Source organism: Leopardus geoffroyi, chromosome E2, assembly GCF_018350155.1.
Source record: "Leopardus geoffroyi isolate Oge1 chromosome E2, O.geoffroyi_Oge1_pat1.0, whole genome shotgun sequence".
Taxonomy (NCBI): domain Eukaryota; kingdom Metazoa; phylum Chordata; class Mammalia; order Carnivora; family Felidae; genus Leopardus; species Leopardus geoffroyi.
Window position 1 is genome coordinate 17,436,580 of NC_059335.1, and position 107,749 is coordinate 17,544,328.

The 107,749-nt window shown below is 40.9% G+C and overlaps 3 protein-coding genes, 3 long non-coding RNA genes and 1 pseudogene across 16 annotated transcripts in view; 3 read left to right on the forward strand and 4 right to left on the reverse strand.

The window, feature by feature from the left end:
* The window catches only part of LOC123578320, a 2,994-nt gene extending 1,332 nt beyond the window's left edge, over positions 1 to 1,662 (forward strand). Inside the window, exons 1-2 of the long non-coding RNA XR_006702309.1 lie at positions 1 to 99; positions 348 to 1,662. The exon at positions 1 to 99 is cut by the window's left edge and continues 1,332 nt beyond it. This is a non-coding gene — a long non-coding RNA (uncharacterized LOC123578320). The remainder of the gene's footprint in view (positions 100 to 347) is intronic.
* Positions 1,663 to 25,698: 24,036 nt separating this feature from the next.
* LOC123578303 lies at positions 25,699 to 50,435 on the reverse strand. Of its 4 annotated transcripts, none has more exons than XR_006702276.1 (4): positions 50,323 to 50,435; positions 39,879 to 40,117; positions 38,851 to 38,916; positions 25,699 to 28,718 (listed from the first exon to the last, which is right to left on the reverse strand). It is a non-coding gene; the product is annotated as an uncharacterized LOC123578303 (long non-coding RNA). The 4 variants fall into 4 exon arrangements; XR_006702277.1 differs by lacking the exon at positions 50,323 to 50,435 and adding an exon at positions 50,155 to 50,259; XR_006702275.1 differs by lacking the exon at positions 50,323 to 50,435 and adding an exon at positions 50,148 to 50,255.
* On the reverse strand, positions 30,445 to 31,331 carry LOC123578284 (annotated as a pseudogene).
* On the reverse strand, positions 45,617 to 47,186 carry LOC123578313. Its single transcript, XR_006702301.1, has 2 exons — positions 46,160 to 47,186; positions 45,617 to 45,923 (listed from the first exon to the last, which is right to left on the reverse strand). It is a non-coding gene; the product is annotated as an uncharacterized LOC123578313 (long non-coding RNA).
* Positions 50,333 to 85,174, forward strand: ZNF565 (zinc finger protein 565). 7 transcript variants are annotated; one of them, XM_045441129.1, is made up of 10 exons: positions 50,610 to 50,709; positions 51,591 to 51,657; positions 51,764 to 51,833; positions 60,826 to 60,985; positions 63,493 to 63,579; positions 65,175 to 65,243; positions 67,299 to 67,372; positions 71,351 to 71,477; positions 72,172 to 72,267; positions 81,449 to 85,174. In XM_045441129.1, exons 7-10 carry the CDS (start codon positions 67,364 to 67,366, stop codon positions 82,717 to 82,719), a joined length of 1,503 nt encoding a protein of 500 aa, XP_045297085.1. In that variant the 5' UTR covers positions 50,610 to 50,709; positions 51,591 to 51,657; positions 51,764 to 51,833; positions 60,826 to 60,985; positions 63,493 to 63,579; positions 65,175 to 65,243; positions 67,299 to 67,363; the 3' UTR covers positions 82,720 to 85,174. The 7 variants fall into 7 exon arrangements, with proteins under 7 accessions (XP_045297086.1, XP_045297079.1, XP_045297082.1 ...); XM_045441125.1 differs by lacking the exon at positions 51,764 to 51,833; XM_045441130.1 differs by lacking the exons at positions 50,610 to 50,709; positions 51,591 to 51,657; positions 51,764 to 51,833 and adding an exon at positions 50,333 to 50,444.
* A 15,726-nt stretch (positions 85,175 to 100,900) lies between these two features.
* On the forward strand, positions 100,901 to 102,676 carry LOC123578295 (cytochrome c oxidase subunit 7A1, mitochondrial). Of its 2 annotated transcripts, none has more exons than XM_045441249.1 (4): positions 100,901 to 101,031; positions 101,766 to 101,852; positions 101,999 to 102,083; positions 102,559 to 102,676. In XM_045441249.1, the coding sequence occupies exons 1-4, from the start codon at positions 101,017 to 101,019 to the stop codon at positions 102,612 to 102,614; spliced, it is 243 nt and encodes an 80-aa protein (XP_045297205.1). In that variant the 5' UTR covers positions 100,901 to 101,016; the 3' UTR covers positions 102,615 to 102,676. The 2 variants fall into 2 exon arrangements, with proteins under 2 accessions (XP_045297205.1, XP_045297204.1); XM_045441248.1 differs by having other exon boundaries at positions 101,002 to 101,129; positions 101,795 to 101,852.
* Positions 102,677 to 103,386: 710 nt separating this feature from the next.
* CAPNS1 (calpain small subunit 1) overlaps positions 103,387 to 107,749 on the reverse strand; it is an 8,599-nt gene continuing 4,236 nt past the window's right edge. Inside the window, exons 7-11 of the mRNA XM_045441214.1 lie at positions 106,887 to 106,955; positions 106,708 to 106,786; positions 106,449 to 106,565; positions 104,130 to 104,188; positions 103,387 to 103,948 (exon numbers count right to left, since the gene is read on the reverse strand). Coding sequence (XP_045297170.1) covers positions 103,922 to 103,948; positions 104,130 to 104,188; positions 106,449 to 106,565; positions 106,708 to 106,786; positions 106,887 to 106,955 — 351 coding nt within the window. The 3' untranslated portion in view covers positions 103,387 to 103,921. The remainder of the gene's footprint in view (positions 103,949 to 104,129; positions 104,189 to 106,448; positions 106,566 to 106,707; positions 106,787 to 106,886; positions 106,956 to 107,749) is intronic.

Genomic DNA, 107,749 nt, shown 5'->3' on the forward strand with positions numbered 1-107,749 from the left:
GTACTGCCGCGCCCTCTCGTGGCCACAGGAGGAACTCAGCCAAGCGTTGCAGAGATGCAGTGACAATGGCAGAGGGCTCTGTTCAAGAAACCCTGGGAGGTGCGCCTGGGTGGCGCAGTCGGTTAAGCGTCCGACTTCAGCCAGGTCACGATCTCGCGGTCCGTGAGTTCGAGCCCCGCGTCGGGCTCTGGGCTGATGGCTCAGAGCCTGGAGCCTGTTTCCGATTCTGTGTCTCCCTCTCTCTCTGCCCCTCCCCCGTTCATGCTCTGTCTCTCTCTGTCCCAAAAATAAATAAACGTTGAAAAAAAAAATTTTTAAAAAAAATAAAAAAAAAGAAACCCTGGGAGCCTGCCTCCGCCCCTCAAGGACCATTCCACACGTTCATTTTTTAACTAGTTATATATGTCAAAGAGGAGCAGAGGGACAGACGGATGGATTAGGGTTCACATGAGCTGTGGCTGACAGAATTCTGATTTTCCAAAACTGGTCTAACACAGAGGTAGACATGGTGATGTTAGTTGGGGTGGGAGAAGATTCATACCATGTATTCGTTTAGTGACCCCAAAGATTTCAAAATATATTATCATTTGTATTTAATGACCATGAAATGCTCTAAACTAATTAAGGTATCATGTTTTGATTCACAATTTTTACATCAAACCATTTCTTCCTGGGGGTTGGGAGGGAGGGGAAAGTGGGTGATGGGCATTGAGGAGGGCACCTGTTGGGATGAGCACTGGCTGTTGTATGGAAACCAATTTGGCAATAAATTTCATATTTAAAAAAATATATAATTAGCCTAAGTGCTAAGTATGTGTTTATTTTTCTAGTGTTATATGGGCATGTATATAATGTGCCCAGGGAATCTGACAATTTGTATCAATTCATTGTTGTCCTTGATGCAGTATTCAACTTTATCAATTCCTACAGTCTTAGTAACTCCGTAGCATAGTTTTGTTTTTGTCTTAGGGATCACCTATAAAAACTACGTATTTGTTCCCCAGAAAACTCCCAAGTGTATATGGTCACTAATGATAACAACTGTTTTTATATTCACCGATACTAAGTTAAAGATACTTATATTATTCACTGATATTCGAGGGAAAATGTACAGCAAGAGGAAATAAATATATTTGCTTCTCAAAACAAAACCCATTTCTTCCTTGTTTTATTCTCTAAAAAATTCTAAGATTTACCTGATTATATTTGCATTTATCAAGCCTATCTTTTAAATTTTGTATTCATGGTTTTTCTTTTGTCCCTTTCTTCTGAATCCTGGGAGAACTTTGACATCAGTGATATGATTTTTTTGAGCTGTCAATTTTTTTAATTATGTTTTAGCTCTTACCAATGCTTCTTACAGTTGTGAAGTTTTGGTACTCAACATTGTTTGATTCAATTATATGCAGTTTTGTTTTTTAGTGGGGGAGAAAAAATTTGTTTTCCTAATAGAAAGTATTTCTGAAAACTTATGCTTACTGTATAAAATAAATTAATTTATTAAAATTGAAATCAGAGGGGCAGCATAATAAATAAAAATTTTAATTTACTGCTTTAGTGTGTCATGCGGTCTTTTTCTCATCATTTCTTGCATTGTTTTGCAGCAGATTTGTTGGATTTACACATCTGTAATTATCCTGTCATTAAATAATAATACACGCAGTTAATTTGTGGAATTTTTTGTGAGAATTCAGTTTTTCAAAGGAACTGACTTTGGGATATTCATTTCATGATTCGTTCTCTTTAATTTGAATAGTAAAGGTTTAGAAATGTAATGTTTTATTACAACGTTTTAAATGAAAATCGTTGTACTTTCTAGGTCTTCTATTAAGCCATGGAGTAAAATGCCAACCCATACATGTTAGCTTCAGTCTTATCTTGCATACCTTTTTTTTTTTCTGGAACAGTTCTGACTTGATAAGATTTTCTGAAAGAACACGTGCCTTAGAATTATTACCATCCCTTCCAGCAGTGGAGCTGGGATATTTATATACCAGCTCCCATAGGATGATTCCCCTTTCCTGTAACCTGCTGCTCACCCATGGGCAGAGCAATAAAGATTTCACAGCTCTGAGGCACAGAGATGCAGATACTAACAGCTGGGTGTTATCTGAAGCATACTGCCTATTTGCTCCTATTTAAAGGTACCTGTGTGCGCCTGGGTGGCTCAGTCAGTTGAAAGTCCAACTCTTGGGGCGCCTGGGTGGCTCAGTCGGTTAAGCGGCCGACTTCGGCTCAGGTCATGATCTCGCGGTTCGTGAGTTCCAGCCCCGCGTCAGGCTCTGTGCTGATAGCTCAGAGCCTGGAGCCTGTTTCTGATTCTGTGGCTCCCTCTCTCTGACCCTCCCCCATTCATGCTCTGTCTCTCTCTGTCCCAAAAATAAATAAACGTTGAAAAAAAAAATTTTTTTTTTAATAAATAAATAAATAAATAAATAAACGTTAAAAAAAGATTTTTTTTTAAAAATAAAAAAAAGAAAGTCCAACTCTTGATTTCAGCTCCGTAATGATCCCAGGGTCACGGGATCGAGCCCTGCAGCAGGCTCCGAGCTGAGCACAGAGTGTGCTTAAGATTCTCCCCCTCTCCCTCTGTACCTTCCCCCGTGTGCTCTCTCTCTAAAATAAAAAAATAATAATAATTAATTAATTTTAAAAAATAAAATAAAAGTACCTGTGAACAAGTAGGCAAACATGGCTGCTGCCTACCTACTAGGTTTACATTCTAATGGGGGAGAAAAAACAAATTTTTCTAAGTAAACGGGGGTGGAAATGAGATAGTTTCATATTGTGATAAATACTGTGAAATTAATAAATAGGTAATAGTTACTTAGGAGATACTTTGGGTACAATTGTTATGAAAAGTGTCCTAGAGATAACATTAGAGCTTACATGGTAAGAAACCAGCAGTGTGGAAGAGTATTGTAAGCAGAGTGTTATTCTAAAGACTTTGAAATGAGACAGAGCTTGGAATGTTCCAAGAACAGAAAGGAGCCTGGTGTGGGGGAAGCTTAGTAAGTAAGGGAGAAAGGGTTCACTGAAGGATCTTAACCATGAATTACATTTTGAAAAGATTTTAATTTGTAGAAAATGGACTGGGGTGAAGCCCCAGTGAAATTGGGGAAATTGGATTGCTACTGCAGCAGTCCAAAGTAGGGATAACAGTGGCTTTAGAAATGTTATGGGAGGGGGGCGCCTGGGTGGCGCCTGGGTGGCGCAGTCGGTTAAGCGTCCGACTTCAGCCAGGTCACGATCTCGCGGTCCGTGAGTTCGAGCCCTGCGTCAGGCTCTGGGCTGATGGCTCAGAGCCTGGAGCCTGTTTCCGATTCTGTGTCTCCCTCTCTCTCTGCCCCTCCCCCGTTCATGCTCTGTCTCTCTCTGCCCCCAAAATGAATAAACGTTGAAAAAAAAAAAAAAGAAATGTTATGGGAGGAATGAAGAGAAATGGGCAGTTTGAGATCTATTTGGGGTGTAAAAATAGGACTTACTGATGTAGGTGAAGAGAAAAAGGAGTTCTCAAAGATGACTCCTAGGTTTGTAGCTTACCTCTTACAAGAGAAGTTGGTCATGTCACATAGGAGCATGGGGAGACCTATGGAATCAATAATTGTTTTGGATACATTAAATTTGAGATGTCTTTTTAGTAGGCTGAGATGAAAAGCAGATTAGTTATATATGATTTTAGACATAACAGATATTTTTGCCATTTCAGGCCACATTTGTTGGATTAATGAAATTTATTTGTTTTTGACCCTCACAACTCAGCCATTCCACACTTCCAGTCATATATTTGCATTCTCTCTTACATTTAAATTCATTGAGTTCTTGAATTTCTTTTTTTAAATTTTTTTCTTGTTCTTTTTAAATTTTATATATAGAGAGAATGTGAGTGGAGGAGGGGGGAGAGAGAGAGAGAGAGAGGGAAAATCTTAAGCAGGCTCCACACTCAGCACACAGCCTGACGTGGGGGTCCATCCAACAACCCTGGGATCATGACTAGAGCCGAAATCGAGTCAGATACTCAACCGACTGAGCCACCCAGGCGCCCTGTGAGTCCTTGAATTTCTCCACTAGCAGACTCAGCATTACATCTAATTGGAGCCAACACCCATGACTTCACTTCAAAAGAAAATAAATCAAAAATTGAGTTTTCATTTCACCTTTTAAAGAACACAAATGATTTGAGTAATTTGAAAGATCATTCTCAGTAATTCATTGACTTTACCTACTTCTCAAATACTATGAAATTTTCTCATTAAACTGCTTTTAAATATTTCCAGTTTTACAGTGATGGATGTTGGTATGGTCTGAATGTTTGTGTCCCTCCAAAATTCATATGTCGAAATCCTACCCCCCAAGGGGATGTTATTAGGAGGCGAGGCCTTTGGGAAGTGATTAGGTCACTAGAGTGGAGTCATCATGATTGAGATTAGTGCTTTTATAAAAGAGACCCCAGAAAGTTGGCTTGCCCTTTCTGTCATACGCGGTCTGCCATGACAGCAGTCTGCAACTCAGAAGGCTTTCATCAGAACCCATGCTGGCCTCCGATCTTGAATTTCCAGTCTCCAGAACTGTGAGCAATACATTTCTACTGTTTATAGGCCACCCAGTCTATGGTATTTTGTTATAACAGCCTGAATGGACAAAAATAGGTGTGTTAATATGTGTTTTCAGCCTATCATCACAATTAAAATCTCTTGAAATTGAAGTTGTACTTCATTGAGTTTCAAAAAAAAAAAAAAAATCCAAGCCACATAGCATATGCTGTTTTTGTGTTTGCTGATCTCTCAGGCCTCACATATCATTCTTCATTTCAACACAAAATTTTCTGAACCGGTATCATACTTGCAATGTGACATTATTTTCTTTTTCAAGTTTATTTATTTATTTTCAGCAGTGAGGGGCAGAGACAGAGGGAGAGGGAGAGAAACCCTAGCAGGCTCTGCATCATCAACACAGAGCCCAAACATAGGCCTTGAACTCACCAACTGCGAAATCATGACCTAAGCTGAAGTTAGAGTTAGATGCTCAGTCAACTGAACCACCCAAGTGCCCCGCTATGTGACATTATTTTATTGATGGTTTTAATTACTAAGAGATTGATAAAGAACTGAACTAACATTTTTTTCAACCAGTTGATGGCAGTGCACAACACAATGTGCTGCAAGAACTGAAGAGCATACTGTCCAACATGTAAGTCTTGTGACCTTGGAAGTAGCACCATCAGTTGCACAGAAGAACAAATTCTTTACTGGAACTTGTTTCTCATCAAGCCAAAGCTTTTACAGCAGCAAAGATAAATATTCCAGTAGAGTCAGCTTCTAGAAATGTTTAAAACAACATCTCTTCTTGCAATTTGCACTTCTCATTGAAATAACAAATATGTGACATTAGAAGAGTTTTATTGTTAGTAACTGATTTCACCTATCTGAATAGAAAATTTGTTCCCTTTAATTGATTAATTAGCTTCTCTTCAGTACTTACAGACATTGATGCATCTTTGAATTGAATCATTGCTCAATAGCAGTGCTTTTAAAATGCTGAAAAGAGGGGTGCCTGCGTGGCTCAGTCCGTCAAGCATTTGGCTCTTGGTATGGGCTTAGGTCATGATCTCATGGTTCGAGGGATTGAGCCCTGCTTGGGATTCTCACTTTCTCCCTCTTTCTTTGCCACTCCCCTGCTTGTACATGCACTCTCTCTCTCAAAATAAATAAATAAACTTTAAAAAAAAAAAAAAAAAAAAAGGTCATCCTTACTAAACAAGTTCTCTAGCAGTAACTCACTGAATAGAAAGGTAACGGTGGTTTGGTTCCAAAATAGGAATGTTATGGTATGAAGATGACAGAAACTAAAATTGGGAAGACTACAGTTTCTAATCTAAGAGTTACTCATTATTAGCTCTAGAACAATCTACCTAAACTTCCTGAGTTCCTACAACCTCATATAATAAACTAGAATAAGAAAATCTTTTAGGGGCGCCTGGGTGGCTCAGTCGGTTGGGCGTCCGACTTCAGCTCAGGTCATGATCTCGAGATCCGTGAGTTCGAGCCCCGCATCGGGCTCTGTGCTGACAGCTCAGAGCCTGGAGCCTGCTTCGGATTCTGTGTCTCCCTCTCTCTCTGACCTTCCCCCATTCGTGCTCTCTCTCTGTCTCAAAAATGAATAAACGTTAAAAAAAAAAAAAAGAAAATCTTTTAAAAAAATTTTTTAATGTTTATTTTTGACAGAAAGAGAGAGACAGAGACAGAGCATGAGTGGGGGAGGGGCAGAGAGAGAGAGGGAGACACAGAATCTGAAGCAGGCTCCAGGCTCCAAGCTGTCAGCACAGAGCCTGATGCAGGGCTCGAACTCATGGACGGTGAGATCATGACCTGAGCTAAAGTCGGACACTCAACTGGACTGAGCCACCCAGGCGCCCCAAGAAAATCTTTTCTAATAGGGTTGTGAAGATTAGGAATAATATATAAAGGGTAAATGAATGGCAGTTCTTATTATTATTGTTATGAAAAAAACAGTATAGCAGATATGGAAAAAATACAAAAGGGATGTAGACTGAAGACATCAAAATGGACCTCCAAAGTGGAACCCAAAAAGGTGGAAATTTTTCTAGTTCACCCTGTCCCTTTGGCCCAACCATGGACTCTGTTATTTTCTTCACTGTCCTTCATCCTCATCACGTTTCGTTTACCTAGCTTAGATTCAGCATTCCATCACTGTTTATCACTTTCTTGCATACACTATACCTGAATAGAGTTTCTTCCAACTCTAGTGAAACCCAACTGCTGTGCCGGAAAAAAATACACAACCATATTTAAATATTTAAATATGTGACCACCAATCTCAAGGGGACCCAGCAATTCTACCATCAGAAAATTTAATAAAAAAAGACTAAGGGAAAACTCTAGAGATAAATTTCACATAGTTTGCTTTAGAATTGCTGATGCAGGGGCGCCTGGGTGGCGCAGTTAAGCGTCCGACTTCGGGTCAGGTCGTGATCTCACGGTTTGTGAGTTCGAGCCCCACATCAGGCTCTGTGCTGATAGCTCAGAGCCTGGAGCCTGCTTCCCATTCTGTGTCTCCCTCTCTCTCTGCCCCTCCCCTGCTCATGCTCTGTCTCTCTCTGTCTCAAAAATAAATAAAACATTTTAGAATTGCTGATGCATCTGGGTGGCTCAGTTGGTTGAGCCTCGGGCTCTTGCTGTCAGCTCAAGTCATGATCACACAGTTTGTGGTACTGAGCCCCGCATCAGGCTCTGTGCTGGCAGCGTGGAGCCTTCCTGGAATTCTCTCTTTCCCTCTCTCTGCCCCTCTCCTCGCTCTCTAAATACATAGATTAATTTTTTTTTTTTAACTTTGAATTGTTTATGTTCTCCCTTTAACTCCAGTCAATAGATCCATCTCAAAGGCCTTAGCCCTATATCAATAAATGAACGAGTGAATGTACAATTACATGCTGCAAGTCAAAATAAGAGTTTTTTTTTAAGTTTATTATTTTTTGAGAGAGAGAGAGAGAGAGAGAGAGAATCCTAAGCAGGCTCTGCTCAGCTCAGAGCCTCTGATGTGTGGCTTCAACTCACGAATTGTGAGGTCATGACCTGAGTTGAAATCAAGAGTTGGATGCTTAACCGACTGAGCCGCCCAGGCACCCCCAAAATAAACTTAATACGAGTCTTTCTGTAGGATCTTCCAATGAGGCCCAACTACTGATGACAATTATCATACATTGTTAGGGACAATATATTATCAGCTTTAACTAACTTTAAATCTTTTGGCCCAGAAAGCCCACATCTGTAATCAACAGTAAAGATCGATATCAATAAGCCACATGTTTCAGAGTGATAATTTTGAAAATAACAAAATGGAAAGCAACTTTATAATGCACAGTGGTACATATATTCAGAATTATATCAAGATACTCAACAACAAAAAGACAACCAAGTTAAAAATGGGCAAAGGACTAAAGTAGACGTTTCTCCAAAGAAGGCACACAAATGGCTAACAAGCACATAAAAAGATGTCCAACGTTATTAGTCATTAGGGAAATGGAAATCAAAAGCACAATGGGATGCCACTTCAAATCTACTAGGAAAATAAAAGTCTACTAGGCTAAAATAAAAGTCAAACCTAGGAAAGAACAAACGCTGGTGAGGATGTAAAGAAACAGGAACCCTTATACATTGTTTGTGGGAGTGTTAAATGGGGTAACTGCTCTAGAAGACATTTAGTGGTTCCTCACAAAGTTAAAGATAAGGGTGTCTGAGTGGCTCAGTCGGTTAAACATCTGACTCTTGATTTTGGCTCAGGCAATGATCTCATGGTTCATGGTGCTGACAGCATGAAGCCTGCTTGGAATTCTCTCTCCCTCTCTCTCTGCCCCTCCCCTGCTTTGTGCACCGCACTCTCTCTCTCGCAAAAGAAATAAACATTAAGAAAAAAAAGAAGTTAAACATAAAATTACCATATGACCCAGCAACTTCATTCCTAATTACATATCCCAGAGAGATGAAAACACATAAAAACTTGTCCACATAGAAATTTGTACACAGAGGCGCCTGGGTGGCTGAGTCAGTTAAGTGTCCGACTTCAGCTCAGATCATGATCTTGTGGTTGGTGAGTTTGAGCCCCGCATAGGGTTCTGTGCTGACAGCTCGGAGCCTGGAGCCTGCTTCAGATTCTGTCTCCCTCTCTCTGCCCCTCCCCCGTTCGCACTTTGTCTCTCTCTCTCTCTCTCTTTCTCTCTCTCTCTCTCTCTCAAATAGACATTAAAAAAATAATTAAAGGGCCGCCTGGGTGGCTCAGTCAGTTGAGCAGCCGACTTCGGCTCAGGTCATGATCTCGCAGTCCGTGAGTTCGAGCCCCACGTCGGACTCTGTGCTGACAGCTCGGAGCCTGCAGCCTGCTTCCGATTCTGTGTCTCCCTCTCTCTCTGGCCCTCCCCCGTTCATGCTCTGTCTCTCTCTGTCTCAAAAATAAATAAACATTTAAAAAAATTTTTTTAAATAATTAAAAAAATTAACTTGTACACAAATGTCTACAGCAGCATTATTCTTAATAGTCAAAAAGTAGAAACAACCTAAACATCCAACTACAGATAAACTGTGGTATATACATACAATGGAATATTATTTAGCCAGAGAAAGGAATGAGGTACTGATACATGGTGCAACTTGGATATACCTTGAAAACATGAAGCTGAGTGAAAGAAACCAGACACAAAAAGCCACATATCGTATAATTCCATTTATATGAAATGTCCAGAATAGGCAAATATATACAGATAGAGACCAGATTGGTGGGTGCCAGGGAATGGAGGAAGGAAGGAATGGGGAATGGTGGGTGACATAATGAGTATGGAGTGTTCTGAAGTGATGAAAAAGTTTTGAAACTAGAAAGAGGTGATGGTTCACAACACTGTGACAGCACTAAGTGCCATTAAATTGTATACTTTAAAATGGTAAATAGCTAATTGTATGTAATGTGAACTCTGCCTCAATTAGAAATAAGGAAAAAAACCCTTTACCAAAAAGCATTAAGTGTTCTATGGAAAAAATATAATATACCCTGTGATTAGAACAACTTTTATAAATTTTTTTAACGTTTATTCATTTTTGAGAGACAGAGCATGAGCGGGGGAGGGGCAGAGAGAGAGGGAGACACAGAATCTGAAGCAGCTCCAAGCCCCAAGCTGTCAGCACAGAGCCTGGTGCCGGGCTCAAACCCACAAACCGTGAGATCATGACCTGAGACAAAGTTGGACGTTTAACTGACTCAGCCACCCAGGTGCCCCTAGAACAATTTTAAAATATGGCCATTTCTTCTTTAAGATTGTTTTAAAGTAGTCTCCACACCCAACATGGGGCTCAAACTCATGACCCCAAGATCAAGGATTGCATACTCTACCAACTGAGCCAGCCAGGCGCCCCTAAAATTTCTTTTAAGTAGATGAAACATTCTATCTTTCCCTCATTTTTAAAACGAAAAAAGTTCTTCAGCATATGCTGCTTCAATTTTGCATCTGTCCATTCCATGAGAGTCATTTATATTGGCCACTTTTACCTGGACATCCAGGTCTTCTCTCACATGACACTGCCCTCCACTGGTATCCTCAGACCCTGTGCCACCTCTACCTCCTCAGAGCAGACACAAAACATCTTCTCCTAGCACCCTCCCATATCTATATCCTTAGCTTCAACTTTCAACTATCTCATTATATCTTCTGTAAACATCTACTTTACAAAAATTAGTTATGGCTATGTTCTGTTTTAAGCTGTAAATGTCTTTTTTTTTCTCTAAGTTTACTTATTTATTTTGAGAGAGATAGAGACAGAGTGAGGAGGGGAAGGGCAGAGAGAGAGAGAGAGAGAGAGAATCCCAAGCAGGCTCCGCACCATCAGCGCAGAGCCCAACTCGGGGCTCAAACCCACGAAACTGTGAGATCATGACCTGAGCCGAAACCCAGAGCCTCAAAAATGGTGCACACATTCTCAAGATCCACAAAAGCACTATCACACTATCATATAAATCCCAGAGACAGAGTATGGAGATATATAAGAATAGTATCTTTTTTTTTTTTTTTTAATGGGGAGGGGGGCACCTGGGTGTATCAGTTGGTTAAGCAAGGGACTCTTGATCTCAGCTCAGGTCATGATCTTACAGTTGGTGGGATTGAGCCCCACAATGGGCTCTGTGCTGAGAGCACAGAGCCTGCTTGGGATTCTCACTTTCCCTCTCTCTCTGCTCCTCCCCCACTCATACTGTCTCTCTCTCAAAAAAAAAGGGGGGGGAGGTGACTCTAGATCTTATTTTTTTAAAAAAAGGGTGCTGGGCTGGCTCAGTTGGTAGAGCATATGACTTTTGGTTTCTGGATTGTGAGTTCCAGCCTTCCTTAGGGTATAGAGATTATTTAAAAATAAAATCTTAAAACTAAAACAAAAACAACAACCAGGTATGGAGATATGCTTATGCCATCTCCACCTCCCTTCACCGCCAAACTCTCACCAGAAAAAATAACATAAACAGTCACATGCAGTGACATAATCACATTCACACAGCCCTACCACTACACTCTCATTAGCTGGACAATAGATATCCCGACGACCTCCAAAACGCAGTCAATAACACAGACAAGAGACACACACAGCCACGTAAACGCGGTTCACACCGCCACACGCGGTCACGATCAGGCAAGAGTCACACAGCCAGCCAGTATCCTCCTCCCCGCCCCCGCTCCTCGGCGCGCGCACACAACCAGGCGCGCGCGCGCCTCCCCTTCGCGGGCTTGGGCACCCGCAGCCTTGACATTCTGGCCCCGGGCTCCCGGCTTCCTCACCCACGGCCTCTCGGCGGTTGGTTTAGCCCGCTTCAAATTGCACGAGCGAAGCTCCCCCGCACCCCGCTGACGTTGGACCACCGCAGCCGCCAGGCCCACAGCCCGGCTCCTAGGCGAAGGAACTGGGACGGAGAGCGCCCTTGGGCACAGAGGCTTCTAGATAATGCAGCCCCGAGCCTCGCAAGCCTCTTACCGCGCCAAGGTGGGCGGTAGATTCATCCCGCCGACTCGAGGCGCCCTGAACTGCGGGGCCTGAGGAGACCCTGAGTTTCACTTACCCTGGGCACCAGCGATTTTAACCAAAGCACGAACTGGGGCAGGTTGTGGCCTCAGGGAGGAGAAGGTCCCAGGAAATGTGGGGCTAGATGTCACCTTAGAGGCGCGGTGGACCGCGTGAAATGTCGCGACTAGAGCCAGCCTCGCCCGCCTGGCCAGAGCTCCTCTCCCCACGACTTGCCACCTTGCCGTGGCTGTCCAGGCGCAGAGCGGGCCCCTCCGCCCGGAACTGGGCCTCTTGCGTAGGTTGGGATCGCTTCACGCCCCCTAGGCCGGAATCAGGGCGCAGCTGGGCTGTGTGGTAGTCCCAGGGGAGGGGAAAACCCGTGCGGCTCTAAACTGGCTGTGGTCCGGAAGAGTGGAGGGAGTCAGCTGCCGGAGGGATTCAAAGGGGAGTATGGGATCCTTAGCGACAGACCCCAGGAGTCTGTGTAAATACTGATACATTACGCCTGTAAGGGGCGACGAGGAAGGCTCCATAGCAGACTGTGAGTCAGAAACTCAAAAAGAGAGAAAACGGGGGCGCCTGGCTGGCTCAGTGTAGCGTTAGACTCTTGACCTAAATAGAGAATATGAGCTCAAGCCCCACATTGGGTTTAGAGATTACTTAAAAATAATATCTTAATTTTTAAAAAGAAATAAACCAGGACTTCAGATAAGAGAAGTAGAATTTCAGAAGTTTTCTAGCCACTGAACAGGATAACGGGAATTTGAAAAGAGAGAACAGAAGAAATAAAATAGTGAAAAATATCACTACAAGAAAATAATTGACAGACACGAGTCAATAAGATGAAAGTGGTGAATGAAAAAGATCCATTCTAAGGCATGTAATAAGACAATATCAAAGTATCAGGGATGGCTGACTTCTACTAGCCAACATGGACTAAAACCATTATCTCCCACTAATAACAATTTAACACTCTGGACCAGATACGAAAAACAACTACCCAAGAACTCAGAAATGTAAGCAAATGGAAGTGGGGCAGATAAAAACATGAAGAATGAACAAGATGAAGTTTCCCTGCTGGCTTGGTGGTAGCACATGTGACTCTTGATCACAGGGTTCTGAGTTCAAGCCCCACCTTGGAAGGAGGGCTTATTTTTAAAAAGAGAGAGAGAGAGAATCACCTGGGTGGCTCAGTCTGTTGAGCATCTGACTCTTGATTTCAGCTCAGGTCATGATCCCAGGGTGGTGGGATTGAGCCCTGCCTCAGGCTCTGTGCTGAGTGTGGAGCTTGCTTAAGATTCTCTCTCTCTCTCTCTCTCTCTCTCTCTCTCTCTCTCTCTCTTTCTCTCCCCCTCTGCCCCTCCCCTGCATATTCTCTCTCTCTCCCTCTCTCTCTCTCTCTCTCTCTCTCAAATTAAAAAATAAAAATAAAACTTAAAAAAAATAATCAATTGCATTTAATATAACTTAAGAATGAACAATACAGAGGTATTTTACTGGGGTATTTTTCTTCTTTATCTCTTGGCTATGACTGGAAGGAGGGCATGTCCCAGAACTGTGCAATTGGTGCAAACAGCAAAAGCTATGAAAGAAATCACTTATTTCTAGCCAGAGAGCTAGAAAAAGAGGTTCCTGAATGGGAGGGGGTGTGAAATTTCCCTTCTTCCTTCCCCCCTTATCTTCTTTTTTCTCTACTGACTTTGCCCCAACACCAGTACTGGTCATGAGGCTGCATTGCCACTACAGTAGTGTCAACAGAACCAAGAAGAGAGGCCCATAGGATCCAAAGGGAGTATATACATATATTTTTCTCTACTTCTGACATTTCACCACAAAAGAGTTGTGTGACAGCTTGGGGGAGGGGGAGTCATCCAAACTTTGAAACTTATGAAAATATCATAAGGCAAAAATGCATTTCATACACTTAAACGACTAAACATCATAGCTTAGCCCAGCCTACCTTAAACATGCTCAGAACACTCACATTAGCCTACAGTTGGGCAAAATCATCTAACAAGCCCATTTTATAACAAAGTGTTGAATGTCTCATATTTTGTTGATTACTGTACTGAAAATGAAAAACAGAATGGTTCTAAGTGTATTGGTTGTTTACCCTCATGATTGTGTGGCCAACTGGGATCTGTGGCTCGCTGCTGCTAAAATCTACCTAGATGGGGAAATGCTGGGTTGAACAGTTGTTTTCTTTAATTTGAAAACTGTTGTGCCATTTCCTCCATGACATCTGATGAGAAATCCGCTGTCTTTCAAATTGTTTTCCTTCTTTAAGAAAGGTGTCATTTTGAGGCGCCTGGGTGGCTCAGTTGGTAAGCGTCCGACTTCGGCTCAGGTCATGATCTCCCGGTTCGTGAGTTTGAGCCCCGCATCTAGCTCTGTGCTGACAGCTTGGAGCCTGCTTCAGATTCTGTGTCTCCCTCTCTCTCTGCCCCTCCCCCACTCACAGTCTGTCTCTCTCTCTCTCAAAAATAAATAAACATTAAAAAAAGAGAGGTTTGGGGCGCCTGGGTGGCGCAGTCGGTTAAGCGTCCGACTTCAGCCAGGTCACGATCTCGCGGTCCGTGAGTTCGAGCCCCGCGTCAGGCTCTGGGCTGATGGCTCGGAGCCTGGAGCCTGTTTCCGATTCTGTGTCTCCCTCTCTCTCTGCCCCTCCCCGGTTCATGCTCTGTCTCTCTCTGTCCCAAAAATAAATAAACGTTGAAAAAAAAAAAATTTAGAAAAAAAAAAAGAGGTTTCATTTCTGTCACTGCCTTCAAGATTTTTTTCTTTATAGTTCTCAGAAATTTGATTATAATGTTTCTTGGCTTGGATTTCTTTGGTTTTTCACCCTGTTTGGCTCAGCTTCTTAAATCTGTAGGTTGTAGGTGTATGTCTTTTGCCATATTTGGGACATTTTCAGCCATTATTTCCTCAACTACTTATTTAGCCCTGCCCTCCTTTTCCCCTCCTGTGGGACTCCTGTGTCACAAACATATTTTTTTTCTTTTAATTTCACAGGTCTCTAAGGCTCTGTTTGGTTTGTTTGTTTACCTGAGGCTCTGTTTTTGCTTTCAGTCTAGTTTCTCTCTGCTGTCAGACAATAATTTCTATTGTTTCTCTTCAAATTTAATGAATCTTTCCTCTGTACCTTCCGTATTGCTGTTTAGCCCATCCACTGAGTTTTCTTTTCTTTTTTTTCCATTTCAGTTACTGTATATTTCTATTCCAAAATTTCAATTTAGTTCTCTTTCTGTCTTCTATTTCTTGCTGAAGCTTGCTTTGTACTTTTCATTTGTTTCAAATGTTTTTGTAATTGCTAATTAAAGCATATTTATGATGGTTGCTTTAAATATTTGTCAGATAATTCTAAGATCTCTGTCATCTGGTGTTGGCACCTATTTATCTTTTTATTTATTTATTTATCTTTTTAATAGACTAATTTTTAGAGCAGTTCTAGGCTCATGACAAAATATCTATTGATTTTTTATTCAAGTTGAGATTTTCCTGGTTTTGATATTTGATTTTTAAAATAAATGTGGACATTTAGGGTATTAGATCTTATTTAAACCTTCAGTTTTGGGGCACCTGGGTGGCTTAGTCAGTTGAGTATTCAACTCTTGATTTCGGCTAAGGTTATGATCCTAGGGTTGTGGGATCGAGCCCACACTGAGTGTGGAGCCTGCTCGAGATTCTGTCTCTCTTTCTCTCTCTCTCTCTCTCTCTCTCTCTCTCTCTCTGCCCCTCTCCTCAGCTCATGTTCTTTCCCAGGTGGCTCAGTTGGTTGAATGTCTGACTCTTGGTTTCGGCACAAGTCATGATCTCACAGTTCATGAGACTGAGACCTGCATCGGGCTCTGCGCTGATGGCAGACAGCCTGCTTGGGATTCTCTCTCTCCCCTTCTCTCTCTGCTCCTCAGCCCCCAGCTTTAAAAAAAATTATAAACCTGCAGTTTTAGCTGGCTTCCTCTGACATTGTTATGGCTGAGAGATCAGAGATATCACCTTGTCTCTGCCAAATGTGGGTAGAAGTCTAGGTTCCCTACTCAGGATTCTTTGATACCTGAGAAGGGCAAAGCCTAGTTATTGCTGAACAGGGATAAAAGTTCCAGCTCTCCATTCATTAGGCATCCACTGGTAACCTCCCTAGCTGGGACAAATTGGAATGTATTATTACTGTTTCCTAGGTGGTCTATTCTGACAATATAGGAGTGTGTGTGACCTCATTAACACTGGGCAGTGGTGAAACTCCTGACTTCCCTGTAGGCCTGTCTCACACGAGGCCCCTCTCTGAAGGGTATGGGTACCTCATTACTGCTGAGCGGGGGTAGAAATCTCACCTCCCTAAACGGTTTACATTGACACCATGGAAGGGAGGGGTACTGTCTCACACCCAGTGGGTGGTATTCTTTTCTGACCATACCTCTATGAAGGGCAGGTAAAGTTGGAGCGCCTGGCAGTTGTGGAAATCTAGGCTCCCCATGCAGTCCTTGCTGGTCTGGGCAAAAACCGTTTTTTTTTTGTTTTTTTTTTTTTTCTGTGGTGTTTGCCTGGAGTAGAAAAGGTGTTTGCCTTTTACTGTGTAAAAGTTTCCTGTCTTATTAAGCTGCCTGTTTCCCTGTTCTTTGGTTACAGAGCAGACTTTTGCGGGGCTTTTCCCCGCTCTTGTCAACACCAGTTGGTATTTCAGGGTTGCCAGCTTCTTCAGCTCCAAATGAGGGATATGTAGGGCAAAAAAATAAAAAAAAATAATAAAAAACCCAAAACCAAAACCAAAATCAAAACAAACAAAAAACCCAAGGATATCACCACTGTCTTATTCCACTGGACCCATGGTCTCAACCCTGCCTGCCGCCTTCTTTCCACTTTCAAAATCTTATGTTTGTTTTCTATAAACATCCAGGGTTTTTATTTGTAATTAGTAGGAGAAATAGGGGAGAAAGTACCTCTACTCAATCCTGAGGCAGGAAATCCTCCATTAAAAAAAAATATTACTGGGGCGCCTGGGTGGCGCAGTCGGTTAAGCGTCCGACTTCAGCCAGGTCACGATCTCGCGGTCCGTGAGTTCGAGCCCCGCGTCGGGCTCTGGGCTGATGGCTCGGAGCCTGGAGCCTGTTTCCGATTCTGTGTCTCCCTCTCTCTCTGCCCTCCCCCGTTCATGCTCTGTCTCTCTCTGTCCCAAAAATAAATAAACGTTGAAAAAAAAATAAATAAAAATTAAAAAAAAAATATATATATATATATATATTACTTTCACCTTGTACATCTGTCTTCTTCTTGCCCTTTTAAATGTCTGTTGTAGGGGTGCCTGGGTTGGTTAAGTGTCCGACTTCGGCGAAGGTCATGATCTCAGGGTTCTTGAGTTCGAGCCCCACATCAGGCTCTGTGCTGACAGCTTGGAGCCTGGAGCCTGCTTCGGATTCTGTGTCTCCCTCTCTCTCTTCCCTTCCCCTGCTCACACTCTGTCTCTCTTTCAAAAATAAATAAACATTAAAAACATTTTTTAATTTAAACATCTATTGTGCATATAGAGGATATTCCAGATCTATTTTTATTTATTTTTTAATGTTAGTTTTTAATATGTTTAATGTTAGACACTTAGCTGACTGAGCCACCCAGGCACCCCTCTAGATCTGTTTTTATATTTCCCCCTTTCATTATTTCAAGCTGTCATTTTTCTTGGTCCTGTGATAACTTATCAAGCTGTTAAGATTGACTGATTTGTTACTCTGCCTATCCATTATGCTAATTATAGTTCTTCAGTCAGATTGCTTCATTTTATTGGCTTCAGTTTGTTCACTTATAAAATAAAGGGGTTGGAAAAATAAAATAAAATAAAATAAAATAAAATAAAATAAAATAAAAGGGGTTGGAAGAGTCTTGAGCTTCCTTTTCATCTCTAAATATGCTCTATTATAATAATGGTTTAAGAACTAGTAATTAATTGCTAGCTATGCAAATTTCTATTTCCTCATCTGTAAAACGAAATGAGTGACTACACTTCATAGACTTGACACATTGTAAGTTTTCAAAACAGTGTTTGGCAAATATTAAAGACTTAATTACTGGTAGTTACTATTCAGAAACCTATGATCTCCAAGTGTACAAAGGCAGGAATAGGAAGGGCTCAATGGAAGAGTAACAGCTGAACTCTACATTTGATGATGAGTACATTTTGATAGATGGTAACTAAGAATTATAGTGGATGGGGGCACCTGGGTGGCTCAGTCTGTTAAGCATCTGATTCTTGATTTCGGCTCAGGTCATGATCTCACAGTTCATGAATTCGAACCCCTTTTTGGGCTCTGCACTGACAGCGTGGAGCCTACTTGGGATTCTCTCTCTCCTTCTCTCTCTCTGCCCCTCACCCCTGCAAACACACACTCTTTCTCAAAATAAGTAAATAAACCCTTAAAAAAAAAAAAAAAAGAATTATGGTGGATGGACATTCCAAGCAGAGGAAAAGGAGTAAGAAATGTTGCTAATGTGGAAAAGTGCAAAGCAAGATCTGGGACATCAAGCAATTTATTTTTAGTTAATGCATAAAACACATGCTTTAAATTAGTGATAGGTAAAACTAGAAAAGCAGAAAGTGAACAACACATGAAAGACCTTGAACGTTGATATAAGGAGGTCTGATTATTCTTTACACGGAATGAAGAATGATAGACATTTATTCTTTGTATGGCAATGAGATAACCAAAGCCATCTTTCAGATTTCTCCAGCGATAAATGGAGATAGCATGTTTATCCAATGACCACATTCTATATGACTCTATCATCTTAAAAACTTTGTTTCTCCTGCCATTTCCTTCCTGGATTATGTACCTGAGGGGAATCCTTCAATTATCTCAGTAGCCTAGGCAACCAGACATTTAACTATTTCCACTTAAATGAAGTTAGAAAAAATTAAAACTGGTTCTGGTTATAGGTGAAAAAGATGGATGTGACTGTCTGCAATGGTCCAGAGACCCTACACAAGAAAGCCAAAAAGAACTGTGAGGCCTCTGCAGCCCCACTTTTCAGACATGTCAGCACAACCACTGCAGTCAACCATCCCAACTCACACTTCCCCTCTACTACTGTCTGGGCCTATCATTTCACGTTGCCTTTGAAAATGCCAACCATATCACAAACACTGCAAATGTGCTAAACCTCAACACTATAAAAGTTCTACCTCCACTTTCTGCCTTACCTTAGCCATACTTTTTCTAAGGATTTCTCTTCTCCTATAGTCCACTAGAGTTGATGTGGCTCATTCCCCATGCCTCATCTCCCATGGATCCCAGATGTCATTATTCTTTGTTGCCTACACATTTGTATTCCTTATCCTCATATGAAAGTCCCTCAGTGGGAGCTATGCTGTATGTTAATACCCCTTCCTATACTTTGAACTACTGTAATGTGTTCAAAACTCATTCTGGGAATTTAGATTTGAGAAAAACTCATGGATGTAAACATTTAAAAAGAAACTGGTTGCATTCCAGGTAGATTTGCTCAAACTCATGCTGGCAATTAAAAAAAATTTTTTTAATGTTTATTTTTGAGAGAGACAGAGACAAGATGCGAGTGGGTTAGGGGCAGAGACAGAGGGAGATACAGAATCCAAAGCAGGTTCCAGGCTCTGAGCTGTCAGCACAGAGCCCGACATGGGGCTTGAACTCACAAGCTGTGAGATCATGACCTGGACCGAAGTCGGATGCTCAACTGACTGAGCCACCCAGGCGCCCCTCGTGCTGGCAATTTTAAGGACCTATGTGTCTAAGCTTATTTTCACAAACACTGCTGTTCCAGTTAGGTTTATTGAATTCCAGGTTGTGGGTTGTATTAGGTCCCCCAAAAGATATTTTAGGCCCTAACCCTAGTAGCCATGAATGTGACTTTATTTGGTAACAGGGTCTTTGCAGATGTAATAAAGTCGAGGTAAGCCCTAAATCCAATAACTCATGTCCTTATAAAGAGAGGGAGGTTTGCAGGCAGAGAGGAGACAGGGGGAAGGGGACCATGTGAAGAAAATGGAGTGATGCAATCACAAAACAAGGAACGCCTGGGGCCATAAGAAGCAAGGAAGCCTTCTTCCCCACAGCCTCAGAAGGGAGCATGGTCCTCATCACACTAACTGGTTTTGGACTTCTATTTCCACAATGGTGAGAGAACAGCAACAATGTGGTAGCTCATTAACAAAATACTTGACAGGGAGTTGGTGGGGGGGGGGGGGGGGGGTGCGGAACCCCAAACCAAATACTTGATGGCTTGTTTTAAGTTTTGTGGTATTTTTCTATGGCAGCCCTAGAATACAAACACTCCTCATTCACCAAAAACATTATTATTAGTTTTTTAATTTTCTCTATCTTTAGCTCATCATCATCTGCATGGAAAACTTATCCCAGCTAGCCAGTCCTCTTCTCTCATTCTCACAGTGGTAAAATCAGTGATGAATGCCAACATATCATGTGTATTACAAACTTAAGTTTAAAAAGGAAAGTATATTGGGGCGCCTGGGTGGCGCAGTCGGTTAAGCGTCCGACTTCAGCCAGGTCACGATCTCGCGGTCCGTGAGTTCGAGCCCCGCGTCGGGCTCTGGGCTGATGGCTCAGAGCCTGGAGTCTGTTTCCGATTCTGTGTCTCCCTCTCTCTCTGCCCCTCCCCCGTTCATGCTCTGTCTCTCTCTGTCCCAAAAATAAATAAACGTTGAAAAAAAAAATAAAAAAAATAAAAATAAAAAGGAAAGTATAGAGGCACCTGAGTGGTTCAGTTAGTTAAGCATCTGACTCTTGATTCTGGTTCAGGTCATGATCTCATGCTTCATGGGTTCAAGCCCAGCATTGGGCTGTGTTGATAGTGCAGAGTCTGCTTGGGATTCTCTCTCTTTCTCTGCCCCTCCCCTGCTTGCGCTCTCTCTCAAAATAAATAATCCTAAAAAAAAAATTTTTTTAAGGGAAAGTATATATCAGTTTCACTTATGCAGCCAGATTTGAAAGCTTAAAAACTATCAAACCTATTCCAATAGGACTCCAAGTTGGCCAAGCAAGAATTCTACAAGCAATTCAATAAATGGACTTTTGTACACTTTTATTACACAACACATGTAGTTAAAAAAAAAGTTTATTTATTTTGAGAGAGAGAGAGAGACATAGCAAGCCGCGGAGGGGCAGAGAGAGAGAGGGAGAGAGAGAATCCCAAGCAGACTTTGTCCTGTCAGCACAGAACCCGATGCAGGGCTCAAACTCACAAACCGTGAGATCACAACCTAAGCCAAAACCAAGAGTTGGACACTCAACTGATTGAGCCAGACAGGAGCCCCTACATGTACATTTTTTTAAAGATTGGGGGAGGGGGGAATTAAAAAAAAAAAAAAAAACACCTCATATATAATCCCAGCTATTCAGGATTATCACTCTTAGCATTTGCTAACCATTCTTCCTTATTTTATTCTGAATGTGCACAGAAAGGGTGGTACCTTGTATAGAAATGGTTATTTTACATCTTGTATTATTGGCTTCCCCAACCATACCCTAGGAAATTGCCCATTTTATTGTACTGTAAAAACATGTAAAAGCAGTAGAATAAGTGACCTGAGAGTAATAAAAATTATGTGCCTGTAACTTTCCCTCCCCTCTCTATTCATGCTTCTTGTCACTCCCCAGAATCAGAAGAAACAGAAAGGTTTCTGCTTGAAGGTACATTAGGAGAAAGTGTTCTCAAAAAGGGGCAACTCTTCCAACTTACACATAGCCCAATTAGAAGGCCAGACCTGAAAGGTCATCCATAATTGATGGGTGAGGAAATAGAGTAGAAAAAGCAAGGTCAATGCCATGACACAATTTGGGACCCAGCTCCCATCTCTTCCAAAGACCTCCATCTCCTCTCTTTGTAGACGCTTAAGGAATTTTAAGATGATAAAAATCATGAATTTACACTGAATTGGCTTTGCTCCAATTTTTTTAAATGTTTATTTTGGGAGAGAGAGAGAGCAAGTGAGAGCAGGGGAGGGGCAGAGAGAGAGAGAATCCTGTGCTGACAGCATGAAGCCTGAAGCGGGGCTTGAACTCAAGAACCATGAGATCATGACCTGAGCCAATATCAAGAGTCAGTCGCTTAACCGACTGACCCACCCAGGTGCCCCTGCTCCAGGCAATTTTAAAATATCTGGTGAATTTGTCAGTTTCTATATGTAGTTCCTTTTACTTAAAGAGCTTAAAAGGTTAGAATCTTTTAACTTTACTGGTGAATTCAAAATTTTACCACTCTCTAGTGACTTTTATCTCTAGCAGTGTTTGCCTTAAAGACTATTTTGTCTGGTATTGAAACACAACTTTTTATTGTATACTATGTGCCCAGTATATCTTTTTCTGTATTTTTCACCTGTGTACTTCTTTTTAGATGTGACCCTGGTAAATAGAGCTGTTTATAGCTGTTTTAAAACAAAACAAAACAAAACAAAAGCCCATCATTTCAAAATCTTTGCTTCTAATTGACAAGTTGAGCCCATTTACATTTACTGGGATTAATGATGCATTTAGATTCATTTCAACTATTCATTGTGGTTTCTAGTTATTTCATTTACTGTTTTTCACCTTCTTGCCTTTTTTAAAGTTTATTTATTTTTTTTGGTAATCTCTAGACCCAACATGGGGCTCAAACTCAACGACCCCAAGATCAAGAGTCACACGCTCTTCTGAGCCAGCCATGTGCACCTGTATTGATTTTCTTCTCACTACATTTCCTTCTAGTTCAGAAGTTCTCTTTCCCTGCTGCCCCTCCCTCCCTCTTAGTGGCTTGCCCTGGTTATTTTAATAGGCACACTTAAGTCAGTGTGTCTGCCACCCTCTTGTAATAAAAGGATCTTAAACCAAATAACTTGCTCACAGAAGTTTGCTTCTCAAAACTTTACTTTTTAAAACTAATTTTAGGGGTTCCTCGGTGGCTCAATTGGTTGGGCGTTCAACTTCAACTCAGGTCATGATCTCACAACTCGTGAGTTCGAGCCCTGCATCAGGCTCTGAGCTCTCAGCGCAGAGCCTGGAGCCTGCTTTGAATTCTGTGTCTCCCTCTCTCTCTGCCCTTTCCCCACTCACACTCTGCCTGTCAAAAATAAACATTAAAAAAAATTAAAAAATAAAATTAATTTTACATTTAAGTAAACTCTATGCCCAACGTGGGGCTCAAACTCCTGATCCTGAGATCAAGAGTCACATGCTCTACTGACTGACCCAGCCAGGTACCCCTGCTTCTCAAAACTTTAGTTCTTTCCTTAACTACACAAAGTGGACATTATCATTGTTGTATAGTCACTATTCCTTAAGATATTTTTTTTTTGAGAGAGAAAAGAGTGTAAGCATGAGCAGGTGGAGGAAGGGAGGGGGAGAGAGGAGGAGGAGGTGGTGGAGGGAAGGGGGTGGGGGGAGAGGGAGAGAAAATCCTAAGCAGGCTCCACACTCAATGCGGAGCCCTGCATAGTGGCTAGATCCCATGACCCTGAGATCATGACCTGAGCCAAAATCAAGAGCTGGACACTCAACTGACTGAGTCACCCAGGCACCCCATAAATTTTTTTCCATAAATATTTAACCCTTGGTATATTTTGTCTGGTCTCCAGTATTTGTTTCACATATCAACCTATTTTCTACAAGATTCCTGATGTAACATGGCTTCATGTTAATTAATTCTACCCAGTTAATGCTGATTGCCCTAGCATTCAATCCTCCAAACATCTGCATTTTATATTTAGTTCTGTAGGATGATAATCTCATTATATAGAACTTTCATTCAGTAACGACTCTCATAATTCCCTCTCACTTAGCAGAGTATCTGACTAAGCTTCTCAAATGTGGTAACATCTCAAATCACTGGAGAGAAGCCAGCATGTTCGTTCTTGGTCAACTCCATAAAACCCCCAGGGCAATTAAGTTCAAACTGGACACATCTTAGGGATGTCTGAAATAAAGTTTGCCTGACAAGGAAAAGGGGATTTTTAGTGAAAAATTTCAGAGGCTTCATTTTACTGGGGACTTAGGAGCATGCTTCAACTCTTAAGAACCACATGCCTCCTCTTACTCCTTGAATCTCACATTCTGGCTTTCATTCTAACTAAACAACTTTATCTGATAGTTCATTGAGAAAATATAATTAATCAGATAAGAAAATTTTTTATTTTCCCCACCACCAAATTTTCAGATCTGCTCGCACTGATGCTTTTATTCTCTCTTCCCTCCTGTTCAGATAAAGTAAGCCAGCTCCTATCAACCACTAATTCGGTCATCTATGCAAGTTTGTCTTCTCCTCATTTCAGATACTTTTGTCCTGAAGTTATCTTACTGGGTCATTTTCATCAGTTTACAAATATACTCTATATATTCTATCTTTAGTAACAAACCAATAATCCCTTCCTTAATCTCAAGTCTGCCTCAAGCTGGACTCTGGGCTCCCAGCAAAACATTTTGAGTGGTCTATACTTGCTGTCACCTCTTCCTAGCTTTGTTCACTCTGAGTCTAATTTGAGCATTTATTATGTATAGATTACTAAGATTTTCTTTAATGTCAATTATTACTTAATCACAACTGTAGAAGATGATGCACCAGAAATAAGGCAACTGAGGCACAACTGTTACAAAACTTGCAGAAAGCCTCAAAAAAGTGGCAGGACCAGATTTTAAAATTAGGCAGATAGCAGAGCCATACTCTTGCCAATTTATCCTATGCTGTTCCAGTCTGGTTTAGGACCCAAGCAGTCAACCAGAAAGGCTTTTCAAAAGGTCTACAATGACCTACATATTGCCAAATCTAAAGGACATTGTGCTCATCCTATTCAATTTTGTAGAAGCAATCAACAGAATGACTATCTTCACACACTTACACATCTTGGCTTCTGAGACACCAAACTCTAGATATCCTTTTTTTAAATGTTTATTTTGATAGAGGGATAGAGAGCATGAGTGGGGGGAAGGGCAAACAGAGACAGAGAAAATCACAAGCAGGCTCCACACTGCCAGCATGGAGTCTGATGCGGGGCTTGAACCCATGAACCAGATCATGACCTGAGCTGAAACCAAGTCGGACGCTTAACCAACTGAGCCACCCAGGCATCCTGATATTTGCCTTTCTCATCAGTATAGCAGATTGGCTACTTTTCATTCCTCTCCATGTCTTCTAAACGTTGGAGTGCCAAGTCTGCAAACTAAGCTTATTTTCTCTAAACATATGCTTTCCCTCAGTAATCTTATCCTACACTATCATTAATAATATCTGAAGGCTTAGGGTTCCAAAGTGAGTTGTCACCTCTGATTTCCCCTTAGTGGTGTCAAGCAAGCTTTTCAAATCTAACATACCCCAAGTGAAAGTTCGGGAAGTTGAATGGTTTTTTAAAAAATAGAACAATCAGGGACACCTACGTGGTTTAGCTGGTTAAGTGTCTGACTTCAGCTCAGGTCATGGTCTTCTGGTTTGGGAGTTTGAGCCCTGCAGCAGGGGCTCTGCACTGACGGCACAGAGCCTGCTTCTGATGCTCTATCTCCCTCTCTCTGCCCCTCCCCCACTCATGTTTTCTCTCTTAAAAAAATAAACATAAAAAAATGGATCAAAAACAATTTTTTAAATTATTTTTTAAAGTAAGCCCTATACCCTACGTGGGGCTTAAACTCACAATCCTGAGATCAAGAGTTGCATGATCTACTGACTGAGCCAGCCAGATGCCCCAAAAAACTTTACATATATTTTTACGTTTATTCATTTTGAGAGAGAGAGAGAGAGAGAGAGCGAGCGCAAGTGGGAGAGGAACAAAGAGAGAGGGAGAGAGAGAGAATCCCAAGCAGACTCCACAGTCAGTGCAGAGCCTGATCTGGGCCTTGATCTCAGGAACAGTGAGATCATGACTGGAGTCGAAATCAAGAGTCGGACACTTAACCGACTGAACCACTCAGGCATCCCAAAAACCTTAAATTTTGATGCATATGCTGTTCTTCTGGAAATGTACAGGACAGGAAAACTGATATTCTAAGATCAGTTTACCTGAAAAAGACATGTTATAAAAAGTATGTGCATGTAGCCTTAACTAAAAGTTCTTAAAAATTTCTAAGCTCAAATGATGTTGCAAAATGTTAGAAATGTACAGACAGACCATACAGTGTACGCCATTAACATGTAAAAACAAAGCAGATTTGATTATGTGATCATTTTTAATTTTAATAAAATAGATAATTTCATATTACATAGAGAGCAAGTCCATCCACTCATCATTGATAAAATTTTAGAAATATTTTCTATAAAAAGTTTAGTACTTGATTGGGAATGAATCCATTAGAACATGATTTCTATAGGTACAGTGTTCCCATCCTCACCCCCATTCTTATTAATTTTGAGAAAATTTAAAAATACAGAAAAGTACAAAAAATAAGACAAGATATCCATATACCACAATCAGAATTATCCAGTATTTTGATATATTTACTTGCAGTCTTTAGTTTTTAAGAGAAATGGATATTTATATATAAAATGAAACCCCCCCCTTTAAACAGTCCCCATCCCATCCCTCCCACACTCATCCCCTTCCCTGCTCCACTCTTCACAAGCAACCACTATCAAGAGTTTGGTCTGTATCCTTCCAATCCATTTCAAAAACATTTTAAAAACATACATACATATATTTATCCATTACCAATACATAGTACTGAATTTTGTGAGTAAAGTTTTAGTTAAAATTTACAAAATGCATTGTAATATATGTTATTCTGCAACTTCATTTTCCCCCTTCAACATGATTTTTGAGATCTTTCTCTGTAATATAGATCTCATTTGCTAAATTTTACAGATATACAGTATTCCATCATAAGTATTTTCCATTTTGTTCCCAATGGGCATTTAAGGTGTTTCCAACTTATGGCTAACTACAAATCATGCCACAGTAAGCAGACTGGTACATATTTCCTAAGCATAGAAATTCAGAGAATTTTTGAGATTATAAGGAATGTCTCCCTATTCCCAAGGTCATAACCATTTCAGTATACAGCTTATATTCTTGTTCTTATCCTCTTGGTTCTTACCTCTGTTTATAGTTCATGGTCTGTTTTTTCCTTGGAGAACAAATTACCTCCAAATCACTTTTTACATAGTCCCATTATCTTCTCACCTCCTATTGCCATTTCTATCATATTCTAAATTTTAATAGATGCATAGGTGTTTCCAGAATCTCTTCTGTTCTACTAAATCAATACCATAAAAGTCTCTTCCTTGCCAATACTTAAAACTTATATTTTGATTACACTGGTGAAGATCTCCAGATAAATGCAGACAGCAATAAGAAGCATGTTTGGTGGAAATGCGTCTAAAGTTTCAGCATTACCTAGGCCATCAGCTTTTCTGGGGGCCCAGGATTTTTATCATATAAATGTCTTTCTCTTCAGTATAAATTCCATGGTGTCCAGTAACTTTTTAGCTTTTGTTTTCCTCATTTGTGATATCTTCTTTCAGTATGATCATTTCTGATGTGCTATGAGGTTTAAATTCCTGATGAACACTTCCCAATTTTTAAGATATTTACAGGGTTTTTTAATGAGTATGAATTTTCTGGTGTCTAATATGGTGTGACTTCTGGCTAAAAGCTTTCCCACATTCACTACATTGATAAGGCTTCTTACCTGTGTGTATTCTCAAATGCAGAGCAAGGGTTGAGAATTGAGAGAAAGCTTTTCCACATTCATTACAACCATAGGGTTTCTCACCTGTATGGCTTCTCACATGCACAGTAAGAGATGAACTTTGAGAGAAGGCTTTTCCACATACATTGCATTCATAAGGTTTATCACCTGAATGAATTCTCACATGTACGATAAGTGATGTTCGTTGAGAGAAGGCTTTTCCACATTCATTACATTCATAGGGTTTCTCTCCAGTGTGAATGTTTTGATGTTTTATGAGGTACTTCTTCTGGCCAAAAGCTGTTCCACATTCACTACATTTAAAGGGTTTCTCCCCAATATGAATCTTCTCATGCTCGGTAAGGTTAGATTTGCCACTGAAGGTTTTTCCACATTCCTTACATACAAAAGGCTTCTCTCCTGTGTGAGTTCTCTGGTGTCTGATGAGGTTTGACTTCTGAATGAAAGCTTTCCCACAATCCTTACACTCAAAAGGTTTCTCTCCAGTGTGAATTTTCTGATGGGTGAGAAGGTTTTCCTTCTGGCTGAAGGATTTTCCACACTCATTACATTCAAAAAGCTTCTCTCCGGTATGGGTGTTCTGATGTTTAATAACATATTGCTTCTGGCTAAAGGCTTTTCCACATTCGTTACATTCAAAAGGTTTCTCTCTATTATGAAAATGTTCATGCTCAGTAAGATTTGATTTGTGGCTGAAGACTTTCCCACATACCTTACAGGCAAAGGGGTTTTCCCCACTACAAATTTTCTGCTGACTGAGGTGTGACATCTGAATGGAAGCTTTCCCACATTCACAAGGTTTCTCTCCAGTATGAATTTTTTGATGAATTAGGATTTACTTTTGGCTGAAGGAATTTCCATATTTTTTACATTTGTAAGGATTCTCTGTGTATGACCTTTCAAATATAGAGGAAGGGATAAAGTTCGAGAGAAGACTATATCATACTCAGTACGTTTAAAAGCTTTCTGTCCAAATTTTCTAATGATCAACGAAGTTTTGTTATATTCACTGGTTTCTATCCAGTAAAAAATTTTCTTCTGCTCAGAGATCTGTCATCTAGCTAAAGGCTCTTCAGTATTCCTTAGAACAGGGTTTCTCTTAAGCCTGACTTCTACATTTAATGAGGTGTGACATGTGAGTGAAAGTTTTGCCACATTCAGTAATTTCATAGGGTTTTTCTATGGAGTTCAAATGGTTTTAACTGAAGACATTTCCACAATGATTTACATTTAAAGGGGGTTATTAGCATAAGGAGCAAGCAGAGGCAGGATTTCCTAGTTAAAGTAATGATTCTCCCCTACACAACTTCCCTCACAATTAAGTCTAAATTTTGTTTCACACTCTTTCCAGGTAAGTTGAAAAAGGTGTTTCTTTAAAGATATAAGGTCTGAGATCAGAAGTATCCTTCCAATTTTCTTAGTTCACTGCTTTTTTTCCTCAGTCTGTACTTTACTGGAGATGGATGCAACTTGCCTCCCAAATCTTGTTGCCTCTCTATCTGCTCATCATCTTCTCAGGCTTCTTCTAAAACGGAGTACAAAGAATCATCATTCAATGGAGTTAATGTATAAAATGCTTAGTACTGTGGCTGCAAATGATAAGCACTCAATGTTAGCTTTACGTTATCATTATTTATAAATTTTCCCATTACTAGTAATAAAATTATGGATTGTGCTGTGGGATGAACTTTGGAAGCCCATCTCACAGTAAGAAAAAAGCCTCATGACCAATGTCACCAAGTAACTTTTGAGAAGAAAACCTTTGTGGAGGTATCTTCATAGAAAATTAACGTTCAAAGTAACACACAAAGCTTAAGGATTACTCTTGAAAAATAATCTTTCCCATTAATTAGCTCAGCAAATTGAATGTCACAAACAATGAAGAATGAAGAATTAACAAGTAGGATAAAAAGATGACATAAAATTGAGAAAGTCTCCCAGGATACCTAAGAAAAGGGAAGGAATTAACCAGTAACTGCTTCCTTCCAAAATCTCATTAAACAGACAAGGTACAAGCTCACAAGAAAAAAAAGTATGATCAGAGACATCAGTATACACAGACATCAACAAATTTTCCAATAACAAAAGCACACAGAAAATGTTCAACGCAGCAGAGCTGAGGAAGTTCAAGTATGTAAAGGTGCTGCAGAAGATGCCGATGTCAAGTAAGCCAATTTATGCCACAAAATATCAGAAAGACTCAGGAAATGGAGGGAATCAAGTACCTCAAAAGGAATAAAGGATGGTAGCTGAAAAAAAGATCATGTAATTTGCCATTGGAGCACTACTTTTCCTGTCAGGAAGACAAAGGACCACTCCTTTGTATGAATGGAAATTATTCGATGCAGAAATTTATTCAGAGAAGCTCCAGAATCCAGGACACCCAGCAAATGAGAGGACAAGGGAAAGGTGCTACACAGAAATCAATGGGATTAAATCTATACATAATATGGTGGAACGTCCCAAGATATTCTGCAGCTAATGCCAAAAAATGCTGTCAACCAGGTAAATATACCAGGAGAACCTGAAAGGCATATGAGAAACCTCAGCAGGATACCCTTCCAAGATGGTTGTCATTTGTAGTCATTTTTTTGTTTGCTTAAGCTAAAACAAAGGACCTGGCCAGCAGGGTTTGTGTAAAGCAGTATAATCATTCAGAGACCCTGGGTCCATAAGACATTTTACTTTTTTTTTTTTTATTTTAAGATTTTATTTTTAAGTAATATCTACACCGAATGTGAAGCTCAAAATCACAACCCTAAGATCAAGAGTCGCACGCCCATCAACTAAGCCAGCCAGGCACCTTGTGGCATTTTATTTTTTTTCTTTTATATAGAGTAGTGAATTCTGAATTTTTTTTTTTTTAACATTTATTTTGAGAGACAGAGAGCAGGGGATGGCAGGGAGAGAGGGAGACAGAATCCAAAGCAGGCTCCAGGCTCTGAGCTGTCAGCACAGAGCCCGACATGGGGCTTAAACTCACAAGCCATGAGATCATGATCTGAGCCAAAGTCGGATGCTTAACCGACTGAGCCATCCAGAAGCCCAACATTTTTTTTTTTTTTAACTTTTATTTGCATTATTTTATGCAGAATTTACTCCCCAGCCATTAAGTTTTTGTTTCTTCAGTTTCTTCTGGGGTATCTTTTACTTACTTTCTTTTTTTTTTTTTTTTTTTTTTAAGTTTATTTATTTTGAGAAAGAGAGAATGAGCAGGTGAAGGGCAGAGAGAGAATCCCAAGCAATGTTAATGTGAGCCTCAATCTCACGAACCATGGGATCACGATCTGAGTAGAAATCAAGAGCTGGATGCTCAACTGACTGAGCCACCTAGGCACCCCTGGGATATCTTTTCCTTCTGTGCAACCTCCTCTTCTGGATTAGGAACAATCTGCTCTTTTTCAGTAGGGATCATCTCAATATGGCAGGGAGAGCTCATACACAGGTTAATCCAACCATGAGCCCTGTAAGTTCTATGTTGCATCTTGGGGGCTTTGTTCACCTAGATGTGCTAAATGACCAGAGAATCTACATCTAAACCTTTAAGTTCAATATTGTTCTCTGCATTTTTAAGCTTATGTAGTAAAAATTCAGCACTCTTTTTGGGCCACTGACCCTGTTTCAGCCCCACTGCTTGGCCTGGGCACACGTACCAACTCTACCATTGTAGTGATAGAATGACACACATTGCTTCTGCAAAGTGACCTCTTTCAGACACTTGGTGGCTTTTCTGATACGCATACCCTTGATGGCCTCAGCAGTTTCACAGGTGTTCTTAAAGTGAACACAAAGGTTTGAACCTCTTGATTTGCATGATTTTGTAGGGTTTTCTGGGTCAAGTGAATAGCAAACCATTTTTGGAGATCACCTCAGGCTGCTTAAGGAACAGTTGCATTTTACTTTTGATTCACTGAAACCTACCAGATGACTAACAGCACCCAGGCATTAAAGAGCTTATGATAATCTTAATGAATCAGTCTTAAATATGACTGTACAGCCAATATTCCACACATTTGAGGAACCCCTACTAATAAGACAGATCAACATCAAAAGAAAAAGAAGGGCGCCTGGGTGGCTCAGTTGGTTGAGCATCTGACTCTTGGCTTCGGCTCAAGTCATGATCTCATGGTTTGTGGGATCAAGCCCCACGTCAGGCTCTATGCTGACACTACAGACCCCACTTGGGATTCTCTCTCTCCCTCTCCCCACTCACATTTTTTCTTTCTCTCTCAAATATAAGTAAACTTAAAACATTAAAACATTAAAAAAAAAAAAAAGAAGAAAAATAAAGAAAGTTTGAGGAAATAAAGGTAAGGCACAGCACACAGCAACAAAACCTAAAGCCAATCAGATAGAAGATATTTTATCAGTGAAACAATAACAAGGTTCTGTAAGCAAGAAACAAAAAGTTCCTTTTATCTTAAGATGGAGAGTGGGAAGGTAGATTGTATTATTCACTAATAACAGGATCATCTTAATACAGAAGGATTAGGGGCGTCTGGGTGGCGTAGTCGGTTGAGCGTCCGACTTCAGCCAGGTCACGATCTCGCGGTCCGTGAGTTCGAGCCCCGCGTCGGGCTCTGGGCTGATGGCTCAGGGCCTGGAACCTGTTTCCGATTCTGTGTCTCCCTCTCTCTCTGCCCCTCCCCCGTTCATGCTCTGTCTCTCTCTGTCCCAAAAATAAATAAACATTGAAAAAAAAAATTAAAAAAAAAAAAAATACAGAAGGATTATATTGCTTCACCCTAGTAAACTCAAGCATGGCCACCTACCTTGTTTGGCCAATGAAATATAAGCACAATGGTAAGTATTTCCTGGTAGAAGCTTTAAGAAGACAAATTTGGGGGCATCTGGCTGGTTCAGTCAGTGGGTATGCAACTCCCGATCTCTGGGTTGTGAGTTCGAGCCCCACGTTGTGTGTAGAGATTACTTAAAAATAATCTTAAAAGAAAAAAAAAGATGACAAATTCAATGTCTTAAAAAAAAAAAAGATGACAAACTCAATGCCAGTTACTCAAAAAATTAAAAACAGAACCGTATGATCCAGCAATTTCACTTCTGGGAATATTTCCAAAAATGAAAACACTAAGACAAAAATATGCACTCCCATGTTCACTGCAGCATTATTTACAATACCTGAGATATGGAAACAATCTAATGTCCATCAATAGATGAACAAATAGACAAATATGGTACCTATATACAATGGAGTATTATTCAGCCATTAAAAAAAAAAAAAAAAGAATGAAGTCTTGTCATTTGCAACAGCCTGGATGGAACTTGAGGGCATTATGGTAAGTGAAAGAAGTTAGTCAGAGAAAGACAAATAATGTATGATCTCATTTATATGTGGATTCTTAAACAAACCAACAAACAACAAAACAAGCTCATAGACAGAGAATAGACTGATGGTTGCCAGAGATGGGGTGGGCAAAATAGGTGAAAAAGGTCAAAAGTACAATTTTCAGTTATAAAATAAGTCATGAGAATGTAATGTACAGCATGGGAACTACTGTATGGCTTAAACTTACTCTGATGGTCATTTCATAGTATATATGAATATCAAATTATTGTTATACATCTAAAACTAATATAATGTATGCCAATTACACTTTAAGAAATTTTTTTAAAAAGACAAATTCAGAGCATAAACCAAGGCAATATATTAGCTGAGTGAAGTAAGTTCCAGAAAAAAAAAAAAAAGGAGAAAACTGATTAGAGGGAAACATTAAAAAAAAACAACAAAAAAACTTCCTCTCTTCTAAGTCATGAATCTCTAGACTTAAAGGGCACACTTATGGGCACTTGGGTGGCTCAGTTAAACGTCCAACTTTGGCTCAGGTCATGATCTCACAGTTTGTGGGTTCGAGCCCCGCATCGGGCTCTGTGCATACAGCTCAGAGCCTGGAGCCTGCTTCAGATTCTGTGTCTCCCTCTCTCTGCCCCTCCCCCACTCACGCGTGCTCTCGCTCTCTCTCGAAAATAAACAAACATTAAAAAAAATTTTTTTAAGTAAATAAAAAATAAAGGACACACTTAGTACCTTGCATGATGAATAATAAAAGATGCATATACCTAGACATAGCACCAAGACTTTTCAAAAGAAAAAGGGAACATAAATTAAAAGAAACCAAACTACAATATATAGGTACACATATCACCCAACTACACACACATATATTATCACCCAAAGGAACACGAATAGAACGGCACCAAATATCTCAACAGAAACACAAGAAGCTACAAGACAAAATTCTGAAGGAAAATTCTAAGCTTAGTCTACCAATCTAAAGGGGAAAAGGCATTTTTCAGATATGCAAATGTTAAAAAATTTTACCTCAGTGCACCTTTCCTGAGGATCTTACTAGATGTGCTCCACTAAAAGTACACACAGAAGGCAATAGATACAGAATCCATAAAAGAGGGGTTATAATACGGGAAAAACAATGAAAAAAGGTCTTTGATAATGGTGATGAAAAACAAGATAAGAGCTATCAGGTCAAAGTACAGCCAGTTCAGCCTCGAGAAGGAGGACAAAAATTCTACAAGTAAATCTCCATGGGAAAAAAATGGAAAGAAATTTCTCCATGCATTTGGCCATGTGGAAACTAGGTTTTAGAAGGCTTTTTAACTATTCTAAGGTCTCCAAAGGAGTCTGTGCTAAGTACAGAAAACCAAGCAAACAAAAGTATGACAAATATAAATTCCGTGAAAAGAAACAAAGTATAGGGGCGCCTGGGTGGCGCAGTCGGTTAAGCGTCTGACTTCAGCCAGGTCACGATCTCGCGGTCCGTGAGTTCGAGCCCCGCGTCAGGCTCTGGGCTGATGGCTCAGAGCCTGGAGCCTGTTTCGGATTCTGTGTCTCCCTCTCTCTGCCCCTCCCCCGTTCATGCTCTGTCTCTCTCTGTCCCAAAAAATAAATAAACGTTGAAAAAAAAAAAATAAATAAGGTAAATATCACTAAAATCCTCTTAAACCATAAGGTCCTCAAGTCTATTTATTATTCCAATTGTGGCAAAACTCACATGACATAAAATTTACCACTAACCTTTTTTTTAATTTTTAAAACTGAGGTATAATTGACATAACATTAGGTTCAGATGTACAACATGATTATATATTTGTATATATTGCAAAATGATCACAATAAGTCTAGGTAACCTCTGTCACCATACACATACATAGATCTTTTTCTTGCTATGAGAACTTTTAAGATTCAGGTGGTCCTCAAGTTGTAAGAGTGTAAAGGTGACTACTAATGGGTAGCTGGATTCCTTCTGTAGGGATGAAAATGTTCTGGATTAGTAGTGATGACTGTACAACTTACAAATATTACTTAAAACCACTGAATTGTACACTCTGAAAAATAATGGATTTTGTATTATGTGAATTTTATGTAAATAAGCTGTTATTTGAAAAAAAGTGAAATTTTGAGAACTGCTACTCCAAACATTTCTCGTTACTCATTCGACAAATACCTTTTTCTTTCTGGCCCATTACTAAGCTCTAGGGATAAACAGTACTGACCAAAACTGAAAAAAATTTGCTATCCTCATCAAGATTACATTCTAGTGGACAGATAAAGGAGTTGGTTTGTTAAAAAGCTTTAAGTGCTAGGGAGAAAAAAAAAAATCAGGGTAGAGTTTCAATTTATAAAAAAAAATTTTTTTTTTTATTTTTTATTTTTTTTTTAAATTTTTTTTTTTTCAACGTTTATTTTATTTTTGGGACAGAGAGAGACAGAGCATGAACGGGGGAGGGGCAGAGAGAGGGAGACACAGAATCCGAAACAGGCTCCAGGCTCTGAGCCATCAGCCCAGAGCCTGACGCGGGGCTCGAACTCCCGGACCGCGAGATCGTGACCTGGCTGAAGTCGGACGCTTAACCAACTGCGCCACCCAGGCGCCCCAAAAAAATTTTTTTTAATGTTTTATTTATTTTTGAGACACAGAGAGACAGAGCATGAACGGGGGAGGGTCAGAGAGAGGGAGACACAGAATCCAAAACAGGCTCCAGGCTCTGAGCTGTCAGCACAGAGCCCGACGCGGGGCTCGAACTCACGGACCGCGAGATCGTGACCTGAGCTAAAGTCGGCCGCTTAACCGACTGAGCCACCCAGGCGCCCCGAGTTTCAATTTTATTTATTTATTTATTTATTTTTTATTTATTTTTTAATTTTTTTTTTCCAACGTTTATTTATTTTTGGGACAGAGAGAGACAGAGCATGAACGGGGGAGGGGCAGAGAGAGAGGGAGACACAGAATCGGAAACAGGCTCCAGGCTCTGAGCCATCAGCCCAGAGCCCGATGCGGGGCTCGAACTCCCGGACCACGAGATCGTGACCTGGCTGAAGTCGGACGCTTAACCAACTGTGCCACCCAGGCGCCCCCCGAGTTTCAATTTTAAATAGAATGGCCTCAGGAGCTCCTGGGTGGTTCAATTGGCAGCCAACTTTTAGCTCAGGTCACGATCTCACAGAGTGGAAGGGGCTCTGTGCTGACAGCTCAGAGCCTGGAACCTGCTTCAGATTCTGTGCCTCCTTTTTCTGCCCCTCCCCTGCTCACATTCTGTCTGTCTCTTTCTCCCTCTCCCTCTCCTCCTCCAAAAATAAACAAACAAAAAGTATTTTAGAGATCCTGGGGAAATCTAAATATGGACTGATTATTACATAATATTAGGGCATTATGGTTAATCCATCTAAGGAGTAATGATATTTTGGTTATGTAGACAGATAACATTCTTTTTAGAAAATACGTAATTTTTTAGAGGTGAAGTGTCATATGTTTCAGCATATGTAAATATGCATACACAGGAATATAGACACACATATCCAACAGACATGGCAAAATAATTACTGAATCTACATAGTGGGTATATAGGAGAATGATGAACTCTTTAAAAGTTTTTAATATTTGAAAATATTTATTAAGACAAAAAACTGAAAAATAATTGATAAATAGTAACAACCCTCCCACAATTCACAGATTTAACAAGTATCTCATATTTAATCAAAACTGGAAACAGAAAGAACATGGGCCTTCCTTTCAACACATTTAAAAACATTTTTTTTTAACGTTTATTTATTTTTTGAGAGACAGAGACAGAGTGTGAGCAAGGGAGGGGCAGAGAGAGAGAAGTCACAGAATCCGAAGCAGGCTCCAGGCACCAAGCTGTCAGCACAGATCCTGACGTGGGGCTCAAACTCATGAACCGCGAGATCATGACCTGAGCCGAAGGTGGACACATAACTGACTGAGCCACCCAGGCACCCCTCGACACATTTATAATACAGACTCCAGACATCAAAATATAAAAATATCTAAGAATTTACTCAGGACTTTTGAATTTCCATGAAAATGTGAGATAGGATGGACAAAGGGAAGATCAATAAAAGGGGAACATGTTTAAATGATAAGTAAGACCTGAAGAGGTAAAACATTTCATAATCAAAAGCCAAGAGTCAAAGCATTTTATAAAGAGGAGAAAATGCGTTCACATTTACATTACGGTTAGTTAATATGTCCTCTCTTGATTATATTGAAGTGTATCTTTTTAAAGTCTTGGCTGACCCTATCTCAAGGACCATGAGCAAAGAAACAATCAAGACATTTTATGAAATTGGTTTTAGGTAATATTTGGACCTGAAAACAATGAATTGAAATCTCCAATTTCGGTATTATATTAATGAATTCACTGACACAGAAAGAATGAAGCAAGTTAGACAGTTGTTTATCCTATAAATAGGTAAAATTACGGTGGGAAAGACAAAAAGGCTGGAGATGCCAAAATAAAAACTGATACTACAGAGCTACTTCTAACTTCAGAATAAATGAATCTTCACTGGGATTTAATTTATAAAGAGGAAGAGCCCTGAGGGGCGCCTGGGTGGCTCAGTAGGTTAAGTGTCCAATTTTTGATTTCAGCTCAGGTCATGTGATCTCACAGTTCATGGGGTTGAGCCCCACATGGCGCTCTGCACTGACAGTGGGAAGCCTGTTTGAGTGTCTCTCTCTTACCCTCTCTCTGCCCCTTCCCGGCTCTATCTCTGTCTCAAAATAAACTTTAGGGGCACCTGATGGCTCAGTCGGTTAAGCTTTGGACTCTGGCTCAGGTCATGATCTCACGGTTTGTGAGTTCAAGCCCCACAATTGGCTCTCTGCTGCCAGTGCAGAGCCCACTTTGGATCCTCTGTCTTCCTCTCTCTGCCCGCACGTGGGTGCACTCTCTCTCTCTCTCTCAAAAATAAAATAAACTTTAAAAAACAAAAAAAGAGAGGAGGAGGAAAAGCAGAATGCTGTGTTCTAGGAGCCACCTCCAGTAAGAGGGAAAAAAAAAAAAAAAGCAAAGACAAGAAAAACACTTAGATAAAGTAGTATCTCAGGTCATCAAAGTACCAATCAAGAAGTAGGAGAGAATTCCTACAAGGGTGACTCAAACATGGCATAAATAGATCCTTTCTTCTAAATGGTAAAATAAGAACATTTCTGCCCACTTTTGACATCTGTGAAGGATAAAGAAAAACAGGAAAAAAGGGGGAAACTGCATTGTTGATAAGAGTAGGAAACAGGTATAATTCTAATGTCTTATGAGAAAGGATGTTAGCAGGCAGCTGCCATTGCTGTTTTTAGGAAGAGCTCTCTTGTACAATGCTCTCTGAAAACATAAAGAACAGCCTCAAGGCCAAATCATCACCTTGTTTTTAACAGAATCCAGGAACATAGGCTGAATGCAGAAGATTTGGTGGACCCACCAGCATCAAAAAATGGTAGGAAAAGTAGGACTCAGCAGGACAATACAGAGATACCATCAGTGAATAAAGTAGCTTATTAGTACAGCAAAACAGAAGGTCACAACTTTCTATGTCCCTAAATTCCTGACTTGTGTATCTAACTGCCTATATGAATATGGACTTAGATGATCAGAAGACACGTCAAAATCAACAAGAAACCTCTTGATCTGCCAAAATTCCTGAAGTCTTCCTATCTCAGTAAATGTTAACTCATTCTCTTCTAGATAAAACCTTGGGAGTTATCAGTGATTCCTCTTCCTCTTATAACCAACACACTTTATCAGCCAATCCTGTCAGCTCTTTCTTTAAAGTATCTCAAGAAATCTGACTTGTCACTAGCTCAACTACTAGTATTTTCCTAGCTAGATTTCTGCAATAGCCTCTGATTAATCTCCTAGCCTTGGCCCCCCTATACCTTATTTTCTCTATACAGCAGCCAAAATATAATTCTGATCTTATTACTCCTCTGCTCAAGACCCTTTGATGGTCTCCCAAATCACTCAAAATAAAAGCCAAAGTCTAAGACTTAGCCTGTTACTTAACCAAACATATTCCTTTTCCCTTTTGCTCACTCTGTGCCAGGTACTCTGCCCTGGTCAATTTCTTGAATAGCAAGCTCCAGCCTCAGTGCTTTTAACACTTTTGATTCTTTCTGGATGAATGCTCTCCCATCAAACACTGCATGCCCCCTTTGCACATTCTCCAGATCTTTTTTTCAAATGTCACCCTCTTAGAGACCTTTCCCTGACCAACAGATTTAAAATTATAATGGCCAACTAGCCTGGTCTATGCTGGTTTTCCTTACTTTAATTTTCTCCAAGCACTCACCACCATCTAATAGAATATATATTTTTACTTATTTACTCACAAGTCTGTCTTCCTCTTGCTTCCTCAGGAACACTTGTGTGTTCAAAAGCATAAGCCTGGAAACGACCTAAATGTCCATAAATAGGAGACAGGTTAAATAAATGTGTTGATAGAGAATCTCTCCCAGAAAAAACAAAACAAAACAAAACTATGGACACAATAGAATACATACCACCATTTGTATGAAAAGGAAAACTAAGGGCTTATATACATATATATTCATATTTACAGCACAGATATATAATACATGCTAGTTTATTCATAGATTACCTCATGAAGGATACATGTGAAACTCTTAAAAGTAACTGCATCTTTGAAAAAAAACTGTAAGACTGAAGGTCAAAGGTAAGAGACGACCTTTCCATTGTATACCCGGATGTTCAAAAATTTTGAAAGCTCATGTATTACATTAAAAACAGACTCATCACATTCATATGCACACATACACACACACAGCCGAAAAGAAGTGATTTCTAAGGCAACAACTTCTGAAAGAGGTATATGGGGGCAGAAGAAAGGGAGGCGGGAGTTTGTTGATACATAATGGGGGAGGTGGAAAAGAAGACAATAGGAAGCATGACTACAGATGTAAAATATAATTTGGAGGCACTTAACCACTGAAAGAATGAAAGAAGATGGGAAATAATAAAAAGGAACCTAAATGTCAGACAATACATAAAGACTTAAGACCTATAAAAGACACTGCATGAGGAAAGGAGTCTATACACATTAGGAGGTATGAAACTGAGGGTATCAATGAAAGAGAGAACAATCACAGACGCAGTACAAATAAAGTACGAAGTGCTGACATCCAGAATAGAGATAAGCGGGGCATCTGGCCCTTTAGAATCTAATTAAATAGAGTACTGAAGCAAAAAAAAATGATGACTGTAAATGTAACTCAGGTCTCTAAAGAATTCATACCAAGTAAATACTTAAAGTCTAGGGCCTGTAAGAAAACATCTTAAGAGTATTTCAGAGGTGTCAGTGCTGCCTGAACAACTGTGACCTGCCTTGTCATTCACTCACCTGAACAAATTTCCTTTCCACTTTGTTCTCCACCATCCAGAGTTTGTCTTCTTGTTCCAACAGAGGATCACATACGGTGTAGTTGGTTTATAACCTGCTATTGGGGAAATGACACAGCACTAGAATATTAATGCTGGGGGCCAAAGTACCATCCTAGAACTCAGGCTGAGCCCTGGGGCCTCCAGGCCTTCTGAATGATGAAAAAGGTGCAGTCTCCAGGGATGCACAAGGAAGCGGCCCTGTGAAAAAGAACGAAGTAATGACCTTTTGCCTTAGAGATTAAAGCGCACACGATTATATAAGCAAAGGGACTAAGACTATTTGAATCCTGAATTTCAAAGCGATACTCATTAAACCATTTCAGTTTCCACACATCCAGAAATGGGACACAAAAGACAGAATTATTTCTCAGAATTTTACTTACAAAGAAAAGCTGTTCACACTTTATATGACTGGTTGCTATTGTTCTGTTGCACCACATTCCCACATGGGCTCCTGAGTGGATTTTAACCACGGCCCTTATTCCTGCATGAATTTAATACTCATCTCTATGACAACAGCAGCGAATGCCTATTAGAACTAAATCATCAGGATACAATATGTAGGAAATTGTTCTTACACTATTCAAGAATAAAGTTACAGAAAGTTTTCCTAGAGTCCTAATATTTACTTTGTGTTATAATCTGAGTAAAACCATATATTAGAAATGTCCTATAGATGTTCATCCATTCATTCAAAAAAACATTTTTAAGAACATTAAGACAACTGACAAAATTTGAATATGGACTTTGGATTAAGTAATAGCAATGTGTCTATGTTAAAATTTTCTAATTTAGGGGGCGCCTGGGTGGCGCAGTCGGTTAAGCGTCCGACTTCAACCAGGTCACGATCTCGCGGTCTACAAGTTCGAGCCCCGCGTCAGGCTCTGGGCTGATGGCTCAGAGCCTGGAGCCTGTTTCCGATTCTGTGTCTCCCTCTCTCTCTGCCCCTCCCCCGTTCATGCTCTGTCTCTCTCTGTCCCAAAAATAAATAAACGTTGAAAAAAAAAAAAATTTTTTTTTAAATAAAAAAAAAATTTTTTTCTAATTTTGGTTACTACACCGTGGTTATGAAAAACAATGTCCTTGGTCTTAGCAAATTCTTGCTGAAGTACTTACAAAGGAAGCACGTGTGCAATTTAGTCTCAAATGGTTAAAAAAATTATACACACATATTTTGAGAGAGAAGGACAAATAAAGCAAAAAACTGAAAAGTGAATGGTAAATCTGGGGAGAGTATATGGGACTTTCTGAACTAATCCAACTTTTCTATAGAGTTGAAATCATATAAAAAAAAAAAAAGCAAAATCCTGAAGCACCTGGGTGGCTCAGTTGGATAAGGAGTCAACTCTTGATGTTGGCTCAGGTCGTGATCTCACAGTTATGGAATCTAGCCCCACATCGAGCTTCACACAGAGCCTGGAGCCTGCTTGGGATTCTCTCTCTCTACTCTTCTCCTCCCACTCATGCACTGTCTCTCAAAATAAGTTAAAAAAAAAAAAAAAAAAAAAAAAAAAAAGGCAGGGGCACCTGGGTGACTTAGTTAAGCGTCAGACTCTTGCTTTCAGCTCAGGTCATGATCTCATGGTTCATGGATTCAAGCCCCGAGTCAGGCTCTGCGCGGACAGTGCAGAGCTTGCTTAGGATTCTCTCTCCCCCTCTCTGCCCCTCCCCTGCTCTCTCTCTCAAAACAAATAAACATTTTTTAAAAAAGACAAAATCCTAAAAAACGTAAGTTACTACTTACACACATACACACTATTACTATGTATGTTGAAAAGGCTTGGTCACCAATTTGTGCTGGGTTGTGGCAGAGATGGAAGGCTAAGAAAGTGATTTAAACATTAATGTACACAGAGAGAAACAGGAGAAGGTGAGTTGGCTGAAGACAACCTTGCAGGAGAAAGGAGATCAAGTTTGATATTCTGGACATCCAGAATGTCAGGTTTCTGAGCAACATGCAGGCAGGTATATCCATTAGGCAACTGCACACATACATAAGGAGCTCAGATAGGCTGAGGAAGGAAATGGCAATTTATCAGCAGTCAGAATACCAGTGCTGCTGAAGACAGAGGTAGAATGTGACTGTGACTGCTTAGAGAATATACACAGTATATGAAAAAGATAGTCAAGGACAGAATCCTATGAACACCAACAATGGAGGAGGCAAGGAAAGGTTTTCAAAGAACATGGTAGCTGATTAGTTTTGAGTCTTTCAAGTACTTTTCCTGAAAACCATACAATATATCAAGAATAATGGGGCTGTAAAACTAGTAGAATCTCTTCACTCCAAATTATATATGTGCAGTCCCAAACACCCAAAATAACAAATATGGTACAGGAACTACAACACTATGGTAGGTACAGCAAAAAAGACTACACAATGGTAAGAAATCTTTGAGAGAACAGATCTCAGAAATAATTAGCAAATACTCATTCTCAGAATGGCCGTGACAACTGTTACAACTCAGTCTAATAATGAACAACAAAACCAGGGACCAAAAAACCCCTCCCAATTCCATGTAGAACCAAAAAAGAAGCTTACATAGGAAGTTGCAAAGAAGCCTAGGAAAAACTGGGAATTCTTCAGGGGATTCCAAGAACTTAAAAAGCTCAGAAATCTTCAGCTAGTAATTCTTTACTGAATGAGTAAGGCCTCACCCTAAAGGAAACTGATGAAAGACCTAGATTAAACAGAAAAGGACTGTGGGGAAAGGAGTAGGTTTAAAAAATACTTGGGAGTAGGGCATCCCCAGATTTAGCAACTTCTAAAGGTGAATATATCATCCTAGAAGGCAAGTACTGTGAAGAATTATGGGAAAGAGGCAGATAGAGATAGAAGTTGGCTTCAACCAGGTTAGGGTCATTGAGCCAGAGGAGGTAAGGAACTCCTTTGTTTTTAACACTAAAAGAGGCAGGTGAGCTCTGAAGCATAAAATGCTCCTATGCTTCCTTTTTCCTGGTACTGGTCTCAGAAAATTTCTCACAAACGTAAGTAAACAAAATAATTGTTTGTATCCATATAAGGATACTATAACAAAAAGAGGGAAAACAAACAGCACAATTTCCAACAGTTGAGCAAACTCACCTGAAAAATAACTGCCACAAAGCAATTAAGAAATGAAAACAAAATGAATTTTTCCAAAAGACAAAAACTTTAAAAAGGAAGCAAAGCTGGGCCACCTGGGTGGCTCAGTCAGTTGGGCGTCCGACTCTTGATTTTGGCTCAGGTCATGATCCAGGGTCATGGGATTGAGCCCCATGTTGGGCTCCACACTGAGCATGGAGCCCACTTAATATTCTCTATCTCTGCCACTCTCCCCTGCTCACACTCTCTCTAAAATAAAATAAAATAAGCTAACAAAGCTATATAAAGAACACAACAACAAAAATAGACTCTTGGGGCGCCTGGGCGGTTAAGCATTCGACTTCGGCTCAGGTCATGATCTCATGGTTTTTGAGTTCAAATCCCACATCGGGCTCACCGCTGTCAGCGCAGAGCCCACTTTGGATTCTGTCCCCCCCCCCCCGACCCCTCCCGTTTGCACTCTCTCTCTCTCTCAAAAATAAACATTAAAAAAAAAAACAAAAAAACTCTCAACTATAGAGAACAAAGTGAAGGTTGGAGAGGAGGGGGGAGAATGGGTTAAATGGGTGATGGCTATTAAGGTGGGCACTTATTGTGATGAGCACTGGATGTTATACATTTAGGGGTGATGTCTGGAATTTAAATAATATCTTGAAATTACAAAAAATTAAAAAAAAGAAAATAACAATTAAAAGACACACTGAGTAACGAAAAGGTCACTCAAAAGGAGGGAATGAAAAGAAAGCAGAATTAAGAATGGACATCTTGGGGCACCTGGCGGGATCAGTCAGTAGAGTATACAACTCTTGATTTCAGAGTTGTGAGTTTGAGCCCCACATTGGGTGTAGAGATTACTTAAAAATAAAATCTTTAAAGTGCACCTGGGTGGCTCAGTGTCTGACTTCCACTCAGGTCATGATCTCACGGTTCCTGGCTCAGCTCAGAGCCTGGAGCCTACTTCACATTCTGTGTCTCTCTCTCTGTCCCTCCCCCGCTTGTGCTCTCTCTCTCAAATATACATGAATAAACATTAAAAAAATAAAATCTGGGGCGCCTGGGTGGCGCAGTCGGTTAAGCGTCCGACTTCAGCCAGGTCACGATCTCGCGGTCCGTGAGTTCGAGCCCCGCGTCGGGCTCTGGGCTGATGGCTCAGAGCCTGGAGCCTGTTTCCGATTCTGTGTCTCCCTCTCTCTCTGCCCCTCCCCCATTCATGCTCTGTCTCTCTCTGTCCCAAAAATAAATAAACGTTGAAAAAAAAAATTAAAAAAAAAATAAATAAATAAATAAAATCTTTAAAAAAATAAATGAACAATGTCAAAACAAATTTTTTAACTTGAAAATTACAACTCATTCAACATAGGGCTAACCTATCTAATGTACAGTTACTAGAAGAAAATGGGACCCCCACAGAAAAATGAGGAAAAGGATATGAACAGACACTTCCCAGAAAAATACATGAAAACCCTTAAACATATGGAAGATATTCAGCCTCCCCCATAAAGGATATAATAAGACCTATACTGAGATACCAATTTTCAGTTATGCCTTTGGCAAAAAGTATTCAACACTACACTCCAATGGTAAGGTTCTAGCAGAGAAGGTGCTCTTGTACATTGCTAGTGGCAGTGTAAATACCTAGCTATATGGTATTCCACTTACAGCAATCTAGTTTAGAGATATTCCTGCATTAAGTACAAAATGACACAGCAAAATTATTCATTATTGCAGTTAGTAACAGCAAAAGATTGAAAACAACCCAAATGTTGAACAGATGTCCAACAACTGAATTAACCATGGTAAATGCACAAATGGTATCTTATTTATATAGCAGTTAAAATGAAAAAACAAACAAAAACACAAAAAAACCACGTGATTAAGAAAGATCTCCAAGACATGTGGTTAAGTGAGGAGTAAGATGCATATAGTATGCTATCTTTTATGAAAGGAGGGTGCGGGTAGGAGGGAACCCTTTGTTTGTGGCTCAACAAACAAAAAATCCACTTAAAGGATAAACAAGAAACTATACTTGAATGAGACAAAGAAGAATGTGATGGGGGAGGGCAGAATAGATGAGGTATCTCTGTGAGATTTATTTTTTTGTTGAATCACAGAAATACATTAGTTTCTTTTTATTTTTAGTTTTTATTTATTTAAGATTTAAAAAAATGTAATCTCTACACCCAGAGTAGGGTTCATACTCACAATTCCAAGATCAAGGGTCACATGCTCTACTGAGCCAGCCAGGTAGTTACTGGCTTTAGCCATTAGTTACTTTTTAAAATAAATCCATTTTTTAAAAAGCAGTCCCTGGGGGTGCCTGGGTGGCTCAGTGGGTTAAACATCCGACTTTATTTAACTCAGGTCATAATCTCACGGTCCTGAGTTCGAGCCCCATGTTGGGCTCTGTGCTGACAGTGCAGAACCTGGAGCCTGCTTCAAGTTCTGTGTCTCCCTCTCTCTGCCCCTCCCCTGCTCGCACTCTCTCTCTCAAAAATGAATAAACATTAAAAAAAAAATTAAACTTAAAAAAATAAATAAAAAGCAGTCCCTGAACAGGAAGGCAAATTGAAACAAATGAACCCAACTATACATTAACTTGGTAAAATAGTTCCTCAAAGAAAGAATTTATTTCAAAAAGCTTTAGAACAAAAAAGTAACCATACATCTTTAGTGGAATACAGTCTAGGGACAAAAATAGCTACAAAGAAATTTTTCATGTGATGAAGTATGTTGTTCATGGTTACTACTACTACCAGTAATGTTATTTTGAAACCATGTTTCTTATACTGCAAGATAAAACAAAGAAAATAAGAAATTATGTTAACATGTTTCAAAATTTTTATTATACAATACAATTAGGAGCTAATTATTAGGTAAAAATATCATACAATTTAACTTGAATTAGAAACTTATACAAACCTGTATTTTTTTAAAATTTTTTTTTTCAACGTTTATTTATTTTTGGGACAGAGAGAGACAGAGCATGAACGGGGGAGGGGCAGAGAGAGAGGGAGACACAGAATCGGAAACAGGCTCCAGGCTCCAAGCCATCAGCCCAGAGCCTGACGCGGGGCTCGAACTCACGAACCGCGAGATCGTGACCTGGCTGAAGTCGGATGCTTAACCGACTGCGCCACCCAGGCACCCCTACAAACCTGTATTTTTAAAAATGGATTTTCTAGCTCTATCACTGAAATGCCTTGGAACATTACCCCTGCAGAAATGAGAACATCTCCAATACCATCCTCTAATAAAGGGAACCAGAGCTCCTTGTGAGAAATGGCCAATTCCAAATGTAACAGGGAAGGTACAAAGTGGGCTTGGAGTGCATAAAAGTTTCAAAGTTAAACAGCAAAAGTCAAAATGAACCAGCAGGAGCTTGGAGGACTGCCCATCAGCTAAAACTGTGGTAACAGGAGTATCAGAAAGAAAATTCGTTGCAGTTACTAGAACACTTTGTAATGATGCTTAAAGGTCAGAAAAATTTGAAACAATTTGAGGTCAGCAAATAAATGGAAAAGAAATTTTAAAAAACTAGAAAATCATCACTTTTCAACCCGTGAAGAAACTGATTTAACCAAGGATTATTTATCAGAGTAAAACCTATCTACTAAATTGATGGGAAATGAACATTAGTATGGTACCAAAGTAAATCCATACAGATTACATTTTGGGGAAAATGCAATCACTAATGATGGACCAGTCGTCATATCCTATGTCTCTCCTGATGTTATGCAATTTGAAGATCATCTCTGATACACTCTGGCCAAAAATGTCACAATTGCGATTTTTAATAAATATCATCAGAGGTTCTGAATTAGAACCATGAGAAAGTAACCATCACAGAAATCAAAGAACATTCTCATGAAAAAGATAATGATGGTTTTCTACAGATGAATATAACTTGAACACAGAAATCTAACTTCTTCATTCCAGTTATAAATTGAAATGTTAAAAAAAAAAAAAAAAAAAGTTTAAACATGGAAACAGGGGCTCCCGGGTAGCTCAGTCAGTTAAGCGGTCGACTTTGGTTCAGGTCATGATCTCAAGATTCGTGAGTTCCAGCCAAGGTGACAGGGAGCCTGGCGCCTGCATCAGATTCTGTCTCCCTCTCTCTCTCTCTGCCCCTTCCCCATTTGTGTGCAGGAACTCTCTCTCTCTCAAAAATAAACATTAAAAAAATAAAATAGGGCACCTGGGTGGCTCAGTAGGTTAAGGATCCAACTTCGGTCATGATCTCACAGTTCTTGAGTTCCAGCCCCTATCGAGCTGTCTGCCGTCAGCACAGATCACGGGGGATCCTCTGTCCCTCTCTCTCCGTGCCCCTCCCCCACACTCTTTCGCATGAGCTCTCACTCTCAAAAATAAACATTTAAAAAATAAAGGGCCCCTGGTGTGCCTCAGTCAGTTTGAGCGTCTGACTTCCGCTCATGCCTCGTGGGTTCAGGTTCGACTCAGGCTCCATGTTGGGTTCTGTGCTGACAGCTCAGAGCCTGGAGCCTGCTTCGATTTTATGTCTCCCTCTCCCTCTGCCCCTCCCCCACTTGCAGTGGTGTGTCTCTCTCAAAAATGAATAAACATTAAAAAAAATTTTTTAAATAAAATTAAAAAAACATGGAAATAAAAAGAACATCTATATATCTGAATCTTTAAGAAATTCCTACCAGAAATAGTACAAGTGGCTGTACTATTTCTAAGGAACTATTATTTTGCAGATAGTAGTAATACTGCTATTTAACCCTTAGCCATTACTTACTACACACCAGGCACTCAGAACTCCTCAATCTGCACAACCAACCACCCTGTGAATCAGATACTATTATTTTTCTCTATATTATCAAATGAGAAACAGGCACAGGCTTAAGTAAACCGAGGTGCAAAGTGGCACAGGAAAGAACTAACAGTCTGGCTCTACAGCCTATGTCCTCCTTTAAAGGAAAAAAAAGAAAGACTTTAACTTTTAAATACTAAATTCATATACTTAGAAAACAAACATAAAAGGGTATTTGCCCTTGCCCCACCTATCCCAGTACTACTACCCCAAACAGAGATAGCCATTTATTAGTTTCTTGTGTATCTTTTGAGTTTTCTAATGGAAACAAATACAAATATATACTTATTTCTGCCCCTTCTTACTTCAAATGAAGCATACCATACATCAGGCATCTTAGTTACTTCAGTGTCAGTGTACAGAAAGCTTCCTCCTTATCCTTTCGTATACCTGTGTATTAGTCTATTGTATAGGTGGATCTAATTTTTCAAACCAATCTCTTAGTGATGGCTCGCTCATCTTTTCCTATACCAAACACTGCAGCAATGAGCAAGATTGTACCCGTATCATTTTAAGCAAATGCAGGTATGTATACTTGTAGGATTAATTTCCAGATGTGAAATAGACACGTCAAAAAGAAAATACATTTGTAGTTAGTATAGATGTTGCCGAATTTCCCTTCATCGGCCTGCTTCATGCTAACACCAACACGATTTTAATTTCTGAGGATTTAGATCTTAAAATACATTACCATTAGATGGATGGATTTTGAGAGTATAATGCTAAGCCAAATAAGTCAGAGAAAGACAAATACCATATGATTTCACTTATCTGTGGAATTTAAGAAACAAAACAAAGGAACAAAGGGGAAAAAAAGAGACAAACCAAAAAAACAGATTCCTAACTATAGAGAACAAACAGATGGTTACCAGAGGGGAGGTGGGTGGGTGGGGGATGGGTGAAATAACTGAAAGGGATTAAGAGTACACTTATCTTGATGAGCACTGAGTAATACACAGAATTACTGAATCACTATATTGTACACCTGAAACATGTAACACTGTACGTTAACTATACTGGAATTAAAAAATAAAAATACATTAGCACTGGACTCCTGCCTCCCCACACCCTGCTTTTCTTTTTTCAGAGTTTTACTCTATTCTACTTTATTTTTCCATGTGAAGTACAGAATCAGCTTATCTAGTTCTCCCCCACCCCCCAAAAAGCCATAGATACTATTATTAGGATCATACTGAATTAATACATTCACTTATATCTACACACGCTTCTTTAGGACATCTTCCTGTTGAAACACACGATGTATCTATTAAATAACACCTCATGTTATGCCTCTTAGCACTTTTTAGAGTTCTAATAGCTTTGCACATTATTTCTCAATTTTTTTTTATTGCTGTTGTAAATAGTTTTCTTCCATTAGGTCTTCTAACTGGCTGTTGTCTATTTGAATACTATCGATTTGTAGATATTAAATTGGTGCCCAATAACTTTAAATCTCATTTATTATTACGCTAAGGAGGACCGTGGGGATTCCTTAGAAAAAGCATCTTTGCAGATCGAATTGTCTTTATTTCTTTACAGAATCCACTCAATCTGGGAACACCTAGATTCATTTAGGAGTTAGGACACTTCGAATCTAGGTCAGACTAACGGATAAACATTGCAACAACTAAATTTTCCTCCAAGAATTAGGATAACTGTGCCTAGCCTAGAACTCCAAACCCTTGACTCTAATCCTAGGCTTTCTGTATATGACACTGCTGCTCAAAGTGTAACGTCGATATTTAGTCTAGTACTTAATAGTAGCCCTATTAAAATAACCTGAAGATCAGAGGATTTGAGATCGCCTGCAGCTCCCTCACAACAAAAAGTGCCTTTGAAATATTCTTGTTTGCTTAAAAAATAAGAAATCACGGTGATCTACATTCTGCTCCAATTAAAAGTAAATGCCTTTTTATGTAAAAACTCACTTTTAATTTACCACTTAGTTTTTTTCCCCCCTTTAAACATTCAAATAAACATACTCCGCGAAGATGGCACCGTATTTACCAGCACTTTCGACAAGGGAAGTGCGACTCGGTATTACCTCAATGTTGGTCTATATCTCCCCCTCAGATGCAGCCATATACAATCCTGCACCCACAGTTTCTCAATAATCCCAACATCCAGTCAAACTTGCGGACAAACTCAGGGTCACACACGCTCGAACCCTCCTCAGAGACCCCCACCCCCACCCCACATGTAGGCCAGAAGCTCTAAAACCCACTCCCCATCCCCGCGCCGCGCCCCAATAGATTCAGAAACCTCCCCTTCAACCTCCCCGACCCGACCGGCCCAAGACGCCCACATCCCACCTCCTACTTTCGCGCCACGTGGACCCAGGGGCCGGACTGACCCGCGGACAAAGACCAAAATGTCCACTCGGCGCGCTGCGCCTGCGCACTCCGATGGCGAGCAAGAGCTCCCAGAAGTCTCCGCGACGCGGCCCACACGGTCACCGCGGCCTGGCCCAGGCTGGTATTCGATTACCTTCTGTTAACAGCAAGGCCTCTTTTCCGGCCTTGAACTACATTTCCCTTAAGGCTTTGCTGGTCAGCACTCTGTCCCACATGAACTTGGCTGCCTTTTCCTGTGATTATGGGGTTCGCGGGGTGAGTAGTCCCGCTTTGGAAAAAAATCAGTTCAAGCCTGGTGGGAGGTTTGAAGGAGGGAGTCCGTCTTTGAAGCTCCGCGAGCGCAGTATCAAACGGGCCAAACTCAGGCCCTGAGGTATGAGGACACCATCTTGCATGTGTCTGGTCTGGCTTTGGACTACGTTTCCCAGAGTCCAAAGCGGCCGACGTTACGCTTTCCTTGACGTCGTGGCGAGATCGTTAGCTCCGCAGGGACCCGGACGCGACCAAGGGGAGGCAGAAGGTGAGGGGTCTGGGAGTCCGGGGCGGGGACGGGGCGTGTCCAGAGCCTCTGGTCTGTGCGCGCTGGCGGGAGCGGGTTGAGAATGCCGGATTGAGAATGAGTTTTTGGGGCTGCGCGACCAGGGGTGGGTGACTGTGAGTGTGTGGTTGTGGCCGCCTGTCTCCAGGGTGTAAGTCTGGTTGTGTTTGTGTAACCATGTGTGATACTGTGTGTTGGGGTGTGGGGTCCTTGCGACTGTGGGGGGTGATATCTGCTTGTGACTGTACGCCTTGTTCTTGGGGGGATGTGAGTGTGGTTGTGACTGTGAGACAGGTGAAGGCGTCCGTGCGGTTATGATTATATGTCTCCAAGGTGATCGTATGGTTTTGGTTGCATGATATTGTAGCCACGTGTGGTAGTTTGTGTAGTTGTGTGTCTGGCTGTGTGCTGACAACGCGTGTGTGTATCCCTCTTGTGTCCCATGGAGTGTGTCTGTGAAACGGTGGCAGTGTGTGGTGCTGTGTGTTTGAGGGTAACGTGTGTTTGCCTGTGTGAATGTGACTGTCTCCGGAGTGAATGTTCAATTATGACGTTGGTTGGACCGGAGTGCCAGTGATTATATATATTCCCCAAGGGGGTATGTGATTGTGTGAGACATTTGTGAGTATTGGTGTGGGCAAGCTGTGACTATATGAGTGACTTTGTGTGTCATGGTGGTTAACAGATTGTGTGACTGTGTGTGTCTTTTTAGTGGGTGAGTATAAGGGCATGGAGATGTCTGTGATTGTGTGGTTGTGTCTTGTATGTTTCAAGAGTGGATGTGTGTTTGTGTGACACCATTTGTGTAGCACCAAATGTGCTGGCATGAGGTGCCTGTAACTCCAGTGTTCTGACCCTTGCAGAACCTGTGAAGTTAGAACAGATTGTGGCCCTGGACAGTGATTGCCTCAGCCTCTCCCAGTGACACTGGTATTGGACATGTTATCCAGTCTTATCCGATTTCTGTCTCTTGTGTGGAGGTCAAAATGTCCTGCTTACTCATTATCTCTCTTTTTTTTTTTTTTTTTTTTCTAAGTCTTCTCCAAGAGAGATGTTGAGAGGAAAAGGAAAAAATTGCTATTGAACATCCAAAAGCGAAGTTCAAGGTGCATTAGGTTTTCTTCCTTCCCTGAGACCCTTGTTTTTCATGACATTCTTTTCTTGTTCTGAAACTTCTTGCCTAACTCCCCCTCCCCCACAAAGTGACCTGGTCTCCAGTATTTGCCATTGGAGTAAATTATTGGGAGCGCTTGAAATGAACTGAAAGGTTCATATACCCCCATTCCCTGCACACCTAATGTTCATTAAACATTTTTTTTTAACTTTTCATTTTGAATTAGTTTTAGACTTAAAACTGTTGCAAAAATAGAATTCCCACATACTCTTAACCTACTTCTCCATTTGAAGGGGGTTCATGAGGGAATGGTCGAGAAAGAATTCTTGAAACATGAAGTACAAAAAGGTGGTTTTATTATAGCACAGAGATAGGACCCATGGGTAGAAAGAGCTGCGCTGGGATTGTGAGGAGCAATTGATTATACCCTGTGGAGTTGGGGAAGGTAAAGACAAAGGAAGTTTCCGAAAGGATTTTCATATGTTAAGACTTACAGGATCATGGAGACCTGACTATTGTCAAACTAAGTGGTTTTTCTCTCCAGCAAGGCATTAACATTAAGATCAGGAGTTTCCTGAGGAATGTTATACCCACCCGCCTCAGGTATTTGTCAATGGGCTGCAAGTTATAAGGAAATTTAATTTTATCTACATTTCTTTTGCCTTTGTTCTCTACATCATTACCATTTTACATAATCACAGTACATGATAAAAACCAGGAGATTAACATTGATACATTACTACTAACTCATCTACAAACTTTATTCATATTTCATCAGTGTCCCTTAGTGTCCTTTTTCTGCACAAGGATCCAATCCAGGATCATATGTTGCAGCTAGTTGATAAGTCTTCTTAGTCTTCTTGTTCCTCAGTTTTTGTCTCACTTGACCTTGATACTTTTAAAAGGTATTGGCCATTTGTTTTATAAATTATGCAACGTAGAATGTTCCCCTATTTGAGGTTGTCACATGCTTCCTTGTAATTAAATTCAGGGTATGCTTTTGGGACAAGCATACCCCAAAAGTGATGTGTTCTCAAGACATCCTATTGGGAGACCTAAGAGATCAGTTTGCCTCATTACTAGTGGTAACTTTAGTCACTTGGTTAAAGTGGTTTCTGTCTGATTTCTCCACTGCAAAGTTGCCATTTTCCCCATTATAATTAATATGTGTCTTGAGAAATACCTTAAGCCTATATAAATATCCTGTTTCTCATCCTACTTCCACCTGCAAATCTTAACACTCATTGATAATTTTCCCCTGAAAATGTCATTACCGGCTATTTGCCAAATGGTGACTCAAGAAAAATTTTTTTAGGGGCGACTGGGTAGCTCAGTCAGTTAAGCATCTGGCTTCGGCTCATGTCATGATCTTGCGGGTTTGTGAGTTCAAGCCCCACCTCGGGCTCTGTGCTGACAGCTCAGCCTGGAGCCTGCTTCAGATTCTATGTCTGCCTCTCTCTCTGCCCCTCCCCTGCTTGTGCTCTGTCTCTGTCTCAAAAATAAATAAACACCAAAAAATTTTAAGAAAAAAATTTTTAATGTTTATTTATTTTTGAGAGAGAGAGAGAGCACATGAGCAGGAGTCGGGCAGAGAGAGGGAGACACAGAATCCAAGGCATTCTCTAAGCTGTCAGCACAGAGCCTGTTGTGGTACTCAAACCCACAAACCTGAGCCAAAGTCAGATGCTTAACCGACTGAGCCACCTAGGTGCCCCCCAAATTTCCATCCTTCCTTCTACATTTGCCAAGTAGAATACTACAGTCAGAAGGAGATATTCCTTCTCCCTGACTTACTTATTTACTAAATTATTTATGTAAGTATAGATTGGATTTTTTTTTTTTAATTCTGTAGGTTGCATTTCATTACTATCACTATTTTATTCCTTAAATAACTCGAGATTTGGCCACTGGGAGCTCCTTCAAGTTGAATGTGTTCCCTTTATTGTTTTTTTAGTACTGCCATATTTTCTGGTACCACAAGATGTTGCAGGCTATTTTGTTATCCGAAACTGGGTTTACCTCTTGGAGGGTGTCAAGCCAAAACACACAACCAGCCAAAAATTAGGAGAAGGAAGAGTTTTACTTCTGCTAAGTAAAGGAGAACACCAGGGATCTTCCCCAAAGCAGTGTCCCCGGGGGAGGTTTTACACTAAGGGTGCATACATCTTAAGGGCCTTGTACAATGGGGAATATAGCATGGAATTGGGGTAAAAGTCATCTTACAATGACTGAGTCCAGTGGCACCTGGGTGGTTTGGTCGGGTGAGCATCTGATTGGCTCAGGTCATGAATCCCAGTTTGTGAGTTCGAGCCCTACGTTAGGCTCTGTGCTGACAGCTCAGAGCCTAGAGCCTGCTTTGGATTCTGTGTCCCTCTCTCTCTGGCCCTCCTGTGCTCCCACTCTGTCTGTCTGTATGTCTCTCTCTGTCTCAAAAATAAACAAACATTAAAAACAAAGAGTGTAGGTCAAAGTCGTGAGGGCTGGCAAAGGACGGCATCATCAATTGGTCTGGTATCTGAGTTCTCAAATGGGTTTAAATCCTGAAAATATAACCCAAGAATGTATACATCAAGTTAGTTTTCTTCACTTTTGAATCAGCACTGTTAGTTTTACCAGCCAATTTGTTGTCCCTGATATGATTAAGTTATCTCCTGGCCTGATAGTGGCTGTTCTTTCTTTCACAAGATGGCCAGGAGCCTGAAATGACTTTTCTTATAGCAAAAAAGCTATGTCTGTCTCTTTTTTCCCCAGGGCCCCTAACTCTTTCTGCTTACACTGTCCCAGCCCCAGTTCTGGAACATGCACATTTCCCAGAGAAAACTGGCTCCTTTTATTAGAAAATCATATTTAGAGGGGTGCCTGGATGGCTTAGTTGGTTTAGCATCCTACTCTTGATTTCAGCTCAGGTCATGATTTCACAGTTTATGAGTTTGAGCCCCACATCACGCTGTCTCCTGTCAGCATGGAGTCTGCTTTGGATCCTCTGTTCCCCTCTCTGTCTGCCCCTGGCCTGCTTGTGTGTGCGCTCTCTCTCTCTCTTTCTCTCTCTCTCTCTCTCGTGCACACTCAAAAGTATATAAAACATTTTTTAAAAATTGCTAATCTAGGGGCGCCTGGGTGGCGCAGTCGGTTAAGCGTCCGACTTCAGCCAGGTCACGATCTCGCGGTCCGTGAGTTCGAGCCCCGCGTCGGGCTCTGGGCTGATGGCTCGGAGCCTGGAGCCTGTTTCCGATTCTGTGTCTCCCTCTCTCTCTGCACCTCCCCCATTCATGCTCTGTCTCTCTCTGTCCCAAAAATAAATAAACGTTGAAAAAAAAAATTAAAAAAAAAAATTGCTAATCTACACTCCCATACCTCATACCTCTTATTTTTAGTCTTACAGTATATGGTAAAAGGACAGCTTTCCCTACACCTTTCTGCATGGTGATGTTACTCATTCATAACATAGATAAATTCATTTGTTACTTTTTGTATTTTATTTTGGATTTACACACACATATACATCCTGGTTGATTGTAATTATTTTTTGAGTGCATGAAACATTACCATGGTTCTAAAAGCCATAATTAGACAAAAGATCTATGCAGTCACTCAGTTGGCTTACAGTCACTTATTTTTTTTTTTTTTAACTGTCTCTACACCCAGTGTGGGGCTCAAACTCACGATCCTAAGATCAAGAGTCCTGTGCTCTGTGACTAGGCCAGCCAGTCACCCATCATCGCAGTGTTTTTTGTTTTTTAATTTTTATTTATTTTTGAGAGAGAGAGAGAGAGAGAATCAGAAGTGAGCTCCAGGCTCCGAGCTGTCAGCACACAGCCAGACTTAGGACTCAAACTCCACCGTGAGATCATGACCTGAGTGGAACTCTGAGGCTTAACCAACTGAGCCACCCAGGTGCCCCCCTCATTGTGGTTTTGATGTGCCTTTTCCTAACAATTGATGATGTTGGGGATCTTTTTATGTGTTTATCAGCCATTTGAATATCTTTGGAGAAAGATTTAATTGTAATCAGATTGTATTTCCTTGCTACATTGTAGGAGTTTTGTAAGTAAGTATCAATTGTAAGTATCAATCCCTTTTTATTTTTTTTTTTTTATTTTTTTTTTTTAATTTTTATTTTTATTTTTGGGACAGAGAGAGACAGAGCATGAACGGGGGAGGGGCAGAGAGAGAGGGAGACACAGAATCGGAAACAGGCTCCAGGCTCTGAGCCATCAGCCCAGAGCCTGACGCGGGGCTCGAACTCACGGACCGCGAGATCGTGACCTGGCTGAAGTCGGACGCTTAACCGACTGCGCCACCCAGGCGCCCCATCAATCCCTTTTTAGATACATGACTTATAGACATTTGTTTCCAGTCCATGGATTGCCTTTTTACTCTTAATAGTGTCCTTTGATGCACAGAATTTTTTTTAATTTTGATAAAGCCCACAATATATCTATTTTTTCTTTTGTTGTCTGTGCTTTCTTTGTCATACCCAATAAATCATTAAATTAATTAATTAAATCCAATATTGTGAAAATTTTTCCTTATGTTTCTTCAAAGAGTTTTATAGTTTTAGTTCTTATGTTTGGAACTGTTACACATTTTGAGTTAGTTTTTGTATATGGTATTAGGTAGGGATCCAACTTCATTCTTTTGCATACAGATATCCAGTTTTCCCAATACTATTTGTTGAAAAGACTGTCCTTTTTCCCATTGAATGGTCTTGGGTCTTCTTGTTGAAAACTATTTGACTATATATGTGAGGGTTTCCATTCTATGTCACTGGTCTAGGTATCTGACTTCGTGGCAGTACCACACTGTTTTGAATACCATAGCTTCGTAATAAGTTTTGAAATCAGGAATTGAGAGACCTCCAACTTTGTTGTTTTTCAAGACTGTACCTTCAAGGGCATATAGGTGGCTCAGTCCATTAATTATCCAACTTTGGATCAGGTCATGATCTCACAGTTCGTGAGTTCAAGCCCCACTTCAGGTGGGCTCAGAGGAGCCCCACTTTGGGTAAGCTCTAAGGAGCCTCACTTCAGGCTCTGTGCTGTCAGCGTGGGATTCTCTCTCTGCCCCTCATGGGATTCTCTCTCTCTCTCTCTCTCTCTCCCTCTTTCTCTGCCTCTCGTTCACTTGCGCCCACTCTTTCTCAAAAACAAAACCAAAAAAGACTGCTCCTTCAGATTCTGTGTGTATTTTATGATGAATTTTTCTATTTCTGCAAAAAATAATATCATTGGGTTTTGATAAGGATTCCATTGACTCTGTGTATCACATTAGGCAATATTGACATCTGTCTTGATCAGCTGAGACTGTTCACAGTTATGGAAGCTGGAATTCTGAGATCAGGATGTCAGCATAGATAGTTTCTAGTTGGGCTCTCTTTTTGGCTTACAGTTGTCCACCATCTTGCTGTATCTTCACAGAGAGAGAGAAAAAACAAGTTCTGGTGTGTCTTCCACAATGGCCCTGTCTTCGAATACAGTGACATTAGGGGTTAGGACTTCAACACATGAATTGGGGGTGGACGACCCAATTCTGGTGGGGAGGGGGAAATCTTAGGCAGGCTCCACACTCAGCATGGAACCCAATGAGGGGCTCAATCCCATAACCCTGAGATCATGACCTGAGCCGAAATCAAGAATTGGACGCCCAACCAACTGAACCACCTAGGTGCCATATTCCAGAAGATTTTCAAAGATACTAATGACCCCTGAAAATTTAAAACCAAGGATAATAATACCTGATAATAGCCTTTGAGATGTCTCAAATTTGCACCCAACAGTAGGGAAAGAGAAGAGGAATGTTCCATCATCTATTATATTCATCCAGCTAATAAACAATGTGCTTACAAAGCTTTAATGAGAACAATGAAAAGGATGTCATAAACAAAATGATAAATTAAAAAGTGCTCAGGTTTTGCAAAGATCCTACCCAAAAATCTTCTAATTAGTGATTGAGTGGAGAAGCTTGTTGTGTGTCTGGCACCATTCTTTCTACTTTACATATGCTGTTTTATTTAATTTGAACTTTCTTGAAAATTGGTCATTCACAGAATATTTTTGATAATGAAGCTATACCAATGTATCAAGAAATATGACATTTCATATTTAAACATTTAAAGGACTGTTAAAGAACTTTTAGTTGTTATTGGTTTCAATCACACTAATTTCTTTTCTTGATCCCATTCATGTCATAAACGTTGTCTCAATTTTTCCTAATTTTTTCTACTACCAGGAAAATAAATACTATCTACAACTATGGTTATTTATTTTTGGTTTGGTTTGGTAGGGTTTTTTTGTTTTGTTTTGTTTTGAGAGAGAGAGAGAGAGAGAGAGAGAGAGAGACGGTGGGGAAGGGCGGAGGGAGAAGGAGAATCTTAAACATGCTCTGTACCCAGTGCCAGAGCTCAATGCAGGGGCCCCACACAGAGCTCAGTCTCAAAACTGTGAGATCATGACCTGAGCCGAAATAAGTGTCTGAAGCTTAAGTGGCTGAGCCACCCAGGTGCCCCTGGTTATTTATTTTTAAAAAATTTTTTTTTTTCAACGTTTATTTATTTTTGGGACAGAGAGAGACAGAGCATGAACGGGGGAGGGGCAGAGAGAGAGGGAGACACAGAATCGGAAACAGGCTCCAGGCTCTGAGCCATCAGCCCAGAGCCTGATGCGGGGCTCGAACTCACGGACCGTGAGATCGTGACCTGGCTGAAGTCGGACGCTTAACCGACTGCGCCACCCAGGCGCCCCTATTTTTAAATGGAAACAATATCTTTATGATTTTTCTTGTGAAAAATATAAGGTTAATGTAAAAATAGAAATTTGCTAAAAATTCCTTCGTCCAGAAATAAATATTCTTAATATTTTGGTGGATATACTTCAAATATTTTTCTATGGGATTTTATAGAGGGGTATCACTTGTGTATAAATTCTGTAACCTGCCTTTATTATTTAATAATGTATTTCATGGTAGTGTTGTATTTTATAGTCACTATGTAGTATTTCATTACATGGGGGAACCTGGGTGGCTCAGTCGGTTAAGTGTCCAACTTCGGCTCAGGTCATGATTTCACAGTCTGTGAGTTTGGGCCCCACGTCGGGCCATGTGCTGACAGCTCAGAACCTGGAGCCTGCTTCAGATTCTGTGTCTCCCTCTCTCTGCCCCTCCCCGCTTGAGCTTTGTCTCTCAAAAGTAAATAAATGTTAGTATTTCATTATCAAGATAACCCTAATTTTTTCATTTTTGCCTACTAAACAGAATTTGTATTTCTATAATTTAGTTATGAGCTATTCCCAAAAGTGTTTTTGTGCATGCCACTCACATAGTTTTCAAGTTTATTTCTTTTCCACAGAGAGAGAGAGACAGAGCATGAGTGAGGGAGGGGCAGAGAGAGGGAGACACAGATTCTGAAGCAGGCCCCAGGCTCTGAGCTGTCAGCACAGAGCCCAATGCAGGGCTCAAACTCACGGACCACGAGATCATGACCTGAGCAAGTCGGACGCTCAACCAACTGAGCCACCCAGGTGCCCCTACCACTCACATATTTTTATAATGGATTCCTTTGGGACATTAGAAATTTATTAAGAATTTTCAAAGGTGCAAAATCCTAATCTAGAACTCAGGGAGATAAGTTGCTTTTTAAAAGTTATAGTCTTGGGGCGCCTGGGTGGCTCAGTCGGTTGAGTGTCCGACTTCAGCTCAGGTCACGATCTCACGGTCCATGAGTTCGAACCCCGCGTCGGGCTCTGGGCTGATGGCCCAGAGCCTGGAGCCTGCTTCCAATTCTGTGTCTCCCTCTCTCTCTGCTCCTCCCCCGTTCATGCTCTGTCTCTCTCTGTCTCAAAAATAAATAAACGTTAAAAAAAAATTTTTTTTTTTTTTTAAATAAATAAATAAAAGTTATAGTCTCGGGGCTCCTGGGTGGCTCAGTTGGTTAAGCATCTGACTCTTGATTTCGGCTCAGGTCATACTCTCATGGTTTGAGAGTTGCAATCCTGTGTTGGGCTCCTCACCAACAGCATGAAGCCTACTTGGGCTTCTCTCTCTGCCCCTCCCAGACACCACTCTCTCTCTCTCTCGCTCTCTCATGCTTTCTCTCAAAATAAATAAACTTTAAAAAAAAAATTTTTTTTTTTTAAGTCATAGTCTCTGTGTGCCTGGCTAACTTAGTTGGTGGAGCATTCGACTCTTGATCTCAGGGCTGTGAGTTCGAGCCCCATGTTGGGTGTGGAGATTACTTAAGGGAAAAAATAAAAGTTATAGTCTTTATTTACTTTTAAAGTGCAAATAACATAATAGGTGAGACAAAAGTAGTATACAGATATTCAAAGTAAAGGATGATAAAGAGCACTATTTTATCCTGATAGTAATGCTGTGATAATTCATAAGAGGGAGATAACTTGTGTGACCAGAACAGTCATTGTCTTATTGACCATGACCGTGACCATATTATTGACCATTGTCATATTGACCATGTCTAAGTCAAACTGATCTCATAAGAGCTCTGTGGAGGTAAATTAGTTTTCTTGAGTCCTATACAAGACGTGCAGTTTTTTTATTTAAATTTTTTTTTTTAATATTTATTTTGAGAGAGAGAGAGAGAACAAGCATGAGTGAGCAGGGGAGGGGCAGAGAGAAAGGGAGAGAGAGGATCCAAAGCAAGCGTTTCATTCTGTCGGTGCAGAGCCCAATGCAGGGCTCAAACCCACAAGCCATGAGATCATGACCTGAGCCGAAGTCAGACACTTCACCAACTGAGCCACCCAGGCACCCCAATACTTGTAGTTTTCATCATTCTAATCATCAGAAATCCAAAGTATGACCAATGGGGCAAGCTGTTTGTAGATGTTTAGAGAACAGTGGGGCAGGTACAGAAGCATAATAGACTCATCTGGCAAGAAGAGCTGAAAGGAAGCACTGTTACACACTGTTATATACCGTTATACATAATACATATATAGGTAATATACTAATGATTTTTCATTCTTTTCCAGGCAGGACTACAGCATACATGAATATAGTTACCAAATCAAGAAGTTTGCAACTACTGGGAGCTGACAAAGCAAAAACAAAAGCAATTCTGTGAAAATACAACTATTTTTAGAATATCCTAAGCTATTATTTTATGTTCAAGGGAAGATTGCTTAAAAAAAAGTAAGTATTTTCTTTTTTATCTGCTACTTAGGGATAGCTTACATTTAACAGAACTTAAAAATAATTTTTTTTTTTTTATTTTTTTTTCAACGTTTATTTATTTTTGGGACAGAGAGAGACAGAGCATGAACGGGGGAGGGGCAGAGAGAGAGGGAGACACAGAATCGGAAACAGGCTCCAGGCTCTGAGCCATCAGCCCAGAGCCCAACGCGGGGCTCGAACTCACGGACCGCGAGATCGTGACCTGGCTGAAGTTGGACGCTCAACCGACTGCGCCACCCAGGCGCCCCAGAACTTAAAAATAATTTAAAAACTAATACATAATTATTGAAAAAACATACACTTTAGTAAAACGAAGAACATTGAAGATCATAGCCCGCAATAACCAAAGTAATCTTTAAAGACAAAACTTCCTAGACATTTTTCATGTAATTTGTCTGTCTATATTGTCTGTATTGATGTATCTGTGTATTTTACAGATAGGAGCACATGAGCACATTTGTAACCTTTTTTTTTTTTTTCCATTTAACCATACCTGCAACATTTTTATGTTGTTATCAGCTATTATATTACTACTAAATTTGTGAGTACTTAGAATTACTGTTTCATAGAAATCTTTCATTTAGTTAAACTCCCTGCTCTTGTCTTACTCAGAAAACTGAATATTGCCTGAAAATGTATATATCTCATTGTGATGATTTTTGGTTGATGTTTATACTGGGGAAATGTATGTTTACATCAATAAAATTCAATACATCATTTAAAATATAGCATATAAGGGTGTGCCTGGGCAGCTCGATCAGTTGGACGTTTGACTTCAGCTCAGGTCACGATCTTGCAGTTCGTGGGTTAGAGCCCTGTGTCAGGCTCTGTGCTAACAGCTCAGAACCTGGAGCCTGCTTGGGATTCTGTGTCTCCCTCTCTCTCTCTATCCCTCCCCTACTCATGCTCTCTCTCTCTCTCTCAAAAATAAAATAAACATTAAAGAAAGAAAGAAATACAATTAATAAAACATCAATCATGCAAATATTTTGACAGGTACATAGATTGGTGTGTTAACAAAAGGGATATGCTGATGTTCATGATGCTCAGAGCAACTAGTTGTTAATAATTGGTGATCAAGAAGTAATGTTTTAAGAAAATTACAATCTAATACAATACTTTATTTTTTTTTTTATTTTTTTAATGTTTATTTATTTTTGAGAGAGAGAGAGACAGAGTTGAGCCAGGGAGGGGCAGAGAGACAGGGAGACAGAATCTGAAGCAGGCTCCAGGCTCTGAGCTGTCAGCACAGAGACTAATGTGGGGCTCGAACTCACAGACCCCAAGATCATGACCTGAGCTGAAGTTGGACGCTTAACCGACTGAGCCACCCAGGCGCCCCTAATACAATACTTTATTATATGTAGATTTTTTTTGTGTGTTCAATTATGTTTTAGGAAATTATTTGGGTGCTTTGTGTTAAAATGTGATGCATTATATTTTTCACATTTTAAATAGTGGGAAAAAGGCTCTGGTTAGAGTTCTTGCACAGAATGATTGCTTTTTAGGAATAGATTACTAATGTTAAGGTGGAGATACCTCTATATGTCTAATTTTCATGACCTGGCAACTTCTCCCAGTCCCTATGTGATGTGGGACCTTTGGCCTCTAAAGAATAAGAATGTCTATCAATTTAGATAGAGAAAATCCAGGGATGTAGCTTCAAGCTTCACTAAGTGGTATATGGATGGCTAAACTTTGCTCAGAAGAATTGTACAAAGATTTGATGGTAGAATCTGGAGAAGCATGGTTTTGCTAGGTCAAGATCAACTTATCCTATAACTCATAATCTCTCTCTTTAGGGCCTTGTGTTTCACATTGTATGTTTGTGAAAAATCCCTTTGAGGTGTATGGAGTTGGAAATTAACAGCTCTGCTCTGTTATTTCTGAAGTTTCCTCTGACTTTTTTTTTTTTTTGTAACGCTTATTTACTTTTGAGAGAGAGACAGAGCATAAGCGAGGGAGGGGCAGAGAGAGGGGGAAACACATAATCTGAAGCAGGCTCCAGGATCTGGGCTGTCAGCACAGAGCCCAATGCGGGGCTCAAACCTATGAACTGTGAGATCATGACCTGAGCCAAAGTTGGACACCTAACTGACTGAGCCACTCAGGCGTCCCCATGGATGTCCACACGCATCCATGTAGGCAGAGTCCCAGACCAAAGTAGATTCCACCAATCTATAGCTATACCATCTGAAACACATGGTCCCCCTAGCCACACATCAGGGAATAGAAAAAGTAGAGAATTATGCAGTCCTGTCAGTGCCTCAGATTGAAGTGACACACATCACCGCAGCTCAGATTCCATTGGACAAAACCAGTTTATGGCCTTGCCTAACTGCAAGAGTCTGGAACATGTCATCTATGTACCCAGAAGGAGAGGAAAACTGAATAATGGGGAAATAATAGTAATTAAATTAATGTCTGCCACACTGGCTAAGACCCATTTCTTTTTGTGTGTGTAGGAAGTTGCTTCTGTAAATTAAATATGATTTCTCTTTGGAGCAAGGAGGATATCCTGGATTGAGGGTTGACAAGAGGTCTGTGCACAGGTGAGTGAGCAGACTAACAAAAATGGAAGGCTTTCATATGAAAGCTCACTTCTGTGGGCATTCAGGAGCTTTATGTTATTGTTTGAGAACAAGCCCCTAAAAGGCTGTAGAACTATAGAGAAAATCAATCTCCTTCAGCATATAAGTTCCCCAAAACACCTCACTGTCACTAATGAATCATTCCATTCATATTTCCTTTTATAATTCACCCCCCTGAACAAAGAGGAAGGTATAAATTATTTATGATTATAAAACATATGCTTAAGGGAAAACTTGAAAATATAGAAAAAAAACAAGATTCCCCCTGTAATTAGACACACAGAGACAAATGTAAAAACGTAATTGAAAATTCTTTCAGTCCATCTTCTGTGCACACACACATGCATATATAGAACGTATGTATATTTTTCCTATAAAAATAGGATTATACTACACATACTACTTCATTAACTACCTTTTTTATCCAGCATTGTTTAATATCTTAACACCAACAAATATATGTGTTCATTTTATGGCAACAGTGTTCCCACTGTGTGGATGTACTGTAATTTATTTATTTAACCAATCCTCCTTTTTAAGTTCTTTTCCAAGTTGTTTCCAGTGTCAGCAGTGTCTCCATCATGTAGCCCACACACATCTTTTGGATAGTCTCAGCTGTGGAATTGCTTCATCAGAGGACATACATAGTTTAATTTCTGTTAACATTGCCTTGTTGGAAGTTTACACAGCTAGAGCCCACTGTGTCTGTGATATGTTATAATAATCTCAAGTATTAGAGTCTGAAACAGAACTCATAATTGGTTTATTCAGACCTGCTCCTCTCAGGGTTCTTTGTGTTAAAAAATGACAACTTCATACTTCCATTTCCTCAAGCCAAATACCTTAGCATCATTATGGCTTCTTCCTCCTTTTTTTTTTTTCTTTTATACCTAAAATCAACAAATCCCATCAGCTCTACCTTCAGAGAATGTCTAATCTGATCAAGTCTCATCACTCCCCCCCCCCCCCCCCACCACCATCCCTAATGCAAGCCACCCTCACCCCTTGCCTGGATTACTACAGTTACCTACCTTCTCACTGGTCTCCCTGCTTCCCTCCCCTTGTCTTCTTCCTTCACTTTCTTTGCATGATCCCTTTAAATGTAAATCAGAGTGTGCCATTCCTTGTCTTAAACCTTTAGTGGCTTCCTGTCTTATTCAAGAATAAAAAGCAAAGTTCTTACAGTGGCCCACAAGCCCCATGTGATCAGCTTCCAGACACCTCTGTCACCCAAATGAGCTGCTGACTTTCTCTTGCACACTCCATTCCAGCCACCCTAGTCCCCTTTATTAATCAAAGAAAGTCTGCTCCTGCCTTGAGGCCTTTGCAGTTACTGTTCCCTATACTCTTAGATACCTGCATTTATTACTCCACTCACTCGGTGCTTACATATCACCTTCTCAATGAAAAGCCTTCTCAGGCCACCTTCCATTTCCCCAAAGCTCCCTATCCTCTAACGCTTCTTAATTTTTTTACATAGAATTTGGGCCACCTGACATATAAATAGGAGTATCAATGTCAGTATATCAATATTTGTTATTGTCTCTTTCCATTAGAATGTGAGATCCACTGGGACAGGGACTGGATTTATTATCTTCCTCACACCTAGAACCATGCCAATTGAGGTAGGAGCTCAGTAAATCTGAAAGAATTTTTGACTCCTCTTTCTCCATCTCCATATCTAATCAGATGCCAGAGCTTGTTGATTTTACTTCTGTACACCTTGAAATTATACCTTCCTTTTTATCTTCACTGCCATTATCCTTCATCAGGTCCTTTGTTTGCTTGCAAAAGTATAAGCACCTCTCAGTTGATCTCTCTGTCTCCAGTTTTACTCCTCTCCAATAAAATATTCTGGCCATATTGACCCTATCATTTCCCTCTTTAAATTCTTCAGTGGCCTTCCTTTCATTAATGGGTGAAAAACAAACATTTATATATTCAGTTAGTAGTCATTGGACCCTTCTCCTCCAGACAGCATGGCAGGTGCCAGTCACAGTGATGATGATGCCTGGTCTTTGTCCTCATTGTTATTTTATTTCACTCATTCGCCTTCATTTTCCAACCCCTGATGTCATCGCCAGCATAAGCTTCCTCTAGATTCTAAAACTAATTAAATTTAAATATAATTAAAAATTTAGAGAAAAATCCAGTTCCTCAGTCCTACTAGACACTTTTTACATACTTAGTGCATGTGGCTAATGCCAAATTATTGAGGGTACAGATGTGAAGATTTCCATCATCACAGAAAGATTTGGTGGACAGCACTAGTCTAGACCTTTCCCCAAACTACACAAGTCATTCCAAGTTATTCTCGGCTCCCCAAATACACCATATACTTTTGGTCCACTATTTTTGTCACTTTTATTCATAGATCAGAATACTCTTCTGTACCTCTTCTGCCTATTAAAATTCTCTGATTTTGAACTCCCAATTCATATTGTACAACGTAGAGGACATTTTCCTTGACCCCACTGCATTGAGAAAATTAGTCTTCCTTCTCACCCACCCCACCCACAAACCATGGGAAGCTTCTTGCACCTCTGATTAGAACCAGCATTACTATCCTCCTTAAAACCCCTGAGTTCTCAGGGTACCTGGGAGATTCAGTTGGTTAAGTGTCCAACTCGATCTCAGTTCAGGTCATGATGTCACAGTTTGCGAGATCGAGCCCCATATCCAGCTCTGCACTAACAACCGGAACCTGCTTAAGATTTTCTCTCTCTTCCTGTCTCTCTGCCCCTCCCCCATGCTCGCTTGCACGCGCGCACTCTCTCTCTCTCTCAAAATAAATAAACTTAAAAAAAAAAAAAACCTGAGTTCTCATTACTTTGAGGCATAGGCGATTTTCCATAGAACTCCACCCTTAACAAATACTAGAGGTGATATTCTGCAGGAAAGCAGTAGGGAAGGCTTAGATGGAAGATGAGGAGTGCTGGCCCAAGAGGCTTCTATAAATTGAGCTCCCATTCAGGTCAATACTCTGGATATGCAGGTGTGCTTGTAAGATACCTGTTTACTATTATTTTCTTGCTCCTGTCTGGTGAGTCCAGGCAGGGCTGGAGTCTTTGATGAGGCCTCTGGTGTAGGTGGTGTTCCTTTCTAGACTTAGAAGGAGGAAGTAGAGCCAAAGAAGTACCCAAGAGGTTTTGCCTGTTGAGCTCAGAGAAGCGGGAAGACTTAGTTTTAGGGATATCTTTTTCTCAAGGTTTGGCCTGCACAGGTATGCTGTTTGTAACCTGTGGGTACTGTCCTCATCTTTAGAGGATAAAGTAAGCAAGTCTGAGTCTTGACACTCTTTGCAGCAGCTGCAGAGGAAGATCAGCTTGGAACAGGTGGGAGCCAACTAGTCCCCGTGTAGGGTATAGAGTAGCATCAGCAAGATGGGGGAATGTTCAGGCTGGAATCCCTCCTGCTGAGGTGGTTGGATTCTATGTGAGTGCTGGAGCGTATCTTCTTTGAATCCATTTTTTAGTTTCCCTGGAGTTTAGGGAGGGGCTGGGTTTTGTTAACTCTGTAGTTCTTGATATTAGTGTTGTGTGGTGGGACAAGGGGGAGGACAAGGGAAGCAGAGCAGGACATTGGAAGTACAGTTGTGTTAAGGTCGTCTATTTAGGAGTGCTCAGGCAAGCTCAGTTTATGAGAGATTTCCCTTTTTCCCCCCTACTCTGCTTTTTCAGGACTCTGCACTTGTCCAAGAGAAGAATCTAAAGAAATCAGAGCAGCCCAGGTAGTTCTGAAAGCCATGGCACAGGTAAGCTGAAATTTCCTCTATCCTTGAAATAATCTCTCTTCCTTTCAAATCATGTGAACATTTGTGTTCTTTATCCTGAAACTTCCCTATCTCACTGAGCCCCATTCTTGTTCCCAGTTCCTCCATTCCAGGGATGGGTGATGGTGTTCCACTTCCCTTAGTGGCTCTCTCTTCTCCAACAGTGTAGACATATGGACACATGGCTCTTCCCAGAGCAACAGTGGAGCAGAAATATATTGTCTTATAAGAAATTTGAGAGCCCCCTTTATCAGAACCCTGGTTGAGTGGGGCCAAAGATGAGATAACTTTGATCTTTTCCATTAATCTAGGTGATTTCCTTTATTTTTAAATGTTACATCTTTAAAAATCATAAAAATAAATAAATAAATATCATAAATATTTCATACTACCAAAGAATATATATAAAAACATATCTATAACATGTATATGGTGTAAAAAATAATAAAAAATAATAAAGTATTGGGGTGCCTGGGTAGCTCAGTTGATTAAGCATCCATCTTTGGCTCAGGTTGTGATCTCCCAACTTGTGGGTTCGAGCCCTGTCAGCACAGAGCCTGCTTGGGATCCTCTCTCTCTCCTCCTCTTTCTGTCCCTCCCCCACTTGCTAATGCACGCTCTCTCTCTCTCTCAAAATAGATAAACTTTAAAAGTAATAAAAAAGTATTGATGTACTCATTACCTAGACTAATGTACCATCTAAGCATCCCATATTCCCTTCCCAGATCATATTCCTTTCCACACTGCATTACTGTTCCTACCAATGGTTATGCTTGCCTTCAATTTTGTGTTTATCAGTCCTTTGATTTTTTTTTAATTTTTTTTTTTTAACGTTTATTTATTTTTGAGACAGAGAGAGACAGAGCATGAACGGGGAAGGGTCAGAGAGAGAGGGAGACACAGAATCTGAAGCAGGCTCCAGGCTCTGAGCTGTCAGCACAGAGCCTGATGCGGGGCTCGAACTCACGGACCACGAGATCATGACCTGAGCCAAAGTCGGACGCTTAACCGACCGAGCCACCCAGGCACCCCCAGTCCTTTGATTTTTATAATAGTTTTACCATATATGAATGCATACTAAGCAATATACTGCTGAGTGTTCTGTTTTCAAATTTTTGTGAAGTTATCTTACTCTATATTTTTGACCAGATTTTTTTCATTCAACACAATGTACTTTCAAATCATTCATGTTAAATTGTGTAGCACTAGATTAGCAGTTCTCCAAGCATGGTCCAGGAAGACTCTGACACCCTCTCAAGAGATAATACCAACATGTTATTTGCCTTTCTGATTCATACTCTCCAATTAATGTACAATGGAGTTTCTTAGAAGCTATATGATATATGTTATCCCAACAGACTGAATACAGAAGTAGATGTGAAAATCTAAGTGTCTTTTATTCAGCCAGTCATTAAAGAGATTGCAAAAATGTAAAACAAAGCTATTAAGTTTTTTTGACAATATTTTTTTTTCATAAATTGTATGTTATGTTAACATGTAACAGGTTTATTATTGGTTACTTAAATAAATTAATAAATTAATATTTTTAAATTTCTCACTTTTAATTTCTAACCTGGTAATTATCGATAAATATAGCCAGCATTAACAGAGTTCTCTGAGGGGTGCCTGGGTGGCTCAGGCGGTTAAACATCCGACTCTTGTTATCAGCTCAGGTCATGATCTCACAGTTCATTGGATTGAGCCCTGCTGTCAGCACAGAGTCTGCTTAGGATTCTCTCTCTCTCTCCCTTTCTCTGCCCCTAACAGTTTTATTTATTGTATATATAATTTTGTACAAGGAAATTCACCCACATAAGTGTAAAGTTCTGTGGTGTTTAGTGTATTTATAGAGTTCTACAACCATCAGCACAATCCATTTTAGAACATTTTTATTACCCCCAAAAGAAATCCCATTTGCAGTAGTCCCTCTCAACCACTCCTCCTCATCCACTGGCAACTGCTAATTTACTTTTCTATCTCTATGGATTTGCCTATTCGGGAGATTTCCTATGAGTAGAATCTTACAGTATTTGCTCTTTTGTGTCTGACTTTTTTCAAGTAGTATGTTTTCAAGCTTCATCCATGTTGTAACATTTATCAGTACTTCATTCATTTTTATACCAAATTTTATTCTTTAGTTTATTTAGTTTACTTTTTTCTTTAGTTCATCAGTTTATGGACATTTGGGTTATTTCTGCTTTTTGGCTATCATGAATAACGCTGCTGTGAACATTGGTGTATACCAGGGTTTTGGGGTGGACATAACGTTTTCATTTCTCTATACCTACATAATTCTATGTTTAACATTTTGAGAAACTGCCAAAACTTTTCCAAAGTGGCTGCCACATTTTACATACCTGTCAGCAATGTGTTCTGATTTCTCCACATCCTCACCAACATGTGTTATTTTGTCTTTTTTGGTAATAGCCATCCTAAAGGACATGAAGTGGTATCTTATTGTTATTTTGATTTTCATTTCCCTAATGATTAGTGGTATTGAACATCTTTTCATATGCTTATTGGCCATCTGTATATCTTCTTTGGAGAAATCAAATTCTTTGCTTAGTTTTTAATTTTTTTTTATTGTTGAATTGTAAGACTTCTTTATATATACTGGATCCTTACCAGTTATAAGATTTGTAAATATTTTCTCCCAATTTTGTGGTTTGGATTTTTACTTTCTTTTACTTTTTTTTTTTTTTTTTTTTTTTTAAGTAATCTGCATCCCAGTCCTATATTTTAAGATAGAGATTTATAAGACATTTTGGATCCTATCTTTTTTTTTTTTTCTCTCTCCATGGAGAAAGGGTAAAGGATTCATTTTTAAAAGCCTTTATTATTGGCAAGGCTTTTGTTTGCTGTGTATTTTGTATATGCTATTTTGTTTATTTGTAAGATTGCACTTAGCTAGATTTTGCTCTTTCCCAGGCCCTTGTAGAATATAGAAGAGTCCTACTGTATGAAAGAGGTTTTAGTTCCAGTTACAGGAATATTGAAATGAATGCAGGCCTCTAGCCAAATAAATGTGCTTATTATACTACCTTCATGGCATAGGCACTCCTCCATAGCTTGCTTGCTTGATCACCTCCTTCCTACAGTGCCCTTCTCCATATCTTCTCTTTCTATCTTACAGACGTTTTCCTGGATGAGTCAGGTTGTCAATACCTGAACCTACTCATCAATTTTAACCTCATTAAAAATGGTACAGTTATTATGTGCCTCCTGATGGAAGCTATAGGAAGTACCCAGCACCACCTCTGACATATTTCTGCCCCTCCAAAAAACAATGTGAATCAGGCCTCCAGATCTAACTACCTTTTCACAGAAAGTATGGAAGTAAAGCAACATTTTAAACTGTTCCATGAAGATGCAATCAGCCAAGAATGTGGGAGATTCTACTGATTCAAATGTTTCTTTAATTAATAAAAAAATAGCAATAAAAATTTTTGAAGGGTTTCTAGGGGCTCTTATAGATTCTAGAGACTTAAGGAAACCTACCCACTAAATGCAATGTGTGGATTTAATTTGAATCTTGATTTGAACAAACCAACTATAAAAAATTACTTTTGAGAAGATTGGGGCAATTTGAAACTTGATCTGGTTATTAGGAAGTTATTGTTAATTTTATTAAGTATAATAATCATATTCTGGTTGTTATGCTTTTTTTAAAAAAAAAAGGGCTAATCTGCTAGGTACTAAAGTATTTATGGATAAAATACTATGATGTTTGGTATTTGGTATGTAAGATCTGCCTCAAAATACACAAGGGGTTAAAAAAAAGGAAATAAAACAAGATTTGAAAAGTCTTGCAAAGTCTTACTAATTGTTGAAGCAGAGCAATGGATTCATGGGGGTCATACTACTCTGTATACTTTGGTATATTTTTTGAAAAATTTTGTAATAAATGTAAAAAATAAAAGCCCTCTCATTTACTAGTAATGCATGGGTTTATTATTTCAGGGGTTGGTAACATTCAGGGATGTGGCCATAGAGTTTTCTCAGGAAGAATGGAAGTGCCTGGAACCTGCCCAGAGAAACTTGTACAGGGATGTGACTCTGGAGAACTTCAGTAACTTGGTGTCACTAGGTAAGGATGTTATACAATCTAGGGCCAGACAGGAAACGAAGCTTCCAGGGACTGTAACAGTGGTAGGTTGTTATCACCTCTGGCAAGAAAAGGTAAAGGGAGGAAACTGCCCCTGGACAATGGTGAGAGCTAGAGTCATGGAGAAGGGCCTGGCTGGCAGCAACTGTAGCTGCCTCCAAAACTCCTGGGTCAGAGGAGAGAGGGAGAAGGATGAATACCCTGAGCTCTCTCATCCTACCCACTGGCCTTCTGCTGATGCTTCCATATGCCAAACCCAATGAGAAACCACAGAGCCAGGATAGTACAGTCCCTCCAGGTAAGCTGTGTGGGGCACAGAGCAAGGAATGGATTGAGTGGGGAGGAGAGGGCAAATGGAGAATGACCACCATAGCTATCTACTCTAAATAACTCAGGACTAGCCTTCTGGAATTTCTGGTTTCTTCACAGTGAATTTCTAGGGAGACCTATAGGTTTCTGGCTAAATTTCTGCTCTCTGTTTCCAAGGGAATTCTTTGTGGTTTATGGATGTGCAAAGGGGTAGTTCCATTAGCACCTCTGTTTTCCTGTCCTTTGGACAAACTTTACACCTTCCTTCATTCCTTCCTTCATAATTGTCTCTTTCATTGGTGACCAAGGGACTGTGTTTGAATTTTGGAACAGGACAATTATGCTCCATTTCTTTTCCTATTAACAGGACTTTCCATTTCTAAGCCTGACCTCATTTCCTTACTGGAGCAAGGGAGAGAACCCTGGATGATTGCAAATGATATGACAGGACCATGGTGTTCAGGTGAGTGAGGGGTGATCTAGTGGGGGAGGTCATTGGGAATGATAATAGCCAGTAGGTGAGTCAACTGACAGCAGTAACTTAAGTCATTACTGAGAGGCTCCCCTCCAAGGTGTACTGAAAACTGTAGAACAGCCTGAGACATGAAGACACAAAAAGCAGAGATTGTGTCAGCCTCAGCTCCCAAGGGAACCTTGCCCTTACCCCCATTATCTTTTCTTCTTGCATATTTTCCTCCCACTTCAAAAAGAACATGCTCCCTTTTTCCCCTTTTGCTCCACTTTTACCTGTACTTTGGATTCTTTTTCCTGCAAGCATCTTCATCCCTTAAAAAATACTTTCGGGGCGCCTGGGTGGCTCAGTCGGCTAAGCGTCCAACTTCAGCTCAGGTCATGATCTCCCAGTTTGTGGTTTCAAGCTCAGGGTTGGGATCTGTGCTGACAGCTCAGAGCCTGGAACCTGCTTCGGATTCTGTGTCTCCCTCTCTCTCTGCCCCTCCCCCACTCTCATTCTCTTTCTTTCAAAACTAAACATTAAAAAATTTTTAAAAATACTTATTTTCTTAAAACAGCTCATTTTACCCAATTCAGCAATTCATTTATTCTCTAAATGTTTGAAGATAAGGTCATGTAATGGCTAAGGGACTGACTTGGGAATCAGATTGAGTTCAAATCTTAGCTCTGCCAATTACTGAATCTGTGAGTTTAGGTAAATTGCTTAAAATCTCTGTGCTTCAGTTTTCTCCTTTGCAAATGAGATAAAAATAGAGCCCCCTTCATGTAATTATTATGGTTGTTATAGGAGTTAATAATGTGAAATGCCCAGAACAATGCCAGGCAGTAGTGACCATTAAATAAAAGTTATCAAGTATTATTAATTGGCACTTGCTGGGCAATACTGGTATCTTTGAATACTTATCAGTTACCCCCCCCCCCCAACTCCTCTGTTGTTGTAGTTATTTATTTATTTTCATTGGGATTATTTTTTTCTCTATCTAAAGAACACCTAAAAATTTCCTTTTGTGTAGGTCTGTTCAATAAATTCTGTTTTTGACCATATGAAAATGTCTTTGGGGAGACTGGGTGGTTCAGTGGGTTAAGTGTCTGACTCTTGATCTCAACTCTGGTCATGATCTCACAGTTTGTGGGATCGAGCCCCACATCAGGCTTTGTTGTGACAGCACAGATTTTTTCTCTCTCCCTGTCTCTCTGCCCCTCCTCACTTGTGTTCATACTCTCCCTCAAAACAAAACAAAACAAAACAAAAGGTCTTTACCTTCTTTCTCATAGGATATTTTATATATTTGTTTGTTTCATTTTAAAGATTTAATTTTTAAGTAATCTCTACCCTCAACATAGGGCTGGAATCACAACCCTGAGATCAAGATTCCCATGCTATACTGACCGAACCAGCCAGTAGGATATTTTAAATGAGAATGGAATTAATGTGTTAGCAGGAATTTTCCAAAGAAGAAATCCTACCACTGACTTTTCTCTTCCAATGTCATCACTAGGTCAAGTTGTTCCAATTTTGGAAAATGTTCTCTACATATATTTATTTATTTTTTTAATTTTTAATGTTTATTTTTGAAAGAGAGTAGGAGAGTGGGGGAGGGGTAGTGAGAGAGGGAGACACAGAATTGGAAGCAGGCTCCAGGCTCTGAGCTGTCAGCACAGAGCCTGACGCAGGACTCGAACTCACAAGCTGCAAGGTCGTGAACTGAGCCGAAGTCAGACACTTCACCAACTGAGCCACCCAGGCACCCCTACATATATTTAAAACTAGTGTTACTTGGAAAGGAAACTTGCCTCTCTGTTTATCTCTCATCGTTTTGATTATATGATTTAGAATCTGCATGTCCTTTTTTTTTTTTTTAATGTTTATTTATGCTGGGGAAGGGCACAAAGGGAGGGTGAAGAGGATTCAAAGAGGGCTCTGTGCTGACAGCAGAGAGCCTAATGAAGGGCTTGAACCCACAAACTGTGAGATAATGACCTGAGCCGAAGTCAGACACTTAACCAACTGAGCCACTTAGGCGCTCAAATCTGCATGTCCTTTTAACTTTCTCTGTACTGGTGCTATGAAGTTCTAAGAACTGTTTCTTGTATTATATGTAATGTTATTGTATTTTACATTTTTGTAAAACTTGAATTATATTTTTTCTGATATTCCATCAAATGCCCTCTTTTTTTGGTCTAAAAATTATGACATATCTTTGTGTATCCTTTTTTTAAAAAGTCACAGCCACTTGAAGTGTGTCCATGTACTCAAGATTCTGTTAGAGTTTCTTCTTTGAATCAATCCAAGATTCTTTCACTTTAATAAGGGGATTCAATCTATTCTCATTATTGTAATGACTAATGTGTCTATTCTTATTCCTGTCATTTTATTTCATATGTTCTGTTCTTCACTTCTATTTCTGGCTATTTCCATTCTGCTCACCTTTGATTATCCCTCTTTCTACCCTCAAATGATTTTAAAGTTGTACTTCCTATTGCTTTGAAAGAATAGTCTTTAATATGACTTTTAAAAATTGGGGTACCTTGGTGGTTCAGTAGGTGAAGCATCTGACTCTTAATATTGTCTCAGGCCGTGACATCCCAGTAGTGAGATTGAGCCCTGCTTAGGGCTCCTTGCTGTGTGTAGAGCCTGCTTGGGGTTCTTTCTCTCCCTCTCTCTCTGCCCCTGCCCCACTTGCATGTATGAGCGCTCACTAAATAAATTAATTAATTAATTAATTAATTAATTAATTAAATAATAAATTTAAAATGTACTTAAAACTGTGTTTCTTTACCTACCTCAAGACTGAAATAGAATTTTTTTCTTTTTAGTAAAGTTTTTAACTTTTGTATTTTGAATAATTTTTAGGCTTATAGAAAACTAGCAAAATTGTTAGAATTCCCATATGCCTTTCCCCCAGCTTCCACTAATGTTAACATTTTACATAACCATAGTACAGTTATCAAAACTAGGAAATTACCATTGGTACAGTAGTATTAACCAATATAGATGTTATTAGAATTTTGTCAGATTTTCCCCTAATGTTCTCTTTCTGTCCTAGGATCCAGTCCCAGATCCCCTGTTACATTTAGTTATTGTGTCTCCTTAGCATCTTCTAATCTGTGATAGTTCTTCAGTCTTTCATGACCTTGATACTTTTGATGAGTACTATTGTGGAGAGTACTTGGTGTTAACATGGTTTAATACTGGTGGTGTTAAACTTGATCACTTGGTTAAGGTAGTGTCTCTCGTGTTTGTCCCTATAAAGTTACTATTTTTCCATCTGTAATTGGTAATTATCTTGGGGGAGATACTTTGAGAATATACATTTTGCCTACTGATTTTAGCATCCATTGGTGGATCTTCTCTGTAGCAGTTATTACAATAGTGTTGCCTCGTGTTGATTTTCTTTGTACCTTATTCCTTCTAAATTTATTAATTGGAATTCTCCTGTAAGAAAAAGCTGTCCCTTCCCCCTCTCCCATTCATTTATTTATTCAGTGATTTATTTTTATTAATATGGGCTCATGGGTATTTATTATATTCTATGGGTTGTAGCCCAGTACAATTGAACAAAATAAATACATTATTTATTTTGTTGTTCAAATTATTCAAGCTTTGGCCATTGGGAACACCTTCAGGTTGTTCCTGGGTTCTCTTGACATGTCCTCATTCTGTTTTGAGGACTTCCTTATTTTACCACAGCATGTTTCAGGTTTATCTTGTATTTTTCCTGCCTCAGCCATTCCTCAAAGAAGCCCTGGTTTCTTTTATTGGAGAATGGTATGAAATAGCATCTTTGAATGTCTTTTTCTGAGCAAAGTAAGACTTTTACCATACTTTACTTCCATGTGCCTTACCAGGGTTTGGCAAACTACAATCAGTGGGTCAGATCCAGCCCGTGGCCACTTCTTGTACCACCTACAAACTAAGAATAGTTTCTACGTTTTGAAAGGGCTTAAAGGTAGATAGATAGATAGATAGATAGATAGATAGGGCTTAAAGATAGATAGACAGACAGATGGACACACAGATAGACAGACAGACGGACAGCACATGCATGCATGCATATGCTACAGACACCTTATGTGGTCCACAAAGCCTAAAACATTTACTATCTGGTCCTTTCCAGAAAAAGTTTGTTGGCCCTTGCCTAGATTCATCCTCACCCTCACCCATTCTGATTTTGTTTTAATGATCTGGAATTCTAGTTTCATACTATTGTTGTTCTTATATTTCATAAATTTATTATTATTTTTTTAATGTTTTATTTTTTATTTTTGAGAGAGAGGGAGAGGGAGAGGGAGAAGCTGGTGGGAGCAGAGAGAGAGGGAGACCAAGAATCCACAGCAGGCTCGAGGCTCTGAGCTGTCAGCACAGAGCCTGATTCGGGGCTCAAACCCATGAACCATGAGATCATGACCTGAGCCGAAGTCAGATGTTTAACCAGCTGAGGCACCCAGGCACCCCTATTTATTTATTTTGAGAGAGAGACAGAGAGAGCATGCACGTGTGCAAGCAGGGGAGGGGCAGAGAGAGAAGGAGAGAGAATCCCAAGCAGGCTCCATGCTGACAGCACAGAGCCCAACATGAGGCTTGAACCCACAAACCATGAGATCATGACCTGAGACGAAATCAAAGAGTCAGATGCTTAACCAACTGAGCCACCCAGGCTTCCCTAGCCATTTTTAAGTGTACAATCCAGTAGCATTAATTACATTCCCAGTGTTGGGCACCCATCACCACTACCCCAGAACTTACTCATTATCCCAAATAAAAACTCTATCCATGAAACAATGACTGTCTATTTTCCCTTTCTCCCAGCCCCTAGTTACCTCTGTTCTACTTCCTGTCTTTATAAATGTGACTAATCTAGGTATGTCATGTATTTCATGTAGCATAATGTTTTCAAGGTTCATCCATGTTGTAGCACTTACTGGAATTTTCAGAAAAGCTGAGCGTTTTCCATTGTGTGTATATACCACATTCTGTTTATCCATTTGTCTGTTGATGGATGCTTGGGTTCTTTCCACCTTTTGGCTATTGTGAATAATGTTCCTGTGACCATGGATATACAAGTATTTAAGTGCCTGTTTTCACTTCTTTTGGGTATATACCTAAGAGTGGGATTGTTGGATCAGATGATAATTGTATGATTAACTTTTTTGACAATATTTTCTCAATTTTTAAAGAACTTTTCATAAATCATAAAGATTATCCCATTACCTGCTATATAAGTTTAAGGGGGTACCTGGATAGCTCAGTTGGTTGAGCGTCCAACTTTGGCTCAGGTCATGATCTCATGGTTCATGGGTTCGAGCCCCATGTTGGGCTCTGTGCTGACAGCTCAGAGCCTAGAGCCTGCTTCAGATTCTGTGTCTCCCTCTCCCTCTGCTCCTCCTCTACTTCACTCTATCTCTCGGAAATAAATAAACATTAAAAAAAAATTTTTTTTTAAGTTTTAAGTATTTTCCTGTCACTTGTCTTTTGATTTTACTTTTGGTGTTTTTTGTTCATGTGCAAGTTTTGTTTTCTTTTGTTTTTCACCTTTACATATGGAATTTACTAGTCTTCGCTTTGGTTCCTTTTGGAATTTGAGTCATTGTTTCATTGTTAGGTTTCCCCATACCTAGGTTATAAAGTATCTACTTTGTTTCCTCCTAGTATTTGTATGGTTTCCATTTTCTTTTAACATTAAAACTCTAGGGGCGCCTGGGTGGCGCAGTCGGTTAAGCGTCCGACTTCAGCCAGGTCACGATCTCGCGGTCCGTGAGTTCGAGCCCCGCGTCGGGCTCTGGGCTGATGGCTCAGAGCCTGGAGCCTGTTTCCGATTCTGTGTCTCCCTCTCTCTCGGCCCCTCTCCCGTTCATGCTCTGTCTCTCTCTGTCCCAAAAATAAATAAATGTTGAAAAAAAAAAAAACTCTACTTGCAGTTTGTTCTGGTATATGGTGGCATAACATATGGATACATTTTTTTTTTAATGACAAATTTGTATCTAATTTATTTATTTTTATTTTTTTAAATTTATATCCAAGTTAACATATAGTGTAATAATGATTTCAGGAATAGAATTTAGTGATTCATCACTTACATATAACACCCAGTTCTCATCCTAACAAACGCCCTCCTTAGCTCATTTAGCCCATTCCCCACCCAAAACCCCTCTAGCAACCCTCAGTTTGTTCTCTGCATTTGTCTCTTATGGTTTGTCTCTCTCTTGTTTTTATATTATTTTTGCTTTCCTTCCTTTATGTTCATCTGTTTTATATCTTAAATTCCACATATGAGTGAAATCATATGATATTTGTCTTTCTCTAACTGACTTATTTTGCTTAACATAATATACTCTAGGGCACCTGGGTGGCTCAGTCAGTTAAGTATCTGACTTCAGCTCAGGTCATGATCTCGCAGTTCGCGAGTTCAAGCTCCGCGTCAGGCTCTGTGCTGACAGCTCAGAGCTTGGAGCCTGCTTCAGATTCTGTCTCCCCTTCTCTCTGCCCCTCCCATACTCATGCTCTGTCTCTCTCTGTTTCTCAATAATAAATAAATGTTAAAAAACAATTTTTTTAAATACACTCTAGCTCCATCCACATTGTTGCAAATGCCAAGATTTCTTTTTTTTTTTTTTTTTTTTTTTTGATTGCCAAGTAATATTCCATTGTGTATACACACCACATCTTCTTTATCCATTCATCAGTCAGTGGACATTTGGGTTCTTTCCATACTTTGGCTATTGTCGATGGTGCATGTGCCCCTTTGGAACAGCACTCCTGTATCCTTTGGATAAGCACCTAGTAGTGTAATTGCTGGGTCATAGGGTAGTTCTATTTTTAATTTTTTGAGGAACCTCCATACTGTTTTCCAAAGTGGCTGCACCAGTTTGCATCCCCACCAGCAGTGCAAAAGGGTTCCTTTTTCTCTGTATCCTCACCAACATCTGTTGTTGCCTGAGTTGTTAATTTTGGCCATTCTGACAGGTGTGAGGTGATATCTAACTGTGGTTTTGATTTGTATTTCCCTGATGATGAGTGATGTTGAGCATCTTTTAATGTGTCTATTAGCCCTCTGGATGTCTTCTTTGGAAAAGTGTCTATTCATGTCTTTTGCCTATTTCTTTACTGGATTATTTGTTTTTTGGGTGTTGAGTTTGATAGGTTCTTCATAGATTTTGGATAATAACCCTTTATTTGATACGTCATTTGCAAATATCTTCTCCCATTCCATTGTTTGCCTTTTAGTTTTGCTGATTGTTTCCTTCACTGTGCAGAAGCTTTTTGTCTTGATGAGGCCCCAACAGTTCATTTTTGCTTTCATTTCCCTTGTCTCTGTAGACATGTCACATAAGAAGTTGCTGTGGGGGCGCCTGGGTGGCGCAGTCGGTTAAGCGTCCGACTTCAGCCAGGTCACGATCTCGCGGTCCGTGAGTTCGAGCCCCGCGTCGGGCTCTGGGCTGATGGCTCAGAGCCTGGAGCCTGTTTCCGATTCTGTGTCTCCCTCTCTCTCTGCCCCTCCCCCGTTCATGCTCTGTCTCTCTCTGTCCCAAAAATAAATAAACGTTGAAAAAAAAAAAAAAAAAAAAGAAGTTGCTGTGGCTGAGGTCAAACAGGTTGTTGCCTGTTTTCTCCTCTAGGATTTTGATGGCTTCCTGTCTTATGTTTAGGTCTTTCCTCCATTTTGAGTTTATTTTTGTGTATGGTGTAAGAAAGTGGCCCTTGTTCATTCTTCTGCATGTTGCTCTCCAGTTTTCCCAACACCATTTGCTGAAGAGAGTGTCTCTTTTCCATTGGATTTTCTTCCCTGCTTTGTCAAAGATTAGTTGGCCAAATGTTTGTGGGTCCATTTCTGGGTTCTCTGTTCTGTAGAGATCTATGTACTTCATTGGTCTATGTGTCTGTTCTTGTGCCAGTACCATACTGTCTTGATGGTACTTGATGGTACTTGTCAAGCTTTGTAATACACCTTGAAGTCTGGGATTGTGATGCCTCCAGATTTGGTTTTCTTTTTCAGGATCGCTTTGGCTATTCGGGGTATTTTCTGATTCCATGCAAATTTTAGGATTTCTGTTCTAGCTCTGTGAAGAATGCTGGTGTTATTTTGATAGGGATTGCATTGGATATGTAGTTTGCTTTGTATTGGCATTTTAACAATATTTGTTCTTCCCACCCATGAGCATGGAATGTTTTTCCTTTTTTTGTGTGTGTCTTCTTCAATTTCTTTCACAAGCTTTCTATAGTTTTCAGTGTATAGATTTTTCACCTCTTTGGTTAGGTTTATTCTTAGGTATTTTATGGTTTTTGGTGATGGATACACTTTTATCTTTTTCCAAATGAGTATCCTGTTGTCCAAACTTTATTTATTACAAAAATTATCCTTTTCCCCTTTGAAATACCACCTTTATAATAAATTCAATTTCCATATAAACTCCAGTCTCTTTCTGGCTTTCTATTGTGTTCTACTTATCTGTCTCTAGAATGCAGTATTTGTTCATCAAACAACCCATTATTAAAAGTTTATTATATACTACGGTTTGGTTACAAAAGCTAGTGAGAAAGGCTGTATTTTTACCTTTGGGGATATTTAGGAGGAACAAAACAAAAAGATCAACAGATGAATAAGTAAATGAAAATCTAATTACAACTGATAAAAGTATTATGAAGGCAGGTGCAAGATGTGGAAGAGAGACCTTTATAAAAATTAAGAACACCCAGCTTAATTTCTTTTGCTCCCTTCTGGCACCTCATCATATTTGTGCTTTCATGTACTCTTTAGAAATTGCGGGGCGCCTGGGTGGCGCAGTCGGTTAAGCGTCCAACTTCAGCCAGGTCACGATCTCGCGGTCCGTGAGTTCGAGCCCCGCATCGGGCTCTGGGCTGATGGCTCAGAGCCTGGAGCCTGTTTCCGATTCTGTGTCTCCCTCTCTCTCTGCCCCTCCCCCGTTCATGCTCTGTCTCTCTCTGTCCCAAAAATAAATAAACGTTGAAAAAAAAAATTAAAAAAAAAAAAAAGAAATTGCACAGCAATATTTGAGACTTACATAAGCCATTCACTTTTTAAGGTTATTTTCATTTTGTCTCTCTAGTCAGCTATAAAATTTTTTGTTTCTCTTAATGAAGCTTGCTTGTATTTTCTTTTCTTTTTCTTTTCTTTTCTTTTCTTTTCTTTCTTTCTTTTTTTCTTTTTCAGAGCTGGAGTCCAGGTGTGAGAAATTTCCACAAAAAGATATTTTTGAAGTAGAGTCATTCAATTGGGAGATCATGGAAAGCCTTAAATGCTGTGATTTTGAGGGCTCCAGTTTTGGAGATGACTGGGAATGCAAAGGCCAATTTGAAAGACAACGAGTAACTCAGGAATGCTGTTTCAAGCAAGTAAAAATCACATATGAAAACATGCCCACTTTTGAGCATCATACATCCCTCACTTTACATCAGAACAATGAGATTGGTGAGAAACTGATCGAATGTAATGAGTGTGGGAAAGCATTTAGCCGTGGCTCACACCTTATTCAGCATCAGAAAACTCATACTGGTGAAAAACCATTTGACTGTAAGGAATGTGGGAAGGCCTTTAGTCGTGCCTCACACCTTGTTCAACATCAGAGAATTCATACAGGTGAGAAACCTTATGATTGTAAGGAATGTGGGAAGGCCTTTGGTCGTACTTCAGAACTTATTCTACATCAAAGACTTCATACTGGTGTCAAACCCTATGAATGTAAAGAATGTGGAAAGACCTTTAGACAGCATTCACAACTTATTCTGCATCAAAGAACTCACACGGGTGAGAAACCCTATGTATGTAAAGACTGTGGGAAGGCTTTTATTCGCGGCTCACAACTTACTGTTCATCGGAGAATTCATACGGGTGCAAGACCCTATCAGTGTAAAGAATGTGGGAAAGCCTTCAGACAGCATTCACAGCTTACTGTCCACCAGAGGATTCATACCGGTGAGAAACCCTATGAGTGTAAGGAATGTGGGAAGGGCTTTATTCATAGCTCAGAAGTTACTCGACATCAAAGAATTCACTCTGGGGAGAAACCCTACGAATGTAAGGAATGTGGGAAGGCTTTTAGACAACATGCACAGCTTACACGACATCAGAGGGTTCATACTGGTGACAGACCCTATGAATGTAAGGACTGTGGGAAGGCCTTTAGTCGTAGTTCATACCTTATTCAACATCAAAGAATTCATACAGGTGACAAACCCTATGAATGTAAGGAATGTGGGAAAGCCTTTATCCGTGTTTCACAACTGACTCATCATCAGCGAATTCATACTTGTGAGAAACCCTATCAATGTAGGGAATGTGGAATGGCCTTTATTCGTAGTTCACAACTTACTGAACATCAGAGAATTCATCCTGGTATCAAACCTTATGAATGTAGAGAATGTGGGCAGGCCTTTATTCTTGGCTCGCAGCTTATCGAACACTACAGGATCCATACTGGTTAGAAAGCCTTGAATGTTAAGGGTATAGGAAAGCCTTTACATGGATTTCACACCTGACTCAATATTAGGTAATGTGTAATGTAATGTGATTAATGTCAGAAAACCCTTACTTGTCATTTCCATTACGGAACATGGGATTATTCCTACCAGAAGAAAATTCTATAAATGCAGGAATTCTTTTTGCCTCACACTCACTGCTTACTAAGCATCAGAAAACTTATGCTGAAAAAAATATTAATGTGACTATAGAAAACCTTTCTGTTACCACACAAAATGTGTTAAGCTTCTGAGAATTCCTAAGAGAAAATGACCCTATTAAGGTATTTTCTGAATGTGCCTTTTACCATGATATACATATTATTTAGTATTATCTAAGTTCCACCAGTTACCGACTGTATAGCATTGAACAAATTATGCAATCTTCCTGTTTCTCAGTTTACTTATTTTTAAGCAGTAATCATTATACTTACCTGATAGAGTTCTCCTGAGGACTATCAGATATTTTTTATAAACCCTATATATAGTTCAATAAATGTTAGTTATTGTTGTTAATTTATAACAGTATTACTGTTAAGGAGTTCATGTGAGAGAAGGGCCTTATGAATGTGCCAAATAACAAAAAGCCTTCATAACCACTTGTTAACAATAATTCATTCTGGAAAACAGTAGTAAAGTATAATTAGCATAAGAAGGTCTTCATGATATTGAAAGCTAGGAAGTCACAAGATTAGAAATTAACAGAAGAGTAGCCAAAAGAAATCGACCCACTTAGAAATCTAAAGCCACTTCCCAGTATAACTCAAGAGCAGTCAAAAAATTCTATACATCAAAACCAGTTCCGTACAGCCAAAGCTATGTTCCTGTCACCCCAGGATTGAAGGTAAGGGCTTTGTTCTCCAAATGTAGATCTCCAGCACTTACTCATTGCCAGTCACATACTAAGCCTATTGAATGGATGAATGGTCAACTCTAAAAATTAGAGGGAAATTACCACATAAACCCATATCAATAGTAAGAATGATAATTAAAAATAAAAAGTAAAAAACAACAGTAGGCTGAATCTGAAGGTTGTTTATTTAACAATATAATAAGATGGAAGACTGACAACTCTGAACTACAAGAAAAACATTTAGTCTTATGAATAAGGAAGGGGTGGGTATTTCTTTTAAATAGCTACTATGCCTGGCTTTAATGTATTTGGAAATTTAAAGAAAATGGATTTTTACAAAAGTATCAAAACTGTTTTAAGAAGACATGGAATACCTGAATGATTGTAGAAGGACATAAAAAGACATCAAAGCTCTTCCCTTTAAAAACAGTTTAGCCTACTAAAACTTCAAGGAACAGATAGATAATCCCTGAGAGAAGCTTGCCAGTTCATTTCCAAGGCTAAATAAAACTATGATAAAAAAAAAAAAAAAAAAGGATAGCTCCCAAGAAACAAATTGTAGATGATCATCATTTGTGAAAATAAATATAAATAAAATTGCTGCTAATTGAATCCAATCTCTTCAAAGTTAGAAGCTAATTAAAAAAAAAATTTTTTTTTTTAATGTTTATTTTTGAGAAAGAGTGTGAGTGGAGAAGGGACAGAGAGAGAGGGAGAGTCTGAAGCAGGCTCCAGGATCTGAGCTGTCAGCACAGAGCCTGACATGGGGCTAAAGTTAGAAGCTAATTTTAAATAGAATGTCTAGAATTTCACCTGTCGTGGATTAATTATGTTTTCAGAATTTTGATATGACTCCAGGAGATGACAATGGTAGGGGAGAGAGCCCTGATCCAACCCTAGTGATACACGGATCAGAGCCTGTGAATGAATCTGGGGAATCTTAAGGAAACATCCCCTCAGTCCAGGCAGTGGCTGGGGCACAGGGCCTGTTGTGTCCTGATGCCATCCATCTTCTCAGACATCCAGACTGTTGACTAAAGCACCTATATTTTCTGTGTGTGTCACTGCCTACACAGGATTAGGAAGTAGTGTTCTGTATGTCATTTTACTTTAAGTGGTTTAACGATTACAGTGTACATTTGGAGGAGTTCAAAGCTATGACATTAAAAAGTGTCGCTTTGAATAGTAACAGCACACTCATAGGATAAATATCTTAAAGTTACAATTTGGTATATAATCTCTACTCCATCTCTGCTGTTACTCTATGTACCTATCACTGCTGTCAAGTTCTTGTGTGTACTGCCTGATTTTTATGTTTGCCTAAGTGTAGACATACACATAACACTCTTTATAAAAAAGATTTTTACATAAATGGTAGCAAATTTCTATACTTGTTATTTTTGCTTATCCATACACCTTGAAATTGGATCATATTGATACATATATAGCTGCCTTATTCTTCCTTAACAGCTGCATAGTATATGTGTTTCATAATTTATCCTGTCAATTTAGTTTTTTCCATTATTTTTGCTTTCAAACAATTGTATAATAAATATCCTTGCACATAAATTATTTTCTATATGTGTGATATCTCTTTAAGATACATTCCTGAAAGTGGAAGTGCTAGATCAAAATGTATATACATTTTTAAAACTCTCTGTTTACACAAAATCTTATAATGTACCTCCAGTGCCCCCATCACCAGCTTCAGTAATTATTAGCTCATGGCCCATCTTGTTGTGTCTGTATCTCCACCCACTCCTCCACCCTCATGTTAGTTTTGAAGTAAATCCCGGCAACATCATTTAATCTATAAATATTTCAGTATGTATCTACAGTATATCACAACTTGAGAGACGATTTTCACTCCTTAAAAAAAAATGGCAATACTGTCATTACACATACGATGATGGTCAGTGTTCCCATTTCTAATTGTTTCATAAATGTCAATTTTTTTTTAAAGTTAATTGAGGGGCACCTGGGTGGCTCAGTCAGTCAAGTGTCAACTTCGGCTCAGGTCATGATCTCACAGTTCGTGGGTTTGAGCCCCGTGTCAGGTTCTGTGCTGACAGCTTGCTCAGAGCCTGGAGCCTTCTTCAGATTCTGCATCTCCTTTTCTCTCTGCCCCTCCCCTGCTCACGCTCTGTCTCTGTCTCTCGAAAATAAATAAATGTAAAAACAAAAAATTTTTAAGTTAATTGAGATCCAAATTATGTCTACAAATTGCAGTTGTTACATCTCTTAGGTCTCTGTCAGTGCATTCTTCCTTATCCTTTTTTACCCCCCTGGTAATTTATTTTATGAGGAAACTAGATCGTTTGCCTTGTAGATTTTCTCAGAGCCTAGTTTTTGCTGACTGAATCCCTGGTGTAGTTTAACATGCTCCTCTATTATTGGTATTGCCTATAAATTGGTAGTTGGTATCTAGAGGCTTGATCAGATTGAAGAGGTGTTTTGTGGTGTCTGGCTAAGACCATTTACAGGTGGTTAGTATTGAGACACAACATTGAGGTGTCTTTTTATGATGTTAGCAACCATTGTTCAATTGATCTATTAATCCACTAAGGATTACAGAATGGTATCCTATTTCTTCTTTTATTAGCCAGGATATTTTTATGAAGAAAAACTCCCCTTTAACTGCTACGTGGTTTTCCCTATTACTGTAAGTAAAGGCGAGATAAACGCTTCTTTCTTTCTCTTTACTGGTTTCAAAATAATGAGTTGGTTCCCTAGCATTCTGCCATGATAACCTATGAGTTTAGGTCTGTGTGTGTAGCATATTTAATATATTTAAATACAATTAGGTTGTACTCTCATTGATACTCAAATTGTTCCATGTTTGGAATGTGGGAGCCCCTTCCCCTGGCTCCTCTGTCCTTTTGATATGACCGCAGTAGTCTTTGATCACTTGCTTGCAGTCTGCCACAAATGTTCCAGGCTCACCTTGTTCATACCCTACCTCCCACCTTGAAGTAGCCATTTTCCAAGGAGTCATTTTTGTGTTGTTGTTGTTATTTTGTTTTGTTTTGTTTTGTTTTTGTTTTGGTACATTCCCAAGTGGTATACAGAAGCCACAAATGACTAGGAGTGCTTCATTCTCTGGTTGGATATTTTTAGACAGCTGGTTTAGACACATTGCTTAAGTGCCTTCAAGAAAATTATGCCTCCATGCATCTGCCCACAGTAGCAGAGGTCCCAAAACACCACATTCATCTAATCCTGGAGAAAACATTTTATTTTAAATGTGTAGACCATTTGATGGGTGAAAAATGGAGGTTACCTTGGTTTTCACTTGTATTCCTTTCACTATGATTAAGACAGATGACCATTTGTTCATGTATTTATTGACCATTGGTATTGCTTTTAGCATGGTGCCTGAAACATAGTAGCTGCTCAATAAATATTTGTTAATTAAATAAATTAATTGTATGTTCATATCCTTTGTTCATTTAATAATGGACTAGCCATATTCTTCTTACTTAAAAGAGCTATTTTTGAGACGAACAAATGTGTGTAAAGTTCCTAGCACAGTGCCTGAAATTCACCAAGTGTTCCCTGCTTTGTTATTTGCATACATTGTCATTTATGTCTCTGGCTTCACTTCTTTTTTCCCCCCCTACTTTAAAAGATAAAGAAATTGAGAGTCAAAGAAATTAAGTAGCTTGTCCAAGGCTTCATAAATGAAGAATCCTAAATTACAAGGGCAAGATAGGGCAGAGTTTCATGTGCACGTACAACTTCACAAATGTGTGGCTGTGAAAAGGAAAAATCGTGTTTTTTCAGGTAATCTGTAAAATGCATGGTCCTAACACAAAAAGTGGCAATGCTAGGAACAAAAGTATGAAAGGTTTTAAGAATCATTTTTTTTTTCTTAATAGGAATCTTTAAAACAATTTTTTGTCTTGTCCTTATAAAAAGTAAAAATGCTCAATAGAAGAATACAGAGAGTATAGAAAACTATAAGGAGAAAGCATTTTTAGTACCTTCACTCAAACATGAATGTTATCATTTTTGCATCTTTCCTCTTAGCTTTTAAGTTAAAAAAAATTTTTTTTAATGTTTATTTTTGAGAGAGACACAGACACAGTGTGAATGGGAGAGGGACAAAGAGAGGAAGACACAGAATCCAAAGCAGGCTCCAGGCCCTGAGCTGTCAGCACAGAGCCCAAAGCAGGGCTCGAACTCACAAACCGCAAGATCATGACCCAAGCCGAAGTCGGACTGAGCCACCCAGGTGCCCCTGTTTGTATTTTTTAAAAGTTGACTGAATTCGCACAACTCTTTTACCATAATTCTAAATCATTGATGTGTTGAGAATTGTATCTGCTACTTTGCTCCTAAGAGGCAGTCAGATATTTGTTGAACAAATAATAATAAGTAATAATAGGTAGAAAATTTGAATTAATAAATTAAGCAAATGATAGAATATTTTTGTGGGAATATGCAGGTGGGAAACCTTCACTTTACCAAACCCCCCCAACAATTTTTAAGCTAGTTACAGATATAAAATTCCACACTTGGAAGTTACTATACATTGGGGCAACTGGGTGGCTCAGTCAGTTGAGCATCCAACTCTTGATCTCAGCTCAAGTCTTGACCTCAGGGTCCTGAATTCAAGCCCTGCATTGGACTCTGCACTGGGCATGAAGTCTACTTAAAAAATTACTAACTGACATAAATAAATAAATACTGACTGACTGACTAAAAAGTTACTATGGAGGGCACCTGGATGATCTTTTGTGGAATGTCAGGATGATCAAGGTCTGCAAACTATTTTATGTCAAAGAGCAGGAGAGTTGACCTAACCCTGAGGCAACGCTGTGAAGGTATAAAGGTAAAAGAAAATTGCTTCTGGTAGTTCTTCCAAATTAGTATAGAGAAAAAGGCATTAGCCAGGTCAATAGCTGCAGCCCAAGTACCTGGCGATATGTTGATTTTTTTTTTTTCTAGTAAAAATACTGCGTGGGGCCAGGAGCTACAGTTGGAGCCACCATCAGGTTAAGGTGACAATGCAGCCAAACTGGTGAATTAAATGAAGATGTGATAGGTATCATCACCCTTGCTTCTCTCAGGTCTTTTTTTTTTTTTTTTTTTTAATTTTCTTAACATTTATTTAATTTTTGAGAGAGAGAGAGAGAGAGACAGAGGGTGAGTGGGGGAGGGGCAGAAAGAGAGGGAGACACAGAATCTGTAGCAGGCTCCAGGCTCTGAGCTGTCAGCACAGAGCCTGACATGGGGCTGGAACTCACCAACTGTGAGAGCATGACCTGAATTGAAAACAGATGCTCAACGACTGAGCCACCTAGGCAACCCATTCTCTCAGGTCTTTAATTGCAGGATTATTTTCTATAATTCCCTCAAGGGTGCAGTATTGCTTGCCATTTACTGTCTTGGAAGGGAATAGAAGTTGTAGGAACTTCCACTTAGCCCTTCCTGCAATAATGGCCCTCATCCCATGGGTACAGATGTAAAGGCTTAGACCTACTGCCCATGGGCAGCTCTGCAGGGCCATCCCGTCCCAGTTCCACGGAGACTTGTGGGGGGTTACTAAGGCCTTGTGGCTGTTGCGTTGCAACTGGACTTCTGCCCCCACCCAGTTCTGTTGCCTTCATTCTCCCAACAGATGCCGATTCTGTGCACTGTCAAACATCCTGAATGTAGACCTCTTAAAGTCTGCTTTCTGTGGACCATGAGCCTTTCCAATAATATTTTCAGAGGAAGATAAAAGATCAACGTTCTCAGCTCAATTTCTTTAATTTTATTTTTTAATTTTTTAAAAAGCTATGTATTTATTTTGAGAGAGAGAGAGAGTATGTGTGTGTGTGTATACACACACACACACATGAGCGGGGTAGGGACAGAGAGAGGTGGGGAGAGAGAGAATCCCAAGCAGCCTCCACACTGCCGCCAGCACAGAGCCCGGTGTGGGTGGGGCTCAAACTCACAATCCGTGAGACCATGACCTGAGCAGAAATGAAGAGTCAGATGCTTAACCCAACTGAGCCACCCAGGTGTCCCTCAGCTCAATATTTTAATTGTGTTATGACTGTTAATGAAAAAAGTCTTGTTTTTATTGTATTTATTTGCATTTGGCATGGCAAGATATCAGTCAATATTTATTTATTTATTTATTATCAGTCAGTATTTATACTCTATTTTGGCTTGTTTGTTTATTCATTTATTTACTTTTAAAGCCCTTAATAAAGTTTATTTATTTTGAGAGAGTGAGAGCATGAGTGGGGGAGGAGCAAAGAGAGAAGTGGACAGAGGATCTGAGGCGGGCTCTGTGCCGACAGCAGAGAGCCCGATGTGGGGCTTGAATTCACAAACCGTGAGATCATGACCTGAGTCGAAGTCAGATGTACGCTTAACTAACTGAGCCACTCAGGCACCCCGATTTTGGTATATTTCATGATGTGTATAATTTTTCAGTGATAAATCAACTGACAAAACTCTACCTCTCAGTGATGACTGTATCTATTATCTCTAGGCTACCATTTGATAATAAGCCAGCATCCCAATTCTTGTGAATATACACAATTCTTTTTAGGCAATGAAGTCTGACATAGATTTGATAGTCTTAGAACACTTAGAGTCTCCTTAGAGCACTAACACTCCACACTTCACAATACCTTCCACTAACGTAATACATCAGGCAAGATAAATTTGATAAATTTGATTTAAACTGTATTTAAATTTAACCTCATATTCACAAGACTGAATATACTTAAATAGGATTAGAAAAGACATTGTTAATCAGTATACATTAAACTGGCAAATTTGTAAAAGAATTACAAGTGACGGACCTACAAGCATAACCAGAAAACACAGTGGAACTATTAAATTGTTGGAAGAATTGTAGTCTCAATTCTCCATATAACAAGGCTTTGGCACCCAAAGAGATTCTACTGAATCTCATTAATGGCTTTGAAAATTCAGCAAGAATTGCTCAAATAAAGCTCATCAAAGAGCTGAATTTTTGAAATAATGTATTTTGTTCAAAGATTGGAGCTACCACCCTCCTGAATATAATTGTCATGAGGGACAATACAAAGTAGGTGAACTGAACTCAGTAATGAGTTACACATTTTCCTACTTGAAGAGTAATTTCATGGGGCCCCTGGGTGGCTCAGTCGGTTAAGCGTCCAACTTCAGCTCAGGTCATGATCTCACAGTCTGTGAGTTCAAGCCCTGCGTCAGGCTCTGTGCTGTCAGTTCAGAGCCTGGAGCCTTCTTTGGATTCTGTCTCCCTCTCTCTCTGCCCCTCCCCCACTCACACTTTGTCTCTCAAAAATGAATAAATGTTTAAAAAAAAATTTTTTTAAGTAATTTCATTTGACAAATATTTTCAAAGCTGCTGTTTGGCAAACAAAATTGGCACATTTAACTGTTACTCTTGGCATTTTTTTTTAAGTTTATTTATTTTTGAGAGGGAGAAAGAGAGAGAGGAGGGGACAGGCAGAGAAAGAGAGGGACAGAGGATCTGAAGCAGTCTCTGTGCTGACAGCAGAGAGCCTGATGTGGGGCTGGAACTCACGAACCCTCAGGTCATGACCTGAGCCGAAATCAAGAGTTGGAGGCTTAACTGACTGAGCCACCCAGGCACCCCTACTCTTGGCATTCTTAATGGATTGCACTGAAAGTACAAGGGGAAATTATATGTTTCAACATATGCAATATAGTCAAGGACTCCGAAGGAAATTATTATGACAAGCAAAACAACAGCAATCACCAGCCTTATTGCAATATACGGAAAAGAACAATGTTAAGGTAGTTTGAATGAAATACAACAACAACTATTGTTTAAAATCCTGTCTGTCCACTTACTTTTAGCAAAATGAATTGTGGAGGATCCATACACTGAATACAAGGCACCTTGTAAAGCAATACCAGGAGTGAGGAAGGTATTTATGTACTGATAGGTACTCCAACAAGTTTACAACAGTCTAGCGTTTGGTAAGTCCTCAATGAATGTTAGCTATCATTATCCCACCAGAATGTAAGCTACGTGAATGATGGTTTTTTTTTCTGTTTTCTTCACTGCTGTGTCTACAACAGTGCCCAGCACACAGTAGGCACTCAGGAAATATACTTCAATTTTTCATCATGGAAAATTTCAAACATACACAAACCTAGAGCAAACAGAATAATGAACACCCCTTCCCCATTTCTATTACCCAGCCTCAGCAAACTTGCTTCATCTACACTCCCACTCACTTTTCCCCCATGATGGGTTTCAGATCAAACCAAGACATCATACCATTTCATCCATAAGTACTTCAGATTGCATCTTTAAGTGATAACTCCCTATCGCACCTAAACGATTAACATTAATTTGTTAATACAATAAAATATCCAGGCAATGTTCACATTTCCTCATCGGATCACATGTATTTTTCTGTTTTTTGTTAGTTGAAAACATATGCATACTGTTTGTTCAAATCAGCACTAATATTGTTGAATGAATCTGCTGATTTTAAGAATGAAGTATTCTTTTATGCTTGGGAGGGCTGAGTATATTTTGGGGGTGTCGTTATTGTGTTTTCGGGGGGTGCTGGATTTTTTTTTTTTTTTGCTTCTGTTTTTCATATACACATAAAATTTCCCTGGGAGGAGATACGAGATACAAATAACATGGAATTGTCCACCTGGAGAGGAACTCAGGAGTTCTCAGGAGAAAAATATTTCTCTCCCTATTCACCCTTATGAATTTTTTTTTTTTAATTTTTTTTCAACGTTTATTTATTTTTGGGACAGAGAGAGACAGAGCATGAACGGGGGAGGGGCAGAGAGAGAGGGAGACACAGAATCGGAAACAGGCTCCAGGCTCTGAGCCATCAGCCCAGAGCCTGACGCGGGGCTCGAACTCACGGACCGCGAGATCGTGACCTGGCTGAAGTCGGACGCTTAACCGACTGCGCCACCCAGGTGCCCCAATTTTTTTTTTTTTAATTTTTTTTTTCAACGTTTATTTATTTTTGGGACAGAGAGAGACAGAGCATGAACGGGGGAGGGGCAGAGTTCACCCTTATGAATTTTAAGCCATGTGAATTTATGATCTATTCAGCAATTGGGTAAATAAAAGTTAAAAGTGTTTTTTTTTTTCTAAAGATTTTATTTTTATTTTTTAATTTTTTTTTTCAACGTTTATTTATTTTTGGGACAGAGAGAGACAGAGCATGAACGGGGGAGGGGCAGAGAGAGAGGGAGACACAGAATCGGAAACAGGCTCCAGGCTCTGAGCCATCAGCCCAGAGCCTGACGCGGGGCTCGAACTCACGGACCGCGAGATCGTGACCTGGCTGAAGTCGGACGCTTAACCGACTGCGCCACCCAGGCGCCCCTTATTTTTATTTTGTAAAAGATTTTTTTAAATGTTTGTTTATTTTTGGGGGGAGAATAAAAATAAAAAATAAAATAAATGTTTATTTTTGAGAGAGACAGTGAGTGGGGGAGAGGCAGAGAGGGGAGACACAGAATCTGAAGTAGGCTCCAGGCTCTGAGCTGTCAGCACAGAGCCTGATGTGGGGCTCCAACTCACAAACCATGAGATCATGACCTGAGCCGAAGTCAGACGCACAACCGAGACACCCAAGTGCCCCTTAAAAGATTTTTTAAAGTTTATCTATTTGGGGAGAGAGTGTGCCTATGTGAGGGGCAGAGAAGAGATGGAGAGAGAGAGAATCCCAAGCAGGCTCCACACTGTCAGCACAGAACCCAGCGTGGGACTCAGTCTCCTGAACTGCGAGATCATGACCTGAGCCAAAATCAGGAGTCCAACACTCAACTGACTGAGCCACCAAGGTGCCCCTAAAGATATTATTTTTTTTAAGTGTATTTATTTATTTTGAGAAAGACAGTGCAAGTGAGGGAGGGGTAGAGAAAGAGAATCCCAAGCATGCTCCACGCTGCCAGCGGAGAACCTCATGTGGGGCTCGAATTCACAAAACTGAGATCATGACCTGAGCCGAAACTGAGAGTCTGATGTTTAACCATTGAGCCACCCAAGTGCCCCCCGAAAGATTTTATTTTTAAGTAATCTCTACACCCAATGTGGGGCTTGAGCTCACAATCCCGAGATCAAGAGCCACATGCTCTACCAACCAAGCCAGCCAGGCGCACCTAAAAGTTACAGGTTTCAAGAATCAAGTCCTAAAACTTCATCCAACAGGATTAGCGTGGGAAGGTCTAGAAGGGAGGGGCGATGGTTCCAGGTCTGCCACAAGATGGCAGCAGAATGACACCAAAGATTGTTTCTGGACACTGGAAAGTGTGGGTCAGTCTCCCTCCCCACCCACAACTGGCAAATCCTGGTGGGTTCCTGCCCCATCTTTACCCTGAGCAGTTGACTATGGCTTGGCTAAACCATCCCCAGATTCCTGATCCATAAAAACTGTAAGATAATAAGTGTCGTTTGAAGCTGGTACATTTTGGGGTACCAAAAAATATTTCAGTATTTTTTTTTAAGATTTTTATTTTTTTAAGTCATCTCTACACCCAATGTGGGGCTCAAACTCACAACCTGGAGACCAAGACTCACATGCTCCACTAATAGGGCCAGCCAGGCACCCCTAAGTATATATTTCTAAAATACAGACTTTTTAAAAAACATAACCACAGTAACCCTAACACATATAAAAATTTCAAATTATTTCTATGATGAAATATCCAGGCAGTCCAGTTAGTGACACACGCTGAAGTATTTGGGGAAAGAATACTGATATCTGCAATCTACTTTGAAATACATCAAAAAAGCTATGGATTGATAGAGGTATAGATGGCTAGTTGTATGATAAGCAAATGTAGCAAAATGTTTGTTGTAGAATCTAGGTGGTAAGTATATGAGTGTTCACTCTAAGATGCCTCACCCTTTCTGTATCTTTGAAATTTTGGGTAATAAAATGTTGAGGGAAAAGTCAATCATTGTTCAAGTTTCCAATTGTCTCAAAAATGTCACAATTTTTTCTTTTACTGTTTGTTCATATCAAGATCCAAATAAGGTCTACATACGGAGTTTGGCTGGTATATTAAGTTGCGTTCTTTAAACCACAGTATTTTGTTGCCTTTTTGTTTTAGCAACAAAGTCTTCATGCTAGCTAATACAGGGCAGCATAGTTTATATCCCCAGCTGGCTCTTTATCCAGAGTTTGAGCCCCCCCCCCTTTTTTTTTAAAGTTTATTTATTTTAAGAGGGTGGGGGGAGGGGCAGAGAGGGAGAAGGAGAGAATCCCAAGTAGGCTCCCCACCAGCAGAACCTGAATGGGGGCTTGACCTCATGAACTGTGAGATCATGACCTGAGCCAAAACCAGGAGTTGGACTTCAAGTTGACAAAACCATTCCTGAAGGAGATCTGAGCAAGGGCAGCAGTGACAGCTTCTTGATCTGGACTTCCTGACTCCAGGTGAGGGCTACAGGGGTGTGTTCTCAACCTCATCCCTGCAGGGGCCACTTTACAGCGGCAGCTTTCCAAGGTCAGCTTTTAGATGTCGAGTCATTCCCAGGTCGCTAGCCTGGAAACAAGACGTGTTCAGGGCAGCTGCGCAGGGCCCCACACTCAGAAGGGCTCCGTGCTTGGGGGGTTAATGCTCTGCAGTTGCTGTTTTGAAGTTCTGAATAATGGCATCTTTAAATATGTTTGTAAGTGAAATCTGATGGGACCGTAGAGCCTGCACCGGGGATCCGGGGCCTGACTCCTGTGCGTGCTCTCCTCCCACCACTCTCCCTGAGTCAGGCTCTTGGCCTGTTCTGCCTCCCTGGGCCCGGGGGCCTGAGGGCCCATGCAAGGGCATAGGGAAAATCAAGGTCCAATACCATCCATTGTCTATAACCTTTGAGGGCAGGGCAGGGTGACAGCTCCCCTCTCTGCAGTCAGCATGCCATGGCACACATTCAGCAGGTAACCCAGCAGGAAGGGATGTTTTGTCCACCTTGATCCCTGGCTCTTCTTGGCACACAAGTTGCATTACCCTGGACAGCAAGCCCATGGGAAGGAGAGATGCCTGGTTCGACTTCATCTCTGGTCAAGTCCACAAGGAGCTGGTCCAGTGGCTGGTGGGGAGGAGGGAAGCCAGAAGCCAGTGGGCAGTCTGGTTAATGACAAATGCTGTCATTAGGCACATTTGTAGGCATACATAAAGCTGCACGGCAGGTGCCCCAGATGCCTGTGTTTGTGCTCACCTCAGGAGTATCCACTGCCCTATGGACCACAGCATTAAGTAGCAAATTTACTTACTTATTTACTATTTATTTACTTCCCTGTTGATTTTTATTTTATTTTATTTTTGAGAGAGAGAGAGAAAGAGCACGTGCATGCACAAGCCGGGGTAGGGCAGAGAGAGGAAGACACAGAATCCAAAGCACCCTCCGAGCTGTCAGTATAGAGCCCGATGCGGGACGTGAACTCATGAACTGTAAGATCATGACCTGAGTCAAAGTCAGACGCGCAACTGACTGAGTCACCCAGGTGCCCCTAAATAGCAAATTTAAAATACCACCACAGGTTGACAGAGATCATGGAAGAAAGAAAAAAGCTTTATATATTACTATTTTTTAAACGTTTATTTTTAAGAGAGAGAGAGAATGAGCCGGGGAGGGGCAGAGAGAGGGAGACAGAATCCCAAGCAGGCTCCATGCTGTCTGCGCAGAGCCCAATATGGGACTCAATCCCACAACCACATGACCATGAGATTATAACCTGAGCCGAAATTAAGAGTCTGACACTCAACCGACTGAGCCACCCAGGTGCCCCTATGTATTAGTATTTTTAATGGTATTTTAATATTTTTATTTTAATACTAAAATACTATTAGTATTTTAATTTCTTCCTGCTGTTTCAAAGGGCCCCATATTTTCATTTTGCAGAGTCTCCACAAATTAGGCAGCAATCCTGAGTAGAAGACACTCCTCAGTCTATCCAACCTTTCTGGTAGTCAGCCCCTACATCAATTTCTTTTTTTAAATTTTTTTAAACATGTATTTATTTTTGAGAGAGAGAGAGAGACAGAGCATGAGCAGCGGAGGGGCAGAGAGAGAGGGAGACACAGAATCTGAAGCAGGCTCCAGGCTCTGAGCTGTCAGCACAGAGCCCCACGCAGGGCTCGAACTCACGAATCAAGAGATCATGACCTCAGCCGAAGTCAGACGCACAACCAACTGAGCCATCCAGCTGCCCCAACCCTACATTGATTTCTATTTTCTTTCCTGAACACTGACACTACAGCTGCAGATGACAGTGGACAGCTGGGTGAGTGGCACAAATGTGGCCACTCCCTGGGGACACCCAGGAATATCTAGGAGACAGCTGAAAGAGAAGCACAGAGGGCCTTCTTTATTGAATGGGTGGGAGTGATCAAATTAGAGAACATTTGGATTATATTTCCTTCAACAAATATTTACCAAGTTCACCCATGTGCCAGATGCTGGGGATGCAACGGAGTCTAAAGTCAACAGATAGATAAATAGAACAACTACACTGTTTTCCAGGGAGACAAATTGAGCGCAGAGACGGGGGTAAGATAGGAAGCAGCAAAGACAGTTGCTATGAAGCTGAGTAATTTTGTATGCATGTTTGACAAGTGTGGGGTCAACAATATGGATTCACAATAAACCAAAAAATCATAAAAGAATACCCGTTTAGGGGCGCCTGGGTGGCTTAGTCGGTTGAGCACCCGACTTCAGCTCAGGTCATGATCTCACGGTTTGTGGGTTCGAGCCCCACGTCAGGCTCTGTGCTGACAGCTTGGAGCCTAGAGCCGGCTTCAGATTCTGCGTCTCCTTCTCTCTCTGCCCCTCCGCCGCTCACGCTTTGTCTCACTCTGCTTCTCAAAAATAAATGTAAAAAAAAAAAAAAGAATACCCAATTAAACAAGAAAAATTATGCTGACCTCCATTCCAGTCAATGAGTGAACAGCATATACTCCCGAGTGAGTATAAGATATGGACATAATCTACTGTTTCCTTGGTTCCCATATCTCACCTGGATGAGTGTGAGTTGAGTATATTTTTCATACAACATGGTCCCTAAATCCAAACCTGACACTGATGGTTAGCCAAAGTCACAGCAATCTGTTTCAACATGGCCTCCCATGTTGCTTGACACAATAAAAAAAGGACTGTGCTTGACACAATGAAAATGGTACCTTACCTTTCAATATGGTATCATATTTTTTTTCATTTTTTTTAACGTTTATTCATTTTTGAGAGACAGAGCGCAAGTGGGGGAGGGGCAGAGAGAGAGGGAGACACAGAATCCAAAGCAGACTCCAGGTTCTGAGCTGTCAGCACAGAGCCCGATGCAGGGCCTCAAACCCACGAACTGTGAGATCATGACCTGAGCCAAAGTCGGACGCTTAACCGACTAAGCCACCCAGGCACCCCAATATGGTGTTATCTTAAGGTATTTTCTTTCTTTCTTTTTAAAATTTTTATTTTATTCTTAAATTATTTTATTTTATTAAAAAAATTTTTTTTAATGTTTATTCATTATTGAGAGAAAGACACAGAGCATGAGCAGGGGAGGGACTGAGAGGAGAGACACAGAATCCGAAGCAGGCTCCAGGCTCCGAGCTGTCTGTCAGCACAGAGCCCGATACGGGGCTCGAACTCACAAACTGCAAGATCATGACCTAAGCCGAAGTCAGACGCCCAACCGACGGAGCCACCCAGGCGCCCCGATTCTTAAATTATTTTATTTTTTTTAATGTTTTTATTTATTTTTGAGACAGAGAGAGACAGAGCATGAACGGGGGAGGGGCAGAGAGAGAGGGAGACACAGAATCGGAAGCAGGCTCCAGGCTCTGAGCCATCACCCCATAGCCCCATGCAGGGCTCGAACTCACAGACCGCGAGATCGCGAGATCGCGACCTGAGCTGAAGTCGGTCGCTTAACCGACTGAGCCACCCAGGCGCCCCAAAAATAAATAAACTTTAAATAAATAAATAAATGTTACTTTAAGAAACACTTAAAAAAAAGAAATATTGAAGACAGTCAAAACCATGGTATTAAATTGTTTTCTTTTAGGTAATCTGTTAATATTTAGTATTTTAAGTATTTATAATATTGAGATAAATTGGTCTATTCAAATAACAGTTCAGCTTTATAATTCCAACTTAAAATATGGAATCCAGTTAATGTCTAAGACTGACTTTTAGTTGAAACCTCACTGTTTACATACACTATTGGAATGATTAATGGAATATAAGATTTAACACATTTATAAGTTTATAATTCTAAAGTCATAAAACTTATATTAAGTATCGAGCAAAGCTTCATCTGGTAAATTAGCCTACTGTGGCTCTTAAATGGAAACATCTAACGTATTAAATTTACAAGCCTAGTTTGAAAATGTTAAGGGAATTTAATTGTTGTAAAAGTGTTCTTTAAAAGAGGTTGTTAAACCCTTTTAGACTATGCCACAATCATGACTGATGAGGGAGCTCTGGGCAAGCTGAGGGCAAATTATAGGTTGGAGCAAGAGTGCACGTGCACGCCCCAAGTGGAATATGTGCGATATTCCTCAGACACTGCTGGTTAGCCAAAAACAAAGGAAAGGGTTTTTAAGAGCTTGCCATGGTGATGTGGGAAACAAAGGCAAATGAAATATTAAATTCCTTTACTGTCCACTGACAAGTCCTTGAGACCAGCAGAGTGACCTCCCTCTAGGAGCTCTGCTGCCTCAAGGATGACACTTTGCTGGGGGCAAAAGAGAACCTTGGCCTAACATTATCCCAACCTTGAGGATCCTGTAAGTCTACTTCTTTATCTCAATTGCCCCAAGATATATGCTGGCAATCATACTCCAAATTTATGTCCCTCCCCATGCATCTAAAGGGTCTCATGACTGAAGTTTTATTAAACAGTAATAAATGGTGTTTCCCTAGCAACAGCTAGTCCCTCTAGCTAGAGTCCCTTACTCTATCTCTGACCCCCTCCCAACCTGAGGGTATGTGATGACTTACCTGTCACAACCCCAGTTCAGCTCTTCCTGCCCATGGGTCCTGTCCCCATGCTTTATTACGATCACCTTTTTTGGCAGGAAAGATGTCTTCAAGAATTCTTTGTTGGTCGTTGGCTCTGGACCACCCCACCATCGCCCCAAAACTTCATCAATGACTAAAACCATTAGGACAACTGTACTTAACTCTGGCAGCACATCAGGGTCAAATAGATATGAATACAGACATATAATTTGCTTCTTAACCATCTTAGGGTAATAAGTTAGATATGAAACCCTTTACTCCCAAATACTTCAGCATGTATTTCCTAAAAACAAGGACATCCTATAACTGCTGCACAATTATCAAAATCAGGAAATTAACACTGACACAATATTATTGTCTAATCCACAGACCTTTTTGAAAATTTACCCACAGTCCCACAAATAAAAAGAAAACAATTTAAATGATTTTTCCTAACCCAAGATTCAACCCATAAATTGTGGATTGTCAGGTTTTTCCTTTTTTTCAAGCCCTTAGCTGTTAGAGATGCATATGTAAATATGAAATATGATCTTGAATCTTGAAATTTGCTTTAAAATACTTCAAGAAAGGGAAAAAAGGAGGTGAATGGGGCAAATACAAGAAAAACATAATGGTGGTAATTGTTGAAGCAGGTGATGGGTCCAAGATGGAGGTTCATTGTACCTTTCTCTCTGCTTTTTTCTGTTTGAAATTTTCCATGGTAAAATGAAAATTAGCTAAGTACAAAAATATTTGATACATAAATCCGTTAGGATGCTGCCCAATTCATGAATCGTTTAATGAAAGTCTTTCAGATCTTCAAATTTACGAGGTTAAATTTTTTAATAAGCTTACTGCTAGAAAATAGTAAGAGTAAGGTCTTATTTGTTTCTGTGCAATAGTTATTAGTCCAGTTATGCAATAATTTTGCAAGTTATTACCTCAATTATAACTGTTAGCTCAGTTACGCTGTTCTAGGAGTTCATTTAATGATCTTGACAAACCTTTGAGGAAGATCCAGACTTAGTCCCCATTTTGCAGATACGCTAAGTAAGGCTCTGAGGTGCCATCACCCACTTAGGATGGATCTGAGAGACCATGGGGGAGGAATTGCACTTGCCCTGGACGAGTATCTCCGAAGAAACAAACCAAAAACACATTCCGTTTTCCTCTCCACTTGGACCAGTAGAAATTCCAAGGAACAGAGAATGCTTTAAACATTTTGGTACGGGGGCGGGATTGGAGCCTCTTCTCCGCGCGTCTGTTGGACAAATGCGAATCTGGCTGCCGGATTTGTTCGATTTTCCCCACACCCCGCCCGCCACCACTGACCCCGGGACCAGCTGTCCCGCGGCGTGCGGAGGGCGTGGCCTGCAATTCCCGGGGAGGGGAGGGCCCTGTGTGTCCTTGGGCTGAGAGGGGAGGTGACTCCGGCCGAAGAGGAGGACGCAGAATGAGGGCCCTGCGGGTGAGGGCCCCCAAAAGCTGGGCGGGGGACCCCAACCCGGAAGCCCTCGCCCCTATAACGAGACTCACTGAACATCCCGGGATCTGGGGCCTTGGAACGTGAGCCCCCTTCAGACTTTGTGACTACCTCCTAAACAGTCTGGGACCCTCAACCCCCCCCCCCCCCTTCTAATCCAAGGGGTTCTGAGACAACCGGGAACCCCCAACATGGCCCAATGCCCCAGTTTGAGCTTCTTTACTTCACCTAGGGTTCCTTTAACATCTCGGACCTAGGCCCTGGGAACTTAACACCGCTTCCCCTCCCCTTCACTTCTTAGGCAGTATGGAATCCCCACTAGGCACCCAGATCCAGGAGTGGATCATTCCTGGGACCTGGGCTCCTCCCATTAATCCAGGAAACCCTCGCCCCCAAAAACACCCCCGGACTTGGACACGCAGAACAAGTCTCCCATCTGCCCCCCTCCCCCCTCTTCCAGGACCCTCTAAACAATCCGGGAACCTCTCAGTCAGACCCTCTAGGCGCGAGCCCTTTTTTCTGGGCTTTCTTGACGGGACCCCTTCCTTTCCTCGTGCTGGCGGTTCGGACCTAGCTTTTGAGACTCTCGCAAGGAATAGAGCCGTCCCAGTGTCGGGGCTCTTGAAAGCCCGACTCTTCACCCCACCCCCCAACAGCCGGACCCCTTCGGGGCGCCCTTTCAGGTGTTTCCAATACCCATCCACTCCCTCCCCTGCCAGGTCTCCCAAGCACTGGTTCGCTCTTTCAGCTCAACCGCCCGGAACCGCTTTGAGAACCGAGTGGCTGAGAAACAGAAAGTCTTCCAGGTAGGCGGAGCGGGGGCGGGGCGAAGGGAAGAACCCTGACCCCCAAGCTCGGTCCTTGAGCCGAGTAGGGGCAGCCGGGGCAGCCGGGAAATACAGTCCACAGAGCAACGTGCACCCCTTTCTCATTGGTCGCTCCCACCACCCAGGCGGACAATGACCTCCCAGTACACTTGAAGGGCGGGGCAACAGACAACATCCTGTATCGACTGACCATGGGCCTGTGTCTAGGGGGTGAGTGCAGGGCCTGTGGGCCTGAACTGCGCGAGGAGGGATGGGGTGGGGGTGGGGGGCGCGGGGCTCGAGCTGGAGTGAGAAACGGGCTGGTTCCTGGGCTGAGGTCTGGGGAGAGAGCTAGTGACTGGGCAGGGGCTTAGGGAGGGGGATTGGGTTCTGGGCTGGCCAGGTTTGGGGATCGTCCAGGAGTCCACGCTGGCATATAGGAAGGTAGCACCTAGAGCTTGGGCTCCTGTCCCAGGAGCGGGTGTTGGGGGCCAAGGCAGGAATTGTGGAGAAAGCTGGAAGCCTGGTCTGGATCAAGGCTAGGGGATTCTGTACCTGAAGTGCAGTTTAGGAAGGGAGCTGGAGCCTGATCTGGGGATAGGATCCAGACTGGTGATACGGAGCCTACACAGGGCCTTCAAAGCCTGAGACGGGGTTCAGGGAAGCAATTAGGATCTCACTCTTTGTCACCATACTCCCTCTCTAGGCACCGTCTATAGCCTGTACTGCCTTGGCTGGGCCTCCTTCCCTCACAACAAGTGAGACAAGAAGCCTGCAGGATCTGAACAAGCATCAATAAATGTGCTGGCTTCTTGGGGAACCCAGCCCAACCGTGGCCTCTGTTTGTATGCCCCCCAAACCCATTTTCCCACCAGCAAGGAATCTCTACACTATGGACAGCACATTGTCCCAGCCTGGAGTCCCTCATGCTAGAGGATCACTGCTACTACAAGCCTACTCCTACGATGTCGCTGCCTCTCAGCCCTCCTGAGGGGCTGGGGACCCCAAACAGCACCCCTGGGCTGCCTCTCCGGACCTGGGAGTCTGGGGTTGTGTCCCCCGTTCGACAGGGCCTCTGGACTCTGGGATGGCAGCCCCTCTCCCTGCAGAGGCTTGAGGGTGGGAAGGAAGATACTGAGTATGGCCCATGACACAACAGAGGCAGAGGCAACTGAGGGCAGACTCACTCAGGACAGAGCAGAGAGGGGGCAAACATGGCCTTGGGGGACAGAGCCAGGGGTGGTACTGAGACCTCCCAAGAGCCTGGCTCTTGCAGCAGAAGCAGAGATTGCCCAGGCTTATGGGTCCCAGTCTCAGTCTCCACAGGATCTGTGAGAGATCTCAGCAAGAATGAGGCTCCGGCTCAACTAGAATCCAGTATGAGAAAAAAGACATAGATAAGAAAAGGACTAGGAAACATCCAGATCCAGGCCTGGGGACAGACAAAACCACCCCTGCCTCCTAGGACCTAGACTTCCCTCTGCCCCTGATAGAGACAGAGCCACCACTCAACTCTCAAAACAGGAGGCAGATCTCAGAGACAGCAGCAACTGGGGTGCTTTTATTTCCTCCTGGGCCTGGCAGGCTGAGAGCAGAGTAGAGACAAAGGCACAGGGGCGCCTGGGCCTATTATGGCCTGGAGTTCGGCCAGGGTAGTAACTGTGAACAAGTGTGCCAGAGTGTGTAGGGACTGGAGGGAGCCTCCCAGAACTGAGGGAAGGGCCCTTGGGGTGTGGAAGCAACATAACTGTTGGGTTTGGCACATGTACATGAGAGGGGTTATGGAGTGGGTGTGGGATGGGTGTGCTGGGCGTGGGGTAACCCTTGGAGCAGGGTGTGTTAGAGTGTCTCAGAGCCAGGGGTAACTCAGGGCATGGCGCGTCGGGGCATGTCAGGCCCTGGCTGTTGACTGAAAAGCCGAGTGCCAAGGGCTGGGGGAACCGAAAGACCTGTGGGCCAGTAGGACCCATGAAGGCAACACTGCAGACTGGCTCAGCCCTGGGAGAGACGGAAGAATCCAAGGGGACTCCTATAGCAAGGCAATGAGGGGGCAGGTCTGGGGTTCTCATTCAGGAATACATCGTCAGCTGCAGCCACTGGGGAGAGAAAGGCAGAGTGAGGAGCAGAGAACGGAATACTAGCAGACACATTCTCTGCTTTGACCCTGGGGTTGTTGGGAAAATAGGAGGGCGGGAGTCCAAGCTCAGAGCTGGTACATGGGGTTGAGAGGAGGGAGTCCCCTGCCAGACACCCACATCCCAGAATGGGGGTTCTTACCTCCTGGATGTTCACTTGAATTTGTCCAGTGCCATCCTTGTCAAGAGATTTGAAGGCACCTAGAGAAGGAAAGGGATGGGGATTTGCCTTTTAGGATAAAAATATACAGCCTGGGTCAGTCAGTAGAGCATGCGACTCTTGATCTTGGGATTCTGAGTTCGAACCCCATGTTGGGTGTGGAGATAACTTAAAAATAAAATCTTAGGAGTGGCTGGGTGGCTCAGTCAGTTGTGTTTGGCTCGGGTCATGCTCTCACGGCTCGTGAGCTGGAGCCCTGAGTCAGGCTCTGCGCTGATAGTGTGGAGCCTACTTCAGATTATCTGTCTCCTTCTCTCTCTGCCCCTCCCCTACTTGCATGCTCTCTTGCTCTCTCTCTCTCTCTCAAAAAGTAAATAAACATTAGAAAAATAACAAAATCTTTTAAAAAAGGATAAAAATATACTAATACATGAGATGATGATACTAGCACTTGGGGCACCTGGCTGGTTCAGTTGGTGGAGCATTCGACTCTTGACTGCAGCATTTCAGGGGCATGAGTTCAAGCCCCCACATTGGATGTCATTTACTCAATAACACACACACACACACACACACACACACACACACACACACACACATACGTGAAAAAAATAATGGCAAGCACTTATTGAGTTCTTACTCTGTGCCAAGCACTGCATAAAGTGCTTTCCATGTATTAATTGATTTAATTAAATTTTGTGAGGTGTCATTTTTTTTATGTTTTATTTATTTTTTGAGAGAAAGAGCATGAGTGGAGGAAGGACAGAGGATTCAAAAGCAGGCTCTGCACTGACAGGCTGACAGCAGAGAGCCTGATGTGGGGCTCAAAGTCACCAACCCAGAGATCACGATGAGCCGAAGTCAGATGCTCAACTGACTGAACCACCCAGGCGCCCAGATTGTCATTTTCAAACAGGGCCAGAGATATGAAGTAATGCGCCCTAGGAACATCAGGATTGGAACCCAGGCTGTGAGCCCCCTCAGTAATGGCCTCCATATGACCTGTGCCTCACCTCTGCCCAAGCCCCAGCCTTGCATAAACCTCTAAGGGCCTAGCTCTCCTCCTCTTCCTGCTCTTACAGTCTGGTATGGTCCCCACTCCTGCCCTGAAACCTGACTCATGTTCCCCACCCATAGCCAAACCTAAGCAATCCTGAGCCTACACTGTCTGTGCTCCCTCTCTCACTCACCACTCAGTTATACCCTCAGGTGTGCACACACGTAGTGTCCCAGACACTGCACTCACTACAGTTACTATTGCCAATAGCCATTTCTTAGGCCTTCTCATATGTGACTTTTGGAATCATCTGCCCTTATTGTCCATTCCCACCTTCCCCTTCATGTCCCTGACATACCTGCCCCTTTTTCTCTGCCCAAGGTTTTAATGCTTTGCCCTTCCTGGGCTCTCATGAGGCTAGAGGATCTTCCTAAAACCAAATCTGGCCCTGTCCTTCCTCTGTCTAGAACCTGTTATAGCTCTCCAATGCCCCCCAGTAATGTCTGAACACCCCTGAACGTGACACTCACAGCCCTGCATGGCCTGACCATGCCCACTGCTCTACTTCCTTTCACTCAGTTCTCTCAGATCCAAGTTCAAATTCTGGCTTTGCAACTTCCTAGCTGAGTGGCTGTGAGCAAGCAGTTTTGCCTCCTTGAACCCCAGGTTCCTCCTCCAGAAAATGGGGCCAGTAACTCCCATTTCTCAGGGTAGTCTTAAGGATTCAATGCAATCATGGTCATAAGAGCCCTCACAATCTAGCCCCTGCTAACCCCTCCCAGCCTTTGTCTCTGCACCCTACCCCCTTTCCAGCATTGAGAATGGAATTCAACAAAAAACACCAAAAGCACCTTCCCTTGTTGGCCTTCGCATGAGTTATTCCAAGAGCAACACTTGTCTCCCCTCTACCCCTAGAGTTATTCCTCGTCCCTCAGGCCCCAATTCACATGTGTCTTCCTCCAGGAAGCTCTCTTGATCCCTTAGTCTGCATCGGGTACCTCCTAGGTTCAAATAGTCCACTGGGCTTCCCCATTCATAAATCTAAACCCACTTGGCCCTGAGCTTCTCCTCTCACACTCGATCACTCTGCCCTGAGCTTCCCTACCCCAAATGTAACCATTCTGAGCTGTCACTGTCTGGTGATTTGCCTCTCCTCCAGTGGACCGTGAGTGACGTGAGGGTGGCAACTGGGGGTGTTTCGCTCACTGGAGCTGCTTGCCTCAGGGCCAGACTCAGAGAAAACCTCGCCCATAGGAGGTAGAACAAATCCCCACCCAGGAAGAGAGCTGGGGTATATCACTCACGGAACATAGCATCCAGCCTGACCAGGCAGCTGATGAAGTTGTCAAAATCCATGTTCCCTCCTTCATCTGAGTAGCGCCGGATGATCATGTTGTAGAGATGTTCATTCAGGTGGAACCCTGAGAATGGTTTCATTTCTCAGGTGTGAGGCCCACAAGGCCCAACCCACTCCCACCCCTGGGACTCACCCTCAGACCAGCGCACTAGGGGCTGTCTTACCCATCCCCCCACCCAGTCCAACCATGTCCCTGCCAGCCGTACCTGCTGCCTCAAAGGCTGCTGGGAGTTCACTGCTGCCAATGGTACCTGAACGGTCAACATCAAACTGTTTATATATGGCCTGTGGGGACAGGGAGGGAAGAAGTCAACCGAACATCGTGGGGCATGGCATCTTCATGGCTTGAGGGTCTCTATGCTAGGAGTGTGAGGTTACCACGCACCTGCCACTTTTTGATGTTGTTCCACAAGTACTTGAATTCTTGGAAGCCCAGCTTGCCTGTGGTGTCACTCTGGTAGAAGGGTGTTAAGAATAGTGTGATGGTTGTGCCCAGAGGCATGCACTGTATGCCATGGAATAATGACCAAGCAGGGGGACCTGGGCTAAAACCCTAGCTCCCATCCCACCCCAGTCATGTCACCTTAGATATGGTTTTACTTTTCTTTTTATCCATACGTAGTTTAGTTCATATATTTTTTACGATTTTATTTTTTATTTTTTTAATGTTTATTTATCTTTTGAGAGAGAGAGAGACAGAAACAGAATGTGAGTGGGGGAGGGGCAGAGGGAGGGAGACACAGAATCTGAAGAAGGCTCCAGGCTCTGAGCTGTTAGCACAGAGCCCGACATGGGGCTCGAACTCACAAATTGTGAGATCATGATCTGAGCAAGTCAGACACTTAACCAACTGAGCCACCCAGGTGCCTCAAGATTTTACTTTTAAGTAATCTCTACACCTAACATGGGGCTCGAATTTACAACCCCAAGATCAAAAGTCACATGCTCCACTAACTGATCTAGCCAGGTGCCCCCATATTTCTAATTTAAACATAACCATGGGGAATTATATTGAACTTCTCTAAACTATAAATTCCTTACCTGAAAATAGTTGCTAACTCCTCGTTTATAAAATTCGTAATAGCAATTCAATTTCATAAATGTCAGGACATGTGAAAAACAAGGGTCTTAGAATTCTAAGGAAAGGTGATAATAAACACCCGCTGGGTTTGTGATAAAAAGAGAATGAGATAAAGCCCTTAGCTCAGAGGCTAGTATTTGATAAACTCTCAATAACAATGACAGCCA

Excerpts from the sequence above, each read along its gene's own strand:
- ZNF565 (XM_045441130.1), top strand. Across the intron at positions 71,478-72,171 it reads CAGTAACTTGGTGTCACTAG|GACTTTCCATTTCTAAGCCT; the intron begins GTAAGGATGTTA and ends TCCTATTAACAG. Across the intron at positions 72,268-81,448 it reads GACAGGACCATGGTGTTCAG|AGCTGGAGTCCAGGTGTGAG; the intron begins GTGAGTGAGGGG and ends TTTCTTTTTCAG.
- LOC123578295 (XM_045441248.1), top strand. The coding sequence starts at position 101,017 with ATGAGGGCCCTGCGGGTGAGGGCCCCCAAAAGCTGGGCGGGGGACCCC. Across the intron at positions 101,130-101,794 it reads GGGATCTGGGGCCTTGGAAC|CTCAACCGCCCGGAACCGCT; the intron begins GTGAGCCCCCTT and ends TCGCTCTTTCAG. Across the intron at positions 102,084-102,558 it reads CATGGGCCTGTGTCTAGGGG|GCACCGTCTATAGCCTGTAC; the intron begins GTGAGTGCAGGG and ends CTCCCTCTCTAG.